Here is a 144,179-nt window from a genome sequence, read left to right on the forward strand (position 1 = left end):
AAACTAACCAGTCGTGTCGCCGCTCTATCAAGGTTCATCTCGCGATCCTCCGATAGGTGCCACAAGTTCTTCGGCGTACTCAAAAAGGAGAACAACCTCCAATGGACCTCTGAGTGCGTCCAAGCACTAAAGAAGTTAAAGGTGTACCTATCCCCGCCACCGTTATTCTCAAAACTGGAACCAGGACCTCCTCTCCTCGTTTATCTCGTCGTGTCCGAAGTAGTTGTGAGCGCAGTCTTAGTCCAATAAAATAAAGGTACGCAATCTTCCATCTATTATATTAGCAAGACACTAGTCGACGCCAAGACTAGGTACCCCCCATCTTGAAAAGCTGGCTCTGGCCTTAGTCGTAGTTTCATAGAAGCTTAGACTGTATTTCCAATGCCACCCCATCTCGGATGTCACGACTTTCCCCTTAAGAAGTATTTTACACAAACCCTAACTTTCGGGCAGATTAGCCAAATGGGCCATCGAACTAAGCGAGCACGATGATCTCGTCCAATTTCACACCTCAAATCAAGGTTATGAAACAGTCGATTGCAATAATAGTACCCAACAAGAATCAGGATCGATTTTCAGAGGGAGCTATATATTGGGGTTAGGAGTATATATTACAGTATGTGAGTTTGACTATCTTACTTTACTCTTCCATAAATTTGAGTTGTTTCTATGTCTAATTAAAAACTAAGATTGCAAAGTTAAGAAATAAAACTACGAGAAATGTTTTTGTTATTTTTCATATTTTGTAAAAATCCTAGGACTATGACCATCACCTAGGTGTTTGCCTTATGGGATATATACCTTAATACTTGTTTTGTTGATCGGGGTGTATTATAGCTATCAACTCTCAATTACCCACTCAATACCTCTCGGTCAAAGAGTGATTTAGCTCAATTTGGCTTTCTCAAGTCCAAATGGGTATTGCACAAAACGGTTTATAAAAATTCAATTCTGGTTATTACTATCTCTAGGTTGAACTCTTTAATTGGGATTATCAATTTCTTGATTGACCTAATTTCTTGTTAGCCAAGTTGTCCTAGACTAAGTCTCTCTTTCTCAAGTAGAGACTAAGAGAGTGTTTGGATTGGCTTTTAAGCTGGTCAAATCAGTTTTTAAGCTATTTTTAGCTTTTTCAGTATTTGGCAAAATCAAAATGTGCTTAAAATAAGTTAAAACTGCTTAAAATAAGACAAAAGCAAGAAGCTGGGCAATCCCAACTTATTGCTTTTTAGCTTAAAAACTATTTATGTTGAAAAGCCACTTTTTTAAGCCAATCCAAACGGGCTCTAAGTCAAATAGGCAAGAACTAATGTTTGCAACCATTAATTCCACAAATTAAAGCATGAACAAGGCTAAATAATAAATACCTAACCATAAACACGCATCAAATTAAACACCCATAATGTTTACACAGTAGGGTTGGGTTACAACCCTAGTAAATATCTAGCTACTCATGCTTGAAATTGAAGAAATAGAAGAAGAATTGATAAATAAACTCATATTGTGAAATCAAAATGATAAAATCAATGTTAAAATATCCCAAAATATGAAAAACTACTAAAAGAAGTAAAGAGAAATGACTATTGTAGTTGCTAATGTCAAAAGTTGACCTAAAATTGTAAAACTCATCTATTTATACAGCGCTGAAAATTTCGGACAAAAATTCCCTTCGGGAGGTTCTACGGCCGCACAATTCCATGTGAGGTCTACAGATTTCTTCAACTTGCCAGGACTGGAGGTTTGTGGCCGTATAATTCTGATCTGCAATAGCAAGGCAATCCATAGATTTGTAACTGCGGTCGCACTTGGTCTTCTGCAGTCCGCACTTTTATGTCTGCGGCGGTACAATTCCTATGCGGTCCGCACTTCTGAGGGCTTGGAAACTTGGGACTTTGCACATTCTCTAGACTTTGTTCCTAGCCATATTTTGCGGCCGCACAATTCATGTGCGCTCCGCACTTTGTGCAAAAGTCGGCTGGTCTTTCCTTTATTCCGCACTTTGTGAGCTTTTGTTCCTTTTATGGCCTTGAGTTTAAATTAGTCCCTTTTTTTTAATTTATTTAAACAGTCACCATTGATCGTTGATGTGCAAAAGGTTACATATTGAGTTTGGCATCCCAAACTTTGTACATGATCCTTGAGATTTGACTATTACTATTTATCCTAACTAAATGATGGCAAAAATAAAGTTAGCTCAAGGAGGATCATAGATGATGTTAGATGGTTTTGTGTGTTTTATTCTGAAGGTAGTTAAGCTCCATTTTTTCATATTTACTAGTCCCCTTATATGGCTAGGCAGATCAGAGAAAAGGTTGAAGATCTTGTTTCCTTCAATTCTGTGACTTAGAGTTGCTAAGTTGTCGGCAGGTCTATTAGCTTCTCTGAAGCAGTGATTGATGTTGAAGCTGTGGATTTCAATCATTTTCTGAATCTCTTTTACTTGGTTGCTGATATTCCATGGAGGTTTCCACTCCCTTTTGGCACATTTGACCATTAGGAGTGAGTCAGACTCTCCTATGGCCCTCTCTAGACCTTTGCCGGCACACCATTTCAAACCAAAGAGTAGTGCTTCAGCTTCTGCGTAATTACTGGTGCCTGCTCCTAAAGAGATGGAGTAGGCAGTGATGAAATTTCCTTCTTGGTCTCTAATAATACCTCCCCCTCCACATTGCCCATTAGAGCAACTTCCATCACTGTTCAGTTTGACTATTTGAGCAAGTGGTCTGATCCATTTTACTAGAAAACTGCTAGTTTGTTGAATGTGTGCGTCACAGGCTATGTATATGCTGCTCCAGCTATCTCTAATACGAACTCTACTAAAATGCTTCTTGATTATCTGCAAAAGAAAAATAGTGATATTAGAACTGGTTATATATATTGAGGGTCTAGTCCCTTCAAACTTGTTGCAGCATCTTGATTTCCAGAGCTCCCAGCAAATGATAAGTGGGAGATTCTTGGTGGTGAATCTCACGATTGGATTGGAGGATTTTTGGTTCCACCAACTCCAAAGAGTCATGTTTAGGCTGTTGAAATTCCATCCAATACCCAAATGGCCAGCAAATTTCCTCCAAATTTTCCTAGCAAGATCACCTTGACAGAATAGTTGATTCATGTCCTCAAGCTCAGTTCGGTTGATGGCAGGGCAACAATAATAACATTGGGGGTTTAGAGTAATTACAAACCTAGGCACTCTCTTGTCAATGCAAAGTTTATTACCAACTGCTCTCCATAAGAGAAAAGACATCTTGAATGGTATGTCCTTTGTCCATAAGTTGCTATATAAAGGGTTATGGTCGTTCCTTTGCCTAATAGAGTTCCAGGTCGAGCTGATGGTAAATTTTCCTGAGTTAGAAAGGCTCCAGTTAGCTTTATCATAGCTATTAATCTCCAGTTCAATGTCCAAGGATAAAAGATGAGATTTGGTATCTTCATTTAGTTGAATGGTGAGCATGTTCCAATTCCAGGTGTTATGCTGTAGAATTTCATTCAGCTTAACGTTTGGCAGGGAGACCTCTGTGGAAGTAATATTGTATAGAGGTCCCAATGGGCACCAGTTGTCGAACAAAAATGAGACATCTCATTTTCCAATGTTTCAAACAATATTGAGCTCCATTTCTTCTTTGATATCTCAAATGGCTTTCCAGTTTTGTGAGTTCCCCTTATTCCAGTTAATAGTAATAGGGTGCTTCAAATCACAGTATTTAGCAATCATGAAGGACCCTCAGAGAGAGTTTGTTGTTCTAAGGTGCCACCACTGTTTAGCTCTAAAAGCTTTACAGGTATCACTGAGCCTCCTAAAATTAGCACCACCTTCACAATAAAGGTAGCACAAGTTTTTCCATGCAGCCCAGTGATACTTTCCTCCACTATCCTGCCCTGACCAGAAGAATCTGGCTACAACTTTCTCTATGAGCTCTAGTGTTCCTTTTGGTGGATTCACTGCAGCTAGTAGATGTATAGGGAGAGCCAGAAGAACATGTCTGATGAGGATGAATCTTCCCCCAATGGAGAGGAGTTTGGTATGCCATCCTCTGATTCTACCTATGAGTTTGTTCACAATATCTGAATAAAATTCAATCTTCTTTCTCCCTGTTGTGAGAGGGCAACACAGATATTTGATTGGGAATTTTTAGTATTTCATGTCAGTGATAGCCTTTATTCTGTTGATAGTGACCAAATTAGTCTTGGTGCTCATTGCAAAACAACTCCTGTTCTTATTGATGAGTTGCCCAAATATCTTCTCATAATCAGTTATGGTACTTAATACCAATCTCATGGACCTCTTGTTTCCATTACAGAATAGAATGGTGTCATCTGCAAAAGAAAGACGGTTAACTTTAGGACAATTAATATTCATGTAAAAACTTTTATAACCCAATATATTATGAATATTGTTCATCATTTGAGAAAGAATTTCAACACTTTAAATAAAGAGAGAAGGGGAGAGAGGGTCTCCCTACCTTAAGCCCCTTCCAGATTGGAAGAAACCATTTCTTCTTCCATTAACCAGCACAGAATACCAATTATTGGAGATGTACTTGTGAATAATATCAATCCATTGCTCATTGAAGCCCATCTTCTTTAAAAAATTTCCAAGGAAGATCCACGAGACTCTGTCATATGCTTTGGTCATATCAAGTTTCAGATAACATTGCTTCCCCTATTTGGTTTGTTGATGTCACTGATGATCTACTATGCAAGGAGTATGTTTTCTGAGATTGATCTCCCATTTATGAAGCCAGACTGGTTCCTAGAGACGACCCTGGGTAAAATGCTGGAGAGCCTGGCGTTGAGAATTTTAGAAATGATTTTGGAAGACACATTACAAAGGCTAATTAGCCTGAGGTCTGAGAAACTTTGTGGGTGATCAACTTTAGGAATCATGACAATACAGGTGTGAGTGTAGAATTTGGCAAGTGTTGAGCCTCTGAATACAGCTTTCATAGCATTATGCATATCCTCAGTTATAATGTCCCAACACTTGTGATAGAACATCCTGCTTAGGCCATCATGCCCTGGGGAGCTATTGGCATCTATGGATAACACAATGTCAGTTACTTCTTGTAGAATAGGGATTGCACTGATTGTAATGTTATCCTCATCAGTAATACATCTTTCAATGCAGTCTAGTGCTCTAAAGTCAGTGTTGCTGGAGTCTTCTGAAAAGAGGTTCTTGTAAAAGTTCACAGCCCCCTCAGCAATACACTCATAATCTTCAAGCCAGTTACCTTCTCCATCTTGAATCCTTCTAATTGTCAACTTTCTTCTTTTCTCTTTGATAGTCACATAGAAGTAGGCAGTATTGGCATCACCCTCATTGAACCATTTAACTCTAGCTTTTTGGCTCAAAATAGATTCATGAATCTTTAGGTATCTTATAAACTCTACTTTACTCTTAGAAAGTTCACTTCTATTCCCTAGAGTATTATTGGTCATGCAGATCTCTTCTAGGTTCCTGATGAGGTTTTCTAATCTTTTAGGTTCCTCAAAGATATCTCCAAAGGTTGCCCTGGACCATGTACTAAGTGCCTTAGTGGTGTTCTTGATCTTCTGTTGCAGGATGTATAAGGAATTGCCTTGGATGTAAATACTCCAACTATTCTGCCATGTCTGTATGAAATCAGGATGTTCAGTCTAGAAGTTGAGACACTTAAAGTATCTGGCTCCTTGTGTATCTTCGTGATGCAACTTCACTAGAAGTGGAGAATGATCTGAGCAGGATCTCGATAGGTGTGTGACAGCTGTGCTATTGAGAATATCAAACCAATCAGAATTGTATACCAATATGTCGAGTCTTTTCCATAGAGGGGCGGATCCCTATTATCACACCAAGTAACTTTAGCACAAGTAAAACCAGTATCTTGTAATCCACACTTGTTGAGACATTCTATGAAGTCCAGGCTTTCCTCTAGTCTATGAGGTCTACCACCCAATTTCTCTTCTCTATTAATAACCACATTAAAGTCACCAATAACCCCCCAAGGTTCTTGGATGGTAGTAGCTAAGCTCCTTAGATCTGGCCATATCTCCCTTCTCAGTTCTTCAGAGCATTTAGCATAAACAATCGTTAAAAGTAAGGAGGAGCAGTTATTGTGGTCAGCCTTAATGTGAACATGTTGTTCTTTATCTTGGAGGATAGTAACGTTGATGTCGTTAGTCCAGAAAAGCCATACAGTGTTAGAGAAATTAAAGAAGGCATGTTGCATTCCCAGCTTTCTTTTAAATTTCTCAATCTTGCCACTATCCACTATAGGTTCTTATAGGCAGATGAGAGGAAGTTGATATTGAAGTTTTAAAGTTTGGAGTCTCTTAAGAGATCCTTTGGACAATAAACCTCTGATATTCCACGATATTGTATTAATCATGGGAAGTATTAGGATTGAGGGGCTTTGATCTGCCACTGAGGAGTCAATAGACTTGTATCTGAAAAATTGACTCCCTCCAATGTTATGTTGATTCCTTGGGGACAGGTTGTTGATATTGGAGACATTAGTCTGCTCCGTGTCTTGAAAGCAGAGTGACTCCTCAAAGTAGGATTTTCTGATATCCCACCTGATCACTTCATCATCTGATAGATATTTTTCAATACCCTCTTCAATACATTCCATAAACATTTCCTGGTTGAGCTTGTCACCATATACCATATCCAACTCTTGCATTTGGCCCACTAGAACATTAAACAGCTCTTCCATTGAGTTTGGGGGTTCAGCCTCAGGATTTTGATGTTCGTTTCCCTCTTGGTCCTTTAGTATATCTAGATCCTGGTTCTGCATTAGAGTAAAGTTTATGGGGTTCCATTATGGTACAGTCTTGGGTACTTGATCCTCTCCCTTAGTAGTAACCTCTTTAGTGATACTAACTTTGTCTTTGAATCTTTGTTTCTTGGAAGGCATCCTTTTGCTATTATTGGCATCATGACCGTTAGAGGAATCCTTGTTGCTTTGTGCTTGTTGATCAGTGTTCTCCATATAGGTCGAGGGTACATTTCTATTCTTCCTAACTCTAAGGTTATGGTGGTGCATTTCGTTCATGTTCTGCTTTCTTTCCTTTGTTTTGTTGTCGTGTTCTCTGTACCATCTGGAGTTCAAGCCAAAGATAAAGTTAGAGTCTTCCTCAGTTTTGCCTTGCACAATGTTCTCCTTATTTGTGTTAATCTTCATCGTTTGCTCCATTATTTCCTGCTCAGCTAGTTAATTGAACATATTGCTATTAAGCTGAAAGTTGTTGCCTTGACTTATGACTTGATTTTCCTCACTGGTTTGTGGGTTCTTTGGAGAAGAACTCACATTGATGTTGTTTTTACCTTTTCCTTTTCTTTTATCCACTTGTTGCCATCCTCCCTCCAAGGTAGATGTGGAAGCCTTGGTGACTTGTTTGTCACTCATATTTGTATCGACTTCCATTTGTTGTGTTCCATGTTTTGTACTAATAGTGCTAGAAGTGGGCTTATTAGGACTATATATATTGCGTTTGTTAATCTGGTTGTTGTTGTTTCTCTCAGCCTGCTGGTTCCTCTTTTCTTCTTCTGCTAGCTACTTATTTTGGGTATCCACATGATCAATTTTAGGGGCACTTTGACAGACCTCCCTTGTGTGACCTTGGATTCTATAATGAGAGCAAAAAAGGGGGATTGTTTCGTATTCAATTTTTTGATTGATTGTCTCCAAAATACCTTTTGGGTTTTGAATGGCCACCTGAACTTCCGTATTTAGAGGTTTCAATAAATCTATATCAATTCTCATTTTTGTTGTCGTTGGTCTGGTTTTTGTCCGAGTGGCTTTATCCATGACAATTGGTGTTCCAATAGGCCCAACAATCCTACAGAGGGCTGCCCACTCATAGTAATGCCATGGAAGATATAGAAGATTGATCCACACCGACGCTAGAGACGTAGCCTTGTTTGGTTTGAAATTAGCGGTCCACCTCTGTATCTTCATGGAATGGTCGTCGCCAAATTGTATAAAGGTATATGAAGCTATTAAATTGTAGTCTTCTTCATTCTCAACATCAATGAATACATGTTTAGCATCATTGGCCCCAATTTTCAGATGCCCTTTAGTAGGCACGATTCTCGCAAAATCTGCCCTAATTTTGTCAATTTGGGGGCGATTTCGATCGAAGTTACCTATTAGCGTCCATTTGCAAGTCTCGGCTAGTAGATCATGTTATTCCTTTGTGAATATTACTACTGGTTTTCCGTTGATGATTTCATGCTTCCTGTGTTGGAGTTTGATTCTGCCCTTATTTGTAGATTGCTCCTTTAGCCCTAGGGCTTCTCTGTGAGTAGCCTAATCTTTTGGGTTGGGATTTTCCCCCAAATTCACAGCTTGAGTGTTAATGTTGTGGTTTCTTTGGGAATTTGTGTTAAGGGGTGGGAAATTCATAACATCTGGTGGATCTGGGGGCTTGTGTGTGCTCGTTCCTAGCGGAGGAACGTAGAAACTCATGACTGAGTTCTGATGGAGATAGCCGTTTCCGGCTAGATATTAACGTTGAGTCGACATGAGAAAAGCTTGTCTACGATGTCGGTGTTTATTACTCATTTTTAGTTGGATTTCATCTCAGGAGTCCATCTTCCAATATTCCTGCAATTTAGCAATACTCAACAATTTTTGGGAACACAATTCAATGCTTTTAGACTAAAACAAAAGCTAAAAGGCACTAAAAGACGCCAAGGGATTGTGGCCGGATATATTACCAGAAGTACTATGTGCCTATCGAACAATGCCAAAAACGAGCACAGGGGAAACGTCATACTCGTTAATCTATGGGACTGATGCAGTAATACCAGTCGAGGTCGGGGAGCCTAGTCTAAGATAGTTTCACGAAAGCGGACCCCAAAATGATGACAGTAGAAGGCAGGAACTCGACGAAGTCGGGGAACGAAGAGATATGGCCTACGTAAGAATGGTTTCCCAAAAGCAACAAACAGAATACTACTATAACAAGAGAGAAAAGATCAGGCCACTTAAAGTCGGGGACTACGTGCTTAAAGCTAAAACACAAGCAAGCAAAGACCCACGGGAAGGCAAACTAGGAACAAACTAGGACCCTACAAAATCACGGCAACAGCAAGCAAAGGGTCATTCACACTAGAAATAGTGGAAGAAAAGAGACTACCAAATAACTGGAATATTAAACACCTCAAGTACTTCAACTTTTAAAGGACGAGGTCCCCAAAGTCACACTCTTTTTCCCTCACTCAAGTTTTGTCCCAATTGGGTTTTCTCGAGTAGGTTTTTAGCGAGGCGATGATGGGGATACTTCAGGATTGAAGTGCGCACAGACGAAGATACTGGGCGACCAGTTAATTGCTCGATCTCTAACTATTTTCCAGCTCGACCAATGAAGGGACTAGATAGACCGGGACTGGGACTGAACTACCAGCCAGCTCCCGGAAAATATGTAAATCTCTCCAAGAATATGAATAAAGCACAAGTACATGAAGTTACTTCTGATTTCCCCAAGCAAAGGTTACATTCTACCTCGTTCGAGTTAACACCTACTCGGCCTACGGCCTCAACTAATTAAAGGTTATACTAATTAACACCTATTCAGCCCGCTGCCTCATATAATTAAAGGTTACATTCAACTTCGTTCGAATTAGCACCTATTCGGCCAACGGCCTCAATTAATTAAAGGTTACATTCGTCCTCGTTCAAATTAGCACATACTCGTCCTACGACCTCAATTAATTAGTTACATTCGACCTCGTTCGAATTAGCACCTATTCAGCCCACGACCTCAATTAATTAAAGGTTACATTCGACCACATTCCAATTAACACCTACTCGCCCTACGACCTTAACTAAATGAAGGCTACTTTCAATCTCGTTCAGCTTACTCAAACAAATTTGTTGCAACAAAGGAAATCAAGCAACAAAATCAGAAAAGCGCACAAACCCGAACAAAGAAAAGGAATCATGTACGAATAACAAAACTAACACTTCAAACTTAAAATATTTTTACAAAGGTTGCACACCTACAAAAAGTACACATAAGTCTGCGGTTAAACCAAAAAGAATAACTAATCACCGCCTGGCCCAGTAGCACCACCAGTTTGATCGCCTAGACCGTCTCCACCTATCTCCTCGCCATCGCCAGCGAGATATTCATCCTCATACTAGGCATCTTGTTCGATCCGATCCGATCCGATCCACATCGTCATCACTAGCTTCCGGTGTAGCGGGATTATAGAACGAAGAATGCAGATCGCGATAGTGAAAACCTCCGCCTTCTCTAAGCCCATCGCCTTATCAGCAACCTCTCCACTCAGAGCGTCCACTTTGAATTGACACTCCTAGAGCTCGACACACAATGAAACCACTTGGGCTTGAAGATCGGCACATTGAGCCTCAACCCCCTTACTCACCTCGAGTTCTTCTTCTTTGTCCCTCAACGCCCCTTCGAGTTCGCCTGCATTTTTTGATGACCCTCACCAACTCGTCATCCTTCTCCTTCATTTCATCTTGGAGATCCCGGAAATTAATGCTCCCACCAAGCCACCTGCAAAGCTAGTGGTGTTTATCACGGTATTCGTGATATTTCCGCTCCATCTTCTGAAAAATAGCCTTATGCCTTTCCTCCCGTCGGGCGCTCTCGATCTCCAAAATCACGGTCTGAAAAAAAGACAGAAAACAAGGAATAAGAACGAAATTGAGCTCAAAGAGAAAAACAAAAGAACAAAGAGCACCAAGAGAAGGGACTACGTCCTCGGTATCCACCAGCAAATCCAGGTCCAAGGGGATCGTAATGGTCTGCGTGGTCCCCTCCAATCTCACCTCTAGTCGGGTAAGCCCTTCCCCATCATCCTCACCTCCTCAGCATCCATATCGGAGCCCGTCTCGTAACCTTCTTCGGCTACACTTTTCCCCTTTGTGTCAACCCGAGAAGAAGGATCCTCGACCGATAGCGAGGCCGATGGCTCATCGTGTCGTAAGGTGTTAGGAACTCTCGCTAACGGCCCCTCAAAATCCATCATGGCCTCAGGGAGAGATGTACCCTCCTCGGCCCCCGATAACGGCAGATTCATAGACGGTAACTCGGCGTCATCTCCAAGATCTATGATCGTCGTTTCTCGGATGACGAAATCCTTCATCACTGAGCTCCCCGCACAGACAGTTTTTTCTCTGACATCTACAGATCGCCTCTTACGGGGAAGCAAATTATCACCGTTCGGTGACGATTCCTCTTCGTCGTCCTCGTCTATTCGATAATGCAGACAAGAAGTCGGGAGTCCCGTAGCAGGCGTAGTTGATGACCGAGCAGACCTCATGGCGGCAGAAGGAACAAAAGCTGCTTCCTTTTGCGAAATGCTGGAGCAGGAGCCTTAATCCTTTTCGAAGATTCTCGGGCTGCAAAAGAAAAGTTAAAAGACTGTCACTTCCTGCACAAAATCGCAACGAGCAGGCGACCATGAGGTCGAAACGGCATGGACAAAAGATAACAAACATATAGGTGAATACAGATAGACGAACTCACCGGTCACTGAAGGTGCGGGACCAAATTTCTTGATAAAAGCCGGCCATTCACGAATCCCTGTTGTGAGAGGCAAGACCTGGCTGACCCAATCATGAATGTCCGCAACCAAAGGAGGGGGCGAAGTCTCGGCTGCGCGAGGGAAAGACGTAATATTAGACTACGACTAAAAACGGGCAAAACAAACGCTTGGCAAAGATACTTACAGGCATAATTCCAAGCCTCAGGAAATCCGCTTGCGTTGGCTACCACGTCCTCGGTCTTGACGAAGAAGTAGCTGAGCCAGAATTGACGATTTGCTTTGTCGTCCATCTTCACTACCAAACTTTTACTTCCTCGGTGACAAAGATGCAGCATCGTCCCCCTATAGAACTAGGGGCGAAGAGGTGCATTAGGTGGCAAAGAGAGACTAGCCAACTCCGCATATTTCGTCAACATGCGGATAAGCTTGTAAATGTAATGGGAGAGCTGGGTCGGGCAGATGCCGTAGTAGCGGCAAAATTCATCCGCCAATGGGAGAAGAGGAAAGGAATAGCCTACATAGAACGGATACGCGTAGAACGTGAAATATCCTGGGCAGTGTATTTGTACCACGTCGCATCTCGCCGGAACCAAATCGACGTGAGTCGGAATTCTGAACTTTGCCCTAAATTCAGCGAGATCGACCTCGTTCATCACCGATTCCGAGACCTCAGGGTCGTCTTCGGGTAACTTTGAAAAGCCATATCTAGTCTTTTCACTACGAGAAATTATTTCCTCTACCGTAAGAAATTTGTCATCCTCAGGGGCAACAGAAACATCGTCATTGTGAGGATGCATACGTACCGCCAAGGGGGTAGGGTTAGCCGCCATACCGAAGCCAGAGGGTGCATTAACCATATTCTTGAAGGGGGATGTTTTAAGCACAGGAGTTGGAAGCAACGAAGATCGTTGGGATCAGGAGAGTGGACATGCAACGACGAAGCAAAAAGGAGACTAGAGTTCAGTATGGAAAATGAAGGAAAGAAACACATGGGATTCGATATTAGGAGAATGCAAACTAACACAAATGGTCTCAGACCCCTATTTATAAGGGTTCAAGCACTAAGACCGAGAAATGAGGCCATCATTACCCAACGCACGTATCGAAACGGCAAAGGCGCAAGAAACGACGCAAAGCGTCGGGAAAACGCGTCATAATGACGCATGATGTCATGACGTAATTCTGAAACAATGCATTCCCGAAGTTTGCAACTCACGAAAAGTCATGTCGCCACCTCGCCTAAAGCACCGCTACCCAACTTGCTCTCCTAATTTCGTCAACTACGATAAACAGAGTCCGCTCATCAAGGTCATCCGAGCTCGGCCTTAATAAGCGGAGGTACTAACTGTATAGGCCAAAATCTGTCTTCTGAATATCTAGCATAATATGGCATTAAAGAAAGTTATCGGTCGAGCTCGCTCAAGACGCAACGAGGTCAATGGCCGAGGTGCCGACATGAGCCGTGGTCGAGATATCGCAAATCACAGTCAAGATGTCAGCGAGGGTCGAGGTCGAAATTGACTATTGATAATAAGACTTGTAACGGCTAATTTGTTAGGATAGGATACTAAAAGGGAATATTCTAGTGGATATTTCCTGCATTTGTACTATTAGGGTTTCCTAAAAAAAATACCTCATATATATAGAAAGAAGAGGCAATGATATGGGCATGTAATATTCATTCTGATAAGAACACTTTTGAGAAGAGGATTCTCTCTCTGACAAAAACACAAAGATTACCTTTTTACAAATATTCTTGTTCATATATTATTCCTCACTTTTCCATCGAATCCGAGGATCGTTCATGCGAATCTTGGATCTATCTGTCATTCATCATTGTCAGACAAAATACTCGTCCCATCCATCTATTATCGGGTGAATCATCCTCTTTATGTCAATAAATGACATTTAAGTAAATAAAGAGGATGATTCACCCGATAATAGATGGATGGGACGAGTATTTTATATTTATAATCACCAATCATATACAGAATCTGTCCCATCTACTATACGTTTTTTGTGCTTAATATCTAGAGTTATTATCCTTAATTAAATTTAATCTCATACTACGTAAATTTAATAGTTTAACCGAAGATTATATTTTTTGGTCAAACAGTTTAAGCACCCAAGAAAAAAAAAGGAACAAAAAGTCGAACTATTAAAGAGAAGAATCAAAGTAAAACGAACAGACGGCACTGAATTCGATTTGATTTTTTAAATACGTACTTACCAAGTCGAAAATCAAAAAATTAAACTGAAATTGCTCTAATCACATATTACAAATTCATTCTCACCAGTTTTTTTCTCTTCTCTCAAACCTCCGCCACCCCTTCCTTTTTTTCCTTCCTTAAAAAAGGCATGCTGATGATACACGTTTTTGGCTTAGGAAATGTGCAAGTTTCAAAACGCCACCGCGTTAGATTAAGAAAAATGGCTTAAAAGTGGTTAGTAAAATATTAGTTTTATGGAAGCTTCCAAAAACTTTGTTTCTTGCTCAGCTTTTTTCTTCTTGTGAGTTCTTAATTTTCTTGATACCTAAGACTTCGTCATATACCTAGAAGAGTCACTGCCGAAGCAAAAACAAATACAGTTGTGAACTTTAAAAATACTAAATTAGGATGTCGCCTGAGACGTTTGAGAATTATCTTGCACTTTAGGTAATCTTGAGTTTCAAAAATTATGCGAAGCTCCCACATTTAGCTTTTAAATTTTAATAATCTCCTCAACAAAAATATATTGTTATGGAGGTCAAATACTATGGCTCTATTTTTTGGCTTGTGAAATTCGCTAAAGTAATTCTCTTTTGCACTAAAAGAAGAAGAAGATAAGCCTGAAAAATAAAGAGAGAAGAATGTACAAATTACATCTACAAATTATATGCTTTATAACTTACTGGTTGTAACTCTATCAGCATCACTAAATGCAGGAAACCGACAAACTGTATCAAACAAATAATTTGAATCAAACCGAGAAAAAAAATCAGACTATGATTCAGTTTGGTTTGGTTTAGTGTTGGAAAAAAACCCGACCATAATTGGTTTGGTTTGGTTTGGTTTTAACTAAAAAAAAAATCAAACTGAAACTAAACCAACCCGAGGTTTATATGCATAGAAGTTTTTAATATATTTAATATATAAAAATATTTATTGTAGCGTAGTTTATAAATATTTTTTAAACTTTTTATTCACAGTGTTATCTTTTTAACTTATTATTTCAAGATTGGACTTATAATTTTTGAATGCTCCAATAAGTTTTATAGTCCAAACTGTTAGTAACTCAAATAAATCGCAAACCAAAATCAAATCAATACTAATGCTGATAAAAGACATTCAATTTAATTTTATTAGGAATTACAATAGTGTTGGAGATCTATTTTTCGTTTTTTCATGGTTTAGATAAAATGTATAACTTTTTTTTAAGTGTTTAGTCATGTAAAATATAGTACTTTTAAGTGTTCATTTTCATGATGCCTTATTAATAATATTTATTTATTGCGATTTTACTATCTTTATTAATGTTGAATATTTTAGTACAATACCATGACTCACCTCGTAATTTATGTTATTTTTTTGAAAAATATCTTATATAGTTCTGTCTTACTAGGATTAAAGAAATATCTGGAACAAAAATTGTATATTTTATACTATAAAGACTTTATGGAAAAAAACCCCGAAAAAACCTGAAAAATCGAAAAACCCCGAAAAAAATCGAGATTAAAAAACCTTACTTTTATTGGTTTGGTATTTAGATTTAATAATCCGACATAATTTTGATAATTGAAAAATTCGAACCAACCCGACCTATGTACACCCCTATCTATCAGCATCACTAAAATGCCAGATTTAAACACCTAAAGCTTTTCTTCTATTCTTTTTATAGATTTAGAGGTATACTAACGATTCTTTTTGTATAAACATCAAGTATTTATACTAAATCAATAACTTAACTATAGCTAATTAATGTATATTTTTACTTTGTTAGATCACTTAACTATATTAAGTTAATATAATTTTGTATAAACAACTGATACGGGTCTCAAGTCTTGTCGCATATTATAGGTCCATTCTTTGTACTCTTTACCAACAGCCCAACATTTTGGGTTTTATTGCGATGAAGTTAATTCAATTATGAAAGCACTCTAGTTTTCAAACTATTTAGACTTTGTAGATTGAATTGTTGAAAAAACTCGCCCCCAATAAATTCAGAAAATTGCCTACTTACCAAAACGAGTTTAATACTTCCACACAAACCAAACAATGACTTTAAGAAACATTAACGCGTCACCTCTTTGACCAATTAAAAAAACACCCTCCTCAGTACTCCCTTCATTTTTCCCATAAGCAGTCAGCAAATATATATTTATTAAGGCATGTGTGTACTTTTAAAATAGTAGTAGTACGTAGCAAATTTCTAAGATAGAGACACATCAACCTCTCTTCATAAAAAGTCAAAATAAGGAAGCTTCAACAGATATACATTATAGATCTTGACATATGACACTAATTGCATTTTATTTATTTATGTCTAAACTCTAAAGACAGTCTTCTATATATATCAAAATCAAACATCTAAGTCCAGTCTAAGGAGAAAACTTTATACTACACTCTTTTGTTACATCCACCTCCCTCTTCTTCCATGGCAGATCATCAAAGAATCCATCCAGTTCCAGAGCCAGAACAGGAGCCACCAGTTCAAAAACCAACTGTTCCTTTAGTGCCACGTGGCTCTTTCAGATCAGAAAAAGGTGACCCTGAGAGACAGCAATTAGAACCACCTTTGAGAAGAAGAACAATCCCATATTATCCACCATTAAAACCACCTAAGAAAAGAATCTGTTCTTGCAAAAGATGTTTGTGTTGCACATGTTGTCTGCTTTTCCTTCTTATCATAATCATTGGTGCTTTAGCTGCTGCTTTTTACTTTGTCTTCCAACCAAAAATACCAAACTACTCAGTTGACAGCATGAGGATTACACAGTTCAATTTCAACAATGACATGAGTTTATTATTTGCTACTTTTAATGTTAACATCACTGCAAGAAACCCCAACAAGAAAATTGGAATTTATTATGAAAGTGGTAGCCATTTGAGTGTTTGGTATACTGGTGTTAAACTATGTGAAGGATCATTGCCAAAATTTTATCAGGGTCATAGGAATACAACTGTTTTAAGCTTGAATTTATCAGGACAAACAGAGAATGCTTCTGAATTGTTGCAGTCACTGCAGGTTGATCAACAGAAAGGAAGTATTCCGTTGAATCTCAGGGCAAAAGTTCCAGTGAAGCTCAAAATTGGGAAATTGAAGCTTATGAAATGGAAGTTCTTGGTTAAGTGTAGGCTAGATGTGGATAGCTTGTCTGCAAATAATGCTATCAGGATTAGGAATAGTGATTGCAAGTTTGGTTTTAGGCTTTAATTGATGATTGATATCGTCCATTATAGTCCACCACTATTTTCTTGGATTTTTTTTATTTCGTTGATTCTTTTCTTCACAATTATATGTTCATCTTTTTTTTTTCTTCTTACATATGTTTTTTTTCCAGTATCTGTGGACACTGTTGTACTCATACTATTTTGTATTGATATAGTAATAAATTATCTGTTCTTTTCTTTTTTTGGTCTTACTGGATTATACTAAATGAAATTTAAAAAAAAAAAAATGGTGCGAGTTACTCTATAATATATGCAAGGTTTTGTGTGTACGTTATCTAAATGATTGTCAGTAAAATATTTAAACTCCGCAATAAAACTGGATTTGGAATATCGAATTGAATTGCTCAAGTAATTGCTATTTTAATAGCTTTCTTGTGAATAAAAATATATATATTGTAATTTTTTAACAAGTGTACCTCTTGGTTTTGCTCTATGCCTTTTATCTTTGGAGATGCCATAAGGTACAGTATGTATTTACAGAACGCAACCTGCAGAGTTAACATCCAGGTTTTCGTTTTATAAATCTTAACCTATGCATCTAGTTTCTACATTGTATGTAATCATGTTGAATGCAAATTACTATAAGTATTTCAATCTTTAAAAATATGAAATACAATCACTTTCAGCTTCTTGCTTTGAGTATTGAACTCCAAAGATGTTCAATACTCCGGGATGGTTGCAATCTACATGGTTAATTATAAACGTGACAACAAATGAATTGTTTACATCCTCCTATCTGAAGAGAGCAGATAGTTTCTGAACCTTTAATTATTGAGTATTCATTTTGCAGAACAGACATACACTGTATATAAGAGTACTCAAGGTTTATATTGAGCACATGCATTTGTTGATATGCAAATTGGAATTAACTTAATGGCAGCTCCAAATCCAACTGTGTGCTTAAAAATTGTCAAGAATGAGCCAAAGATGTCATAATTGTAATCTACATATCAAGTGTAGGGAAGTAAGGACTTAATAGGATAAACGCAGTCCTCAATTTTTGTAAAGAATTCTATCCTCTCAGTCAAGTTTTAAATGGTGTCTCCTATCATTACACGGGTATTATATGCTATTGCTCCCTGCATTGAAGTGAAACTCCAATTTTAGCACCATGGAATCAATCTTAGAACTTAAAAGAATAACTGTGACACAGGGCCTAAGAGTAGGCTGTAGGGATGAAGAACAACATCTGCTTCAAGTAAATCAATGAAACAAAAGGTTGCAAAGCATACAATGTTCAAAGAAAAAAAGGTTGCAAAGTGTGCAACCACAACTAGAAAATCTAATCCTCAAACAAACTGCATACACCTTAACAAATTGTCCGATGTTTTTAAGTTGAAGCAGCCATAGAAATCGTGTGAAGGCTTCTAGGTCCAACTCTGCCACGACCTATTCCAGCTTGCTGGTTGTCAGAAGAATCCCTCTTCTTCTTCACATTCACTCTTCTTTTGCCTTCTTCCATGTCACGCCCAATCTCAGATACCGCATGCCTTTGAAATCCTAGAGGGCTCTTGTTATCATCTCTACTGTAGGATTTTGAAGTAGGCCAACAGTCAGTTGAATCAGCTGAATTAGGTTCCCATGAGGAAGGGGAAAGCCAGTTTTGCTGACCGCCAACAATGCTGTTGCTTCCTGAAGATTCTTGATCTTCGATGTCAGTTCCTCTTCTGAAGGTTACATACTTCTGTATGCTTGGCTCCATTAAGTCATCACTCACTGCAACTTCAGATTCCATGAATGGATCCTTGATCGCTAACCTCTTCTTGTTATCATTCTGGTTAAATTGCTCACATGTGGGAGGGTTTCTTCTCCTGTCATCGGAGAAAGCACTGGACAGATTGGAGCTAGTGGTTGAGTTGAGGTCAGCAACTGCATCAAGAATTGAGCAAGCTTTTGTTACACAAGGTGGTAGGGAAAATGCAGGGGTGGTGGTATTGGTCTTTTGATGGAAGTTTTGGATGTCCTCGAGCAATAGTGAAGTATACGATTGAGGTGGATTTGAGAGAGTTTCAGGATTGATGTCTAGGTCTCTAGATAGCCTTAGTGACCTGCTTCTCTGGGGTTTATTATGGCTTTCAGGTCCTGAAACAATCACATTCATTGCAACATTCCCTGCATTCTGCTGCTGCTCCTTGACTTTCCCATTGCATACAGTTTCTGTATTCAATTTCTGCGATAGCACACCAATATTGATATTAATTCAATTGATCAACTACCCCTTAATCCCAAACTAATTAGGATTGGTTACTTGGTTATCTGAATCCTCTGTATTCATTCGGTTTTATAGAGGTCTATATCAGATATATTATTCATCTTTATTAGGATTCTTTAAATTTCACACTTATTCCTACACAGGTATATTGAGACTAAAATCAGTTTATGTTCTCAAAATTCACACTTAACCTTACACAGACCTACAAACACAGAACTCATGTCAGACACACAATCAGTTTTTTTTCTAATACAAACCATAGCATCAAAGGTGACTGGTACAAGCAACTATTTGTCAGTATATAAATAGGCTAACTAAAACAAGATTTAAGAAAGTAATTATATCTAGAAACTAATAAAAAGAGCCAACCTGGGAAGTGACATTATTGTTGACAGGCTTCAGTCCTGGGACGGGCATTTCCTCCAATACAACATTGGTATCAATCTCAGTAAGAGGATTTCTTCTGTAAGGAGACTGTTCTTGTTTCCTTGAATTACTGCGGCTAAGGGACATGGGCTGCTGTTGATTATTATCTCTCTCACTCAATACCTTTGCATTCACTCTTGCTGGTGACCGAGCACGCGGAGATGCAGCAGCAGTTCTTGGTCCATCAGCAGCACCTACATTTCTCTTCACTTGAATCCTCTTAATAGCAGCAGCAGATATATTGTCAGCACCCACATCTATGCTCTTATCCATCACCATAGATGTAACAGTAGCTGGCACTGATACCATCTTTCCTGGCCTACCACCATTATTTCCATTAGCATTATTCCCATTAGCATTACCAGAAGCCACATTTCCACCATTTGAGGTTTTAGTAATTGGTGATTCTGATCTTCTACCAGGAGATCTACTCACCCTTCTACCTCCTCCACTGCTGCTGCCTCTTTCTCTACTACCCGACCGCTGCTGCTGCTGTTGTGTCTGGTCTCTTTCTCTACTCGGGGTTCTCCTCCTTCCCTTAGACGGAGAACTAGGCGTCCTAGGCTGGCGCGAGCGTTGCCTATGGCGCCGAACTCCACCATCCTCACAATCCACTACATTTTCTTGCAACCCCTCATTTCCATTCTCATTCTCAAAATCAAAACTCCTCTTTGAACCAGAGTACTTTGTACTCCTTTGAGGATTCCCATTATTATCAGATCCACTGGAACCCAAAAGTCCAGTTTTTCCAGTGGATGAACTCCTGCTAAGCCTGCCACATTGTATCAAAATAGCATCCACCTCTTCTTTAGTACAACTTGAAGTCCTCACTGGAGCTGACACTACAATCCCATTCTCTTTGCTTGCTCCAACATTGTTGTTGTTACCATTTTTAGCAGATTCAACTACCTCATTAGCCACCTTTTTAACACTAGCCTTTTCTTCTTCAGACTTTCTATCCACTTCATGGCTTTTTCTGTGTTTGATAACAAAGATTTCTTTTTTCACATTTTCTCCCTCTACCTCTTTCTTGTTCTCCACTTGGGTGTTAGGTTTGGTGATTTCTTGCTTTATGTTTGGAACTACAGTGGTAGAAGTAGATTTAGAAGAAGAACAAGAAGTGTTCTTCTTGCTCAAACAACTCCCCATTTTTTTCTCCCCAAGAATGGAAAAATTCAAAATTACAGTGAGTGGAACAATGAAGATTGAAAGGTTTTGTAACGGCAGGGGAAGAGAAAAAGATAAATGGAAAAAGGGAAAAGGGGTTCAGAGTACAAGAAAACCACTCAATTAATAATTGAGAACTTTATGGGGTAATAGAAATAGATGCAGAAGAGGCATTTCAAATTTTGACTTCGGCGGGCTGCGGGGTAGGGTGGGGGGAGGCAGTCTGTCAATAGAGCCGTTAAAAGGTATCTTTATTATTATTTTTCAAAATATAAAATAATTAATATTGTCACCTAACGTGTGATTGTTTATGTTGTTTCAGGAATAAAAACAAAAGTTACTGCTTTGTAATGCTATTTTATGAAAGTATGTTTGGGGAATGATGGGAATCTTGATCCATTTTTTGGATTAGGGAATCCTTCAACGGTCGTCTGACCAGTGGGTCACATTAGTTTTCTGGAATTGAAATGCCTTGCTTTGGTGATGAATTTTGTTTTCCTGTTGTACTTGTACGATTTTTTGTGTGATGTCTTATATTATACAGATACAATCAACTTAATTAGGGATTAATGGGTTAATAACGAAACAAAAAAATGAACCTACCTAATATAAGTTGGTGTCAAATGATCCGGAGAAAGTAAGATAATCATGTATCTGGGATATTAATTTGTTTAATGTTTAGATGGGTGTAAGGGTTATAGTATTTTAGTCTAAGTTCGGATGGTGCATAATTTCTCCAGGTTTCAGTCGTATTTCATTTTTGCAATTGGTTTCGTTGCTTGCTTTTAAATGATTGAACATTGTAAAATACATCAAAAGTAGGCAACTTTTGGAAGATCGTTCAAATTTCGTCACTTCTTCCATGTCAATACATTAACATTTTCAATTTTGAGAAGTACTACAATGTTTGACATAATTTTAGTATGTTATTTCATAACATTCAACAACTTGATTTTAGTTTGTTATGTGATGTTCTTAATAAGTCAAAATTGTTTCTTTATCAAACTTTTTGTTAATCATTGGTTTGATGTTTTTTAACAACTGCTTTTACCGTATAATAATCAAAATTAACATGTAAACACTGTGTTCTAGTGAAATTAAGTTTTGTACCTAAGATGGTCTTGAATGCCAACGATAAGACCTAGGACGCTGTGAAAGAAAATAAGGCTCCGCTATTAGGCTCTGGGTTTTGACTGGCTTTTAAGATTTTTGACTATGCTACATTTGAAGTAGAGAATGAACCATATCTAACTTACCATGGTTAAATCATTTAATAAGGTGAGAATTCATGTATTAATTAACCGTGATTAAGTAAAAGAAACATATGTGCAAACGCATATCATGCATCCATTAGTTGGATGTAAACATACGATGAGCCTAAGTTTTTACCAAGCGGGCACTCTTTGCTTAGCTCTTTGATATATTTCCTAATGATTTTTAGTTTTCTGGATATGTAGGGGAGCTAAGTGTGCGAAAATCATACTATTTACATAGGTCAAATATTATTTTCTATACAATATATATTCGATTATGAATATCCTTACTAAATTCCTGGCTTCGCCATAGCTAGACATTGAATGTTGGTGCAATACCAGAACTTGGAGGGATGCTGCTAACTGTGTAGGTCTTCTCCAGTTTTGAATTTCTGGAACCAAGCATATGCCGTATTCATTCTTTAACCACTCAAGTTTTGCTATCAGGTAACTCAGAGAATGTACAAATACTGGGCCTAAAGAAGGTTCAAGCCCATGCATCAAGGAGCATTTACATACCTAAATATCTACCAGAATGTGCTCTCTCTCTCTGTTTGTACTTTCAAATAAATTGGTCACATGACTCAACACTTGGCACTTTATCATATTTACTTAGAGAGCAAAATAAACTGGTCACATGACTCAACCCTTTGTACTTCATCATATTTACTTAGACAGCAACCAGACCTAGTTAAGATCAAACAATTTCAACCATGAAGTCATTAAACTTTCAATCAGGTCAAATATACTAGCAAACTTTCCTGCCAAATCATCATAAATTCACTGCAACTAAAATCACAAACACTGAAACAGTACACAGATGATATATCTTGATACAGAAAGTACCAATTAACTCATATTATTAACAGAATTCCACAAGAAGGTCCAACTTAAAAGACCAAGATCACATTACAAGAGCTGGAAACTGGCAGCAACCAGGAAAACAAGATAACTAAACCAAACGGCAACATCAAAATGCAACAGGGAAATACACAAAAGACAGCCTTTACTGGATATAAAGGGAATTACTAGGAACAGCTCCGATGTGAGACTATTATTTAGGACATAAGGAGATTAACTCCACAAGATATTGAGCATATCATCAGCCCCATTATTGCCAAGAAATTATACTTCCTGCACAATGGTAAAACCATAGTAATTAGCATTCAAACCATTACACACCATTTCTTGAAATTTTCCGCCACCACCTCCCCCCCCCCCCCAAAAAAACCCACCCAAAACAAAACCCCAAACCATCACCACCATCATAACAAGCACATGATTAATTCAATTAATTTTCTTATGCTGGGCATTAGCCCCAATTCAGGACTGAAGCATGGTGGTTGTTGTTGGGCATTAGGCAAGAGCAAAGTGAACGATTCGCTTCACTGGTCACAGGTCAAAAGGTTCATAACACAAAGCATTGTTCTTTTCTTACTTTGACATTTCCGGATACTCAAATTTGTAAGTGAAATCAATCTAAATGATAATTTGTAATTGGAAAAAGAATTCATTCAAGGAAGAGAGACTAACCCAATAGTAAGACGATTTTGGGGATCACCAGTAGAATAGCCAGTGAAGTAGAAAAAGCGACATACAATATAAACAGCTCCAAGTGATGCACAAATCAAGGGGTGCCTAATTCCTCCAACAATCATCAGCATGAAAAACATTGGCATCATTTCTAATGAATTCTGATGACCCCTCTGCAATTACCACACCAATAAATCCATATCATTTCCTAAACTATAATTAACAATAATAGCCAAATATATATATATATATATATATATATATATATATATATATATATATATATATATACTACCTCCCTTTCAATTTAGATGAGGTAGTTTGACTCGGCACGGAGTTTAAGAGAAAAGAGGGAGACTTTTAAAACTTGTAGTCTTAAAAGTTTAACGGGTAAAAGCTTTGTGGGGCATATCAGTATGAAACGGGGGGAGTATTTTAACTTATGAGAAAAAAGGGAGACGTATTAATATCTGATGAGACTAATATGAATACATCTCAGGAAATGAAAATTCGTAGAGGACAATTTTAATACTAATGGATTTTAACTTTTGTTATTAATAAATCTTTATTTTGTTGACTTCTTTGTATATTTACTTCCTTACATTTGAACCCGCTTGATGAAAATCCCGGGTCCGCCATTGTTTCTCATAGGGACACTATGAGCGTCAGTTTTTTAAACGCACATTTATCTGAAGCACATGGCTTCGCTCATGAAGCGACGACCCTCGCCTCACCGCTTAAGCGACAAAGCATTTATATGTAATTTACTATGTTAGTAATTTAGAGTGCTAAGTTATTATGTTTTAGCATATGTTGTAACTCAACATGCTCTTTTCTACTCAGGAAGTATAACTTACCTTGTCCTTTAATTCTTATGTTAATTCTCTCCCTGAGATTTCTGACATATTATTAACAAATAATCATGTTCCTCGAAACAAGGTAATTATTTATGTTTTGCATTGTGTTAGTTGCATTAATGAACATCAATAGTTTCAAATTCATAATGTATTGTTGTTGTAGAAGCGAAAAAGAATGAGCAACATCAAACCAAAACAAGAGAAAAAAAAGATTCAGTGGTTGAAGGACAAACTACACCAAGAAGTCGTAGTTTGGGAAAAAACCCTGACATCCCTAAACTGGGACGAAATTACTCATCAACACAATAATGATAATGCACATACATTGGGTGTAAAGAAACTCTTAGGCATCTATGCCAGAATTGAAGATGATGTGCTTCTCTTCTCATGCCTTTCGAAGATCGAAGGTTTTAATTGGGATGGCGATACTAATAAGGTGCATTGCAACAATGAAATATGGCAGTCCAACCATCATGTAAGTTACCTTTACAATATTTTAGGGTTAAGCTTTTACCCTACATTTTCCCAATTTGTTGTCTTTCACAGGTTCATTGTGGTGCAAGAAAATTTCTAGGTAAAGGGCCCGAAAATTATAACTCTTGGAAAGAGATTTTAGCTGATGAAATTGCCAAGGATAACATGGGTCCTCCGTTGGAACAAAATGGCGGCTCAACTTGTATGTGTTTTTTATGCATGGTCTCACGTTCAGTGTCAAATGGTGGGATAATGACGCCTGTTACGACGGAGCGGAGGATGTTGAAGAAAGGATTTATTAAAAATCTTATGTGGCTTATGATCAAGCATAAGGTGTCTGGGCCATATTACCCTAAGCTGTTGGATTATATAAGCGAAGATTTATAGATGTTAAAGTCGGCGAACATTAAACTTGAGATTATACAACCAAAAACCCTCTATCAGCACAACAAATGCCTGAAGATTCCGAGACTCTCTAAGTATTCAGTATTTTAAGATCCATTATGTTGAGGTAAGTATTTTTGGATTAAGTTTGAACTCTTTCCTCACATCAACAAATGTGCAAGCCGCATGTATTGCTCTCTGCTGAGATTTTAATGGTTTCTAGAGCAGTTTTAGTATATTGTTGTTTTGGTGCTGTGTGTTTTTATGCAGATTTTAGTGTAGTTTTAACATGAGGGACGAGAATTTGATGTTTCACCTAGTGTTCATTTATATAAGAAACAAGTATATATAGTAAGCGTTTGTCACTTTATTCATAGCGTATATTGAAATACTTCAAATAATTGAGCTCTGAAAAGTAAACTAACGAATGCAAGGTCGTTATTGCTTATTTGATTTAGAAAAGGAAAAGAATGGCTCCAAATAAGAAGACAACGAAGCCATATCATAAAATTACATATTCCACCATATCATGAAACTCAATGTCGAGTGGAAGTCAATTCTTCATCTGATATTGGTGGAATATGTAATTTTATGATATGGCTTCGCTATCTTCTTCTTTGGAGCCATTCTTTTCCTTTTCTAAATCAAATAAGCAATAATGATCTTGCATTTGTTAGTTTACTTTTCGGAGCTCAATTATGTGAAGTATTTCAATATGCGCTATTAATAAAGTGACTAACGCTTACTATATACTTGTTTCTTATGTGAATGAACACTAGGTGAAACATCAAATTCTCGTCCCTCATGTTAAAACTACACTAAAATCTGCATAAAAACACACAGCACCAAAACAACAATATGCTAAAACTGCTCTAGAAACCATTAAAATCTCAGCAGAGAGCAATACATGTGTCTTGCGCATTTGTTGATGTGAGGAAAGAGTTCAAACTTAATCCAAAAATACTTACCTCAACATAATGGATCTTAAAATACTGAATACTCAGCGAGCCTCGGAATCTTCAAGCATTTGTTGTGCTGAGAGCGGGTTTTTTGTTGTATAATCTCAAGTTTAATGTCTTCGGGGATGCTGGGCCATGACTTTAACATCTATGAATTTTCGCCAATATAATCCAAAAGCTTAGGGTAATATGGCCCAGGCACATTATGCTTGATCATAAGCCACATAAGATTTTTAATAAAGCATTTCTTCAACATTCTCCGCTCTGTCCTAACACTAGTAACAGGCGGCATTATCCCACCATTTGACATTGACACTGAACATGAGACCATGCATAAAAAACACATACAAGTTGAGCCGCCATTTCGTCCCAACGAAGGAGGACCCATGCTATCCTTGGCAATTTCATCAGCTAAAATCTCTTTCCAAGAGTTATAATTTTGGGGGCCTGACCTAGAAATTTTCTTGCACCACAATGGATCTGTGAAAGAAAACAAATTAGGAAAATGTAGAGTAAAAGCTTAACCCTAAATTATTGTAAAGCTAACTTACATGATGGTTAGACTGCCATATTTCATTGTTGCAATGCACCTTATTAGTATCACAGTCCCAATTAAAACCTTCGATCTTCAAAAGGCTTGAGAAGAGAAGCACATCATCTTCAATTTTGGCATAGATGCCTAAGAGTTTCTTTACATCCATTGTATGTGCATTATCATTATTGTGTTGATGAGTAATTTCGTCCTAGTTTAGGGATGTCAGGGGTTTTTCCCAAACTACGACTTCTTGGTATAATTTGTACTTCAACCACTGAATCGTTTTTTTCTCTTGTTTTGGTGTGATGTTGCTCATTATTTTTTGCTTGTACAACAACAATAAATTATGAACTTGAAACTATTGATGTTCATTAATGCTACTAACACAATGCAAAACATAAATAATTACCTTGTTTCGAGGAATAGGATTATTTGTTAATAATATGTCTGAAATTTCAGGGAGAGAATTGACATAAGAATTAAAGGACGATGTAAGTTATACTTCCTGAACAGAAAAGAGCATGTTGAGTTACAACATATGCTAAAACATAATAACTTAGCACTCTAAATTACTAACATAGTAAATTACATATAAACGCTTTGTCGCTTAAGCGGTGAAGCAAGGTGAGGCGAGGGCCGTCGCTTCATGAGTGAAGCCATGTGCTTCAGATAAATGTGCGCTTCAAAAACTGACGCTCAAAGTGTCCCTATGAGAAACAGTGGCGCACCCGAAATTTTTATCAAGCAGGTTCAAAATGTGAGGAAGTAAATATACAAATAAGTCAACAAAATAAAGATTTATTAACAACAACAGTTAAAATACATTAGTATTAAAAATGTCCTCTACGAATTTTCATTTCCTGAGACGTGTTCATATTAGTTACCATAACAAATGTTGCTTTTTTATCTAAATAGAAAGCAACTAATATGATGAATATTCTAAATACAGAAATAGAGAGCAAACCTGAACACAATTAAAGAGCTTAGCATTCTTATTTTCAGCTTCAATTGCATACATTGTTGGATAAGAAACCTTGTACCTGTTTAAGTATTTCCAAAATTAATCACTATATTTAGCTCCCAAACACAAAATCACAAGAGGTTTGGGATAATTTTTAACAAAAAAGTAAAAAACAAATCTTTAGCTTCAAATGACAAAATCACAAAAGGGGTCGGAAAAAATCAAGAAATACGCAGAATAATGACAAAATTGAGTGAAAGTTGTGTACTTTTTGCGAGCTTTGCCGACTTGAAATGACATCCAGAAGTTGAGGAAACAGTAGAAAACAAGAACAAGAATTACGTATCCATATTCTTTGGGGAGCAATTCAACTCCGGCCATTTGGGTTTTGAGAGAGAATTTGAGAAGTTTTGGCGAATGATACTTTGCTTTGTGTTGAGGTGAGGTTCTTGGGCTTTGGTTTATATTGACTTATTCCAGATCTCTCTGGATTAAAATAAAAAAGGTTTATGAATGTATAATATTGTTTGGCTTGTTAGCCAAGATTGCTCAAATTGGATTTTGACTTTGTCTCTTTGTGTTCCCACGTTTGACTAATACTACTAAGGCCTGCACCTTCCTCCACTGTCAATTCTTAAACCTTTTTAGTGAGAATACAAAAGTTGGAAATGTTACTAGAGGTAGCCAGGTAGGTGTAAATTTAGAAAATGTAGATTGTTACACACTATTCATTTTTAATAAGAGTATGAACTTATTTATATCTATATCTATATTATTATAAAAGCACGAATGTTAGGAAGCTAAATATTGAGAGACGAAAATATCCCGATAAATTGATCGATATTTTTGCCCTTTAAAGTTAATATTTTTGTTTTGTAGCAATTTAATGATGGGTATAAATATAATTTTGGGTTAGGATTAAATAACCTTTTTATGTTGCTATTCTAAAATATAAAAAATTTCTTCAAAGAAACAATTCCATAATTGGGTAAAAGACTCCTTTATACCCGTCCTAATCAGAATTTGATTTCTACTACCAAATACCAATTGCCTTTGAACTCTAAGAAATCAACCCGTTCAAACCAAAATAAAATAAGACAAAAAATTTCTCCAAGCTATATTTATTACTCAATTTATAATCTAACCATAATAAGCACAAAACCTAATACGCTTGGCTTAATCGTTATTTGTTTATTTATTTTTAAAATTTAAAATGATAATATTTTACTTCAATAAAATTAAATTATGAAAACTTAGATCAAACACCGCAGGAATATAACTACTTTTAATTCAATTTTTGACATTATTGTTCATTTATTGAGATTAGTGTTTCTTTCGATCTTCTTATTATATATAAGTGAACAAATGAATGATAATATATATAATTAATATTGGAGTGAAAGAAAGTCAAAAGAATCAAACAGTTATAATACATTGCAAATGATTCAAAACCAAATTTTGATGTAAGAAATATATTTTACAAATCAAAATTTTGATTGTACAGCTTTAGGACGTCATTTAAAACTTTGTGAACTATTTATGAGAAAATATGAAAAAAATATTTTAGAAAAATTCAATTGCTCTATTTTCGTATTGCTCTAATTTTGTCTTATAATAGTCTTTTTGCATTAAAAAAAAAAAAGAAAATTGATCTGTTTTTGGTAATTAAATTTATTTTATTAATCACCATGAAGAAATACATAATCATAGCTAAGCGATCACAACTTTTATCAAAGTACATCTCAGCTACTCAAATAGCATCCCTAACAGAAAGCTATTGCTAAAACATAAGTTGTTGTACTATGTTCCTAACTCCATGTGGAGCTCTAAGATTACAAATATAGGCAATTTCTCTAGCAATACTATCAAGCTTCTGCTCTTTTGTTCAAAGGTTCGTTGGTTCTTTCAATGTATATCGCATGCACACGTTCTGAAAATTATCTTTTTATATGTTATGTAGGAATATTACTTATAGACTATTATGAGCAGATTATGTTCATTTTATTCTTTCTATAATACTATTTGTAACAACTCTTTTTTATATCAAAAGGACAAAAAAGATGCCAACAATATAATAGAGTGGTGGTGCTAAATACTAGGAAGCAGAATTAGTTATTTGGGATGAAATACTTATGGGGAACCTTATATAAAATTCAACTTTTACCACAAAAAATGAATGATATCCTCTTAAATTTGTCCGAAAATAGCACATAGTCAAATATTTTCAAGTGTTGGACTATATTTGATGTAACGTATTTTATTACATTGACTATTATATGTCGCATTTTCAAAAGGAATATCAATATCGACAATAAGAGTTCCAATCATAACAAGCAGCCAAAGTATCATAAGGGAACAAACACAAAAATATCGTATATAAAGAAGTATAAGGTAAGATACAATTATATTTTTTTTTATGTCTATACTATTAATACATATATCATTTACAGGTTCAGACGTGATGTCGAATTATTTTAAATTCAAGTATAATGTAAGTGTAATAATATTTGAAGATTGTTACATTTTCTTTCACATCAATTGTTGCATTTACGTGAAAAGTATAGATATTAATTTAGATATTAATTTTTTCCTTAATATCTATAAAAAATTAATTGAGAATTTACGTGAAAAGTATGAATGTCAAAATTTTAGCGATCGAAAATCAACGTGCAATTGTTATCGTGCAACGCACGTTCATAGAAACTAGTTATTATAAAAGCACGAATAATTTATGTTAAATGTTGAACAACTAAAATATTCTCAAAATATTAATCGACTTTTATGACCTTAAATATTTGTACAATTTAAGGATATAATTGTAAATCGCCCAAAACGACTAAAATATCCTCAAAATATTAATCGACTTTTATGACCTTAAATATTTATACAATTTAAAGATATAATTATAAATCACCCAAGACTAGAATTCCTTTTCGATTTAAACTACACATATGCCGACCCTACAAAGTTGATTTTGGGTTCATTTGAGACTTTATCGGTTTGGACTATTCCTTTTAACCTTGAGTTTGGATTATATTAATTGGTATGACAATAGACGAAGTATTGATCTTGTTTTCTTCTTTGTTACTGACTTTTTCTCAAGTAGTTTATGTATGATAAAATTTTATTATCTAAAAATATTTCTGAAATATTAGTCGACTTTTAGTTAAGGATAAATATGTAAATAATCTAAGTCTGAAATTCCTCTTCGTTTTAAACTACACATACGCGACCCTACAAATCTGATATTTGTCAAATTCTCTTGGACATTATCATTTTGAACTTTTTATATTAATTGGTATCACAACCTAAGAGATCAATGGGAATAGAAGACATGATGGAATGCTTTTTGATTTCATGGGAATATAAGACATGATGCTAATGGGTATCTTGTAGCATATATTTTACCTTTTTTTTTTAATCTTATCATTAAAAGAGATTTAAGCCAAATAATAGATAATAAACCAAATCAAGTTTCAGCCTTTTGAATTTACAAAAACACAGGTCGATAAATTAGACTTATATTAACAACTACTGGAGCAAGTTGTAATGGAGCGAAGCCGCTTGATTAGATGCAAGATCGGAAGTTTATAACTTTTGACACAAGATATTTTGTGCATCGCACAAACATAGAGCCTAGTTTAATATAAAAGCACGAATATTAAAACGATAAATGTTGAATGACAGAAATATCTTTGAAATACTAATAGACTTTTATACCCTTCTAATGTTATAATATTCTTCAAAGAAACTAATTTATATATGATAAATCGTCATATAGACTTTGCCTAATATTAGGACTTTGATTTCGTTAGGATATTTCACGCAATGAATACTACTGGCATTAAGGTCCACATATATATCACATTTACTTTTGCCTAATATTAGGACTTCGATTGTAACTAAGATATAGTTCAACAAGGAGTCCTACTGGCACATAAAGATATTATAATTGTCGTCTTGTTCATCTACAAGGATTGTGATCAATGATCCATAACGGGTCTGCTCAGGGGCGGATTTAGGTTATGCCAAACGGTGTCACGTGATACCGATTTGCCGGAAAATTTTACAGAATATACGTATATGAAAAAATAAAATTTCACTTGTATTTTCTTTAAAGTGACACCACATAACGTTAAGTATTTAGTGGCTCGTTGGCCAAGCACTGCATTTTTACTGTAAATGTCAAGGGATCGAACCTAGACACGTATATGTTTATGTGTAAGTTTCTAAATAAAACCTTACTTTTTAATACTCTCAAGAAATCAATTGTTACTAAACATTTTGACGCTTCCAATCATATTAAGTATATAAATGAAGGTAAAATTATATTATTGAAAAACTGTTGGTCATCTCTCTCACCATCTACGCCAACTTCTGTGGGTCATCAACCGTTATAAGTTGCCTTGTTATTTTTTCGTTTATATTTTTCATTGATTTTTTTAATATATTTGTTGTTTTCTTTATGAGTTGAATTCTATAATTTTATGAAAAGACCTTTTAATGTGATGTCATTTTGGTAATTTGTTCATCTATTTAGCTTTTTAATAGTGACACCGCTTACGAAAATTTTTGCGTACGCCACTGGGTCTGCTACTAAAGAGCCAAAAATATATTATTTTGGTTCATAATAGGACTTTTTTTATATAAAAAGAATAGAAGAACGTAAAGAACGGTAGTTTTCTTTGTCTTAGATATGTTCTTATTTGATGTTTAATTTGGATATTTGTTTTTGTAAGGAACTAATAAATATTTTATATGCTCTCTAGGTGCACTGATTGTATATGGATCTTGGAGATCGATGACGATCAATGCTAACAAAGACATGATATTGCTCAACAAATTAATTTTGAAGACAGATTTACAGGTCTTCCCATCATGGGGATCATCACTTATGTCTTAGTTTTTTATGGGTTATTTTAATATTTCTTTACATGTTTGATGTGTGAAAGTTGTACAAATTTACCAAGGGATTCACTGAGCAAATTTAATTCCACATTAAGGTCAGCTAAATCCAGAAAATTAGGATATTTTAATTTTTACTATAATAGAACTAAAAAGTTTCATTAAGTTTGCTCCCGATAAATATGAGAGTTTCCAAACAAGCAAGTAAATTTTAGCTGTACTTAAGTCTGAAATTTGAGACGATGATCGATGTGCAAGCTAACTTTGTAATTTGTATGTCCATATATCATCCTAAACTAAAATAATTTACCAAAAGGGTAAAGAAACTGGTAGAACATTGTTGAAGGAAGGCGTGGATACTTAATTTTCACGTAATCACGTCAATATTATCTCAGACTATACTGGTATCTTGCCGTTCCTTTTAGGTGAGAATGTACGTATCACATTGTCATCTAATTACTATTAAAAAAACAAGGAAAACCGACCGCCAAAACCGACCGATGTTGGTCGGTATTTAGCAAAATTCGACCGAAAATCGACCGATTCGTGGCGGTCGGTAATCGTAACGTCGGTAGAGCTAATCGACCGACTTTGGTCGGTATTTTCCGACCGATTTTGGTCGGTCAATTAAATTCAAAAAAATAATTGCCGAAAAAAACGACCGAAGTTGGTCGGTATTTTAATTATGTAATTAAAAAATGCACCATCTAAGAATCGAACCGGGGCTTGTACTGTGGAAGAATACTATTCTACCACTAGACCATTGGTGCATTTTATTTTAAGACTGTCTTTTATTTCATTTATACTCTTTAATTGTATTTTTGCACGAAAATAATCGATGTCGGTCAGTTTTATTAAAAAATAAAATTACCGACCGAATTCGGTCGATTTTTTAAAATGATCGGCCGAATTAACCGACCGATTTTGGTCAGTTTTTTAATATTAATTTTAATTTATTTTAAATAAAAAAACGACCAAAGTTGGTCGGTTTCTTGAAAAATAAATTTCGCGGGACTCAAAAGTAGTTTCTCGCATTTTTGCGCCAAAGAAAACCAACCAAAATTGGTCGGTTTCGTAAAAAAAAATTAAAAAATTAAATATTTTGAAAAAAAATTTGGCTGATTAAAAAACCAACCAAAATCGGTTGGTCGACCGTGGTCGGTTTTTACCGACCATAAAACGCTACACTAGACGATAATTGATTTTTATTTCATAATTCGTTCAATTTTTTATGGGAAGCTACGAATGAGGAATGGAAGTTCATCTCTTTGATAATATTTCAAGATAAAAATCATTTACCAAACTGGAGTTTTGGGTTGATCACAATCAAAGTGAAAGTATGGTTGCTTTGATTTAAAATGTTCTCACGCATATATTGCCTTCTATAAACTTTTATGCTATCGGTATATGTATTCTATGTCTGCATGTATATATTAAACTATGTAAAACTAATTAAGTTATAATCTTCCTTTCTTTATTTATATTAAGTAGCAATTTCTTTGTAACAAGTGCCGGAGCCAAGATTTTATACAAGGAGATTCCAAAAGGCACTAGAATGTCAAACTTTTGCGATAATGTAAAATATTTGAACCCCTTCGTCACAATACTGAAATCTTTTCTTACATTCACTATTAGGCGCGTTTATTGTTATACAATTCTAATATCTACTCCAATCTAACAGTACTTTTTTTTTTTTATGAATTCTAAAGAGTTACGTGTGAAGCACGTACATAGAGACTAGTTTATATATATATATATATTAAGTCGACCGCAGTACCGTGGGAGCAGATGCATCAACTTAACCTTACTTGCATCCCCCTTAATTTAAATGTATATGAGAATTTGGTTATCTTAATCCCCTACTCTGATATCTTCCCGTTTTTCTTGTAAGAAAAATCATGATCATGTTTCCTGTTACAATTTATAAGCAAATGACTACTACTACTATTACAGTACCACACAGTGGATAACAAAAAGAAGGGGACAATGCCATCGGATTCTACAAAGCAAATGCAGACAGCTCCCAATTGAGCTCTTATTAGTGAAACAAGAAGGATTCCATATTTTCCAGTTTTTTTGTTTCATATATGAAGAGAAGTAAACGAAGGAGTATGCGGCTATACTAATGTAAATTCGGAAGTGTGAGAGATACACATATATGAAGCCAATCCAATAGAAGAAGAAGTAGTCTCCCACACATTGGTACACTAATTTTGATCGAGTTGGATGAAATTTTGAGATAGTTTCTAAAATATAAGAAAATTAAGATTTCTTCAAATTGAACCCGAAACATATTACGATAGAAAAATAAATTAAAGAAAAAGACTCGATAAATAACTTTTTGAATAATTTCTAAGCATGGAACAAAGAGGTAATTTAATTTTTTAAGGATCCTTTGGTTATAGGGATTGAAATATTAATTCCGGCATAAAAGTTTAAATTATACATTGTATTTTCAAATATTAATTCAATGAACCAAAGAGATCACTAGAACTAAATAAACCAAGGATTATCTATTTTAGTATTATAGTTTCAGCATTATAATCATAGTATAACTTTATCCCAAACAAAACGAATCCTAATAATAGAAGGATGATAATATTTCAATTAAGCTAACAAGGGCAGGCATTAGTTTGACGACAAAATCGCAATTGTGGTAAAAGTTAAGGACTAGTTTGCACTTTACCAAAAAAGGCCAAAACGCTTTATATATTTGTCCCGTGGCCTTTGTCTTGCTTCCCAACAAAGCGCGTTCCTTTCTTCCAAGAATCACTGCTATTGCTAAGCCCTATTTGGACGCAGCAGTTATCGTTCCAACTTTACAGTTATGAGTTAACTACTTCATCTCTCACTCTCTCTGTATTTATCTATTTTAGGACATTGCTAGTTTGCTTCATATATTCAGATAAAAATGGTTACAATATGTTTAGAATGTTGCTATTTTTCTTTCAAATGTTGTGATCATGAAATGGGGTTTTGCAGAATATGACAGAAATGGAGGTTGATGATGAGGGTGAAGCCATTCTTCGTGAAAAGAGCCTTATACATGTTATCTTTTCTTGGTCTTTTAAGGATGTCCTTAACAAAGACCTTTATAAAGACAACGTTTGTTTTTACTGCTATTTTCCCCTTTGTCTTTTACAGTGTAATGTCAGCGGTTAGTTCTTGTAATTCTTGCTTTTATCCCTTGGTTGTTTTATTTTGTGGCATTTGTGACCGGGGTTTTTACTCTTAACCTTAATAGTATCCAAATTTTAAGTGAGTAGGTGCAGAGTACCTTAGCATATTTATGTATTTATGTATCATGTATGTATGTAATGAATGTGTTCATGTATGTAGTGGATGTTCAGCTGCTGCTATCATATGGCATCCACCCCTGATTTTAAATTAAAATCATTTCCCTATTTTGTAAACTTGGTTAGTAAAACATGATACTTGTTGTAATTTTGTTGTTTGTTAGACTGAATGGGTGTCTCATTTTCACATGTGACTTGTTCTTTTTTTTATTTTTTTCACAATATGAGTTGTGCATATAGAAGCTATGGGAAAAGGCATATGAAATGTGGATTATATTGCTTATAGTACTTGTTAGTCTTAGTCATGAATTTGGACAATGGGCTGCATTTCTTGTAATAAAAATCTGTCTCTCAATACGTAATTTGGGCAGCATTGCTAGTATAACTGATGTTGTTAATGTTGCACATCAGATGTTGAAGATGATTATTTTATATACCTATGTCAAGACAAAAGAAAAAAGTGCATTAGCTTCCGTGATGTTTGAGCATATGTATTGTGGTTCTCTATCTTAAGTATATTTTAGTCTTATGATCTTGAGTTATCCTTTAGGTGAAAAGCATCCCTTTGACATTTCAGTCCATCACTTTGTATATGAAGTCATTCGTCTTCCCTCTTATAGAGGAAACACATGCTGATTTGTCTTCTAGCTTTGATAAAGTGGCAAGTGCATCGACATGCAAAATATTTTCTATTGAGGAAGCGGAGAGCAATAAGCCATCTGATAAATGCTTATACATTATTGAGGTGGAAAAGAAAGAGATTAGTAGTGATGGCAGAGCATATGAACCTGAGACGGGGGATCTACTTGCCATTACAGATGTAAGACCAACGTGTGTCGATGATCTAAACAGACCGACAATATCCTATTTACTTGCTCTGGTTCAACGAGTGACAGATGGGAAAGATTATATCAAGATCAAGATCTTTTCATCGAGGCCCTTCTTGGTTGAACAGGGCACTCTGAAAAGTCACATAAAGGACTCTTTGTTCTTGGTTTCTCTTATAAATACGACAACAAATACACGCATTTGGAATTCATTGAGCTTCGGGCTGGAAAGGCAAAACTGTGAAGTCATTCGGAAATTACTGGAACCTGGATTTTCTGTGACTGTAAGCTTCATACTTTTCTCACTTGTTATTGTGCTCAAACAGTCTTACCTGAATGATACATCTTCACATTTACTTATGAATTTTCACGTCACTATTAGATGACCTTTTATCAACCAAATTCTTCAAACTGTTACTTTTTCATTCTGTACATAACATGAAATTTTTGTCTTCTTCTATTGCTTTTGCAGGGTAAGGAAAAATGTAATCTCTGTTTGCTAGGGGAAGTGTATAGATTATGCAGATCAAAGATCCTTGCAACAAATCGGTCAATCAAGCTTAATGATTCCCAGCAAGAAGCAGTGTTGAACTGTCTCGCGACACAATATTGCCATCACGAGAACACGACTAAACTAATCTGGGGTCCTCCTGGAACAGGGAAAACGAAGACAGTTAGTGCATTGTTGTTTCTACTTTTGAGCCTCAATTGCAGAACAGTAACTTGTGCTCCAACTAATGTTGCAGTTCTAGAAGTTTCTAGACGAGTTTTGAGGCTTGTGCTGGAGTCATCTGAATTTTTGACTTACGGTCTAGGGGATATAATTTTGTTTGGAAACAGAAAACGAATGAATATCGATAACCAAGATGCGCTGCTTCATATTTTTCTTGATCATCGTGCTAAAGTTCTAGCAAGGTGCTTTACTCCTGCCTCTGGCTGGAATTACTCATTGCAGTATTTGATAACACTACTTGAAGACACTGAAATGTTGTACCAGTTTTATTCCATAAATGGTCAAGAAGAAGATGCTGATGCCGAACTTTTTCAGCAATATTATAATAATGCTAATTATGATAAAGAAAGCCTGAAAAAAGAGGACAAAACACCGAGGTTATGTGCTGAAGACTTCAAGGACGAGTGGAACAAGAGACTTTGGCAAGTCATTTCCAAAACAATAAACCTTGAATGATGAAAGTCAACTTGACCAAGGGTTTTGTCGGAACAAGAAACATTCAAAATCTGTTCGTAGAAAGTGTCGTAATGATTTTCATCAAACTAAAGAAAGGTTAAATTTTGAGGACTTTGTGACTACCAGATTAAATTGCAAACTGGAGGCTTTTACTTTCTATGTTGTTAACTTTGTCATGCACTTGCCAACTTCATTCCTGTCTATGGTGGTGGCAAAAGACATGATCAAAGCTGTAAACTTACTTAATTCACTTAGTAGTTTATTGCAAAGTATTACCTTTAAGGGTAGAAGCTTGAAAGAAGTCTTTGTTAGAAACAAAGAAGTAGAGGGACAAGTGACTGGCGGCTCTTCTGATGTAGAATTGGCCAAACAAGAGTGCCTTAAGATACTCAAATCCCTTCCTAACAGATTTTTTGAAGCTGAAGATGAGTTCTCAATAAAAAATCAAATTTTAAAAAATGCATGCCTGATTTTCTGTACTGCTTCAAGCTCCTTCAAATTGCATGAGGCAGATGCTGAATTGCTGGTTATTGATGAAGCTGCTCAGCTTAAAGAATGTGAGTCAACTATCCCTTTACAGATTCCTGGTCTCCGTCATGCCATACTCATAGGGGACGAGTGGCAACTGCCTGCCATGGTTAAAAGCAAGGTTGTCATGTGCTACTTTAAATGGTACCTAATTATAAAATTACTGCACAGAAAGAAAGTAAGATGTCGTTTTCTAATTAGGTTTGCGAGGAGGCCAAGTTTGGGCGGAGCTTGTTTGAGAGGTTGGCACTTCTGCGATTCAAGAAACACCTTCTTAATCTTCAGTATAGGATGCAGCCGTCAATTAGTTCATTTCCCAATAGAGAATTCTACCAGAATCAGATTGTAGATGCTCCAAATGTCAGAAGTGCAGGATATCAGAAGCAATACCTTGAAGGTGAAAATTATGGTGCTTATTCTTTTATCAATGTAGCATGTGGAAATGAAGAAGTTGTTGATGGGCATAGCATCCGGAACATGGTAGAGGTAGCTGTAGTTTGTGAGGTAGTTGCCAACCTCTTCGAAGGTACAGTAAGTTTGATTTAATGGCATTATCAAGTGAAGATGCACAATAGATCAATTCCAAAATTATTGGTTTCCTGATTTTTTTCCTGTTACAGGATTCATTGCCTCGGGAGAAAAGATTAGTATTGGTATTATATCACCATACAATGCTCAAATTGCTGCAATCAAAGAGAACCTAGGAACTAAATATAGTACTGATGATGAGAGTGACTTCTTGGTGGATGTCCGATCTGTTGATGGTTTTCAAGGAGGTGAGAAGGATTTAATAATAATCTCCGCAGTACGCTCCAATGCGAACAGATCAATTGGCTTCCTTTCTAATAGTCAAAGGGTTAATGTAGCACTAACTAGAGCAAGGTATTGCTGTAACTCAAGATACTTTGAATTTATTATCTCGGGGGGATTGTCCATGGTTCTGTAAGAAAGCTTGCTTTTTGCAGGCATTGCCTCTGGATATTTGGCAATGAGGCGACACTAAAAAGCAGTGGTTCTGTTTGGAAGAAACTTGTACATGATGCTCGGGTTAGGGGCTGCTTCCATGATGCTCATAATGACAAGGACTTGGTGAAAGCTATGGCAGCTGCCTTGATAGATATTGACCTTCTTGACATTAAAATACGCCTTTATTCAGTACTTTTTCAAGGAACAAGGTGGAAGGTATGCTCATTGACTTGAGTTTCTAAAGCAGAAATTCTCCTAAATCAACTGGCACTGCACTTCTACTTATATTATTTTCATTAGAAAAATGTCTTTTTACTCATTATTATCTAAACTGTTGTCCTATCAGTGCCACTTTCCTATTCTCCAACAACAACAAACCCAGTGTAATCTCATAAGTGGACTCTGGGAAGGGTAGTGTGTACCCAGACCTTTCCCCTACCATTGTGAAGGTAGAGAGGTTGATTTCCCTTATACAGATTTTGTCACAGGGCGTGAGTAAGCCTTTAATAGAATTAGAACCTTACACCTAAGTAATGTTGAGCGAAGTACAACTACTAGGCTGGACACCAATCCCATGGGACACAAAATTCAAGATGTTATTGAACAGCATAAATAATAGTTGAAGGAAATATTAATTAATATTTGAAAGTTTGATAGACAAAGGATCTAAACAAAGATTAGTTTAGTAGTGAAAATATCATATCTAATTTTAGACTTGATATTACATTCTTAAAACTGGGTAAAATATATAAAATAAATTATCATTGGAATAGTGTCTGACATTTTAGGGCATACCAATGAAGAGTGCATTTATAAATTGAAATGGAGATAATACGCTTTTTATTTTTTCTAATTTATTTTAAAATATGTGTCAATCGATGGGGGCTAGAGCTTAGGCAATAGATAAAGACCAGGGAAAGCAATGCCTTTCTCTATATGAACAAGATTAATTGAGTAATTACAACAAGTAAGTTATAATTTCTTTTTGCTTGTTATAGACTCATAGGTTTTAGGGAATTGTTAGTGCTCCTTCCATCCTAATTTTGAAGATTCCATTTGATTAACCCGAAGACTGAGCCAAAAAGGGTGGGGGGGATTATGCTAAGGTTTGTTGTCAAATGTGTTTAATTTATGGTTAAAATGTTGTGGAAAAGCGACGTAGATTCTTCAAGAACTGTCACGTAAAAATTTAATTACCTTTTTTTTGGGTAATAAACTGTAAAATTTTACCATTGACGAATGAAAACATTACATCTATAGAGCACTCAGAATTTTTAGCCATCCTTCTTAACTACTAAGCATCCTACAACCCAGAAAAAAAAACCCTGATATCTAAACACTACCGTAAGAAACAACCTAACTACATATCTGTGTAATCAAGGGCCTACCACTATAGCCTTTCTTTGTACATTTATAAAGATCTATCCTTTCCCTCACTTCCTTCTGTATTTGTGTCACCACTCATCAGTATGTACATGTATTTATTTGAATTTCTTCCAGTTCCTTGCTCTCCATATGTTATATACTATTGCAGCCCATATAGCTGTTGCAACCTCCTTCCTTAATTGCTTCCAATGCCTTCTGTTAATCCATTGTATCATCTCTGGTATTGCCATGTTTGGTAAACTGATTGTTGCCCACTGTTCTATTCCCTCTTGTACCTTTGATATCCACTTACATTCAGAAAATAAGCGAGCTTGATTTTCTCTCTGTGAGTCTTCACATAGAATAATTGATCATTCTCAGTTGGTATTTGCAATCTATGCAGCCTTTCTTTTGTAAGCAGTTATTCCTTGTGTGCTAGCCAAACAATGAACCTGTGTCTCGGTAACATTATAGAGCTCCATATTAGGTCTGCCTCTCTTAGTCTCTGTTGTGCTCCTATCTTACTATTATAGCTTCTCGTGGCTGAATATTCTCCATTGGAAGTCAGTGTATATGTTCCATTGTTGTACCATTCGTTCATAGATTCTTTAATTACCATTATTACTACTATTATTACTATTATTATTATTATTTTGGAATGGGAACTAGTTAATTTTTATTTTTATTAGGTAGTGTTTATGTAAATGTTGAATTCTTGGAAACAAGATGTTTCCTTTTTGAGGAAACAGGTGTAAAGACAAATAGGGAGAGTGAGTAAAATATTTGTTGGAGTAGTTTGATCTGTCAGTAGTTCACCCATTGTTGATCTTCCTCCATTGGTGGAGTTGGCTCCCTGTTGTGTTGCAGGACTAATTGAGGCTTCATCTATTTCATTTACAGGTAAGTGTTGATGATAACTTTTGGAAAGCAATGGAGAAAATTAAAAGCATAGAAGTCCGTAAGAAAGCAATTTCCATATTGATGAAGCTTTCTAGTGATTGGCAATGGCCTCGCACTGAACATATCACTGTCTTAAATGGGATGTCTACTCAACTCTTGGAGCTCTGTCCTATTGATGGGCTCCTTCATATTGTTCTGACTCTTGAGACCGTTATGGAGACCTCAAGCTATGTAGATGTCATGCGGGTTTGGGATATTCGGCCACTGACAGAGATACCAAACCTCGATCCTTTGCTTATATTGTGCAAGCAGTTTGATGCTCTTCATTTGAAAGATGAGTTATAGCCATCCGTTGGAAGTTCTTCATCATCAGGTAGGTTTATCTTGAAGAGTGCGCGTGTTTGCATATGTTAGAGCGTGTGTTTAACGTTACCCCAAATCCCTTCTGAGCCCAAATCTATGTCAGTGTACATACAGTTTGTTATAGGATGAAACATAGTAAATCTTTTGATTCTGGAACAAACTAAACTGCTGTGTGATAACGTAAGAAAAGCTTAAGAATGTAGTTGTTAAGGAAGTTCATTTAAACTTCACAAACCTGATCCTGGTGTTTGACTACCAAAGGCATGCGCCAGCTCCAAATTGATCTTTTAATTGCCTAAAAGCTGAAGTAGTCGTTTGGTGACCTTTCTATGCAGGTAATAATCTTGAGGTTAGAGCATCTGATGGCTTGAAGTTACTGAAGTGTGCATACATGATATATATACAAGATTGGTAGGGCATTTTTTTGTAGAGATGTGGAAATGATACAACTTTTTGAGACACTTCTTTTAATGTGCATAGATAGGATTGGTTTGACTCAGTATAGAATGGGAAAAAGTTCTCTTAATGTGCATTGATAGGATTAGTTTCATGCAGTTATTGAATGTGGAAGAAGTTGATACGGGAAATCTTTTCGAGGGGCTAGAGTATTATGTTGTCTACTTTCAGTTTGCAGCTATCCCATCAATGGAGCTAACCACATCCCTTGGTTTGCATTTATGTCATTTCTCAAAGATCTCACCATTTGAACTCGTTTGTTTTTGTTTTTAGCCTACGTAGCTCGAGCTTCTTGTAGTTTGACTTGTCAAATCCTTTTCTTGAAGCAAAGTAATTTAAAAGAAACAAAGCACATGAGATTCAACCCAAAAATCTTGGTGCCTAATTGGTGGAGCAAATTAGAACATTATAGATCTCCTGGAGATATTTATACAGCTGATGTAGGACTTTGTACATTTTTAATAAACTATTGCCAGTGCCTAATTATAGGGTTTGTGCGTGAAGTGAAGATTTTTATATCTATTAGCTTTTGTTTGGTTATGTTTTTTCCCTCGACAGAATTAATATATGAGAAACTCGCAGTGACTCCAAAAAAAGAAAGGGGAAATTTGATCCTTTTTTCCTTTATGTAGGCTCCAAACAAAGGTCAACCTCCACCGAGAATCACATAGACCGTATCCAATGAAATTCCATCTGGGGATCAACTCCGGGAAAAAAGAAAAGTACATCTTGCTAACTGGGAGACTATAATCACACCAAAATCACTTGGGGGACTGGGACTTTATAATACAACTGAGAAAAATCATGCAATGCTAGCAGGGTTACTATGGCAATTTCATAGGAGTGCCAACTCCTTGTGGGTTAAAATTCTTCAAGCAAAATATGTTCAGCAGAAACATATCAGGCTAAGCCATCTGATTCATATGTATGGAAAAGTATGACCAAAGCCAATGGCCTCTTCCAAGCAGGATTGTCCTGGAACATAGGAGATGGTACAAAAATCAACCTCTGGAATGACAACTGGCTTCCAAACCATAACTGTCTGTGCAAAACAATCCAGGTCCTCCTACCCCACAAGGAGGAACAATTAACAGTATCATCAATTCTATCTAACCATTCGTGGCTTCTGGATAGGTTATCCTTATCTTTACATCCTGATACAGTAGCACAAATCAACCACATTTACATCTCATTCTCAACAAACAAACCTGACCAATCATTCTGGAACCAAACATCTCTTGGCAACTTTACTTCAAAGTCAGCCTATTTGCTCCAACTACAGATCACCAACCAACTTTCACCACCCACCCCTGCAAATCACTCTAAGCTTTGGCATCTCAAGTGTCTGAATAAACTGAAGTTTTTCCTGTGACTACTTATACACCACAAACTCCCTACTAGAGACTTCAACCCAATTTTTGTCAATTCTGTCCAACCATAGTGGAGGACATAAACCACATCTTCTTTACATGCAAACGCTCCTGCCATTTATGGCCTTTGTTCAATCTACACATATCTCAAGCACACAACCTTGCCAAGTGGTTGAAGGATAGGTGCAACAAAGACACTACCATCCACACAACAAATGCCTCCTTTAAAACTCCATACTCCACCCTACTGCCTTTCATCCTCTCGAACATTTGGATTAACCGGAACTCAAATCTCTTCAACCATACTTCAACCACTACATGCCACAAAAAATTCATGATACAAGTTGCAGAATTCATATTACTCACCCCGACTACATCAACATCAAACCCCAGGCTACAAATACCAATAAGGTGGCTACCACCTCCTACAGTCATTACAAGCTAAACATTGTTGGGGCTCATGATCTAAATAACCAAGCCAGTGGTACTGAGGGACTCATCAGAGACCACAATGGCTTATGGGTTTTGCACAGAAGGCGACTGAGCTGCTTGCACTACTAGCAGGACTGGAACTCTCCTTCACAAAAAATCTCTTTTCAATTATAGTGGAATCAGATTCACATGTATTATGTAATTTATTTAAGGATGAACAATATCGATACTCACATCTTCTTAATGATTGCAGTTTTCTTCTTGATGTTGTTGGATTGGAGGCAACAACTCATATATCTCGGGAAGTCAACTCTGTGATGACTGCTGCGGAAGGCCGAGCAAGGCTATTGGTCCGTATCCGATATATGAGCGTATTCTTTTTTGATGACGTAAATGAGCATTCTGTAATATCTCTTCACCACTCAGCAAAAGCTCCTTCACCTCGTCCAACAAACAGTTTCTGGAAAACTGACGACATTTTCTTTAGAAAACCTGCTTTTTGATTGTTATGCAAATAAAGTAGCTTATCCATCGGCAATCGGCAGTGACAATTTTGGGACGGTGAAAGCTCACAACAGCATAGGGACAAGCTCCACAAAGCACTGCACTTACACTGGGTAAAACGACTAATTGAAGTCTTGCAAATTACACTTGCATTCAATACAAACAAATTCGGCCAAAAATGTTAACCTTCAATAACTGATGACAGCTCTTACACATTACATGAATGAATACAGTGAAGTGACCAACTGTAGACAACTGAGCATATAAAATCTCAACGCACATTTCAAGTAGCCAGAGTTCACACAGCATTCTAAGGATAAAACTTGTGCTCTGACTGTTGAACCACATCATGGGTCAAAAGGCCGAGATGAACCTTTGAATCTTGGATTGTGCCCTCTCCTTCTCTTCTGGCCCTTCCAGATCTCCTATGTTGTCATGATATTCCTACATCGCAAGTATAAACTTCAATATCAGATCAGACTTTAGAGTATCTTCAGAATAAGGGAAAGACTAGGCCTGACGATAAAAAAGTGAACTACATAATAGGAAGGAAAACAGCTTTCACATAAAAATCTGCATGAATTTCATTAAGGAATTAACAGACTATTCATGAAGATGGACAAGGAAAGTCATTAAGGAGTTCTTCCTTCCATATCTATCTTCATAAGTTACCACACCACAACACCAAAGTTATAGTCCAATAATCCAAGCATGAAAGAAACAATGGTCACTTGTTGAACAAAATCCAGAGTGAGAGATCGAAAGATCAATGCACTCCGAATAACCTGGTGCTAAAATTGGAGTTTGCACTAATGGGCTATAAGTCCTAAGGTATAGCTCTCGCGAGTTAACCTTGTCTCCAGATGTATCCAAGAATTTTCACTTTTTTTTTTGGATAAGCAGAAGAATCCAGGAACATTTGCTAAGGTACAATATAACTACCTTAAAGCAAACATAAGCAAATGAAAAGGAGGGAATGACACAGGAAAAAAGGACACGATGAGCAGACACCTGAAGTATATCTTTTACGTCTTGCTTAGTCAGCTTTTGTTGCTTTAGCAAAAGTTCAATCCTTGCTCTGATACGAGGATGCCTGCATTAAAAAGAACAATCAAGCGGAGGAACTTAGATATATTCCAACATCAGAAGAGAAATAGTATGTCAGGTGCCAAAACTTACTCAGAGGTCCAAAGATGACCCAGGATAACAGCTATCAACTGCAGGATCAGGGAGAAAAAGGAAGGACGATAAGAATGCCAAAGATGTGAGGTGGTAATGTGCCCGTAGAAGAGATGATAAGTACATAAATAAAGATGCCACAATTTTTTTGACCTGAAGAGTGTAAAGTCCAGCTCCTAACTTCCTATTGTACTTCTCATCTTCATCCATCTACAAACATGATAACCATAATGGCAATATAAATAAAATGCTTTAGAGAAAGACATAATGATGAGCAAAGACTAAGAAGTAAATGAACCACCAAATCATCAAGTTCTAGCTGGTCAAACCGTTCAGCCTCAAGTTTCACTCTATTGGAATATCTGCAACAGCTCCAAGGACAAAAAAAATTGAAAACCAGCACAAAGTAATGAAATAGAACTATCAGCCTCAAGAGAACCACTGTTTTCTTGCACAGCAGAAGGAAATAGAGCAGGGTACTAGATATATATATTGCATGAGCAATCACCTCATGTAGAGTTCCATAAGCCTGTCAATTTTTTCGCACTCGTTCTCCACAAACTTACTTAACAATCTATCCCTTCTAGAACCTCTCAAGATTCCTCCTGTAACAGAAAAACTGAAATTAATGCAGTCATATCCAAGGTATACGAGAGATTCCTCCTTATTATTAAACTTATTCTTATAAAGAAAATGCAGTCAGAACCAAATATAAGGTAACGTTTTCTCTTTTTCTCCCCGCCCCCTAAGAAGACCCAGCACAGATGCTAATTCTTATGAAAGAGAAAACAAGAGATGATGGTACCCCATTCCATACAGTTTAGAGATGCATCACATAAACTAATGTTCCATCCTCCTACCCTTTCCTGCCAGTCTTTTCAATTATCTCTTCTTTTTTTTCTCTCCATATAAAGAGAAAAACATAAAAAGTTGACGTCCTCTCACGCCTATTCCGCCTTTTATTCTTGAATCATCTAGAAGAAAGTAAATATCCGTTTAGGTATGTATTTTTTAGACGTAATAAGGTTTTATGAGAGTATCCAGCAAAAAGAATATGCCAAAACTTTTTAACTGTAGCATTAAGCACAAAGGCTGACTTCTGGATTGTTACTTTTTTTTTTTGGTTTTGGGGGGGGGGGGGGGGTGTAGACCAGTTATAAAACATACATCAAACCCTATGATCTTCTTTTACCACAATTGCGGGCATTCAAAAATTCCACTTTCAGTATATCAAAAACAGAAAAATATTTGTATTCTCAGATAGATTGTTCTCCAGTTAACTAGCCTTCTTACCAAATAAGGAAGCAACTAGTGATACAAGACGCTCTTCCAGTTCTTCTTTGTAGCGTTTCTTGTTAAATTCCACTTTCAGTATATCAAAAACAGAAAAATATTTGTATTCTCAGATAGATTGTTCGCCAGTTAACTAGCCTTCTTACCAAATAAGGAAGCAACTAGTGATACAAGACGCTCTTCCAGTTCTTCTTTGTAGCGTTTCTTGTTCTTTTTGCTCAGAGGTATCTGACAGTCAAAACATTTAAGCATAATAAGTTATATGAGTCAGTGATAGAACAAGGTAAAAAAACACCACATCATCCTAATAGCTCATTGAGATCAAGCAATAGAAACTCTTCCATTTGAGGAGAACTTGAGATACTTTTTTCTGTTAGTTTTTCATCTACTATATCTCATTAGTAAAACTGCTGATTTTACAATAAAAATGATATCAAATTAATGTTATGCAACAAATAGCCAAGCTCAGTAACAATCCTTATAAAGAAATAAGCTTACTAACAACTTGATAAGGGGAAGAACACAAACAACGAGATATCCTTAACTAGTCATGGAATTTTTTTAAACCATATCTGTAAAGCAGAACAAATAACATTCTACTCCATTCATCAACATCTTCAATCCTACCACAAGAATTGTTTACGAGACAATCTTTGAGAAAATTAACAAATTAATCAATCAACCAACTTTATCTCAGTCCCAAACTGATCGGGGTCCACTATGAATCCTTTATATCCATTTTTATCATAAAATTAAAAATTAGCCAATCAATCAAAATGCAATCAACTATGTCTCAATCCTAAACCAGCTGCGGTCTACTATATGAATCCTTGATATCCGCTCAGCTAAGCCAATGAACATATTAATCAGTCAATCAACTATGTCTCAGCCCTATATCAATTGTGGTTGACCATATGAATCCTCTTATACCATTCTGCTCAGTAAAATTAGTACGATGTCAAATCTAATGAAATTTGGAGAAAAAGGGAACTTGACTTGCCTTACCCATGAAAGCTGGAAAAGCAGTCTTTAACCCCATTACATCCACAAACCTCTCACATGCTGGAGGATAATTAGTCATAGCAAAATCTAAAGCCCTTATAGCCGACCCATAACACATTTTCTTCTGATTCATTATAATGATCATCAATTCTACTCCTTCAGATTTCACAAACCTCTCCTTATTCTCCAACGGCATTAACAAACAGCACAACGCGTCAAACAAGTTCTCCACCATCTCCTCCTCATCTGGCGACTTAGGGTCCTTTGATTTATACATTGCCACAGCTTGTAACAATGCATCCACACCGTTCAATTGCCCTAATCTCTTCTGATTCCCCGTGCTGCTCTGCAGCAGAATCGCCAAAATTTCCGATGCATACTGCTTGTTTCCATCAAATTCTCTAACTTTTATCCTTGTCAATAACCACTTCATTAACTTCGTCCTTTCGCATACGAGCTCAGCCACCGAGGTTTTCACTTCGATGAAATTCTCAATAGTCGCGAGTATACTGTAAATGGCGGCGGACTCGTCGGGATCGGAATCGGATAATTTTCCTAGAAGCTGAACGAGTAATTCTAATGCATTGTTCTCGACCAATGCATCAACTAAGACTTGCGCCGGCTCGTCGTTGTCCTCGAGAACATCCTCATCAGTTAGGCCTTGTAATAAGCCGACAACGTCAATAGCGATATCCGTGTTTTCGTGATTGAGGAGGCTGGTGATTGAAGCAACGGTGCCGAGATTGACAAGTTCCGGGTAAAACTCTGGGCCTCCGGCGACGATTTTAAGCTTTTCGATTTCTTCATGGAGCTCGACTTCGGAATCCGCGAACTTCTCGGGTTGGTCCGGGTACTTGAGACGGGCAGCAATATTTTCCTTAAGACGTCGTTCGAATGAAAGGACGAATTTTTTCACTGTTTTGAGATCGAGAGCTTCCACGGGGTTTTGTTGAGATTTTTCTAGGGCTTCGAGTAGTGATAGGTCAATGCCGCCGTTTGACGCGGCGGAGGATGGCGGCGGCGGTCTGAAGGTTTCATATTCATCATCTTCATATTCGGCAGAGTTTCGCTTGCGTTTTGCTGCTTCCATGGCTTCTGGCAAAACCCTTGGCTACCCAGTTCCCAGTAGCAGAAGAGCTTCCCCGAACTTCTCAAACACAAATCATATTTGCCTTTTTACCCCTCATCTAGTTCAGTTTTAGCACTTTGTACCCCTTCCTTTTTCTATTTGATACTTCGACACCTCTAAAAGCTCATTTTGCCCAATCCATTCATTTGGATAGTATATGGATTGGTCTTTATTCGAGTCACAATCACCAAATTTTGTGATTAGATATTTAGGATTCGTCTTCACTCTTCTCGTAAATAGAGATGCAATATTAGTTAGAACTTTGAAAGTTGGATAAATGGCTAAAAAGATGAGCTGAAATAAGTGTATAGGTATTTTATTATTATTTTTACACGTGTATACGGTCAAAATCGGTTTCAACCTTCATATGATTAGTCAAAATTGAAACATAATGGACCGAAGGTCATCTTCATAATATCAGGTATGAGATCCGAATCCAGGTTACCGAACTCAAATTTATGGGACCAATCAAATATCGTACTCGAAGTCATTACCGAGCTCGAATCCAAATCGAACTATGATGCGAAGCGGCTTTATCGAGCTTGAGTCAATATCGAGCTCGAGTCAATATCAAGCTCTAAATCTGGAAACCAACCAATACCAAGTTCGATCAAGATCGAGCCAAGAGACAAGAGTCGTTACAGTCGCACTAAGGGGAGAGAATCTCAGCGGGAATTAGGGAAAAACTATTCTACCATAAGTTCCCCACTATGTATTTTTAATTATATCCAAAGTAGGATCCCTCCACTATAAGAGAGGTGGCTATTATTTCTGTAAAGCATCCAAGATTAAGGCATTGATACACTCTTATATTTTTTATATTCATAGAGAAAAATATACTGATATTCATATAGAGATTATCCTTTTTTGGGGTTTTGTATATTGATTCGTCTTACTTGTTCATAAACCATTTTCCATTCAGTTTGGTTCGTATTTCATTCTTTATACAGCCAATACTCAATATATTTCTACTTACTTTCCGATTTGTGCCAAGTTATACCACGTAACCTTAGAACTACGTATAAATTCAACTCTATCCATTTTTTGGGTAAACAATTTGGCACCCACCGTGGGGCTAAGGATAACAATGGTTGTTTGGTACAAATCTCTACAAAACACACCATTTTACACTTGCTCTTGGAAGTATCTTTAATTTCAGGTTGAAAACGATGAACTCTCAATTAATGGCCCTACCTATCGACAACGAAGTTGGCCTTCAAGATGAGAATAACAACTTAACCCCCCGGGGGGAAGGCCACTCGTTGATCCCGTTGGAGCTCGGGTCGAAGAGCCAATAGATGTCAATTCACATGCAGCCATCGAGGTGAACCAACGTTCCGACCCTGAAAATAGCATTCATGGTGGAACTCGGTCTGTAGCTCAAAATATCCAAAACGCTGAGGAAAACGGAATCAGCTTGCGTATGATCTTCGAGATGTTACAAGCTCAACAAGTAGCAATAGCCCAGTTGCAGAGCCAAACTCAGGCACCGACCAGACTCGAGCCCAGTCCCCCCCTCCCCCAAGAAGTCGCCCACAAAACGGGCTAGCTATAGTAAGGTCAAATGAGCAAGAATCGAGGACTAATCCCGAAATTGTTAAGATGCTCGGAGAACTGACAAAACGAATAGAGTTAGGAGAAAGGAGGATCGAGGCAAACGACAAGAAAGTGGAAACATATAACTCTAGGGTTGATCAGATCTTGGGGGCACCACCGATATTGAAGGGCTTAGATTCCAAAAAATTCATACAAAAGCCTTTCCCCCCGAGCGCGGCTCCTAAACCGATCCCAAAGAAGTTTCGCATGCCCGAGATTCCTAAATATAATGGAACGACCGACCCCAATGAACATGTCACCTACTACACAGGTGCCATCAAAGGGAACGATCCAGAGGACGATGAGATCGAATCTGTATTATTGAAAAAATTCGGCAAAACCCTGTCAAGGGGAGCAATGATATGGTATCATAATTTACCATCTAACTCTATCGATTTTTTTGCTATGCTTACAGATTCTTTCATAAAAGTACATGTTGGGGCCATAAAGGTCGAGACCGGGAATTCAGACCTATTCAAGATAAGACAAAAGGATAACGAGATGCTAAGAGAATTCGTATCTCGTTTCCAAATAGAACGAATGGATCTACCACAAGTCACAGACGATTGGGCTGTTCAAGCTTTCACTCAAGGTCTAAACGAACGAAGCTCGATGGCTTCACGGTGGCTGAAGCATAACCTGATCGAGTACCCAGCTATTACTTGGGCCGATGTGCACAATCGGTATCAATCCAAAATAAGAGTCGAAGACGACCAATTGGGTTTTGGGTCCGATATTAAAAGGGATATCGACCGAGAACCAAGGTCAAACAAAGATCGATATCAGTCGTATAACAGAGATCGTAGGGGTAGCGAACCTTCACGCAACCCCATACGAGGTAAAAAGAGAAACGATCGAAGCCAAGGGTCTCGGGGGCTGATGAACAGGAATGGGTTCGACAGGCATACCGGACCCAATGAAGCACATCGGTTATTGGAGTATAACCTCATCATTGATGCATCCGCTATCGTGTCGGCTATCGGACGCATCAAAGATACTAAATGGCCTTGACATATATAGATTGATCTTGCCCAGAGGAATCCCAATCAAATATGTAAATATCATGGCACTCATGGCCACAGAACAGAAGATTGCAGGCAACCAAGAGAGGAGGTAGCCTGGTTATTCAATAAAGGACATCTTCGAGAATTTTTAAGTGACATGGCCAAAAACCATTTCAAAACAGGGATTTCAGGAGACAAAACGAACAAGAAGAGCCACAACACATCATCCACATAATCATGGGTGGGATCGATACCCTCCAGGGGTCAGTGCTTAAACGCACTAAGATGTCGATTGTAAGAGAAAAGTGATCCCGGACTCAGGATTACACCCCTGAAGGAACCTTGTCCTTTAATAATGAAGACATGGAAGGAATCATGCAACCACATAACGATGCACTAGTAATATATATGTACTTATGAATAAAACTCAAGTTAAATGTGTGTTAATTGATCCAGGTAGTTCGACCAACTTCATTCGATCGAGGGTCGTAGAGTAACTCAGTCTTCAGGACCAGGTCGTGCCTGCAACCTTAGTACTAAATGGATTCAATATGGCATGTGAAACTACTAAGGGCGAAATAATCATGCCAATTAACGTGACATAAACCATCCAAGAAACGAAGTTCCACGTGATCGAAGGCTATATGAGATACAACGCCCTGTTTGGAAGGCCGTGGATCCACAATATGAGGGTTGTACCCTCGACCCTCCACCAGGTTTTGAAGTTCCCAACATCGGAGGGAATCAAAACGGTCTACTGGGAGCAACCGGTCGCAAAAGAAATATTTGTCGTCGATGAAGTAATTTTGATATCATCATTATTATCAGTAAAAGGATCAGATTTGAAGGAGGAACGGAATACCAAATAGCAATCACAAACGACAGCTTCGACCCAATTAGCGAATCAGAAGACTGATGAAGATGATGAACATAGGATCCATCGATCTTTCATGGTTCCCAATGATTCCGACGCCACCCAATCAACAATCGAAGAACTGGATCAAGTCATACTAATCGAATATCTGCCTGAACGAAAGGTATACCTGGGGACCGGGTTAGATCCCGAGCTCAGGAGAAAGCTTATTTAATTTCTTATAGCTAACATAGACTGTTTCGCTTGGTCCCATCTTGACATGACAGGGATCCCACCGGAAATCACCACTCATAAGTTAAGCTTGGACCCAAAATTTCACTCGGTAAAACAAAAAAGAAGGCCCCAGTCCGAGGTCAAACATGCCTTCATCAAATACGAGGTAACCAAACTTCTTAAAATAGGGTCCATTCGGGAAGTAAAGTACCCTGAATGGCTAGCAAATGTGGTGGTAGTCCCTAAAAGGGGGAACAAGCTCAGAATGTGTATAGATTATAAAAACATGAATAAAGCATGCCCTATGGATTCTTTTCCTTTGCCTAATATCGATCGTATGATCAATGCCACGGCCGGCCACGAGACTCTCAGTTTTCTCGATGCCTATTCCGAATATAACCAAATACAGATGAACCCGGGGATCAGGAAAATACCTTATTTATCACTAAGTACGGGGACTCACTGTTATAATGTAATGCCATTTGGCCTAAAAATTGCTGGTGCAACTTATCAACGCCTAATAAACAGAATGTTCGAAAAGCAAATAGGAAAATCAATAGAAGTTTATATTGATGACATGTTAGTTAAATCCCTGCGAGTAGATGACCATTTAAAGCATTTACAGGAAACTTTCGACATACTAAGGGAGTACAATATGAAGCTCAATCCCGAAAAATAAGCTTTCGGGGTTGGCTCGGGCAAATTTCTCGGTTTCATGATGTCCAATCGAGGAATCGAGATTAACCCCGATAAAATCAAAGCAATCGATGACATCACAGTGGTAGATAATGTAAAGGTCATGCAAAGGTTAACGGGACGGGTAACCGCCCTGGGACGATTCATTTCGAGATCCTCGGATATGAGCCACTGATATTTCTCTTTGCTTAAAAAGAAAAGTAATTTTTCATGGACTTCGGAATGTCAGCAGGCTTTGGAAGAGCTAACACGGTATTTATTGAGCCCTCCGTTGCTTCATACCCCGAAGGCAGACGAATAGCTTTATCTGCATCTAGCTGTATCGTAGATAGCGGTAAGTGGAGTCCTAATTCGAGAAGAACGAGGTACGCAATTTTCTATTTATTATGTCAGTCAAACTTTAGGCGAGGCCGAAACTAGATATCCACACTTAGAAAAATTAGCGCTTGATTTAATAAGTGCCTCTAAGAAACTAAAACCATATTTCTAGTGCCATCCAATACATGTTGTAACAACTTATCCTTTACGAAATATTTTACACAAACCTGAGCTTTCAGGTCGATTGGCCAAATGGGCCATAGAGAATGGCGGGTACGACATCGAGTATCGACCTCGAACCGCTATCAAATCTCAAATATTAACGGACTTCGTGGCTGACTTTATGCCGGCCTTCGTACCCGAGATCGAAAATAAATTACTGATAAAATCGGGTACCTCTTCGGGAGTCTAGACCCTTTTTACGGACGGTGCCTCGAACGCAAAGGGGTCCGGACTGGGCATCGTACTAAAATCACCCACATATAATGTAGTTAGGCAGTCTATTAAAACTACAAAATTGATTAACAATGAGGCCGAGTATGAGGCCGTGATTGCAGTTCTCGAACTAGCCAGAAGTTTGGGAGCCAAGGTCGTGGAGGCTAAATATGATTCCCTCCTCGTATAAATTACAAGTGACTCTACATCGATTTAAGGAATGGACTTTGCAACATGTGCTTCGAGAACAGAACAGTGAGGCCGTCGCTCTTGCAAACTTAAGTTCTTCGGTCGAGGATGACGAACTCAACTCGGGAACTGTCGTACAACTCATGAAATCAGTAAGCGAAGAAGGCCACGCCAAAATAAACTCCACAAGTTTAACCTGGGATTGGAGAAACAAATACATAGAGTACTTCAAGAACGGGAAGCTTCCGTCAGATCCAAAAGAATCAAGGGCTCTGCGCGCAAAGGTAGCACGGTTCACCTTGTCCGAAGATGGAACACTATTTAGGAGGACTTCGGTGGTCCACTGGAAATATGTTTGGGATCGGGAGACACCGACTACATCCTACATGAGATTCACTAGGGCACTTGTGGGAATCATTCCGGTGCCGATTCATTAGTCCACAAAATAATCAGAGCAGGATATTAATGGATAGATATGGACAAAGATGCAAGGGAGTTCATTCGAAAATGTGGCAAATGTCAAAGACATGCACCCATGATTTATCGACCCAGGGAACTTCTCTACTCCATCCTAGCTCCTTGGCCTTTCATGAAATGAGGAATGGACATCGTCGGCCCCCTCCTATCGACCCCAGGTAAGGCTTAGTTTTATTTTGTTTATGACTGATTATTTCTCTAAATGGGTTGAAGCACATATTTTCGAGAAAATCAGAGAAAATGAGGTGATAGACTTCATTTGGGACCACATCATATGTCGGTTCGGGATGCCATCCGAGATTGTATGTGACAATGGAAAATAATTCATCGGAAGCAAAGTAACCAAATTTCTCGAAGACCACAAAATCAAAAGGATCCTATCAACACCTTATCATCCCAACATGAATGGACGTGCCGAATCGACCAACAAAACCATCATCCAAAATCTTAAGAAAAGACTAACCAACGCTAAAGGAAAATAAAGAGAAATACTGCCCGAAGTCCTATGGGCATACCGCACAACATCGAAATCAAGTACCGGAGCAACACCATTCTCGTTAGTTTATGGCGTCGAAGCTCTTATCCCGGTTGAGGTCGGAGAACCTAGCATCAGATTTCGATATGCAACAAATGAGTCGAACAACAAGACGATGAACAAAAGCCTAGAATTATTTGACGAAAAATGAGAAACAGCTCTCGTCCGATTAGCCGCTCAAAAACAGCGGATCGAAAGGTATTATAATCGAAGAACCAATATTTGATATTTTAAAATCGGGGACTTAGTGCTAAGGAAAGTCACCATCAACACCCGAAATCCAAATAAAAGGAAACTGGGTCCTAACTGGGAAGGACCGTATCAGGTTCTCGAAATCGTCGGTAAAGGATCCTACAAGCTCGATGTGATAAACGGCACACAACTACCAAGCAATTGGAATATGTCGCATCTAAAACGATACTACTGCTAAGGTACGACCCTTCCATGTTCATTTATATTTCGAAACTAACCCTTGCAGGAGTTCGACCAGGAACAAGGATGGATTATCCAACCCGAAGCCTTTAGGCCTGAAAGCACACGTTGCACTCTTTTTCCCTTAGACCGGTTTTATCCCAAATGGGTTTTTCGGCAAAATTTTTAATGAGGCAACCATTGATCGTGCTAACTTAGAACAATTCAACAGTATCCAAGCCCTCTTTACAATTAATCTCGAATACTGGGGGAAATTACCGTCGAATACATCAAGTTCAATCGTCAAGTTCGATGCAAGGAGGTTACTTCATGACAACAGGGTTTCGATAGGAAAAATTGTAAGAGCCAAATGGTCAAAACGAACCATGCTCGTGTAGTTTGCTCTATCCCTGGCACAAAACATGAACACATGTATAATGACATAAAGAGAAATTTCTCCTTTACCGATATCTCAAATCTCAAAATCGATCCTCTATTTCGTGATCTATTATGCAAACAGGCTCAAGGGCCGACCATTACCCCATAAATTGGGGACTACCAACCGAAAAATCAACGAGATCAAGCCCCACATAAGCCTACGAGCTACATTACTTCGAGTTCGAGCAATCACTCACTCGACTACTAAGCCTAAGGACTAATCTTATTGTGAGTTCGAGCAATAACTCACTCGACCATAAAGCCTACGAGCTACATTACTTTGAGTTCGAGCAAACACTCACTCGACCATTAAGCCTACGGGCTACATTACTTCGAGTCCGAGCAAACGCTTACTCGACTACTAAGCCTAAGGGCTAATCTTATTGTGAGTTCGAGCAATCACTTACTCGACCATAAAGCCTACGTGCTACATTACTTCGATTTCGAGCAAACACTCACTCGACCACTAAGCATACGGGCTATATTACTTCGATTTCGAGCAAACGCTCACTCGACTACTAAGCCTAAGGGATAATCTTATTGCGAGTTCGAGTAGTCACTCACTCGAGGATAAAGCCTACGGGCTACATTACTTCGAGTTCGATCAAACACTCACTCGACCACTAAGCCTATGGGATATATTACTTCGAGTCCGAGCAAACACTCACTCGACTACTAAGCCTACGGGCTACATTTCTTCGAGTTCGAGCAAGCACTCACTCGACTACTAAGCCTACAGGCTACATTACTTCGAGTTCGAGCAATCACTCACTCGATTATTAAAGCTTACGGGCTACTCTTACTTCAAGTTTGAGCAAACACTAACTCGACTACTAAGCCTATGGGCTATATTACATCGAGTCCGAGCAAACACTCACTCGATTACTAAGCCTAAGGGCTACATTTATTCGAGTTCGAGCAAGCACTCACTCGACTACTAAGCCTACAAGCTACATTACTTTGAGTTCGAGCAATCACTCACTCGATTATTAAAGCATAAGGGCTACTCTTATTTCGAGTTCGAGCAAACACTCACTCGACTACTGAGCCTAAGGGCTACTCTTTCTTCGAGTTCGAGCAAACACTCACTCGACTACTGAGTCTAAGGGCTACTCTTTCTTTGAGTTCGAGCAAACACTCACTCGACTACTGAGCCTAAGGGCTACTCTTACTTCGAGTTCGGGCAAGCACTCACTCGACTATTAAAGCCTACGGGCTACTTTTACTTCTAGCTAGAGAAACCAAATGCACTCGGCTATTAAGCCTAAGGGCTACTTTTTATTTCAAGTTCAAACTATCGCTCACTCTATTATAAAGGTTACAAGGTCCGACTTCGATCAAATTGCCTAAGGCCTCGAACTTATGAAAACTTTCATAAGGCATGAATAAAACAAAATATTCACAAGTCAGAGAATAAAATAGAGACAAATGAGGAAAGGAAAAGATCTTTATATATATAAGAGTATTTACAACGTTTGATCAGGACCCTACATAAAAAATTAAAATGGAAAACACCCTAAGTTTCCTGGTTATCTCCGGGGGCAGTCTCTTCTCCATCGGGCTCCTCCCCACTCTCAGACCCACTTTTGCTCTCATCATCATCATCGGAAGCCAAGGCTCCGGCATCGGCTTCAAGCTCTTTAGCCTTTTTTATCTCTTCGGTAAGATCGAAACCTCGAGCATGGATCTCCTCCAGGGTTTCCCTCCGAGATTGGCATTTGGCGAGTTCAACAACCCAATATGATCGAGTTTGAGCGGTCTCGGCTGGCTTTTTCTCTTGTACTTGAGTGGTTTCAACATCGGCCCGATAGACGGCCACGAATGCATCTGCCTCGGCCTTTGCCTTTTTAGCTTTAGATTTGGCCTTGGCAAGTTCGAAAGCCAACCGAGCCTCGAGCTCCTCTATTTTTCTTGCTTGAACCGAGCTCTTATCCTTCATGCCTTGAAGTTGACTTTCGGTCGATGATAATTGGGCTCGAGCAGTCTCTTTTTCTACAGCTAGGTGGTTTATGCCTTCTTTCCACCCCAAGGTCTCCACCCTTATCGTATCGACCTCCTTACGAAGCAACCCGATCACCTCAAGCTTCTGCTGCAGCTGTGAGATCGAAATATTAGCCACCATTCCTGAATCGAGCCCATGAGTTTTTAAAATTATCATTACCTGCTCGGTCGGGTCGGTCTGATCTTGGTATGCCTTGGCCAACTCGGATCGGAGATCTTTGATCTCTTCCTCTTTCTGCCCATTAAGAAGTTTCAGGGCATTTCTCTCTTCCGAAAGCCCTCGAAAGTCGGCCTCACGTCGGCTCAGTTCCGTTCTAGACATGGAAAACTCCTCTTGATAAAGAGCTAAAGCCTATACGAAAAAGAGAAAAAGTTAGGCAGAAAATGGAAAAATATGACATCAACAAAGGGAATCAAGACTTACCCGATTCAGGGAGAGTAGGCGAGTCTCCGATTACTATTGCCCCAAACGAGTCGATTACTATACTCATCGTTTGTTGACTTCGGTGGGAGGTATCCTCGATCTCCAATGACTCCGGGACTTTGCCCCAAGTCCTTCTCCGACATCCCCTCAGTTCGAGATGGAGCCTCATCAAACGCCATCGACCCCGCTGCCTTTGGGGCATTGATAATTTTCTTCACTCGGGCCACCAGTATGGACCCGTCATTTTCTTCTTCGTCTTCGTCTTCATCCCTTAGACACCGAACTGATTTTTTGGTCAAAGGGATGGTGTTCTTTCTCGTCTTACGAGCTGCCTTTTTCTTAAGTGTTGGATCCTCGGAGGTAGAGACCCATTTTCTTTTGTTGTCCTTCGCCGGTTTTGGAATCGGGGCCAAAGTCTTTTCCTCGCCAGACGGGGGCCTCATAACCGCATCTTTGCCCAGGCCTACACACAAAAACATTGGTTAAGTATAAGAAAAATATTATGTTCGAATCATCAAAGATATGGGAAAGAGGCTTACCATGATTTTTGGCCTTCCATCGGCCTTTTGATAAATCGCGCCACGAGCGTTCGGCATATGTAGAGGTCGAAGCCAGGTCCCGTACCCAGCTCTTAAGGTTAGGAACTGCACCGGGCATCCAAGCAACCGCTGCATCGCAAAAAGGATATTGGTGAGAAAGAAACGAAGGAGCAAAACAATAAAAGCTAACAATAGAATTATACTTACGCTTCATGTTCCATTCCTCGGGAAATGACATCTTCTCGGTCGGGATTAGGTCTGAAGTCTTCACTCGAACGAACCTACCTATCCAGCTCCGGTCTTTGTCCTCGTCTATGCTCGAGATCATCACTTTGGTAGCCCGGCATTGGAGTTTTATTAACCCACCTCGATAGAAGCGGGGGTTGTACAATCTAATGAGGTGGTCGATGGTGAAAGGCATCCCCTCGACTTTGTTCACGAAGAAGCGGATCAGAATAACGATCCGTAAAAAAGAAGGGTGGATTTGACCTAGAGTTACTTGGTATTGGCGGCAAAAATCGATGACAACAGGGTTGAGGGGGCCCAACGTGAAAGGGTAAGTGTACGCACTTAAAAACCCTTTCATATGAGTAGTAATATCTTCTTCGGGAGCCGGGATTATCACTTCTTTGTCCTCCCAGTTGCAATCTTTCCTTAATTGTTCAAGATGACCCTTGGTTATCGAGCACATATACCTCGATATTGGTTCGCATCGACTAGGAACCGGCGAAGCTTTTTCGATCTTAAAATCGGAGGTAAGAACACACCCCCCGGGAACACATTCCTCAGGTCGTGGCTCTACCGGTGTTTTGTCGTCGACGGGCCGCGAATAAGAAGCTTTTTCTTTCTGAGGAACGGTTTTTGACATTTTCGCCATTGGAATTTGAAGATAGAGGAAGATGACAAGATTTGGTGTTCTAAAGAGGAATTTTGCAGTGAAAATCACAAAATTCACAGATGAGGAACTCAGAAGATGCGAAAGGGAACTTAGAAGATTTGGAGATGTAAAAGTAAGAAGTGGTAAGAAGAGGGGTTATTTATAGGGTTGGCAATGACGGTTCAGTGTCAACAATGGCCGACCATCGTCTGACACGCATTTAATGCATTGGTAAACTGAACCGACGGGACATATATCACGTACGTCATGGTCGGGCTCGATGCAAATGTCAGTTTGTATCGAGGCATACAGCTTGAAAATCATGTCGTTTCTCGCAACATTCTTCCCGAGAAACGAGGGGACTATCTGTATACAGTCAAAACCGATTTCAACCTTCGTATGATTAGTCAAAAATTAGAATATAATGGATCGAAGGTCATCTTCATAATATCAGGTATGAGATCCGAAGCCAGGTTACCGAGCTCAAATTTCTGGGACCGATCAAATACCATACTCGAAGTCATTATCGAGCTCGAATCCAAATCGAACTATGATGCGAAGCGGCGTTATCGAGCTTGAGAGCCAGAGACCGACTAATACCGAGCCCAAGTCAATACCAGGTCCCGAGTCAACATCGAGTCCGAGTCAATATCGAGCTATAAATCTGGAAACCAACCAATACCAAGTCCGATCGAGATCGAGCCAAGAGACAAGAGCCGTTACAGTCGCACTAAGGAGAGAGAATCTCGACTGGAATTAGGGAAAAACTATTCTATCATAGGTTCCCCACTATATATTTTTAATTATATCCAAAGTAGGATCCCTCCACTATAAAAGGGATGACTATTATTTCTGTAAAGCACCCAAGATTAAGGCATTGATACACTCTGATATTATTGATATTCACAGAGAAAAACATAGTGATATTCACATAAAGATTATCCTTTTTTTGGGTTTTGTATATTGATTCGTCTTGATTGTTCATAAACCATTTTTCATTCAGTTTGGTTCGTATTTCATTCTTTATACAATCAATACTCAATATATTTCTACTTACTTTCCGATTTGTATCAAGTTATATCACGTATCCCTAGAACTACGTATAAATTCAACTCTATCCGTTTTTCGGGTAAACAACATAATTAACAGAAAATTCGAACTCCACTTATGTTTACTAAGTATAATTGATCTAAAAGTTCATACAAAAGATTAAGATTGTGAGAGGTTAAATTTCTCTAAAAATCAAAGGCAGATTAAAAAATCTATTAGATGCTAATGGTAGACTAACCACTAAGAAGGCACAAGTTGGAGAAGAGACTAAACCACATTAACTATCATAGAAACTAATTGTGACGAATCCCTTTGAAAATATAGCTAACTCCATTAGTTTAGCATCAAGATGTATTGGATTTGGCCACTTTAAGAAGCAGCAAAATGCAGTTGCCGTCAAAAACAAAAAATAATGAAGGAAAAAACGTGGACGGCAGGATTCGAACCTGCGCGGGCAAAGCCCACATGATTTCTAGTCATGCCCGATAACCACTCCGGCACGTCCACCTTATGTTGTGGGAATCCCTTTTTTAATTATTCGTTATATTTTTCTAAACTATTACTACTACTGCAGTATTCAGCAGAACCTTCTACACTTGTCCATATATCTGAGAGAAACATTTCATGAACTTCTTCTGATCCACACACACAGAGACCTGTGAAGAATGGCGAATCAGAAAAGGGTTCTCTTACTATGTGGAGATTACGTTGAAGACTACGAGGTGTTTTCTGCTTCATGTTTTTTCCACAGTTCTTGATTTCTAGTCTGTCGTTGGACAATACTATTAGAATGATTAACGGGTCACTGATTTTCTTTTCGGTCAGGTGATGGTACCATTTCAAGCTCTGCTAGCCTATGGAGTAGCCGTTGATGCAGTTTGTCCAGGCAAGAAAGCCGGTGACATTTGCCGTACTGCTGTCCATCAGCTTTCTGGTCACCAGGTCCTTCTATCTTCCCTATTAATTTGAATCTGCTTAGTTCTTATTCCTAGTATATTTATTTGCTAGATTTTGGGTGGAATTTTAGTTATTTAATGATTAGAACTTATCCTTCTGCGTCTGCCCCATTGGCTAGTACCTGATTGTGATTAAAGATTAAACTTGATGTGTTCTCTCATTGTTCTGAGCTTTACTCAGTGTTTTCCGTTTAATTAGTTTATACCCATCATTCCAAATCTCACAAGGTTCAGGCTTTATGAATTATGACATTTGAATTTAAGGAAATAAAGGAGCTTTCATTGCCCATGGGCATATAACTTATGATACTGGGGTATTTAAGTGCATTTTTTTAGCCTTAAGCAAGTGATGATGTGTCTCTAAGTATGCCTAGACCACTTAACTCGGGATAATTTACAGCTGAGGGCAAGAGAAGGAGAGTGATTTTTCTGTGGACCTACTTTATGTTGCTACACAAGTTGGCTAGATATGAGCCGGGTCAATTGGAATACTAGTTTTTATACAATTTCCAGCAATTCCTTAACCAAATTTTATGTCTATAGTCTATACCCGCTTGCGCACATGTGTTTATGCATTAGCACTCATCAGTTATTTTATTATAGAATTTGAAATTGTGATTGTATTAACATTTTTGTGGCCGTATAGTTTTGTTTAATTTTAGAATTGTTTCAGACATATTCAGAGTCCCGGGGACACAATTTTGCTCTTAATGCAACCTTTGATGAAATAGAGGCTACAAGGTATGATGGCTTGGTTATTCCAGGAGGACGTGCTCCAGAATATCTAGCCATGAATGAATCTGTGTTGGACTTGGTGAAAAGTTTTGCCAACTCTAAAAAGCCAATTGCCTCTATCTGTCATGGACAATTGATCCTGGCTGCTGCAGATGTGGTCAGAGGTCGAAAGTGCACAGCTTTTCCTGCTGTGAAACCGGTACTTCTTGCTGCTGGTGCCCATTGGGAAGAACCAGAGACGATGGCTTCATGTACCATCGACGGTAATCTTATCACCGGACCTACTTATGAAGGTCATCCTGAATTCATCCGACTCTTTGTCAAGGCACTTGGTGGCAGAATAGTTGGTTCTGGTAAAAGAATCCTATTTCTGTGTGGGGTAAGTTATGATCATGTAACATTATTTTGTTTTAGCCGAGAGAATTTGACATGCTTAGTTTCGAATTGCATTTTACTGGTAAATGGTAGTATATGAATTAGTTGTAAAGATTGTGGTCTAACTTAAGAGCTTTAACACCACGTCTCGTCCCAATTGTTTTAGAAGAACAGACATATGTAATCGTCATTCTCAAAAAGAAGAACAGATACATATGTAATCCTCCTAAATATAGCTGGTTCTGTTGGTATATAGGTGACAGAAAACTTTCTCTATGAAACTTCCAATGTGTGCCATAACATTCTCTCTTTATTTTAATTCGATTTGGTTGTGTCATATTTATGCTTGCCGCATGCTGGTGAGGAATCAGATAATCACCTGATGTTTGAAATGTCATGTCTGCATAGATAAGAAAGAGCCTCCAGTTTAACCTGTCATCTTAAGTTCGATTATATGGATTGATTATTTGTCAAGCTGTTACTTAGCTGTGGTAGTGTGTGCTCCTATGTCCCATGGAGGATTTGTTGAAGAAGATGAGAGTTAGACTGCCATAAACTCTGAGAGATCGAATAAGATTTTTTTTCATGATTTATGCCTGTAAGAGGTGCATGTAGTTGTCAGAGTAATTCAAAAGTAATACGTTCTACGTTTATGGTGTAATCAAAATTTAGGAATTGTGAGAATGAAGATAAGTAGGTGCACCTATGGGTGTCATCACTTAAGTTTGAATGTACCATGTGAGACTAGGTGCAAATACCAGTAGGGGCAAAAAAATGTTACCTAAATTCTTCCCATATGCTGAAGCTACTCATCAAATTTCATAGGAAAACTGTTCTATTTTATGTCCCCTGTGGGTCCACGTTAACCTATGATTAAGATGAAGGCTGGCAAAGGTAGAGGCAAATGGCTCTCATTCCTAACTCTTTGTTCTCTCGGAGTGCTACAAACCATCCATAATAGGAATTCATGGATCTCTTTGTTGTAAAAACACACAGTATTGCATCTAAAATATTCACCCAGAGAGCTTGTAGCAACTTTCTACGCACATATTTAGGTTAAGCTATTCCTTCTGCCATACCCTAATGTATTGTGTTCTTCTTAAGAGATTGCAGGGCACCTTTTACCTTTGTAAACAAATGTTTAACCATTTGTAGTGCTTATCGTATAGGATTACCACGTCATTCTTTTAAGGGACATGGCAGCAGAGGCGTCTTAACTGTTTTAAAGAGTACAGTGTTGTCTCTTGAATGTGATATCTGGCTACTTTATCCTCCATGTTCTGTATGGTTATAGGCAGAAGTTCTTGTAATTCTGTTGGAGGGTTGTATTTTTGGCTCATGAACTGTGTCGTTTTGGTAAATTTGTTCTCCAAGTAGAAAAGAAAAAGAAAGGAAAGCGTTGACTCTCCCACCCCTGTGAATCATGCAATCAGGGCAAACTACTGATAGCTGGGCCCTTGGCTCCTTGATGTTTTTTTAATGCAAATTCCTTCCATAAGTTGGGAGATTCATCATGAACAGGATATACAATTGTTAACCAACAAAATGATTATTCAGTTCATGAACCCCCTTCTCTTTACCTGTACTCCTCTTCCAAGCTAGATACACAATCGGATTAGATGTACTGCTAGATATTTATCTTCTTATCTCCCTGGAGTCACTCTTTCGGACCTTGCTTACCATGTTTTCATGCTCCCTGTTACTTTATCTAATTGAACCCATTGTTCTGTGGTCTGGGAATTGGACGTCCTGAAAGATGTTCCACGAAATGCTTGAAACTACCACATGATAGGGGCTTTGTTTTTCCATTTGATTCAGCTGGCCAATATCACAGATATGTGCCAATTTCATATCTGAGTTTGCTTTTATTCTGGTCTAAGGTGGTTAAACTTGTATTTGATGACGTTTTATTTAGCAACTAATCTGTACTCCCTTGTGTCTATGTTCTTGGGGTTGTAGGATTTCATGGAAGACTATGAAGTGATGGTACCTTTTCAGTCCCTCCAAGCTCTTGAATGCCATGTTGATGCTGTTTGCCCCAAAAAGAAAGCTGGTGATAAATGCCCCACTGCTGTGCATGATTTTGAAGGTGACCAGACTTACAGTGAGAAGCCAGGTCATGATTTTACCCTAAATGCCAATTTTGAAAGTGCGGACGCTTCAAGCTATGATGGACTTGTAATTCCTGGAGGCCGAGCTCCGGAATATCTTGCCCTGGATGATGCTGTTATTAAGTTGGTAAAGGAATTTATGGAGTCCAAAAAACCAGTTGCATCAATCTGCCACGGGCAACAGATTCTATCTGCTGCTGGCGTTCTCAAGGTAACTCTCTTAACATCATTTAGAATTGAAGTTACGCAGCTTGATGCATGCATGATATTTCAGCTATTCCCCTTTTTTACCAAAGACAGCAAAGTCAACAATGGGAAAAAGAAGAAAAGCAATCAACCGATTTTCGGAAACTTTACATGTTATCCGCAAATAGCTTCAAGAATAATATGTTATGCAGAATATTGATCTCAATAATCATTAGCAGTAATTAGAACATGTCAATGGGAATGTTAACTGCCGTATACTTCAGAAATGAAATAACATGGAATCATGCGTTGTTCACGTGTGCGTGCATACTCTAATCTGTGCTCATTAAACAACTACAGGGGAAGAAGTGTACTGCATACCCTGCTGTAAAACTTAATGTTATTCTGGGAGGGGGAACATGGTTAGAACCAGAACCAATAGATCGTTGCTTCACCGACGGACATTTAGTGACAGGGGCAGCATGGCCAGGTCATCCAGAGTTTATTTCTCAGTTCATAGCATTGCTTGGAGTGCATGTAAAATTTTGAGCTGCTTGTTTCAGATGTTCATGTATGTTAGCTTTTGTGAGTTCAGATGTATCCTAATAACAGATTAAGAAGTGTTTTTTTGATGTACCTTAATGTTTACCTGTAAAATAACCAATAAAACTACTTGTGGTTCTCTGCTTTGAAGCGCACACACGATAAGGAACTTCTGGTATTGAGAAAAGTGAGACGTTAAATCCACTTCTGATTTCAGAATAAAGATTCTGATTTTATTTTTTTTATTTTTTATTTTTCCAAAAACATGTTAGCGCTTTAATATTATTTAAGCGCTGGTAATAACTATTTAAACATCATACATGACTGCTTGTCCTTGGTCAACAAGAAAGGAATTGGAAATTTCCTACAGCTTTGCACTTAAAACCATTTGAGTGTAGTCTGGATATTCGTCCTTAATTTATATAATGCAAAACTGAGCAAATTATATTCTATGGTCTGCTGTCCTACCTTAATAAAGTACGTCCTAAATAAAATGGCAGTGGTTGTTTCTTGAATCTTGACTACCTTTTAGCACTTTCCACTCAAGTTCATTTCAGACTGTATTTTTATGTTTAATATCATATTTGAAGTTCAAAGTGGTACTTTTCTTTTAGAATTTTCATCAATAAATCATATTGACCAGGGGCAGATGTAGCTAAGGAATACTGGGTTCATTTGAACTCAATACTTTCGATGCAGAGTACAAATTTAAAATTTATGTGTAAAAATCTTAAATATTAACCGATAGAGCTTAAATTTTGGAAATATTTACCCTTGCGCAGTCTTAGGAGGAGCGATCTATGAGTAGCTTTTGTACGTGCGTTGTATGTTTAAAGCTCAATATTTATTCTTGCAAAATGATCTGTTTCTGAGATTAGGAAGCTAATAAGGGGAACAAGGGTCTATATTTTCGCAAATGCTAGATGCGCTGTTTTTATGCAACCATTACAATAACTGTGTTCACTTTTAAATTAAACTAGTAATTAGATAAGAGTAGAGGCGGGTCCGGGAATTAAGTTTTATGGTTTAACTACTATTTGTTGTGGTTTTATTATATTTTTATCTTTGCATCGAAAGTCAGATGGCATAACACTTCATTCGCTACTGGATCAGAGTATGTTTCAAATTTACTGTGTATGAATTTGCTCACATTTCCCGTCTCCAAAGACTTCTGAAAAACAACTATCAAGCACATTAATTCTTGTTTCCGCAGAAAAACTTTTGTAAAAAAACTTCTTTAGAAAACTTTTTTCAGTAATCCAGAGTCATGGATATTCGACGTAGAGTGTCAAATCTCCTACAAGAGATATACACAGATAATAGAGGAATAGATCACTTTTAAAAGAATACAAAAAGGAGTACTGTAGTGAGAAGCGGAACCAGGATTTTAAACTTATGGGTTCAGAATTCTAATATTTTTAAGCTACTGAGTTCTAAATTAATAATTTATACATTAAATTAGATTTTTTAAAAATAAATATAAGGTTCAAACGAAAACTATTAGGTTCAGCCGAACCCGCCGGCTACACTGCTCGTAGTACTTAATGGAAAACGTGAGCCTGTTAGGTCAAGGAGTCAGCAAAACATTGTCCACACGCATCTACAAGTCGCCACCAATGACTCAAAATCTTAAGTGGACAAGTCAGCATCAACTGTACATGTCCTGTATTGAAGTCTCCAAAAGTGAGCCAATCTGGCAAATGATTAGGAGCTGTCAGTTATAAGTCAGCCATCGATGCTAGCTTCTTGGATTTTTTTAAAGAACTTTGACATCTTGTCTTCTCAATTAGGTCTTTTTCGGCACCTCAATATATATGCTAATATAATCCACGAAAAACAATATGATCTGTTGATACGATTAAATGAGGGCAACCCATGTAAATATATTAATTTCTTGTGCAAAGGAACTGTCTCTTGGCAGTTTGGACAGCTTATAATATTTGAAGGCAAGCTAAAATAAAATGATAAACGAGCTTTCTCTCTCATTTGTTTAGATGGTAAAGAAGGAGATGAAAGGTGGAGGAATATCAATATACTACTTTTCTCAAATTGATCTTTTGATTCTTTAAATATAGATGGAAAAGAAAAGGCGTATATCTTTTACTTTCTTTCGCATTGTACTGTAACAAGATGATTGGATATTTTTATTGATAAACTTTTAATTTTGAAAACTGAAATCATCAAGTTAGGCAGATCAAATTGGACTCGAATGCCAGAAATGAGTTGGAACGTACTGTGGTGTGTTTTGCGTTGAATAGAATAAATTGGCGGCTCATATCCATATATTGGCCCAAGTACAACGCAATTGCAAGCCGAAAGTTTTCTTTGTTATCTTGCTATTTCTTTTTCTCATTACTCAATGCCTTTTCTATGTATGTATTAAGAGTGTGAAACTAATCCCACTACTAAATGTCAGCTAATATAAGATTAAGTAATGCTTAGTTGGATCAGATTATCATACTGCCCAAAGGGACCATGACCATCCAACCTATTTTGATAGACAACTTTTCCATTTACCGGAAAAATATAATACTTTATTGTGACTAATTCATTTGAAAGTATGAAGTAAAGTATGAGTTGCATCCAATTCCAATCAAGAGGCGGGGAGTTTTTGGAGGGAGGGAGCCGATGGTCTATCGAAAACAGTCTCTCTACTCCAGGGTATGAGTAAGGTTTGCGTACAAACTATTCTCCCCAGATCTCACTAGTGGGATTATACTGGATTGTTGTTGTTGTTGTTGTTGTAGTATTTGTCTCTTCATCCAAAATATGAAGAGACAAATATGAAGTATAAAAATTTCAGATTCGGATATCTAAAATCCAAAATTCTACAACCAAAATCTAATTTTAAAAAAATTTAAATTTGAAATTTAATCCGTAATCCGGAAATCCAAATAAAAAATTTAAAAAGTTCGAATTTCGATTTAGATTTCGATTTGCCCAAATTATGCTCCTCCCTAACTTTAACCGGTCTGTGTTAGTTACCTGTGTAGTATGTCCGATGTCGTACATGAGTTTTAAATTTTTGGCACTTCATATCATTACCCACGTAATTAACCCAGCGAAGAGCAACAAACTATCATCCTGTGATTAAAACCACTTCTTAATTTTATGCGGCAACATCCACTTAAGAGGTCACATTTAAACGATGTCACGAGATCAAATATAATGACCTCATAACTATTGCTAATCGAGTTGGATCTTTCCTCTTTCCTTACAAATTGGGTAAATGTAAAAGAACTTCAAAATTAGCACGAGCTTGTCAATTATAGTTCTGTTTTTACAGTAAAACATTTTGAAACTTATCAGCAGAAACTAGTTATTTTAGATAGTCCTTTGAATAAACTAGCACAACTTTTCATGTTCAATTTTTTTTTCATCTTTTGTACTACTCCATTTATTTGAAAAAATATTGGATTTATATTATGTAACATAATTGCTTTGAAGTTTGAACATAAATTATTCATTACAAAGAAGTCAATAGTGTATGGTTTCAACTTCAACAAAAGTAAACATATTTCTGAAATTCTCCAGCGGTCCCATTCTCATAATTCCTGTCCCCGTTTGCCCAACCATCATTATCATAAGTGGACCATTGTTGGTCAAGTTGGTCTAACACTTGCACGGTTGAACCCATCGTAATTAATTTGTTATTCTAGTTTATTCCTTACATATCAGCAATGATACATTTTCTCATTTTCTATTCTCCTTTTATTTTCTTTGGCGTGGGGTAACTCGACCTTTAAATAATGATAAAATGTCCTTAAAATGGATTAGGATTCAGGAGCATAATTTATCAGTAACACTTGAATTTGTAAAACCAACAAAGTAAAGGAAAAAGATAATTTTAAGACGGAAACTCACTCAATAATTTTGATTCTCATCCAAGCACTATATATTCACTTCATTCCAATTCCAGCCCAACTAACAGAACTATGAGCATTTTAATACTAGTTCTTCACTAGTTTGTAAGCTACATATTATTACATCCCAATCCCATCTTGCATGTGTTGTCCCACTCATCCTTTCTGGGCTGAAATTCTTTTTTTCTTCTTCTTGTTTTAAGCTAAAGAAAGAAAAAACCATTCACTTCTCGTTAGATCATAGGAAATTAAATTACTCGCTAACTTAGAGTTTGCTGGCTACTTTTTTTGCATAAATGCGGGGGTGACGTAAATAATAAGCAATAAATATATAATCTAAGGGGCAAAAAGACAACTCAATGGACAAAATATCTCATATTTACTAAGGGTCCGGAAAAGGGTCGTACCCCAAGGGTGTTATGTGGATAACATGCTCTAATGCAAGCATTAACGACTTCTTCCGTAACTCGGAACCGTAAATATTGTTCACGTGGAGATAACTTTACCTTTGTTCCAATATTCCTTTCAATAGATATATTACCTGTTGGGCGAAATTGTTGAAAGATTAAAACTGTGTATTTTTCAAAAAGTGCACGTACTACTCTCGCATATACTCGGACAACTACGAAAAAAATATGCATGTAAAATTTGTATCCACTATAAAAAATGAGCTCTAAAAACATTGGTATTCTGGGCAATTAAGTTTGATTCTGAATACATGTTTTATCATGAAGACTGTTTAATACTAATTTTGTCAAAATTAAGGCCTAGGTCCGCCATGATTGAGCTCTTCGTGAAGGCCGAGATCAGAGATGAATAGAGAAGAATAAGAGAAGAGATAGAGAGAGAAAGCTCAGCTCATTTCTTAACTGATTAAAATAAAATGTACTGTACCCACCTATATAACTATTATTCCCGCCAATATTGCTGTATTTGTAAATAATAATTCTGCAAAATATAAGTTAACGTAATGAAACAATAATAAATTCGAGCCCACTGAATTCACAGTGTTTTCTTAAGGAATTTAATCCCCTCTTAGTACCCAAGGTAATGGATTATTTCCTCCCAGGATAGAACGAATAACACACTGGTGTAACGGTACTTCAAACCCCAGTGTTTCAGCGAATACAAAGTTCGGTAGCAAATCACACTTAGAGTTGCTTTGTTTGAAGTTAAAAAACAATGCAGAACGAAGGAGTATAAACTCAGAAAATCGTATGGAAATGCTGAGAGGAAGGAGTGCAATGTATAGCCAATTTGTTGAGCGAATTGTATGTTGTGTGTTGAGTGTCTTTCTTCAACATCTGCTGCACATATATATAGCAGCAAAATGTTGAAGAAGACCAAACGTCCACCCTCCATGGTGGAGCAAGCATTACATGTTTGTGGAGCAAGCACTTCATGTTTGTGGAGCAAGCACTTCATGGTGGGAAGAGCATTAGGCGGCTGCCAAATGGTCAATACACGGATTGGAAAATATCCGTTACAAATGCGGATAATCTTACATTAATATTTACTATTAACAAATAAATTTGGTCCAAAAAATTAATCAATCAATCGATCATTTGACCAAATCCAAATCCAAATCCAAATCCAAATCCGAAGCCGAAGCCGTAGCCGTAGCCGTAGCCGAGCCGAGCGAGCGAGCGACGACGACGGCGCGAGGCTTGCTTTCTTCTTAACTCTTTAAGAGCTACAAGAAGAGCAATTATATATATACCCACCAAAAATGTCTTCCTCTTCCAATATGGGACAATGTCTCATTGTCAAGAGGGAAAACTTAAAATTTTACTCAAAATTTTATTTTTTCTCCATTTCCCATTCACCCTCATTTTAAGAATATTTCATCTTAAAAACAAAACCTCAACAATCCCCCACATGAATGGGGAATGGCTATATCACGGAAGTATGCATGGAAAAACTGTGTGATTTACAAGTAAGGATTAATCGCATCTGGATAAGTAGGTTTTCCTTTGAACTTTCCGTAGTAAACTTATGTCGGATATACTCGGTCAATCGGTAGATTTGATATCTTTGAACCGTCGATCTTTGGTGTATACCTAGACAACCATAAGTCACACAATCAACCCTTAACCGTCTTTGGTTCTCATTGTTGTGTTCGTTTCAGCCATGAACACCGCCTAGTTTCATAAGTGCGTAGAGAACTGGCCTTACAAAGTTCTCCTTGAAGCGGCTAACACTTCACACTTACATAGGTGATTCCTAAACGTGTCATCCTGTAGATACACTATTTGATATACCCCGTATCAAATTTAGAAATCATTAAAAAGCCTTAATGCTTTATCCTTGGTACTGAACATTGTCTCATCACGAGAACGGACTAAAATTTTATTTGACAATGTTGAACCGTCATTAATGACTTTGTTTGATCTCCTTGAACCTAGATCTTGGGATCTCCAGTCTTCTAGGTAGAGTTACCGCCACAATGACTTGTTCTCGGCCATAGCCCCATTCCCCTTGATGATTTCTCAACTACCTCTCTAGTTAGGCCTTTTGTAAGTGGATCCGACACATTATCACTTGACTTTACATAGTCAATCGTGATAATTCCTCTAGAGAGTAATTGCCTAACGGTTTTATGTCTTCGTCGTATATGACGAGATTTACCGTTATACATAACGCTCCCAGCCCTTCCAATTGCCGCTTGACTATCACAATGTATGCATATTGGTGCCAACGGTTTGGGCCAAAATGGAATGTCTTCCAAGAAATTCCGGAGCCATTCAGCTTCTTCACCGGTTTTATCTAAGGCTATGAATTCAGCCTCAATTGTAGAGCGGGCAATACATGTTTGTTTGGACGACTTCCAAGATACCGCTCCTCCACCAATAGTGAATACATATCCACTCGTGGACTTAGAATCAGTTGAACCGGTGATCCAATTTGCATCACAGTATCCCTCAATCACCGCAGGAAAATTACTGTAGTGCAATTCAAAGTTCTGGGTATGTTCTAAATATCCCAAAACTCGTTTCATTGCCATCCAATGAGATTGGCCTGGATTGCTCGTATATCGACTCAGTTTACTTATAGCACAAGCTATATCTGGTCGTGTACAATTCATGATATACATTAAGCATCCCAACACACGAGCATAATCCAATTGTGATATGCTTTGGCCTTTGTTCTTTGCTAATGCAAGATTCACGTCAATTGGAGTCTTTGCAACTTTAAAGCCCAAGTGCTTGAATTTTTCAAGTACTGTCTTAATATAATGAGATTGTGACAATGCCAGACCTTGAGGAGTCTTATGGATCTTAATTCCCAGAATTAAATCAGCAACTCTCAAGTCTTTCATATCAAACTTGCTATTGAGCATACGCTTAGTAGCATTTATGTTGGCAATGTCATTACTCATTATCAGCATATCATCCACATATAGGCAAACAATGACTATGTGATTTGGAACATTTTTAATGTACACACATTTATCACATTCATTTATTTTAAAACCATTTGACAACATTGTTTGGTCAAATTTCGCATGCCATTGTTTGGGTGCTTGTTTTAGTCCGTAAAGAGACTTAACAAGTCTACATACCTTCTTTTCTTTACCTGGAACTACAAACCCTTCAGGTTGTTCTCTGTAAATTTCTTCCTCCAACTCTCCATTCAAGAAGGCAGTCTTAACATCCATTTGATGAATTTCAAGACCATATACTGCAGCTAATGCTACCAACATTCGTATAGACGTAATTCTTGTAACTGGAGAGTATGTATCAAAGTAGTCTAGACCTTCTCGTTGTCTATACCCTTTGACTACGAGCCTTGCCTTGAATTTATCAATAGTGCCATCATCTTTGATTTTTCTCTTAAAAATCCATTTAGAACCCAAAGGTTTATTTCCAGGAGGAAGATCAACCAATTCCCATGTATGGTTGTTCAATATGGATTCTATTTCACTATTGAATGCCTCTTTCCAAAACAATAATTCCGAAGAAGTCATAGCTTCTTTAAATGTTTGAGGCTCATTCTCCAATAAGAAAGTCACAAAATCTGGTCCAAATGAAGTAGGCGTTCTTTGACGTTTACTACGTCTTGGATTCTCCTGATTACATGTACTTTCTTTTGTTTCTTCCCGAGGTCGTTTAGATCCTTCATCAAACGACTTACATTCCTTTTTATACGGATATATATTTTCAAAGAACTCAGCATTATCTGATTCTATAACCGTATTATTATGAATGTCGGGATTTTCTGATTTATGAACCAGAAATCGATATGCTTTACTATTTGTCGCATATCCTATGAAAACACAATTAACGGTTTTCGGTCCTATCTTTACCCTTTTGGGTTTAGGAACTTGCACTTTTGCCAAACACCCCCACACTTTAAAATAATTCAAGTTGGGCTTCCTTCCTTTCCATTTTTCATATGGAATGGATTGTGTTTTGCTATGGGGCACTCGATTTAATATTCGATTAGCCGTAAGAATGGCTTCCCCCCACAAGTTCTGTGGCAAACCAGAACTTATCAACAACGTATTCATCATCTCCTTTAATGTGCGATTCTTTCTTTCCGCAATCCCATTAGATTGGGGCGTGTAAGGGGCTGTTGTTTGATGAATAATTCCATATTCTAAACATATTTCTTCAAAAGGAGATTCATATTCACCACCCCTATCACTTCTTATCATTTTTACTTTCTTGTTAAGTTGCGTTTCAACTTCATTTTTGTATTGCCTGAATGCGTCTATTGCTTCATCTTTACTATTCAGTAAGTAAACATAGCAATATCGAGTACCATCGTCAATAAAAGTTATGAAATACTTCTTTCCACCGCGAGATGGTATTGACTTCATGTCACAAATATCTGTGTGAATTAAGTCTAAAGGATTTGAATTCCTTTCAACTGACTTATAAGGATGTTTAACATACTTAGATTCCACACATGTTTGACATTTTAATTTTTCGCATTCAAACTTGGGCAGTACTTCCAAGTTAATCATTTTCCGCAAGGTTTTATAATTGACATGACCCAAACGTACATGCCATAAATCATTTGACTCAAGTAAGTAAGAAGAAGCTGAAATATTATTATTATTTTCCACAACCATTACATTTAGGTTGAAAAGGCCCTCGGTGAGGTAACCTTTTCCTACTAATATTTCATTCTTACTAATTACAATCTTGTTTGACACAAAAACGCACTTAAAACCGTGCTTAACAAGAAGTCCAGTAGAGACTAAATTCTTTCTCATTTCGGGAACATGAAGGACATTGTTCAAAGTCATGACCTTTCCAGAAGTCATTTTCAGAAATATCTTTCCATATCCTTCAACTTTTGCTGTTGAAGCATTTCCCATATAAACTGTCTCTCTGGGTTCAGCAAGAGCATATGTAGCAAAAGCCTCTCTAACTGCACAAACATGGCGAGTGGCTCCTGAATCAAACCACCACAGTTTAGGATTTCCCACCAAGTTACATTCAGAAAGCATGGCACACAAGTTATCAACATCATCATGGTTTACTACCATGTTTGCTTGACCTCTTTTCTTGTCTTTCTTCGGAGCACGACACTCCGTAGACTTGTGTCCAGTTTTTCCACAGTTGTAGCAGTTTCCACTGAACCGCTTCTTGCTTGGGTTGTATTTCGGACCAGAAGCCTTCTTCCTCTTTTTGTTAGCTTCAACAATATTTGCTCCCATTATTGTTGAATTTCCACGGCCTCTCCTTTCAGCAGCTTTATTGTCCTCTTCGATTCTCAACCGAACAATGAGATCTTCAAGGGACATTTCCTTTCGTTTGTGTTTCAAATAATTTTTGAAGTCCTTCCACAACGGAGGCAACTTCTCAATCATTGCTGCTACTTGGAATGCTTCGTTGATGACAAGACCTTCAGCAAGTAGATCATGAATAATCACTTGCAATTCCTGGACTTGGGTAATAACAGATTTGCTATCTACCATTTTGTAGTCCAAAAATTTTGCGGCAACGAATTTCTTCATCCCGACATCTTCAGTTTTATATTTCTTTTCAAGCGCATTTCACAATTCTTTTGACGTCTCCACGCTACTGTATACATTATACAGATTATCATCCAGCCCGCTAAGAATATAATTCTTGCATAAAAAATCAGAATGCTTCCACGCTTCAATCACGAGAAAATGTTCATTATCTGGAGTTTTATCTGGCAGATCAGGAACATCTTCCTTGATGAACTTCTGTAGACATAACGTAGTTAAGTAGAAGAACATCTTCTGCTGCCAGCGCTTGAAATCAATCCCGAAAAATTTTTCGGGTTTTTCTGCCGGTACCAACGCCGGTGTTCGACTTGTCGATGTGTTGGCAGTTACCATCGGAACAGTTTGGTTTTCGCTTTCAGTCATCATTTTTTCTGTAAAAGAATGACACAAACAAACGTTTAATACATATTTTCAAACTGGAGTAAAAATCACGTAGATTTTAATATCCAACAAAACGCCACGAAGGCTTAACTCTCCAAAACGGGAGTACACAAACCACAAATGTTTTAGTTTGCAGAATAATAAGAATAACACAAATACAAAAATTAATATTAAATTCCTTAAGATTGTTATTCCCGCCAATATTGCTGTATTTGTAAATAATAATTCTGCAAAATATAAGTTAACGTAATGAAACAATAATAAATTCGAGCCCACTGAATTCACAGTATTTCCTTAAGGAATTTAATCCCCTTTTAGTACCCAAGGTAATGGATTATTTCCTCCCAGGATAGAACGAATAACATACTGGTATAGCGGTACTTCAAACCCCAGTGTTTCAGCGAACACAAAGTTCGGTAGCAAATCACACTTACAGTTGCTTTGTTTGAAGTTAAAAAACAATGCAGAACGAAGGAGTATAAACTCAGAAAATCGTATGGAAATGCTGAGAGGAAGGAGTGCAAATGTATAGCCAATTTATTGAGCGAATTGTGTGTTGTGTGTTGAGTGTCTTTCTTCAACATCTGCTGCACATATATATAGCAGCAAAATATTGAAGAAGACCAAACGTCCACCCTCCATGGTGGAGCAAGCATTACATGTTTGTGGAGCAAGCACTTTATGTTTGTGGAGCAAGCACTTCATGGTGGGAAGAGCATTAGGCGGCTGCCAAATGGTCAATACACGGATTGGAAAATATTCGTTACAAATGCGGATAATCTTACGTTAATATTTACTATTAACAAATAAATTTGGTCCAAAAAATTAATCAATCAATCGATCATTTGACAAAATCCAAATCCAAATCCAAATCCAAATCCAAAGCCGAAGCCGAAGCTGTAGCCGTAGCCGTAGCCGAGCCGAGCGAGCGACGATGACGACGGCGTGAGGCTTGCTTTCTTCTTAACTCTTTAAGAGCTACAAGAAGAGCAATTATATATATACCCACCAAAAATGTCTTCCTCTTCCAATATGGGACAATGTCTCATTGTCAAGAGGGGAAAACTTAAAATTTTACTCAAAATTTCATTTTCCCTCCATTTTCCATTCACCCTCATTTTAAGAATATTTCATCTTAAAAACAAAACCTCAACAATAACTAACCAAACGACCTCTTACTCTTGACTATCAACTAACAACTTATGTACACCTTCTAGAACAATACCAATTAAATAGCCTTAGGTACAACTACATTAAGCTAATAATTTCTACACTCCCCCTCAAGTTGAGAAAAATATTTTTCATTCCCAACTTGGATACCAGAAATGCATGTTGTTGGTGTCCCAAAGCCTTTGTCAAGATGTCAGTTGGTTGCTCATTACTTCCTATGTGCGCAGTCTTGATTAGCCCCTCTTGAATCTTCTCCCTTATGAAATGGTAATCAATTTCTATGTGTTTTGTTCTTTCATGGTAGATGGGATTTGCAGCAATTTGTAAGGCAGCTTTGTTATCACAATACAACTCCATATGCTCTTTAATGTCTACTGTTAGTTCCTTCAGCAAACCATTCAACTATGTCAACTCTGCCACTGTATGTGCCATACTTTTATACTCTGCTTCAGCTAAGCTCCTTGAGATAGTAGTCTGCTTCTTTGCCTTCCATGAAATGAGAGAACTCCCCAATTTGATACAGAACCCTTTAATTGATTCCTGAACATGGGACATGATCCCCAATTTGAATCACATAATCCATGAACTCTCTCTGCACTATTGTTTGACATGAGAAGTCCAAGTTCAGGCTGATCCTTAATGTATCTCACAACATGTAATGCAGCCTCATAATGAGACTTCTTTGGAGCATGCATAAATTGGCTTAGACTTTGTACAACATATGCAATGTCAGGTCTTGTGATTGTCAAATACAGAAGCTTGCCAACCAGTCTTTGAAAAAGACTTCTGTCCTCCAAGATATTGTCATCAGTATTCTCATTCACAATCTTATCAAATTCTGTGCTTGTAAGTTTCAAGTTTTGTTCCATTGGAGTCTTTTTGGGTTTTGATCCTAAGAATCCTGCCTCTGAGATCATCTCCAAAGCATACTACCTTTGAGACATAAAAATGCCTTTTGTTGATCTAGCAATTTCGATTCCCATAAAGTATCTCAACTCTCCAAGATCTTCCAGTTTGAAGTTCTGATGCAAAAATGCTTTTTATGTATTAATCTCCTCTTGATCATTACTGTAATAAATAAGTCATCTACATAGACAAGTATGAGAACAAATTTTCCATTAGTTGTTTTAGTAAACAAAGAGTAATCATGTCTGCTTTGATGAAAATCAGATTTGAGAAGTGCTTGTGTTAGCTTCAAATTCCACTGCCTAGAGGCTTGCTTCAAGCCATAGAGGGATTTGAGTAGTCTACATACCCTATGCTCCCCCTGGCTACCAAATCCCTAAGGCATAGTCATGTAGACTTCTTCATGTAAATCACCTTTTAAAATGCATTATGTACATCCATTTGATAGATTGGCCACTGTCTAAGTGCAACAACTGTTATAACAGTTCTCACTGTGGTCACTTTGGGCACAAGTGAGAAGGTGTCATGAAAGTCAATCCCTTCCTGTTGAGTATAGCCCTTTGCTACCAGTCTGGCCTTAAACCTTTCCACTGTGCCATCGACATTGTACTTAATTTTGTACACCTATGTACATCCTATAAGGACTTTGCCAGGAGGCAAATTCACTACTTCCCAAGTGTTATTTTGTTCCAATGCCTCAATCTCAAGTTTCATAGCCTTGATCCACCTGTCATCGTTTACAGTTTGAGAAAAATGAGGTTGGTTTAGTGTCAGAAGAAAATGAGGCTAGGTAGGATTGAAAAGTAGGAGAAATATGAGAATAGGGAATGAACTGATGTATAGGATAAAAAGATGAAGTGGAGGCAGAAGTAGAAGGCAGGGGAGGATGCGCATAGTCAGTCAGCCATATAGGAGGTTTAGAGACCCTATCTGACTTCCTGACTTGTGTGGGAATGGTAACTGGGACATCACGTGAGTCTGGGGATACAACATGAGTGTCAGATGATGAATCAACAGGCAAAGAAGGAGCAGAAGAGGAGGAATGAGTAGGAAAAGAAGGAGATCTAACATGGGAATTAGAGAAAGAAGCAGGTGAGTCTGTTGAATCATTTGAAGGGTCAAGTGGAGTGGTTTCTGGTTCAATATTGGTAGAAGATTCTGGTGCTATGTTAGAAGGAGAAAATATATCCGAGACAGGGTGACTAGGATTTAGATCACGAATAACTAAGAATCTGTGTTTAAGATGTTTGAAAGGAAAGATCACTTCTTTGAAATACAACATCCCTACTAATCATGAATTTGTTAGCAGCAATATCATATACTTTATATCCCTATTGTGTTGGTGCATACCCCATGAAGACTCCATGAATAGATTTAGGATTGAATTTATCATGGAAAGTCTTTGTGGCATAGCAAAGGCACCCCATTGTTCTCATGTGGTCAAAAGAAAGGGGTTTTCCATGGAACATCTCATAATGAGATTTTCCTTATAGAACATAACTGAGAAGTCTATTAATGATGTAGGTTGCTGTTAGAATGCAATCACCCCAGAATTTTAAAGGTATGTTGGCTTGAAATCTTAAGGCTTTTCCTATTTCAAGAAGATGTTTGTGTTTTTTCCCTACAACTCCATTCTGTTGTGGAGTATGCACACAACTGCTTTGATGAATTATTCCTTTGGACTTGAAAAGATTGAAACAAAGAGTGTTAAAAATTCATGTCCATTGTCTGACTTGACACATTTCTTTGATGCCACAAGAAGCTTGAACTTGGTTGATGTGAGACTGTAATACAATTGGAGGAAGAAGAGGTAGTAGCAGGTGAATGATTGAAGATGTAGAGCCCTCCTCTGAGTCTACCAATCCCCTTCACCATGCCACTGAAGAGGTCCTGAAAGATAAAAAAAATTAGGATAAAAGTGGACAGAACTATTTAACTCTTTAGTGTATTTGGAGATAGACAACATATTATATCTGAATTCAGGTACATAGAGTACACCATGAATGGTTTCTGAGTTAAATAGATTGCAAGAACCAGTGTGAGTAATTTTGGTGCTATTACCATTAGGCAGATACACTGAGAAAGATTTAGGTTCAGGTATTTGTGTGATACTTGACAAGAGATTCAAGGATGATACCATATGATTTGAAGCACCAGAATCAATAATCCAACATCTATGTTCAGGTAGTGATTTACCTGCCATGTTAGCAACTTCTGCTGGCTGAGGTTCTTTATTTAAGAGCTTGAGAATCTGCTGATATTGTTCTGGAGTGAAAGCCTGCATAGTTGGAACATTCTGCATAGCATGTGCATTTTTTTGCATTTTGAAACTCATCCCCTGCATTCACATTATGAGCCATAGGTCCACTATTGTCTTGTGTTCCTCTTCTCTTATTGTTATTGAACTTAAAACCTGGTGGATATCCATTAAGTTTATAATAAGTGTCCCTTTTATGTCCCTTCATATTGCAATAATCACATAGCAATATATTGTTCCTCCTAGGTCTCATGTTGGAAGCATTGGCAGTTACAAGTGCACTGCTGTCCATACCTACAGGTGCACTACCTAGAATCCCATTCTATGTAGCAGATCCACTACTCATTCTCTGACTTTCCTCTTGAATAATCATGGAATATGCTTGATCAAGTGTTGGTGTTGGGTGCATCATCAGTATCTGACTTCTTTGTGGTGCATAAATCTCATTTAATCCCATTAAAAACTTCATAAGTTTCTGCTGGTGTAAGAACACAACAAGTTGTCTGGACTTCTCACAGTCACAACCAGGAAATAGGATAAGCGACTCAAATTCATCCCATAGATCATTCAGCCTAGAAAAGTACACGGATATACTAGAGATTCCTTGTGTCAAGGAACTCATTTCCTTGTTCATATGGTAAATTTTTGTGCCATTCACCTTATCAAATCTATCCTTCATGGATTTCCACACCTTTTGCGCATCTGAAGAGTACACAATTCCTCTTCTAAGTTCTGGTGCTACTGAACTTCTTATCCATGACTGGACTATAGCATTGCACCGTTCCCATTGCAATAACCTAAAAATATCTTTCTCATACTGTTCTCTAGTATAAGTTCCATCTGTAAAACCTAGTTTATTCTTCACCAGTAGTGACATTATCATAGACCTACTCCATTCCGAATAATTTTCTATTCCAATTAGTAATTCTGGCACAAGTGAGATACGTAGCGTGTCCGAAGGATGTACATATAGCGGATCATTGCAATCGAGTGTTTGAGTGTTTGCATGTGATGATCCAACATCCGTATCGGGAGTATCGATGGCCATTTCAGCAAAAAGTTGATGAATTTTGAAGATTTCACAAGCAGTGAACAATTTCAGAAGAATAACGAAAAATTAGGGAAAATTAGAGATTTGGAAAAATTGATGAGATACTGGAGCTCGACTATCAGAATCGCATGGAGCCGGGCTCTGATACCCAGAGTCGAATGCAGGATTTATATTTTATGGGTTCAATTTTTAAAGTTTTAATATTGAATCCATTATATTTTTAAAGTTATGAGTTCATATCTACTATTTTTATAATTTAAAAAAAATTTACATATAAATTTTTGCTCCGCATAAAAAGTTATGGGTTCAATTGAACCCGTCGTCGACGTTCTACATCCGCCTCTGCTGATACCATGTCAAAATTAAACCCTAGGTCCGCCATGATTGAGCTCTTCATGAAGGTCGAGATCATAGATGAAAAGAAGAATAAGAGAAGAGATAGAGAAAGAAAGCTTAGCCCATTTCTTAACTGATTAAAATGAAATATACTCTACCCATCTATATAACAAACTAAACGAGCTCTTACTCTTAACTATCAACTAACAACTTATGTACACCTTCAAGAACAGTACCAATTAAATAGCCTTAGGTACAATTACATTAGGCTAATAATTTCTACAAATTTTATTATATATTTTTGTTTTGAATCATCACTATGCAAAAAAAAAAAAAACACACGAAGAAACTGAAAAAGGATATAGAGCTCACGTGAAGCGTGGTAGTTGCCAACTACTAGTTGGGGAAGTCGAGAGCGACACGACTTCGAACTGAATGACAAAAATACCCTTCCTTCTCGGAAATATCATGCATTACGCGGGTTGCCTTCCAGTTGTATGCTCCTATAATTTCGTTCATCACTATAAATACAATACCACATTTCACCCACTAATCTGTTTCTCCATCATAATTTACAAACTCTTCTGACTCTGAGAGAGAGAGAGAGAATTAAAGAGAGAGAGAGAGAGAGGATTTAAGAGTTAAGACGGAGGATTTTAATTTAATTGGTAGTCGATCTATGCAAACGAAGCAAGAATCGTCGATCAAATTGGGAGTTGTTGAGTTGAAATTGGATGCTGCAGGTTCTGATTATGAGCTGGTTTGATAAGCTACGGTGTTCGTCCAATCTCAGCCGCTTCATTGCCGGCCTTCTCATCTTCATGCTTTATCATTCCAACCAATTAATTTCTAATTTCTTACTTCCTATACACCCTTAATTTCATTCATCTCATACGCCAAGTTTTCAATCTCTATTCTCTGTTTTTGCGCTCTTAGCTGTTCAAAAACAATCATTCCGATTCTTCCAATTCAAACAACCTCGCCGTTTTTGGTCACGGATAATTTCATGGAAATCAAAGATGATGATTCTGGCTCCTGTAATTTCCTTGACGGTTAGTTTCCTAATTTCCTCGAATTATATGTCCTTACTTTTCTTTCATTGTTATTTCGTTGCTTTTTCAGGAAATAATCATCCATTTTACCTGAACTGTTATGATCCTATTTTTTTTTTTTTTTTTTATATTAATGATTACTGTGTTTGATGTGATCTGTGCGAAACTTGTCCTATTTTATACTATGATACTTTTACCATTGCCGTGTTTAATGATTTAGTACTAAGTAAAGACACGCACAAACACACAAAAAAAAAAAAGAACATTGCTGATGATTAAATGATTGAGGTCATAGTAGTACAGGTTCTAATTCGGATAGAAATTTTAGGTTGGACATAGTAGAATTATCTTTCATTCGTTGAGTAATTTAACAAAAACTAAGATTGGCATTATGCTAGCAACATGTATTTCATGTGTGGACGTTATTATTAAATGGGAGTAATTCATGAATTGCCTCTGGCAAAATGTTGAACGAACAAGCACCATGTCTTCTTTCATATTTCATACGTTGTTGATGTTGGTTTGGCCTTGAAAGAAGAATAATCTCGACAAATATTGAGGTCTCGTTCAGTTTTATTTGACTTTAGGTTCTCTTTCAGAAAAAATTTCTGGGAGAAATATTTAATTCAATATATTCTATCACTAACAATATTATAATATAAATTAAAAAATAAAACGATACTATAATAACAAGTCAAAACAAAACGTCTTAAAGGGTGTAAATTCATCACAAAGTATTTTGCTTTATAAAAATAAAACAATACTATTATATGCTTTATCTTAACTCTTCACATTAAGTATTTTGCTTTTACTTTGTTGGAGCATTGAAGAACTTTATATTCATGTCCATCATAAAGAGTGTTGATATGTTTTGTTGCCTAATCTTATGATATCACCGATGGAGCTTTATCTGTTCCTTTCTTTTCATTGATTGATTAGGCATTTTACCACCCCGCTTAGGTTGGCCGCATAGTTCATCTCCATCTGTAATTGTGATTGGTGGAGGTATCTCAGGCATAGCTGCTGCACGTTTCCTTCACAATGCATCTTTTAAGGTGGGCATACTCAGGATTTAAAACTCTTTAACATGTAACAACAACCTTTTACTCTTTCATTCTTAAAAGAAATGCTTCCTATATTTGTCCAGGTGCTCTTGTTGGAGTCACGGGATAGACTTGGTGGCCGCATACATACCGACTACTCATTTGGTTGCCCAGTTGATATGGGAGCATCATGGTGCGAAAATTTGATTTTCTTCTCCCAAATTGTCTTTCCAAATCTGGAAGTTTATGCCTTTTAATCTGCAATTAATTGACTTTGATAATTAAATGTTTTTTCAGGCTCCATGGGGTGTGTGATGAGAATCCTTTGGCTCCACTGATACGTCGATTAGGGCTCACCCTATATCGCACTAGCGGTGATAACTCAGTGCTGTATGACCATGATTTAGAAAGGTAACCTGGATGACATTACATTGTTTAAATGATTTTTTTTCATGAATTAATTTGCATTTTCCCTCTTTTGTGCGCTATCCCCCCCCATAATGGGTGTTAAACTTTTACTTGCTATAAGTCTTCATCCTGATTCAACCAGTCAGAATATTGGCACTAACGAACTTGTAGTTTGTTTTCGAACTTCTTCACTTGTTTTCGAAAGTGTCTTTGGTTCTTTATACTTTAGTTCTTTTTGAAAATCAAAAGGACTTACAATTAGCCTGGGTGGAACAGATTTTAGTTGCCTTCAGAGTTCCCATATGGTCTGGTTTCAAAGCTTCCTGCATTTGCTGAATTTTTGCCTGTGCCTTTTATATTTATTTGTGCAAATTAACCAGAGAATGCTATCACGTCAGTCAGGAGCTTAATTGTGTTTCCCTTTCCTTTTATAGTTTCATGCTTTTTGACATGGATGGTCATCAAGTTCCTCAAAATACAGTTGTTCAAGTTGGAGATGTATTCAAGAAAATCCTCAGCGAGGTTGGTCTTTAATTTTAAATCGCTCGCCAATGCTATGCTAAGAATTTTTTAAAGAGAGAAATGATGATTATTTGTGTTGTTAATGCAGACCGAGAAAGTGAGGAATGAGCATAGTCATGACTTGTCGGTTCTTCAAGCAATATCTATTGTACTGGACAGGCATCCAGAGTTGAGGTATGAAGACAAAGTGCTTCTCATAGGACCTGCTATTGTCTGTTGAATGTGTAATCTAGTTATATATGCACATAGATATTGAGTTATTTGTGCTGTAGGCAAGAAGGACTTTCCCATGAGGTGTTGCAATGGTACATATGCAGAATGGAGGCATGGTTTGCTGCAGATGCAGACACGATCTCTCTGAAAACCTGGGATCAGGCAAGTGTTCTTTCATTTATTGTTACTAAAACAGTTTATTGGTGTTTGATGCAGTTTCTAGTTTCATTATCTTGCTCAGTTGAGGTCTTATTTCGACATATACAAACTTCCAAAGGAATGAAACAGGGCTTTACAAGATATAGCTAGCAGTAGCTTACTTTGACTTATTCCCGCATTGCCAATTGGCACAACCATTTGATAGATATATCCTTGAAAATATATGATAAATTGAGTTTTTAGCAATATTGATGGTTATATTTCGCATGCAGGAACAAGTTCTCACTGGTGGTCATGGACTTATGGTGCAAGGTTACCACCCAGTCATAAAGGCATTATCAAAAGACATCAATATTCGTTTAAGTCACAGGTGCGCATTGGGTTCTCTAAAACGCGGAAGTGCTACTTTTTTTCTTTGTTTCTCTAGATTATCATACTCTTGTCAAACTCACATTGATGCAGCTACAATGACTGTTAAACCACAGATGAATTTTTATATTCCTATTTCTATTATAAGAAATGAGGTCACCTTTTTTATACCTTGTGGTTACTTGATTTCCGAAGAATATTAAAACAAAATGTTATTCCTTTCCTCAATGGGGAAATAATTTTCATGTTACACCTCAACAGCCGAAGATGAATATCTCCTCTGTCTTTCCCCCATAGTATTTCCAAAGCATTTAGTACTTTCCAGTTATTCTCTAGAAACTAATTAGTTTGTATGGATTTACTAGGGTCAAGAGGATTACGAATGGGTATAACAAGGTGATGGTTACAGTTGACGATGGGAGGAATTTTGTCGCGGATGCTGCTATTATAACTGTGCCTCTAGGTGTTCTTAAAGCCAACTTGATTGAGTTTGAACCAAAATTACCAGAATGGAAGCAATCTGCAATAGCAGATCTTGGTGTAGGCAATGAAAACAAGATTGCATTACGATTTGATAACGTATTTTGGCCGAACGTGGAATTGTTAGGTGTTGTTGCACCTAGTTCATATGCTTGTGGTTATTTTCTTAACCTCCACAAGGCAACAGGACATCCGGTCCTTGTCTATATGGCTGCTGGAAGACTTGCTTGTGATCTTGAGAAATTATCAGACGAATCTGCTGCTGAGTTTGCAATGCTGCAGCTGAAGAAGATGTTCCCCGATGCTACTAAGCCTGTAAGTAATTTCTGCTCCTACACAAAGTGAGTTATAACTCTAAGCTACGGACATGCATGAGAAAGGACTGGATTTTTAAAGTGTTGCACCCATGCTAATTTATTTTGGTCTATATTTGCTTTAATTGGTGAGTGCACATCTCATTTTTGATCATTACAGTTTTGTAATAGCTCATTTACACTTCTTTAACCCAAGAAGGTAAAAAATCATATGCAGAAGAGAGAAATATAAAAATAGAAGGATAAATGAGGAAGCAGCTCCGTCAGCTGTCACTTTCATTAATTTCTTATTCTGGTGATGAAGTTTTTCTTTCTACACAGACTACAGAAGGGAAAGTGATGCATTTTCCCTTTTATTGATTACAACCAAACACCTGCATCTGCTTATCTAACACTCCTATAATATAAACCTTGTTTAACTGAAAGAAACAGATAGTAGTTGTGCTGGTAGTTAATCATCTGGTACATTGTACAGGTTCAGTATCTTGTATCTCGCTGGGGTACGGATCCGGACACCCTTGGATGTTATTCTTATGACTTGGTTGGAAAGCCAACTGATGTGTACGATAGGCTTCGAGCACCATTGGGTAATCTATTCTTTGGAGGGGAAGCTGTGAGCTCGGATGATCATCAGGGGTCGGTCCATGGTGCGTATGAATCTGGAATTATGGCTGCTGGAAATTGCCGCCACCATCTCATCAAAAGACATGGAAGTCTGGAAATGGTTCAGGCTAATTCCTATAGGGAGGAAATCCTTGAAACCGCAGTTCCTCTCCAGATTTCAAGAATGTGATATGCATGCAACTGTGAAATAAAAGATTGTCTAAGTTTGAATTTGCAAGTTTCGTTTCACTGAACTTTTGCTCAAGCAGTTTGTCCAGTGTCGTACTGTTATATAAACGAATTATTATCTGAACAGGATTTGCAAGTTTCATTTCAAGTCACTTAGGTATTGTGTTCCAGCTTGTACTTTTACTTTATCCGTAGATTAATTTACGTATAAATAATGTTGTCTCCCGTTCAACTGAAATGCCAATTGTATCAAAGCTTTCAAATTGACCATATTGAGAGTTTTATTCGTACTTCTATTGGAACAATAAGTTGTTTATGATGTTTTCATTATCCTTGAACAGTAAAGTTTGGACTGCAATGGATTCGACGGGGGTATGTATTACGTCATGAAATGAAATACTGTAAATAATCTACTCCAAATTAGACCAGAAAATTATAACAAACTCATATAGTTGAACATGCTAAATTGCTAATAACCATAAGTCCTCTATGTTTTTCAATTTTCCATATAGACACTCAAAAAAAAAAAAATTAAGTTACTATGATCTCCATACATTTGTGTCCTGGTTCCGTAGTTTGAAACAGGAAGTATAGTCAGAAGTTCTTTTTCATGAGTTCGAGTGATCACGATTAAACGTGCCCAAATATTAATAAAAATATAGAACCATGGAAATCTTCTTTCCGTAAACGTATTTAGTAGATTATCAACTTTTAGAGGATTCAGATAGACCGAATTCCATATGCACACACATGAATTTACACATTAATATACTATGATGACTATGCTCAGTATTAAAAATGTTATACTACATCCTATGCTGCTATGCACACACACTTTCTTTTGAAATAATCAGACCGTTAATTGCTATAAACTAAATTATCATTAGAGTTACTTAACTCTTAATTAGGAGTGTTCATGGTTCGGTTTGAGTCAGTTTTTCCCTAAAAAGAAATCAAATCAAGTAAGTCGATTTTTCAAATATTGGAACCAAACCAAACCAATTGAGTCGGTTTTTTATCAATTCGGTTTTTGTCGGTTTTTCAGTTTTTTCGGTTATTTATCGGGTTTTTTCTTAAATATGAGACATACACTACAAAACGCATATTCCGGCGACTACATTTTCAACGTAACACTATCAAATCAATTGCTATTTGAGAAATCTATCATTTTCAAGATATATTGATGATAATTGAATCAAACGGTGATGAATAATTTAAGTACTCAATTAAAAATCGATTATTTTTAACATGAAATAAATTCTTGTACTTAGTAAAAGAAAACTACCAATCAAACTAGAATGTAAAGACAAAAAATTAGATAATTATAATAGCAAAGAACTAGACTAAAAATACAAATGACTAATATGTACAATAAAATTTTAGAAACTTTATATAAAAATATACATATATATAGGGGTAATAATAAATTTAAATAGCTACTTTTATAGTCGGTTTGGTTCGGTTTTTCGGTTATTTTTTGATTAAAACTAAAACCAAACCTAAAAAGTATCCGTTTTTTTGGTCGGTTTGGTTCGGTTTTTCGGGTTTTTATGAACACCCGTGCTCTTAATTAAGGATGGGTCTTGTATCCCTTCAGAACCCACCCTCTCCCCCCCCCCCCAACACCCCCCCAAAAAAAAAAGAAAAAAGAAAAAAAAAGAACATGAGTCGATGGGGACATTTTCGCGAGACTGCAATTGTTTATGTTGGGCTTGTATTTATAAGAAGAAAAACTGAAAAAGGCCCACATTTAATTATTGGGCTCAGCTAGGCTTGGCTAGTTTTATCACCCAAAAGAAAGAAAGAACAAAAAGAGTGTTGATCGGTGGGTGAGAAGAAAAGTCCAAAAAGAACAGTGGAATCATTTCGTGTCCAACTCTTTTGCTTTCGACAGTAACGAATTTTGTTAGTTCTTCTTCAATTCCGCATAAAGAAAACAGATCCTTCTCTCTCTGTAAATTCTCCATTTCTCTTCCTAATTCTTACCAATCTATATTTCATTTATTCTTCATGGCATCCAGTGGTCACAACAATCTCAATGCAAAACTCGTAAGTTCTGTCATCCGCGTATCACAAATGAATTTTAAATTATAGCTTTTAAATCTTTTTAATAGTAAATTTCTGATTGATTTTTAGGTATTGTTAGGAGACATGGGAGCTGGTAAATCAAGCTTGGTTATACGATTCGTCAAAGGCCAATTCCTTGAATTCCAAGTATTCTTCGTTCTTTTACCCGTTCAATTTTGACCCTTTTCAAGCCTTTGATGTTGCTTTTTTTAGGGGTTTGTTATTTAGCAAGTTTATGAAATTATTGGTTGACTGATTGACTGTGACGACGATGATGTTAATTATTGGTACGATTTCTTTGTTATAAGCATCTCATATTCGAAGCGCACTGGCCCTATTAATCTGGATTATTTCGTGTTTATTATTGATAATACAGGAATCGACGATCGGTGCGGCTTTCTTTTCGTCTACGTTGGCAGTTAATAATGCTACGGTGAAGTTTGAGATATGGGATACTGCTGGACAGGAGAGGTACCATAGCTTAGCACCTATGTACTATAGAGGAGCCGCTGCTGCTATTATCGTCTATGATATCACTAGCTCGGTAAGAAACTAACCTAAAGAGAAAATTAACTATCAAATGGGTCAATAAAAGTGATGTCGCTGTTGGCTTATTAACTTATTTTACTTTTGATATACTGGTATTGCATGTGGAAAGAAATTTGGAATAATGGTAGCTTTATTTCATGTTCTTGTAAGGTTGAAAATGGTAGATTTTGGAGAAAGAAGCTAATGTTATTTTGCAAATGACTTTCTCTGTCCATAAATTAACGCAGTTAAGAGGCGGTCCCCATTTTTGCACAAATTTAGAAGGTAGCTTCAGTTTGCTGTTTTAAAAAATCCCAGTTTGTGGAAAATTTTGTTCCTTAGGGGTGGGAGGACTTTGCATAAAATGAGAGCAGTGGATAATTTTTGTTCTCTATTGAATTAAGACTACTGAGGGAGAATTCTTATTCGGATTTACTTTGGCTTTTGCTTACTGATTCTGCTTCGGTTTTGCATGATCATAACTCTGTAATATTCCTTCTCAAAAAATAACTCCGTAATATGGATGTCTGCATGTTTATGCATATGTCTATTCATCTAAATTGAGATGTTGTCTTTTGTTTTCTGCTAATTTAGGATTCATTTGCAAGGGCAAAGAAATGGGTGCAAGAATTGCAGAAGCAAGGTGCTCATTCCTTCAACCTACCTACTTTATATAAATAAAAAAGCGGAGTTATAATCTTCTTTCTTTTTTTGGGATATATCCTAATAGCTCTTTTGTAAGATGTCTATAAAACTTTGGAGAAATTATCTTGTTACTTTTCATTTTTCGTGAATGGTTGTCTTCTTAGCGTCACTTTTCTTTTAATGATATGAGTTCCGTTTTAAAATACGGAAAAGGGCCAAAACTACCCTCAGACTATTCGATTTGGTACAAATATACCCTCCGTCCACCTATTGAGCCAAAAATGCTCCCACCGTTATTTTTCTTGCTCACTTATGCCCCTACGACTAACGGTCAATGCCAAATAAAAAAACAGTTTATTTAAATTACACGTGGCAAATTTTTATTGGTCCAATTAAACCATGACCCCAATTAAATAAACACACCCTTAACCTTTTTTTACCCAACCCTAAAATCCGACCCATCTAAAGAAATGGCCAGACTCTTGGTTGTTAAAAAAATTAACTTCTCCATCTTTTCAACTCTACCATCACTATAGCTGCCACCACCCCCTTTCCTCCATAACAACCGCAGTGTCACCACAATGTTTGCTCCATTCCTCCATTTCCGAACAATAACAACAAGAATAATTTGCTAATCGAAAGGGTCCGATTAAAAAATCTTTAATTTTTTTCGATTTGATGTCCTTTTTTGGTTGTAAAATTAGGATTTCGTTCGAGGAGGAGTACCTAGGCCATACAATGTTTATTTTCTAGAATAATTACCATTTGGGTCTAACAACTTATTAAGAGCTTGCAAAATTTACAACAATTGCGAAGGAAAAGCTTGACTATTCCGGAATTTAAAGCCCATGAATTCATAATGGGTTCTTTGATTATCTTATGTGAAAAGAAAGAAAAAAGATTTACCATTATAAGTGACATTTGAATGTGAAAATTAAGATATTTTGACAAATATTTTCGAAAAATGACAGCTCCAATGGTAAATGTAAAATAAAGAAATGATAAAAATATGAAAAAGGATCAAAACTTCCCCTAGACTAAAAATGCGGTGGCAACGTGTTTGCTATGGAGGAAAGGGGATGATGGCAGCTATGATGGTGGTAGAATTGGAATGATGGAGAAGTTAATTTTTTGTGACAATCAAGAGTTTGGCCATTTTTTAAGGCGGGTCGGATTTTTGGGTTGGGTAAAAAAATGGGTTAAGGGTGGGTTTATTTAGTTGGGGTCATAGTTTAAAATTGGACCAATAAAAAGTTGCCACGTGTAATTTAAGTAAACTTTTTTTTATTTGGCATTGACCATTAATCGTAGGGGCATAAGTGAGCCAGAAAGATAACGGCGAGGACATTTTTGGCTCAATAGGTGGATGGAGGGTATATTTGTACCAAATCAAATAGTTTGAGGGCAGTCTTGGCCCTTTTCCGTTTAAAATAACCAGGACTTTCATTACACGTGGTTTTCAATTAAATGAAGCAGTTTTCTGACAATGCGACAGGTAATCCTAACATGGTCATGGCTCTTGCTGGCAACAAGGCAGATCTAGAAGATAGAAGGAAGGTTACTGCAGAAGTAAGTTGTAACTTTTGGTAATCCAATGTTTATTACCCATCATCTTCTTATTTGAGGTTCCTTTAATTGGTCCTTGCCAGCAGTCTTTGTGATATCACACTTCTTGGATGGTGATTTTATGCATTGCTGGTTGTCTCAGCTAAACACATCTCCGATCTGTAAGGTTGCAGTTAAAAAAAGTAGTTACTAGTGCTTTTAATTGCCCTTGCTTAAGGTTTCTTAAAAAGGGTACCATTCATGTATTGGATTATAGATTTGAGGTACAGAAGCATTTCGTCTTCAGCTTTAGAGCATGATATAAAACTGAGATACTCATTTTGGTGAGAATCAATATGAATCAAGTACGTCTCAATTCCAAACAAGTTGGGGTCGGTTACCTGTGTCCTCTGCATCTATTACTGTATTCAGAGGCTTCATCATAATCAGCCTATTTTTATGTTGGACGTTAAGCTGCACATTTTTTCCTTTATCTGGATTTTGGGCACTATGCTTTGTTAAGCTCTCGTACATAGAGTTTCTTGTGGGAATTACTTTAGGGCTTAGGTAAATTTAACCCACGGCAATTAGTGGGCAAGGAGAAGTCTGCTGCCTTCATTTTTTTTGAAAATGCTATTTCATAATTAAGGTTTCGATTTTCTTAATATCTTGTATTCTTACTACTTGCTGTTAATGCTTCTTTCATTTTTTTAAGCTGAGGGTTTATCGGAAATAACCTCTCTGCCCTCTTGGTTTAGGGATTAAGCTGCGTACATCTTATCCTCCCCAGATCCCATTTGTGAGAATCCACTGGATTGTTGTTGTTGCTATTTCATAACTAAGTTTCCTGCAATTAAAAGATAGGTCATACTTGTGTAATCTTAGGTGATACATAGATCTCTTCAATTGCGGAACAGGAATGAGTTCTCAATCTACCGCCTAACCTATCATGTAATTTGTTGTTGTTAAACTTTTTTAGATCATATGTAATCTTTAAGAACCTTGAATGTTAAAAATACTAATCTCTTGAGGGGAATCTAAAAGACATAAATATTTAAAATTCTTAAAGGAGATCACTAGAAATCGTTATTCTTAAGTTGAGTTGGATAAGAGACCAAAGTCTACACTGAATTGTAGAAGAGCAGGATGAATAATGGGATCACTGAATTTTAGCTTCTGATGGCTACTGTAGCATTTTTGGAGCGGGGAAAGTCAACTTCCAGTGACTAGGGAATTAGCTACTCTTTATCACTCCGCGTAGTCATTTGTTGTTAGTTAACTTATTGTCTCTTTTTTATCTAATATCTACAATATCTGAGGTAGTTCAATATCTTCATTGTTTTGGCGATGTTCTAATATAGTGTTGTTGGTGACTTTACAGGAGGCACGCTTGTATGCGGAGGAAAATGGCCTCTTTTTCATGGAGACCTCTGCCAAAACTGCTGTGAATGTCAATGATATTTTCTATGAAATAGGTATCTTGCATTGCTTTTCTCGTTTTCCTTTTGTTGCTCTTTTTGTTTTTAATTTATTTCTGATGGTATACCGAGAGCAGGCAATATAATTATGCATCCAAGTTTTTGAATCTTAATGGTACAAGTCAAATGTAGTTTTACCTTCACTAGTTGTCATCTTGTGCTTATCCTTATATCTGTTTTTTTCCTACGAATTTCGCATTTTGTTAAATTATTTTGGCATTACCGCATTAACAACATTTAATCATTATTAAATCTAAAAGTCATAAGATAGACTTATTATTGAACCTGCACTCAAGGGGTTGAAGTGCTGCCTAAGTGACTCGAGCCAGAGCACTCAGATCTCGCTACATCTAGCTTTAATGCTTAAGCACACTTATTCGCTTGAGCCTCAGTTTACCCGTACCATAGTGTTTAAGGCATCCTCTAGTGCCTCGGTGCTTAGTTTTTCACTTTCTAAGATTCAACTCGTGTGAAAGTATTGTGCTTCCCTTCATGTTGTTTGGTGAGAGGAGAGGAAAATAATTCACATTTACCTTCTCTTTTCCATTACTTTTCAATCGTAAAAGCTTGAAAAGGCTCATGGGGTGCTCTCTCTCATTTGTTAAGCCATAACTTTTCTCGTTTAACCATTTTCGCAACAAACATTTTTATGAGATCTTACAGAATTCTGTTGTGGGAATTTACCTGTGTTGATGTTAAAAAAGAACTATAGTTTATGATATTTGTACCAATCTTACATCAAGGGGTGATTGTTATCCTAGATAATTTGGTGTTTGATTATGGTGAATTCCTGAAATTAGCAAACTATGTTATATTGAATAGGGGAAAACAACTAAAGTCTTTTAGAAGTGTAATTCATTTTTCTACATACCTAAACTCTTACCCATACTACAATTATTTCTACATACCTAAACTCTTCCCAAGTCCTCATCGCAATGATGTATGCTCACTTCAATTCATGCCGCCAAGCACAAGAGATGATGCAGGAAATAGTTCTTTTGGTAAAACATGTTTTTTTTGATAAGGTAAATTGTATTAATCAAAAGGGAGAGAACTCCCGTATACACGAAGTATACCAAAAAGTAGAGAATTTACATCAGAACATGATTCTCTACAAAAGACGCCCAATCTTCTATACAAGTAGGGGCTAAATAAGTGCACCAAAAAGCGATCAAAGATAAAAGACTATTCTTAAGATGTGAAAAAGGAGACTCAATCTCCTCAAAAGCTCTCCTATTTATCTCCCCCCATACTATCCACGTGAGAGCTAGCGGGGCGAACTTTCATGCCTTTTGCTTTCTTCTTCTACGGAAACCGGCCCAGCTATATAACATTTCCTTTACAGTGCTTGACATCACCCATTGAACACCAAAAAGATTCAGGATTGCCCTCCACAAAGCCGAGGAAACAGGGCAATGCAACAAAAGGTGATCAACTTCTTCCCCTGAGCTTTTACACATGTAGCACCAACTAACAAGTGTAATTCCTCTCTTTCGGAGATTTTCAGCAGTTAAGATCACTTCCCTCGCCGCTAGCCATGCAAAAAAGCACACCTTCGTGGGCGCCCTAGGAATCTAGATCGAGGAGTATGGAAAAGTGGTCTCCTCTCTCACTAACATACTCTGGTAAAAGGACTTTGCGGTGAACAAACCATCGCCACGCAAGCCCCATCTCCAAGAGTCACAAGATGGCTGGGGCCTGTCTTGCCCATATAGCAGTGCCAACAAATCTTGGAGTTCTGCAATCTCCCAATCTTGCATGTTCCTTCTGAATGAGAGGTCCCATACTATCCCCCTTCATGCTCCTTACGAATCTGTTGGACCATCAATTCCTTCTGGTTTGAAACTCTGAAGACATGGGGAAGGAGACCCTCAGAGTATCCTCTCCACACCACCTATGATTCTAAAAACTGATTCTCCTTCCATCTCCCACCCTGTAAGTGATGTTGCCACTGAATGCTTCCCAATTCTTCATGATGCTCCTCCACATGCCACACCCGAAAGGTGTTGTGATTGCCTTGGTCCTCCAACCCCCTCCCGTGGAATCGTACTTTTCTACTATGACCTCCCTCCATAGAGCATGCTCTTCTACCCCATATCTCCACAGCCACTTCCCCATTAAAGCTCTGTTAAATACCCTAAGATCTTTCACTCCAAGTCCACCCCACTTCTTTGGGGAAGTGACTGTCTGCCAATTCACTAGATGAAACTTTCTAGTTCCATCCGCCGCATCTCAAAGAAAATTCCTTTGAAGTCGCTCCAGTTTTACTGTGATGCTCACCGGTGCTTGCAACAGGGATAAGTAATAGGTGGACATACTCGATAAAGTGCTTTTAATAAGCACTTCCTTACCGCCTTTTGACAAATACCGTTTTCGCCAGCCTGCTAATTTTTTTTCAACCCGCTCGATCACTGGATTCCAAACCGTGGTATCCTATATGAAGCGCCCAATGGGAGGCCCAGGTAAGTAGTGGGAAGGGAGCCCACCTTGCATCTGAGAACATAAGACAAGTCATTAATATTAGCAACCTCACCTACCGGGAAAATCTCACACTTACCGATGTTGATTTTGAGTCCTGATACTAACTGAAACCACTGCAGGACCTGCTTCAGGCAGGTCAACTGATCCATATCGGCATCACAGAAAATCAGTGTGTCATCCGCAAAAAGCAAATGAGAGACTCTTCGGGCACTGAGCACCCCAATCGGAGCTGAGAATCCTCTCAAGAAGCCTCCGCCGGCCGCACTATCCATCATTTTGCTCAGAGCATCCATCACTAGAATGAATAGCATGGGGGATAGGGGGTCACCTTGCCTGAGACCCCTGGAGCTGCCAAAGAAACCACACGGGCTACCATTAACCAGGATAGAGAATCTGACTGAGGAAATGCAGAACTTGATCCATCCCCTCCATCTTGCCCCAAACCCCATCCGCATCATAATGAAGTCCAGGAACTCCCAATTGACATGGTCGAAAGCCTTCTCAAGGTCCAACTTGCATAGTAAGCCGGGTTCTCTGTTTTTCCTTCTGGAGTCTACAAGTTCATTTGCCACCAAAGTAGCATCCAGGATCTGCCTACCTTCCACAAACGCATTCTGGGAGGACGAAACAGTCATGTCAAGAACCTTCTTAAGTCTGTTGGAAAGCACTTTAGAAATAATCTTGTAAATGCTCCCTACGAGACTAATAGTCCTGTAGTCTCTGATACAAGATGCACCTTCTTTCTTAGGCACAATAGTAATAAAAGAAGCATTGATACTTCTCTCGAAAACACCATTCACATGGAAGTATTCAATGGCTTCCATCAACTCCCCTTTGATGGTGTCCCAAAAGAGCTGAAAGAAAGCCAAGGAGAAACCATCAGGCCTGAGGGCCTTATCACCAGCACAACTCGACACAGTCTTGTGCACCTCTTCCTCCTCGAAAACACTTTCTAGCCACTCGTTGTCTCCCTCCCCTATATGGTTGAACTCTATTCCCCCCAAAGTCGGCCTCCAACTAACTTCCTCTTTATATAAGTTCTCATAAAACCCCACTATCGCCCCCTTTACCTCCTCCTCTCCCTCAATCCTCACCACATCCACAACTAAGGACTCTATGAAGTTTCTGCAACCGCCACCCTATGGAAAAACTTGGTATTCGAATCCCCCTCCTTTAACCAGAGCGCCCTCGATTTTTGCCGCCAACTAGTCTCCTGAGCTATTGCTAACTCGCCTATTTCCCTCTTAACCTCCCCCAATCTCGCTTTCTCAGATTCATCTAACTCCCTCACCCCGTCCCCTCTTTTTATTTCGCCCAATTCATGCATAAGCTCTCTCATTTTAACCTCTACCCTCCCAAAAACCTCCTTATTCCACCTAATAATATCTCCCTTGAGCAATTTAAGTTTCTTCGAAAGACGGAATGAAGGTGTCCCTGATACCCCGTAGCTTGTCCACCATTCTTTCACCTTTTCACCGAATTCTGGCACTTTCAACCACATGTTTTCGAATCGGAAGAGAGCACGCACCCCCCTCCCTCTGCATCCATCTAGCAAAATAGGCAAATGATCCGAAGTTAGCCTAGGTAAAGGAATCTGCAGCACATTCGGCACCAGTTTATCCCATGAGGGCGATGTCAGGGATCTATCAAGTCTAGACCTTGAGTTGGAATCCTCCGCCCTGGCCCAAGTAAACCTTTCCCCTGACAGAGGAAGGTCAATGAGAAAGTGATCATTGATGAAGTCAGAAAACTCTTCCATGGCCCTCGAAATCAAACTACACCCTAATCTCTCCTCCGGGAATCTAATAGTGTTAAAGTCTCCCCCCAGAACCCATGGAATGTCCCATTCCCCCATTACAATGGCCAGTTCCTCCCAGAAAGCCTCCTTGGACCCTTCTCCTACCGGTCCGTACACTCCCCCAAATCCCCACTCCATCCCACTCACTCTATCTTTGGCAAGAGCTGCTAAGGAAAAAACTCCCTTCTTAATCTCCTTTACCTCCAAGCTTCTATCATCCCACATTAGAAGAATGCCCCCGACACTTCCCACTGCTGGGACCCAGTTATATTTTACCCAACTACCTCCCTATACACTCCTCACAATCACATCGGACAAAACTTTCATTTTTGTCTCCTGAAAACAAACTAGGTTAGCACCCCTCTTTCTAACTCCCACTTTGATGATGGCCCTTTTGTTTGGGTCAGTCATCCCCTCACATTCCATGAAAGAATCTTAACTTCCATAAGTAACAATATCCCCCTTTTCCCCACCCCCTCTAGCCGAGCTCCCATCCTTCTTGTCACACACCCGGCCCCTTCTCTGGTACACCACTACATCCCCTAAATTATTTTGCTTAATACCTTGTCTCAACTCCCTCCCTGCACCATCATAAAGAGATTGTTGCTCAATCTCCCTCAACAGTTCTAACACCCTATCTTCCTTCCCTTCAACAGAAACACCTAGAAACTTTCCAAAGTTTAATAGTTTATCCTCCATCCAGAAAGAGATATCCCCTCCTCCAATCCGTGACGAAACTGGGCAGACGTCTTCTATATGTACCCTTTCCTTGGTCCTACCAGAGGAATACAAGACCATAACATTGCTAGCACTAGGAGTTTTAACCTCCGAAAGGATCTCACCATTTCCTTGAGGGGCAGCAACCTCTGAAATTAACACCCCGCTGCTATAGGAATGTCCAGAACCACCAGTAGGGTAGCATGGAGGAAGAGAGCATGGAACCCTTGGCGGCATATTAGCTGAAAGTACTGGTCTGGCACTGACATCAATTGGGGCATGCTTAACAATTTCCCCAGAAGAAGAAGAAACTTTAAGTGTGACCTCAGCACAACTAAACCCAGGAGCAGGTGAAGGGTTGATGGAACTGGGTCTATCAGAGGCGGGGGGCCGTGGATTAACGGCACCATCTTTAGCCGGTTCTGCCCCTGCAGCAGCGGCCATCGTAGGGGGGCATAGATCACTAGAGCTCGGTGAAGGAGTGCCACTGTGTGAAGCACCATGGCCAGAGGAAGGAGGAACGACTGTTCCCATATGCTTAGGAGCCTTATCATGCGCAGCTTGAAATAAACTGGGCCCTTTAGGATCAATTCTAATGGAATTGGGGAAAGTTGTTGAGCCCATATGAGGAGGCCCAGGCCTATACTTGCTGAAAGCTTTGCCCGGCTCTATGATAATTAGAAGAGGATCGGCCCACTCTTCCTTTCCAGCCCGCATCACTAACCCGTTCCCGTCTTCTCCTCCTGTTATAATTTTGTCTTCCTCCCCCAATTTCAACCCTCCCGTCTCTTCTCGATCTAACGTCTGATTCCGGCTTAATCCAGTGATCGGGTGAGCCCTCCCCTCCCCTCAGAGACTGATTTCCCCTCCCCTCCCCTCTATTTGACCTTCCCTTTTCTTCCGCCACTATCACAGGCATAAAAATAGGGCGAAATTCAGGGCTCACCCAAACCCTATAACTCAAGTAGCCATCTTCCACCACAGTGGAGACAGGGATTCTGCCCCTTTTCCTCACCACAATCCTCACTCGCGAGAGATCGTGTAAACTGCAAGTGACATCAATAAAACCCCCACAGATTTCCCCTATCTTCTTGAATAGGCCAAGACACCAAAGATGCACCGGGAGACCCACCATGTTGACCACCAATGTTTCGCCAGTGAAACGAGGGTCAAGACACCGATCGTGCTCCACCCATCTGTCTAGATTTAAGAAGTTCCCATTGAACCACCTGTTTCCTCTGACAAGAATTTCTGAAGCTGGAGACTTGTCAATAAAACGAAAGAGATATTGAGTGGCCCCTAGTTGCGATATTTTCAGCCCGTTCTTGACGTTCCATGCTTCTGCTGCCCAATTCCTAACAGCCTCTGGAGAACCAACCCATTTGGAGAAAGACCCAATGAGACTAGATTTCAAGAAACCCTTGCGCCTAAGAGTGTGCTCCTCGGACAGCGAGAAGTGCGGCTCCTGCCCTACGTCGAGCTTTCGATGGCATCTTCCCCCAAGTTCTAAGGATGGCCAAGAGACAGCTTTGATAAAAGACATGTTTTCCAGTTTTCTAGATTCTAGAGAGAAAAAAGAGCTTCTCTCTGTAGAATCCATCATATTCTAAATGCGGCTGTCCCAAGAAAGAGGAAGTGAGATCTGGCTGGAAAAAGCCTCAATAGTTAGAATATCCGTAATCACAGTGGGTGAAAACAGTATATAGGAAGGGAGAAAGGTTTTCTCGTATTGAACAAAGGAATCAATCGCCAGAATTCGGGGTTTAATGGCCGGAAAAAGAAAAAAGTCATCGGAATTTGGTGAAACTGACACGGGAAGGCTCGGAAAAGCCTCGAGAAGAGGCTGTCTCAAGAAAAAAATTTGAAAAGTCGCCGGAAAAAGCCACACGCGCCGGCGCGTGGCTGAGATCTCGCTGGAAAAACAGGCGAGTTGGCGGCGCGTGAGGGCTCGGTTGCCGGAGAACTTTACTGGGGTTTGGACGCGGGAAGCTTGGCTCTTGATGGGTGTGGTGGAGTCTTAGGAAGAAGAAGATATGGTAGATTCTCGGCCATAAGAATGCTTTGTTGCGCTGTTGCTAGGGTTTTTTGTGGGAACTTGTTATCATCCAAAAACTGCAAGATTGAGAAAGAAGATAGCATAGAGAAACTCTCTGAAACTGACAGGAGCAATGTTAATCTGTGCGCGAGTCTAATAGGTGCCTGCTGCGAGACAAGATGCAGAACATCTCTCAGAACTGGAGAATAATATTTCGCGCAACGATACTACTGTCCTACAACCTTTGTGCTGATGATATTTATAACATTTGTTACCTTTCTCATAAAAAAGAAGATAGGTTCTGTTAGTTTATAGATATGTATAGTGTAGTCTTGTCCACATTGGATGAGGAGTAATATTTCCTTGTAGTGTATAGCTATAAATAGGGACCTCTTGTATTGTATTTATCATCCAATATCAATAACATATTTTCTCCCATGCCTTCTCACATGGTATCAGAGCATTAGTGAGAAAAGATCGATGTGCGTCATTCCAGCGTTAACCGGGAAGAAAGAACTTAGTCATCGTGCAATTTTTCCGGTGACCTAAGGCTTGTCTAAGTGAAAGTCACTTTCTGTCGGTGTTGTGCTAAAACCAACACAACCACGAGGTAGATCACCCTCCGACGACCAACCCCTGAAATTTTATCCGGCAGAAAAGCCGCCACGCTCCTCCACGTGCCGGCAACAACAACTTTTCCGGCGAGGGTTCCGGCCACTTTCCAGCCATTTTTCGCGAAGCTTCTTCAGGACAGCTTGCTCGCAAAGGAATTCCGAGTCTATCCATCCTGGTTACGACAAATTCCGACAACTTTGGAATTTTCCGGCGAGCTACAGTGTTTCCGGCGTGAACAGTGTTCCGGCGCAGAACAATATTCTGTTTCCCTGCTGTAAACAGTGTTTTTCAACTATCTCTTCAGTTTTCTCACAGGAGTTACTTATTTCCACTATTTCAAGTTAACCCTACTACTACAAATTGTAGCGACATGGGAACCGATGCTTTGAATAGTCGGATGGTTTCTTTAGCAGATTATATTGAGTTCCTTCAGTATAAAGCATGTAAGCAGACATCTTCTGAGATAGCTTCTGTTGTTCAAACAGGTAATAGCGTGACTTGTTTCTCCCAATCTTCATCCTCTGAGTCTTGGGTCATTGATTCAGGTGCATCGGATCATATTTCTGGTAACAAATCTCTTTTCACTACTATTTCATATTCTCAATCTCTTCCAAAAGTCACAATGGCCAATGGGTCTCAAACCATGGCAACTGCAATAGGTCAAGCAAGCCCACTTCCTTCCTTACCTTTAGATTCAGTCCTTTATGTTCCCAATAGTCCTTTTAATCTCATAGCTGTTAGTCGCTTAGCCAAATCACTTAAATGCGCTGTTTTATTTCTTGATGACCATGTTTTTATACAGGAACGCAGTACGGGGCGGATCATTGGTACCGGGCGTGAATCAAACGGACTTTATTACCTTATCCTTGCTAAATCACATGGACTCACATCTTGTCTTCCTTCTACAACTTGTCCTGTTACTGATTCACCAGATTTATTACATAAACGGTTGGGACATCCCAGTTTGTCAAAACTTCAAAAAATGGTATCTGGTTTATCTCACTTGTCAGCTCTAGAGTGTGAGTCATGTCAGCTTGGTAAGCATACCCGCACCCATTTCCCTCGACGTCTTGATAATCGAGCAGAGTCACCTTTTACTTTAGTCCATTCAGATATTTGGGATCCTAGTCGGGTCAGTTCCACCTTAGGATTCCGCTACTTTGTTAGTTTCATTGATGATTATTCCAGATGCACTTGGATATTTTTGATAAAAAATCGATCTGAGTTGTTTTCTATTTTCCAGACCTTCCACGCTGAAATTCAAAATCAATTTGGGGTTTCTATTCGCACATTTCGTAGTGATAATGCCCGAGAGTATTTGTCTTCCCCATTTCAGCAGTTTATGAAATCTCATGGGATTATTCATCAAACATCTTGTCCGTACACATCTTAAAAAAATAGGGTAGCTGAAAGAAAGAATAAACATCTTATTGAAACTGCTCGTGCCCTACTCATACAATCTCATGCTCCGTTGCGTTTTTTGGGGGATGCAGTTCTTACATCTTGCTTTCTTATTAATCGTATGCCATCTTCAGCTATCCAGAATCAAGTTCCATTCTTTGTCATGTTTCCCCACTTACCTTTGTTCTCTCTTCCACCCCGTATCTTTGGAAGCACTTGTTTTGTCCATAGCCTTACTCCAGGAACAGATAAGTTATCTCCTCGTGCTCTTAAGTGCGTATTTCTGGGTTTCTCTAGAACACAAAAGGGGTATCGATGCTACTCTCCTGACCTCCAGCGGTACCTTATGTCCGCTGATGTTACCTTCTTTGAAACCTAATCATACTTCACAGGTTCAGGTCATCACTTAGATATTTCTGAGGTATTACCAGTTTCATTTTTTGGAGATTCAGTCACTCCAGCTCCACCACCTACAGCTCCAGTTGTAGCTCCACAACCTATAACTCCAGTTCCACCACCTACAGCTCCGGTTGTAGCTCCACCACCTATAGCTCCAGTTCCTCCGCATAATCCAGTTCAACCTTCTGCAGCTCCACCACTCTTGACTTATCATCATCGTCCACATCCAGCATCAGGCCCAGGTGATTCACGCCCCGCATCAGATTCTCCACCTACTGCAGACTTGTCTCCTCTTAATCAACCAATTGCACTCCGCAAAAGTGTACGATCCACACTTAATCCTAATCCCCACTATGTCGGTTTAAGTTATCATCGTCTGTCGTCACCTCATTATGCTTTTATATCTTCTTTGTCCACTGTTTCTATCCCTAAGTCTACAGGTGAGGCACTATCTCATCCAGGATGGCGACATGCTATGATTGACGAGATGTCTGCTTTACATGCGAGTGGCAGTTGGGAGCTTGTTCCTCTTCCTGCAGGTAAGTCTACTGTTGGTTGTCGTTGGGTTTATGCAGTCAAAGTCGGCCCGGATGGCCAGGTTGATCGGCTTAAGGCTCGTCTTGTTGCAAAAGGATATACTCAGATATTTGGGCTTGATTATAGTGATACTTTCTCTCCCGTGGCGAAAGTAGCATCTGTTCGTCTCTTTTTGTCCATGGCTGCTGTACGTCATTGGCCTCTTTATCAGTTAGACATTAAGAATGCTTTTCTCCACGGTGATCTTGAGGAAGAAGTTTATATGGAGCAACCACTTGGTTTTGTTGCTCAGGGGGAGTTTAATGGTTGTGTGTGCAGATTGCGCAGGTCACTATATGGTTTGAAACAGTCCCCTCAAGTTTGGTTTGGTAAGTTCAGCACAATTATTCAGGAGTTCGGCATGACTCGTAGTGAGGCTGATCACTCTGTGTTTTATCGGCATTCTGCTCCTAATCTGTGTATTTATCTAGTGGTTTATGTTGATGATATCTTTATTACTGGTAATGATCAGGTTGATATTCCTAATCTGAAGCAACATCTCTTTCAGCACTTCCAGACTAAGGATCTGGGCAGATTGAAGTATTTTCTAGGTATTGAGGTCGCTCAGTCTAGCTCAGGTATTGTTATTTCACAGTTCTTGAGGAGACATGAATGATGGGTTGCAGACCTATTGACTCTCCTATGGATCCGAATGCTAAGCTTCTGCCTGGACAGGTGGAGCCTCTTAAAGACCCTACGAGGATATAGGAGGTTGGTTGGCAAATTGAATTACCTCACAGTGACTAGACCTGACATTTCTTTTCCGGTGAGTGTTGTAAGTTAGTTTATGGATTCTCCCTGTGATAGTCACTGGGATACAGTTGTTCGCATTCTTCGATATATAAAGTCAGCTCCAGGCAAAGGATTACTATTCGAGGATCGAGGCCACGAGCAGATTGTTGGGTACACAGATGCTGATTGAGCAGGATCACCTTTTGATAGACGTTCTACGTCTGGATATTGTGTTCTAGTAGGAGGTAATTTGGTCTCGTGAAAGAGTAAGAAACAGAATGTAATTGTTCGATCTAGCGCCGAAGGCGAATATCGGGCCATGGCTATGGCGACGTGTGAGTTAGTTTGGGTCAAGCAGTTGCTCAAGGAGTTAAAGTTCGGAGAAATCAGCAAGATGGAACTAGTGTGTGATAACCAAACTGCTCTTCATATTGCGTCAAATCCGGTGTTCCATGAGAGGACTAAACACATTGAGATCGACTGTCACTTTGTCAGAGAAAAAATACTTTCAGGAGATATTGTTACAAAGTTTGTAAAGTCGAATGATCAACTAGCAGATATTTTCACTAAGTCTCTTACTGGTTCTTGTATTAGTTACATGTGTAACAAGCTCGGTACATATTATGTGTATGCACCGGCTTGAGGGGGAGTGTTAGTTTACAGATATGTATAGTGTAGTCTTGTCCCACATTGGAAGAGGAGTAATATCTCCTTGTAGTGTATAGCTATAAATATGGACCTCTTGTATTGTATTTATCATCCAATATCAATAACATATTTTCTCCCGTGCCTTCTCACGGGTTCCACACTATCTATTTCAACAACTTATGAACATAGTCTGCTGATGTCACATGTAAACCAAAATGGTAATAGTGGTAAAACATGTTAATTCCCAGGTTCCAGACAACTTTTTTGCCGGAGCATCTGATAGACCATAAAAGAGTGAAAGTGTCACTACTAAGATGGATCCCCCCCAAAGAATCCCCGCCCCGCCCCCCCCAAAAAAATAAAATAAAATGAGTTGTTATGAAAGTATATACACCACTACCAAGTTTGATTTTCTTGGAGCTCGGACCTAAGCATGCATGGCTCACTCCAAACTTATTGTCATTGAGCTTAAACTCGGTTGCTCATGACTCGAGATTGGAGTAATCGTGATCTCAAGAGATTGGATATTTTTAGTCACATTAAATTTTTTTTTTAAAAATAAATAAATAGTTGGATCCATGTTTGTTTCCCGGTAATATGTTAAACACTAGGTTAACTTCCAGGGCAGTTTCTGGTAACAGACATTTTTGCTGTATGACCAGTGGATAGTTGATAATTGTTGCTGTTTGTTTCCACTAGCACATCAAATAGGAACGGGGCTTCTATTGGAATTGCCATCACATCTACTGTACAGGAGGAGCTCTAGCAAGGGCGTAAGTGCTGCCTATTCCTCCCCTCAAGGATCAGGGCTCTGCAAATTACCCCTTTAATGATTACCAATTATAGTTTACCACCTCGGACTGTGGATGGTCAACTCTACAGAGCATTTAGTTTGAGGGCAACTGATTAGTGTAACCTAATTAAAAAGAAAGAGAAAACTAAATAGATATTTGTTCTCACTTGCAAAATAGATACCGTAGTTAGAAGTTGCAACACTATTATTTATAGCGTCGCCTCAAATAAAAAAATATGAATGGAACTGTCAATTATTGAATTAACGTGGAGCACTTGTTAGCAGACTTTTCCAAACAATACTCCCTCCGTCCAACTATTGAAGGTTACTCTTTTTACGTGACCGTGACCTTTTTTCTAGCACACCAACTTCACTTAATTTTTTTGTGCAACATGTATTTTTCCATTTGTAGTCCGATTATGTATTTATGGATTATTATTTACATACAAGGTGGGGTGGGGTTGGCTGGGGACGGGGGATAGAGAGACTATCTATTTTATAGTCCTATAGTTACAATTTCAGGAGATCTCTTAGGGGTGGGAGTGACATGATGAGACCAGCCCAGACTAGTTACAATCCCAACAGTAGACCCTAAACCACGGTCCTCCTCACAACCCTTTCGCACCTTACCCTCGGCTTAACGGGTTTCCTGAGGACCACCGGTTATATTCCTATAACCAGGGTTTACCGTCAAAATTAATAACTGCCTGGACTATATTGTTCTTAACCTAGAGTACCATCGGGGTGATATAATAAAATCCTAAGAACAAAACATGCCAACAAAGTAGACTAGTATGACTAAGTTTAACACTTAAAGTATTTAACCTATCATTTAGGCTAAATGAATATTTATAGTATATTAACTACAAGAGCAGAAGAAATACCTGAGATCGCCGGATTGTGGCCAAGTGACCTTTTTAATTTTTATTTTCAAAATAAATGTATTACAGAGGGAGGTTTACAAGAGAAGTTTAGAGAGAGGGAGAGTTATGCTATTCTTGATAGAGGGTAGAACGCTTGGCTAAAGCCTGCCTTAATGAAGTTTAACTCCTTATATAATGGAGTTCCTAACTAAAAACAAAATTAAAAAGTTAGATGGCCGACAAGATTGGCCGACAAAGAAAAAAGAAAAAGTAATAAAACAATCAACTTTTTAAAAGTTGATTCCTATGGTCCCATTACTTTATTAATGTTTTGGGTCCCATGACTTACCCCAATAATTTACTGGTGGGGCCTTCAGTCTCTTTTAGACTTTACCTTTTCCTTTATTGTCTTTTGTTGCAGAAGATTCTTCTGCTCCTTCTTTCATCTTTTTCAAAAATTCTTCAATTTCGTCTAAATTGACTGGTTCTTGCTGGCTTGATTGAGCTTCTCCTGCCAGACATGTTTCTTCTTTCGAGGTATTACCCAGAGAAGTTATGGACATATTATCACATACTTCGATTTCAAAGTTTCTTGCCAAATCTTTCTTTATTTCTTCAAAGTATGACGCTAGGATCACTTTTTTTGAAATGGCTCATTTCTTCATTTGAAGTTGTCTGGTAACCTTCTCGAATGGACTTAATTCCTCCATTTCTATATATGTTATCTCTGCATTAGCATATTCTTCGATTTTGACTTCAATCTGTTCTATCAATGCTTGGCCATAAAGTTTTTCATCTTTTTCAGACGAGTAATTTGCTCCAGAATTTTGTATAAAAAATTCTATTCAGACTGGGCATTCCTTCTGTGGTATAACCAGCTTCTACATTCCATTTCATTATCCAGGGGATTGAGAATTCTATAAAAAAAATACATAGCTGCTATGCCATCGTAAAGAATATTATCTTTTTGTAAGGAAATGATTTTGGGAGATATATCTACCCATTGTTTATAAAAAATTTTAAATAACGGAGGGAGTATTTCTAATGATGGTCCATATAATTTCCACCATTTACAAAACCAATTTGGTATTTGTTGTCCGAACATATTAGAACACAATTTGATAAACCATGAGTGTTTCCTATGAGGATTCTCATATAAGAAAGTTTTATTAAAACTCTCAATATAATCCCAGTAATTGAATTTGACTGCAACTTTCTGTTCAGGATGGGTATATTCCCTTTCCTTTAAAGTACTAAGTCTCCACTCATCTGAGGCTAATACTTTTTTAATAATTATTTTAGAGAAATTATAAATTCTCTTAGTAGTAGCAGGATAAAAATGCTGAATTTCAGCTGGTCCTGTGGATGAGAGTATTATCTCATAATGCATTCTGTATTTGTATGCAAGAGTAACATATGATACTGTATCAAAATACCCTGTCATTAACTGCCAAGGATTATCCTTCCATTTAAGGTCGGATTTCTCAAAAAGAATTATTAATTCTTTTTTCTTCTTCCGGTTATAAACCTCCAAATTTTCATGGCTTCTTATGTTATAACAGAAGAATAAGTTGAGGTATTACCTTCCTTTTGCTTGGATTTTATGAAATCCATGAATTCCTTGTACATAGGGTTTTCTGTATTAACACCCGAGGTTTCTGCTATATTAGCAGCTACCAGTTGTCGATTTCCCATTTGGGCGAGTATATTACCTTTACCATTTCCTCTTTCTCTTCCTCAAGGAGGTCTGTATGTAGGCCTCATATCCTGAATCATAAAAAGAAATGATTAACTCAAATATTCTCGAGTGAGAAAATCAAGAAGGCTATTATCTATTCCTTTTTTATAAATTATTTGAAAATAAAATGGAGCCAACAATGCTTGCCATCTTGCAAATATTTGTTTTGACACATCATGTTTGAAATCTTTATTAAAGATAAACTTTGCAGCTTGTCAATCTGTTCTTATTGAGAACTTCTGATTATATAAATCAGTTTGAAATTTCATAACACATTTTACTATAGCAAGGATTTCCTTAGCTACAATAGTATAATTCTTTTGGGAGTTATTCCATTTTCCCGAATAAAATTGAACGAGATACTCTTTTTTAATCTATAGAAGAGCACTGTTTCAATATTCCTCCATACCCAATATCCGAGGCATCAGTTTCAACTACTTTTGCCCAACTTGGGTTAGCAAGAGTTAAACATGAAAAATTATTAGCCTTCTGTTTAATTCTTTTGACTGATTCTGTATGACTATCGGTCCATGGTTTAGGATTTTTTTAAGTCTATCATAAAGAATAGCAGTATCTTTAGCAATATCATATATAAACGGGGAGATATAATTTAAACTTCCTAAAAATCTCTGAAGTTGAGTCTTATCAGTAATTATATTAGGAAATTTAGAAGCAAATTCAATACTTTTATTAATGGGAATAATTCTTCCATTTTTAATATTATGACCAAGAAATCTAATATTAATTTGAAAAAGAGACATTTTGGGTTTAGATATAACTAAACCATTCTTAATTATAATCTTTCTAAATAAATCAAGGTGTTGATGGAACTATTAAGATCAGGTTCAATGAACCCGTTCAAATTGATAATATGAGTTCATCGTCTAGACTAACTAGGTCCAACTCATCTTATATTTCTCCAATTGATTATGTGGTAGATTTTCCATCTAGAGCATTTACTTCACAAATTAGAATGATAATAATAGAATTGATCATATTAAAATTAGTCAGGATAATATTGTTAAGGTTAACTCTGACCCTGACCCAACTCAATCCGATATGGATTTTCCAAATGTTTTTGATGGATAGAAACCAAATAGATTTTAGTCCGGGATCACCGGCAAGAAAAAGAATTTGTGAAGAATTTTAAAAACCCAGATGAGAACTTTTCAGAAATTGTTTTTTTGATAATTTTGATAAAGAAACAAGAACTTTCTTTCAAGATGATTTTTATAATGACGTCAACAAGCATAATAAAATCATTGCTTTTGTTCCTTGGTTTATGTCGAAATATGTTCATAACTATATTTCAGTTTTAGAAAGAGATTATAAGCTCACTAGTGGAGAAATCACAAAATCAGTTTTTCCACCACAACAATCTTTTCAAATAGGTGAAAAGGATAAAGTAGTTTATTTTATTGCTTTTTCAAAATTGTTTGAAAATGATACTGCTGTTATAACTGCTAAGAATTTGAATACTATGCTCACGCAGAATAAATATACTAATATTTATGTTAGTAATCTGGGTTAACAAATTGCTTCTATACATGAAAGATTGGATAAGTTAATTACTGAAGTCCAAAAAATTACCGAGAAGAATACCAAGGGTAAAGAGCAAATCGCTACCACTAGTATTCAACCCCCTCCTGAGGTCAAGGATTTTAAAATCAATAATATTGAAATCCTTGAACAATTATTAGAAAAGAAATTTGGAAAATTTAGAGTAAACCCTCTAAATTTAGAGCATCTATCTGGTGAAGATAAGAGACTGAGAGTCTCAGATGAGATTAATAAGATCTCTGAAAAATATGCTCGAAAACCAGTCCAAAGGATGTTCTATTATCCTAGACCAACCCCATTCCTAGAAGAACTTAATAGTGACCACTACCATCAAGGTTACAATGGCACAGACATCTATGAATGGAACCTAGATGACCTTACAGATAGGCAAATTTATACGACAATACATAGAATGCTTATGTATAACACTATATGTAAAGTTAATAAGAATACTGAAAAGGCTATAGCAGAAATGATAGTAGCCGGTTTTACTGGTCAACTTAAAGGTTGGTGAGATAATTACCTTAAAGGTGACCAGAGACATTATTATGAATTCTGTTAAACAGGAAGATGGACAAGATGTCCAGAATACTCTTTATTGTTTAATTATGAATATTATAGAACATTTCTCAGGAAGATGATCTGATAATAGTGAAACCATTAGGACCATGCTCCAAAAGCGTAAGTGTAAAACCTTAACATCTTTTAGATGGTATAAAAATGTTTTCTTATCTAGGGTAATGGAATTACCAGAGTGTAATAGCACTCACTGGAAGTCCAAATTTATCGATGAACTCCCTCCACTTTTTGCTGAAAGGGTTAGAAAGACCCTTAGAGGAACATCAATGAGTATTGATTATAATCAGTATTCATACGGTAAATTATTTAGTGTATGCACTACGAAGGTTTAGCTTTATGTAATGAGATTAAGCTAAATCAAGAGATGATATCGTCTCAATGAGAGACGACAATTAGAAGTAAAAAGAATTAATAATTTTTTGGAGCAATCCGACTTTAAATGGAAGGATAATCCTTAGCAGTTAATGACAAGATATTTTGATACAGTATCATATGTTACTCTTGTATACAAATACAGAATGCATTATGAGATAATACTCTCATCCATAGGATCAGCTGAAATTCAGCATTTTTATCCTGCTACTACTAAGAGAATTGATAATTTCTCTAAAATAATTATTAAAAAAGTATTAGCCTCAGTTGAGTGGGGAGTTAGTACTTTAAAGGAAATGGAATATACCCATCCTGAACAGAAAGTTGCAGTCAAATTCAATTACTGGGATTATATTGAGAGTTTTAATAAAACTTTCTTAGATGAGAATTCTCATAGGAAACACTCATAGTTTATCAAATTGTGTTCTAATATGTTCGGACAACAAATACCAAACTGGTTTTGTAAATGGTGGAAATTATATGGACCATCATTAGAAACTCTCTGTTATTTAAAAGTTTTTATAAACAATAGGTAGATATATCTCCCAAAATCATTTCCTTACAAAAAGATAATATCTTTTACGATGGCATAGCAGCTATGTATTTTTTTTTATCAAATTCTCAATCCCCTGGATAATGAAATAGGATGTAGAAATTGGTTATATCACAGAAGGAATGCCCAGTCTGAATAGAATTTTTTATACAAAATTCTGGAGCAAATTACTCTTGTCCGAAAAAGATGGAAAACTTTATGGCCAAGCATTGATAGAACAGATTGAAAAGTCAAAATCGAAGAATATGCTAATACAGATGTAACATGTATAGAAATGGAGGAATTAAGTCCATTCGAGAAGGTTACCAGACAACTTCAAACGACGAAAGTAGCCCTTTCCAAAAAAAGAGATCCTAGCATCATACTTTGAAAAAATAAAGAAAGATTTGGCAAGAAACTTCAAAATCGAAGTATGTGATAATATGTCCATAACTTCTCTGGGTAATACCTCGGAAGAAGAAACATGTCTGGCAGGAGAAGCTTAATCAAGCCAGCAAGAACCAGTCAATTTAGACGAAATTGAAGAATTTTTGAAGAAGATGAAGGAAGGAGCAGAAGAATCTTCTGCAACAAAAGACAATAAAGGAAAAGTTAAAGTCTGAAAGAGACTGAATGCCCCACCAGTAAATTATTGGGGTAACTCACTGGGCTCAAAACTTTAATAAAGTAATGGGACCAGAGGAATCAACTTTTGAAAAGTTGATTGTTTTATTACTTTTTCTTTTTTCTTTGTCGGCCAATCTTGTCGGCCATCTAACTTTTTAATTTTGTTTTTAGTTAGGAACTTTATTATATAAAGAGTTAAAATTCATTAAGGAAGGCAGGCTTTAGCCAAGCGTTCTGCCCTCTCTCAATAATAGCATAACTCTCCCTCTCTCTAAACTTCTCTTGTAAACCTACCTCTATAATACATTTATTTTGAAAATAAAAATTAAAAAGGTCACTTGGCCACAATCCCGCGGTCTCAGGTATTTCTTCTGTTCTTGTCGTTAATATACTATAGATATTCATTTAGCCTAAATGATAGGTTAAATACTTAAGTGTTAAACTTAGTCATACTAGTCTACTTTCTTGGCTTGTTTTGTTTTTAGGATTTTATTGTATCACCCCGATGGTATTCTTAGATTAAGAACAATATAGTCTAGACAGTTATTAATTTTGATAGTAAACCCTGGTTATAAGAATATAACCGGTGGTCCTCAGGAAACCCGTTAAGCCGAGGGTAAGGCGCGAAAGGGTTGTGAGGAGGACCCTAACTGAAGAGTCTACTGTTGGGATTATAACTAGCCAGGGCTGGTGTTCTTGTAATTTATTCCTGAAGCCCCATTAGAAGCGATCCTGTAACCCCTTGGTATCAGAGCCAGTTAACCTGTAGAATTAGGTGCTTAGTTTAACACTATTTTTCTAATGAATATCATTAGGAAGAAGGCTACTGTTAAAAACAGTAGGAAAGAAGAATACGAATTACCTCAACAATTAGACTTGCTTAATAAATGGACAATTTCTAGGATCCAACCTAAGGTTATATACCAGTTAGGAACCTTTGAAGAACTAGGTTTCAAACTAATAGTTAAAACTACTGAAGAGACGATCACTGTAGACAGTGATCATGCCACCTTTAGACTATTAGCTGAAAGTGATTTAACCCCTTATAGGGACACACATAGATTCATGCATATATGTTTAATACAAGTTGCCTTCAAGCCACTTACTTTAAGAGGCTTACCTGAAAGTTTTATAGCAGCTCTAAGAGATGGCAGAAATCAAAACTGGAAAAAATCCCTTATAGGGACTGTACAAACCAGTTTGGCCTATGGCCCTGTGTATTTTAATGTATATCCTAATTTGCAGATTTCTTTAAATGATGAAAATTCTTTGGATGCTTTAATTTTAAGTATCAAATTACATGGTTATGATTATTTGACTGGTACAGAAGTAATATGTATATGTTATAGAATTTATTATAAGCCTTTACATACTCTAAATCCTATGTGTAAAATTATGGATTTTAAAAATGAAACTATTTTAATAGAAACTAATTTTGGTAGATCTAAAGTTACTACCAGAAGACCTATTAAATGAGACGAAATTAATTTTTCAAAGAATGGGTCACAGGGGAGGCAATAGCTCCTTAGGAGGTGAAAACCTGCATTTACCTGCCATAAGAAGATGATACAGCAATACTTTAAAAAGGGGGTGGGGGTGGGGGTGGTTTGTAACATCCAGCAACCTTGGAATTGAGAGGAATGGGTGGGCAGTTGGGGAGCGACTGCTCTAAAAGTTACTAGTTTTTTAAAGTTGTATATACTTTACTACTGACTTTTTATATATATAGTTTACTAAGTTATTAAACTTGTATGTGATTGCTCTTTGGGAGCTCAAGATGGGACTAACAGGTGTCTAGCTTTCCACAATTAAAGGATTAATGGAAGTATGAGATTTTTATTCTTTTAGAATTTGCACTTTATGTAGGTCTTTTTATTTTTGTTGTGTCAGAACAGTTGAATATCTTTTATATTCGCTTGTATGCCCTGATCCCTTGAGTTTGGTGTTTTGCAGCTAAACGGTTGCCTAGAGCTCAACCTGCCCAAAATCCAGCAGGAATGGTTCTTGTAGACAGACCAGCAGAAGGGACCCGAGCTACATCATGCTGTACTTAAAATTTATCATTGTTCATAAATTTACTAAACCTTTCCTATTCTTTGACTGGACTATCACTTGTTCGTCATGTTAAACATGAAAGTCTGGAAATGTGAGTAGCATGGTTCAGTAGGAGATATAGAGTAAGAATATGTAAGCTATGTATTTAGAAGCTCCCTATGTTAAGAGGCAAGCCGTTGTAAGGAAGCCCCTGAGCCTGAAGTCATGCTCCTTGTTTCTTTAGTTTTTTCTATTTTGCAAATGATTTGAATTTCCAGCGATCTCTTCATTTCCATCTTATGATTAGTATGGATGAGTGGCCCCTATTGTTCCTTGAATTAGGAATAACCTGCTTTGATTTGTTTTTTGCCTAAAGATGTGGAGTTTTAAATTTGATTTACAACAACCCAATATAATCCCACTAGTGGTGTCTGGGGAGGGTAGTTTGTACGTAGACATTACCCCTACCCTGGGGTAGAGAGGTTGTTTCCGATAGAAACTCGGCTCCCTCTCTTCAAGCTAGCGTTTGGCCATAGATTCCCAAATTTGTTTTGAAAAATCTGATTTGCGTGAAATTTGGTTTGAAGATGAAAATGTGTTTGGACATGATTTTTCAAAACATATTTTACTTTTTATTTGAAAAAACATGAAACATGACTTATACCCACAAGTTCTAAAAACTATCACAAATACCCAATAGTACCAAACAAACAAACTTGCTATCTTGTATATACAGAACCTTCATCAATACCATTCATTATCATTATCACAAACTATAGTCTTGGACATAAATAAGTTTAATGAGAGGCAAGTGAGCAGATATGGTTTAGTTGGTCGTAATAAATATGGGCTCTTTTACAAATTATAAAAGTTTGGGGTAATATTTAAAAATTTTAAAAAATGACCGTGTCCAAAATCAGCAATTTAGGTGATTTGGGATTTGGGATTTTGTCAAAATGTGGGTAAAATTTATGGCCAAATATGTATTTGTCAAATAAATTTCAAATTTATTTTGGCAAAACTCATGGCCAAACGGGTCCCAAGAACTCTCCACCTTGCTCTTGGGGTGACTCAAACTTACAACCTCTTGGTTGGAAGTTGAGGGTGCTCATCACTAGAGCAACCCACTCTTGTCTTAAATTTGATTTAGTATAGGGAAAAAGAGAGAAGAAAATGGACTATCTCAGACTATTCCGGTTTTTGAATATGAAGAAAAAAATGGCAGCCCGGTGCACTAAGCTCCCGCTATGCGCGGGGTAAAAGTTTAGCAAGAAAAGTAATAGTAGCAGCAAAAGTTCTCTTAGGTAGGACTTCTCTTATAACTTCTCAAGTGATATATAAGGTAAAAAATAAAATAAAAAATACAACCCTATTTGACTCTTCACCTTTCTCATATATCTCTCTCTATATAAAGGAGGGGATACGAAAAATGACTTGGCATCTCTCTTTGGCCAAGGATTCTATTTATCTTTTTTCTCCTTTTTTTTAACATTTATTTTCATTTTCGTTTTTCCCGTTGACTATCGGTGACTTTTCCGGTTTAAGAATTTCAAAAGTCACCTTTTTAAATCTCTATAACAGAGTAACCGTCTAAAAATTAACATCACCAATTGGGCAATTATACAAGTAGCAAAAAAAACGTCTCTTCCAACTGTCGTGCCTTTTTAATGTCTTAATTTCAATTGTAACTCATCTCTAATGCATTCACTGGGTGATTTTACATTAGAAAGTAAAAAATTATTTCTCTAATTTATTGCTGCTTTCATTGAAGATTAAGCAATTGCTCAATCAAATGTCGATGCATTGTGATATAGGTCCCGTCTGATCTCCTTTTCTTTTTCTTCTTAACTACGTTTTCCATAAGCACTTATAACACTATTGCCGTTGCTATACGCATATCCAGTTCGACATCAAGATATTGCAAAATTCTTTGAACCCTTAAAGGCAAGTTTTCTGTTCATATAGTTTACTATTAAGTTCTCCTAAATTCTTTTTTCTTAAGATGACAATATTATTTTTTCTGCTCAATGTACATGATGGGATATCCTATATACATTATTCTCCATTCAGTATTCTAGACTCTTGTTTGATTTAAGGTGATTGCACCAAGAAAGTTTTCATCTTTTAGTTATTTTATTTGCCAGTTTGATTCTAGCTATTAAACTCGAAAGAAATATACGTAAATACCATTTTACATGGTTCTGTGATAATAAATGTTTTAGCCAGTTTACGTAACAATGCAGTACTTTTGGAACTACTTTGAGAAATAACCACACTTATGAAATAAAGAAAATTTCGTTATTTTATAGAAGTTTTAAAAGCTATTAGTTTGTTAATTTTTTTTAAAAAAAGTAGACCCAAATTAAGGATGGTGATTTCAATAACGGAATTAAAAAGTAATTAATCAAAGAAGTAATTTTATTTGAGAGGATAAATTGTTTCATTAATAATACAATTCCTTCATTTTGCGATTTTCTCTGTTTTTATTCATTTTTTACAGATTTTCTTAATCTGATAATCATATACAATATATGAAGAAAAAAAAGCAGGAGCAAAAATATTTATGTTATCATTTTTATAGATCAGTTTAGGTTTTTTGTGTTTTGTGTTTTGTTTTGCATAATACGTCATGTTATTAATATGGAAGAAATGAAAATGTAGGTCCTCCAAATATTTACCCGTATTATTTTTTGTTCCATCTGGAATTCTGGATATAGAAGAGTCATTTTACTTTAAATTGGGGCTAAGTGGTCATTGACTATTTCTTTAACTTATAATATTGGTATTCTTGGATGTACTAGCATCAAACTTGAAATTTTGCATGCATAGTGATAATAGTAGTAATATATAAGTTCGTTAAACTTTGGCATAATAAGTATTAGGAAAGTGAGAAAACATTCTGGATTTGGGATGTTGAGTTCTTTGAAATATGAAGTGGTATCGAATTGTAGTATGCCTTTACTCCAAAGAAGTATTGTATATATTTTTCATTGTTCATATATAGAAATTTGTCACATTGAGAACTATGCATTTTTTCAAAGTATTCAATTTATGTCACATGGTTTTTTCTAATCAATTGAATTAAATATTTGCAATTCTTCCAACATGTGAATTCTATAAGTGATTAGGGTAGGAATGTATCACTCTGAGCAAAGACTTTTCCTGCTGAAAATTAAGGCTAAGCTTCATGATGCCGATCTATGTCGATATGTCTTTAACCATTTTCGAGAAGTAGTTGGGAATTAGACGATAATCGTCTTCTATTTTAAAGATTCAATAAAGTGATATTTGTTCTTTATTTTCCCCCCTTATAGTCTATAGATGAAGTACATGCATGAAAATTTCATCCGTTATATATCACGATTAAATTTACAATAAAATAGTATCGTAAATTCACTTTTCTTATTAACCGCGCGAAGCGCGGACAAACTTAACTAGTTATATATATATAACCCTATTTGACTCTTCACCTTTCTCATTATATATTGTATACGGTCGAAATAGATTTCGGCCCTCGTACGTTTGATTGAGTTCGAATGGTAAGCGACCGAAGTGAGACTTCGAGATGAGTTCCGAAGATAGTACAAACAAGCTTCGAGCTCCAAGACCGATCGAGGAGTCGGCTCGGTATCATTATCGAGTCCATGACCAAATCGAACCGCAAGGCAATGTGAAGGTAGTCAGAGACGCACATACCGATTGACACTCACCCCGAATGTCGAACTCGAACCAAGGCCGAGGGCTCGACCCAATACCGAGCTCGAGCCAGTATCGAGTTCGCAGACAAGAGCCGTTGCAACCACACTAGGGGAGAGAATCTTGGCGGGAATCGAGGAAGAGACAATTCGTCATGGGTTCTCCACTATTTTTTATTGTAAATAAAGTAAGATCCCTCTACTATAAAAGGAGGAATGCCTGTAAGCACATGGCAGGTGGACATTGTAAGAAAAGACTACTTCTCATATTGAAGAATAAATCTCTTGAGCTTGTTTTACTCAACATACTCACTCTCCTTATTCAGTAATTCATATCCCGTTTTTATAGCCAAGAATCTAAATATTTTCACTTCTAGTACGATTTATGTCAAGCTATATCACATATTCTTAGAACTACTAATAAATTTAACTATATTCGATTTTTCGGGTAAACAGTTTGGCGCCCACCGTGGGGCTAAGGGTAACAGTAGTTGTTTGATATAAATCTGCAATACACACCAGTTTACAACTTCGAATCAACAATGGCAAACCCTCTATTGATGGCTTTACCTATCGACCACGAAGCCGGCCTTCAAGATGAAACCAACAACTTGATACCCAGGGCCGGAAGGCCACTTAACGATGTCACCGAAGCTCAAGTCGAAGTACCACTAGATATCAATTCATAAGTGGCTCTTGAGGCGAACCAACGTTCCGAACCGAAAAAAAGCGTTTAGGGCGGTACTCGATCCGTAGCTCGAGACACCCATAATGTGGGGGAGATCGGAGTCAGCTTACGGATGATCTTCGAGATGTTACAAGCCCAGCAAATAGCGATAGCTCAGTTGCAGAGCCAAACTCAGGTAAAAAGCTGGCTGGAGCCCAATCCGCTTCGAGAAATCACCCACAGAACGGAGCCAACCATAGTGAGAAGATGGATAAGATGTCCAGAATACTCTTTATTATTTAATTATGAATATTATAGAATATTTCTCTTGAAGATGATCTGATAATAGTGAAACCATTAGGACCATGCTCCTAAATCGTAAGTGTAAAACCTTAACATCTTTTAGATGGTATAAAGATGTTTTCTTATCTAGGGTAATGGAATTACCAGAGTGTAATAGCACTCACTGGAAGTCCAAATTTATCGATGAACTCCCTCCACTTTTTGCTGAAAGGGTTAGAAAGACCCTTAGAGGAACATCAATGAGTATTGATTATAATCAATATTCATACGGTAAATTATTCAGTGTATCACTAAGAAGGTTTAGCTTTATGTAATGAGATTAAGCTAAATCAAGAGATGATATCGTCTCAATGAGAGACGACAATTAGAAGAAAAAAGAATTAATAATTCTTTTGGAGCAATCCGACCTTAAATGGAAGGATAATCCTTAGTGGTTAATGACAAGATATTTTGATACAGTATCATATGTTACTCTTGCATACAAATACATAATGCATTATGAGATAATACTCTCATCCACAGGATCAGATGAAATTCAACATTTTTATCCTGCTACTACTAAGAGAATTTATAATTTCTTTAAAATAATTATTAAAAAAGTATTAGCCTCAGATGAGTGGGGACTTAGTACTTTAAAGGAAAGGGAATATACCCATCCCGAATAGAAAGTTGCAGTCAAATTCAATTACGGGGATTATATTGAGAGTTTTAATAAAACTTTCTTACATGAGAATTTTCATAGGAAACACTCATGGTTTATCAAATTATGTTCTAATATGTTCGGACAACAAATACCAAATTAGTTTTGTAAATGGTGAAAATTATATGGACCTTTATTAGAAATACTCCCTCCGTTATTTAAAAGTTTTTATAAACAATAGGTAGATATATCTCCCAAAATTATTTCCTTACAAAAAGATAATATCTTTTACGATGGTATAGCAGCTACGTATTTTTTTTAATCAAATTCTCAATCCCCTGGATAATGAAATGGGATGTAGAAATTGGTTATACCACAGAAAGAATGCCCAGTCTGAATAGAATTTTTTATACAAAATTCTGGAGCAAATTACTCTTGTCTGAAAAAGATGGAAAACTTTATGGCCAAGCATTGATAGAACAGATTGAAGTCAAAATCGAAGAATATGTTAATACAGAAGTAACATGTATAGAAATGGAGGAATTAAGTCCATTCGAGAAGGTTACCAGACAACTTCAAACGAAGAAAGGAGCCCTTTCAAAAAAAGAGATCCCAGCGTCATACTTTGAAGAGATAAAGAAAGATTTGGTAAGAAACTTTGAAATCGAAGTAGGTGATAATATGTCCGTAACTTCTCTGGGTAATATCTCGGTAGAAGAAACATGTCTGGCAGGAGAAGCTCAATCAAGCCAGCAAGAACCAGTCAATTTAGACGAAATTGAAGAATTTTTGAAGAAGATGAAGGAAGGAACAGAAGAATCTTCTACAACAAAAGACAATAAAAGAAAAGGTAAAGTCTGAAAGAGACTGAATGCCCCACCAGTAAATTATTGGGGTAACTCATGGGACCCAAAACTTTAATAAAGTAATAGGACCAGAGGAATTAACTTTTGAAAAGTTGATTGTTTTATTACTTTTTTTTTTCTTTGTCGGCCAATCTTGTCAGCCATCTAACTTTTTAATTTTGTTTTTAGTTAGGAACTCCATTATATAAGGAGTTAAAATTCATTAAGGAAGGCAGGCTTTAGCCAAGCGTTCTGCCATCTCTCAAGAATAGCATAACTCTCCCTCTCTCTAAACTTCTCTTGTAAACCTCCCTCTGTAATACATTTATTTTGAAAATAAAAATTAAAAAGGTCACTTGGCCACAATCCGGCTGTCTGAGGTATTTTTTCTGTTCTTGTCGTTAATATACTATAGATATTCATTTAGCCTGAATGATAGGTTAAATACGTAAGTGTTAAACTTAGTCATACTAGTCTACTTTGTTGGCATGTTTTGTTCTTAGGATTTTATTGTATCACCCCGATGGTACTCTAGGTTAAGAACAATATAGTCACAGTTATTAATTTTGACAGTAAACCCTGGTTATAGGAATAAAACCGGTGGTCCTCAGAAAACCCGTTAAGCCGAGGGTGAGGCGCGAAATGGTTGTGAAGAGGACCGTAGTTTAGGGTCTACTGTTGGGATTATAACTAGCCAGGGCTGGTGTTCTTGTAATTTATTCCTGAAGCCTCATTAGAAGCGATCCTGTAACCCCTTGGTATCAGAGCCAGTTAATACTGTAGAATTAGGTGCTAAGTTTTACACTATTTTTCTAATGAATATCATTAGGAAGAAGGCTACTGTTAAAAACAGTAGGAAAGAAGAATACGAATTACCTCAACAATTAGACTTGCTTAATAAATGGATAATTTCTAGGATCCAACCTAAGGTTATATACCAGTTTGGTACCTTTGAAGAACTAGGTTTCAAACAAATAGTTAAAACTACTGAAGAGACGATCACTGTAGACAGTGATCACGCCACCTTTAGACTATTAACTGTTGGATGCTTTAATTTTATGTATCAAATTACATGGTTATGATTATTTGCCTGGTACAGATCCCGGGAGCTCCACGAACGATAAAAAAATAGAAACATATACTAATATTTATGTTAGTAATCTGGTGAACAAATTGCTATATAACTAGTTATGGCTTTACCTATCGACCACGAAGCCGGCCTTCAAGATGGAACCAACAACTTGATACCCAGGGCCGGAAGGCCACTTAACGATGTCACCGAAGCTCAAGTCGAAGTACCACTAGATATCAATTCACAAGTGGCTCTTGAGGCGAACCAACATTCCGAACCGAAAAAAAGCGTTCAGGGCGGTACTCGATCCGTAGCTCGAGACACCCATAATGTGGGGGAGATCGGAGTCAGCTTACGGATGATCTTCGAGATGTTACAAGCCCAGCAAATAGCGATAGCTCAGTTGCAGAGCCAAACTCAGGTAAAAAGCAGGCCAGAGCCCAATCCGCTTCGAGAAATCACCCACTGAACGGAGCCAACCATAGTGAAGTCAAACGAGCAAGAATCGGGGACTACTCCCGAAATTACTAAACTGCTCAAGGAACTCACAAAACGAGTCGAAGCCAATGATAAAAAAATAGAAACATATAATTTCAGGGTCGATCAGATCCCGGGAGCTCCACCAATGATAAAAGGGCTGGATTCGAAAAAATTCTTACAAAAGCCTTTTCCCTCGAGCGCAGCCCCAAAACCAATCCCCAAAAAATTTCGTATGCCCGAAATTTCGAAATATAACGGTACGATCGATCCCAACGAACATGTCATATCTTACACGTGTGCCATCAAGTATAACGATTTGGAAAATGATGAGTTCGAATCCGTGTTATTGAAAAAGTTCGGAGAGACCCTCTCAAAGGGAGCGATGATTTAGTATCATAATCTGCCACCAAATTCCATCGATTCTTTTGCCATGTTAGCGGATTCGTTTGTAAAGGCACATGCTGGTGCCATAAAGGTTACAACAAGGAAATCAGACCTCTTCAAAGTAAAACAAAGGGGTAATGAAATGCTGAGGGAGTTCGTGTCCCTATTTCAAATGGAACGCATGGAATTGCCACCGGTCATAGATGACTGAGCCGTCCAAGCTTTCACCCAAGGGTTAAACGAACAAAGTTCAGTAGCATCATGTCGGCTGAAGCAAAATTTGATCGAGTATCCAGCAATAACTTGGGCGGATGTACACAGCCGATATCAGTCAAAAATTAGGATCGAAGACGACCAGTTGGGAGCTCCTTCCGAATCCATGCATCAGAACAAGACAACTATTAAAAACTAGAGGGACATCGACAGAGAGCAAAGGTCGTACAAAGACCGATATTAACCGTACGTGGCAGATTGAATGAACAACGGTTCAACGCGCAATGCTGCTCGAAACAATCGAAGGAATGATCAAGGACAAAATTCTCGGGGGCTTATGAGCAAGAGTGGATTTGATAAATATGCCGATCCTATAGAAGCACCTCGGCTATCGGATTACAATTTCTGCGTCGATGCATCAGGCATTGTATCGGCGATCGGAAGAATCAAAGATACTAGGTGGCCCAGACCCATGCAAACCGACCCTTCACAAAGGAACTTGAATTCGATGTGCAAGTATCATGGTACACATGGCCACAGGACCAACGATTGCAGACAATTGAGAGAGGAGGTAGCCCGTCTATTCAATGAGGGCCACCTTCGAGAGTTCCTCAGTGACCGAGCCAAGAATCACTTCAGCGAAAGGGACGCCAACAAAAAAGATAAACAAGAGGAACCTCTGCATATCATTCATATGATCATCAGTGGGGTCGATACTCCACAGGGACCCGTGCTCAAATACGGCAAGATACCGGCAGAAGGGGAAAAATGAACTCGAGGTAATGTTCCCGAGGGAACTTTATCATTCAGAATTGAAAAAGCCGAGGGCATCTCTCAACCTCACAACGACGCTCTGGTAATTTCTATCCTATTAAATAAAGTTCAAGTTAAGCGTGTCTTAGTGGATCCAGGTAGCTCTGCGAATATCATCCGATCTTGGGTAGTGGAGAAGCTCGATTTACAGAATCAAGTCGTACCCGCAGCTCGGGTCTTAAACGGCTTCAATATGACTAGTGAAACAACTAAAGGGGAAATTATTCTGCCCGTAAATGTAGCTGGAACCATCCAAGACACCAAGTTCCACGTAATCGAAGGTGATATGAGGTACAATGCCCTACTCGGAAGACCATGGATCCACAATATGAGGGCAGTGCCTTCGACTCTACACCAAGTGATGAAATTCCCTACGTCGGACGACATGAAGACAGTGTACGGGGAGCAACATGCCGCGAAGGAAATGTTTGCGGTCGATGAGATAACACCGATACCAACGTTATCGGCCTTAGAAAAGTCGAGCACAAAAGATAGGCGAGAAACCAAGTAGCAATCACAGCAACCAGTCTCGATCGAATCGGTGAAGCAGAAAAATAGAAGATGACGAGGAAGGGTTTCCGACACCTCGAGCTCTCATCGTCCCTGATGACTCCGACGCCACCAAGTCAACGATCAAAAAACTGGAGCAGGTTATATTAATCGAACGTCTACCCAAGAGAAAGGTATACTTGGGAACATGGTTGACCCCCGAACTCAGGCAAAAACTTGTTCAATTTCTTATTAATAACATAGATTGTTTTGCTTGGTCCCATTTAGACATGACAGGGATCCCACCATCGATAGCAACGCACCAGCTAAGCTTGGACCCTAGGTTCAAACCGGTGAAGCAAAAAAGAAGACCTTAATCCGAGGTAAAACAGATATTTGTAAGAGATGAGGTAACTAAACTTCTAAAAATAGGGTCAATTCGGGAAGTAAAATATCCCGAATGGTTAGCCAATGTGGTTGTAGTCCCCAAAAAAGGAAACAAACTTAGAATGTGTGTAGATTATAAAGATCTAAACAAAGCATGCCCTAAAGATTCTTTTCCATTGCCTAGCATCAATCTCTTGATCGATGCCACAGCCGGCCATGAGATCCTCACTTTTCTCGACGCCTATTCCGGGTACAATCAAATTAGCATGAACCCGGAAGACCAAGAAAACACTTCATTTATCACTAAGTACGGAACCTATTGCTATAATGTAATGCCATTCGGGCTAAAACAAGCAGGGGCTACGTACCAACGCCTAGTGAATAAAATGTTCGAATAACAAATAGGTAAATCGATGGAAGTTTACATTGATGACATGCTAGTTAAGTCCCTGTGCGCAGAGGACCATTTGACTCATTTGCAGGAAACGTTCAAAATTTTAAGGAAATAAAACATGAAGCTCAACCCCGAGAAATGTGCCTTCGGAGTTGGATCAGGCAAGTTCCTCGGGTTCATGGTGTCGGATCGTGGGATCGATATCAACTCCGATAAAATCAAAGCCATCGAAGGCATCACCATCGTGGATAGTGTGAAAGCAGTGCAAAGGCTAACCGGACGGATAGCTGCCTTAGGCCGATTTATTTCAAGATTGTCAAATCGAAGCCACGAATTCTTCTCTCTGCTCAAAAAGAAGAACGATTACACATGGACCCCAAAATGCCAACAGGCACTAGAACAACTGAAGCGGCACCTATCGAGCCCACAATTGCTTCACACTCCGAAGACAGATGAGAAGCTTTACTTATATTTAGCGGTATCGAAAATCGCGGTAAGTGGCATCCTAGTTCGAAAAGAGCAAGGTACGCGGTTTCCTGTTTATTATGTAAGTCAGACCTTAGGAGAGGCAGAGACTAGATACCCACACTTAGAGAGAAATGGGCGCTTGCATTGATAAGTGTCTCTAGGAAGTTAAGACCATACTTTCAGTGTCACCCCGTATGCGTTTTAACAACTTACCCACTTTGAAACATTTTGTACAAGCCCGAACTATCGGGCCGACTGGCCAAATGGGCCGTCGAACTCAGTGGGTACGATATTGAATATCAACCTCGAACGACCATCAAGTCCCAAATTTTAGCAGACTTCGTGGCCGATTTCACACCAACCCTCGTACCCGAAGTTGAAAAAGGAACTCTTATTAAAATTAGGTACATCGTCGGGGGTTTGAACCCTCTACACAGATGGTGCTTCAAATGTGAAGGGATCCGGGCTAGGCATCGTATTAAAACCTCTCACATGTGGCATTATTAGGCAATCCATCAAAACTACTAGATTAACTAACAATGAGGCCGAATACGAGGCCATGATTGCAGGTCTCGAGCTAGCTAAAAGCTTGGGAGCAGAAGTCATTGAAGCCAAATATGACTCTTTGCTAGTGGTGAACCAAGTGAACAAAACTTTCAAAGTTCTAGAAGATAGGATGCAGAGGTATTTGGACAAACTACAGGTAACTCTACACCGTTTCAAAGAATGGACCCTACAACTTGTGCCTCGAGAACAAAACAGTGAGGCCGACGCAATCGCAAATCTAGAGTCGCCGGTCGAAGAATATAAGATCGACTCGGGGACTGTCATTCAACTTTCGAGATCTATAATCGAGGGAAGGAATGCCGAGATAAACTCCACAAGCTTAACCTGGGATTGGAGGAATAGGTATATTGAATACTTAAAGAGCGGAAAACTCCCATCGAACCCTAAAGACTCGAGGGTTCTACGAACCAAGGCTGCTCGATTCACGTTGATTGAAGATGGAACATTGTACAGAAGGATGTTTGACCGACAACTGGCAGTATGCTTGGGACTAGAAGACACCGATTATGTTTTACGTGAGGTCCATGAAGGCACTTGTGGAAACCACTCCGGCCCCGAACCACTAATTCACAAAATCATCAAAGCAGGATACTACTGGGATAGCATGGAGAAGGACACTAAAGAGTTCGTTTGAAAATGTGATAAACGTCAAAGGTTTGCACCAATGATCCATCAACCCGAAGAGTAGCTTCATTCAGTCATATCTCCATGGCCATTCATGAAATGGGGAATGGATATCGTCGGCCCTCTACCATCGGCCCCAGGTAAAGCTAAATTCAATTTGTTTATGACTGACTATTTCTCTAAATAGGTTGAAGCACAGGTATTCGAAAAAGTAAGAGAGAAAGAGGTTATATATTTCATCTGGGATCACATCGTGTGTAGATTTGGTATACCAGCAGAAATAACATGTGACAATGGTAAGCAATTTATCGGCGGAAAAGTGACAAAATTTCTCGAAGATCATAAAATAAAAAGGATACTGTCAACACTATATCATCCTAGTGGGAACGGACAGGCCGAATCAACAAACAAGATTTTCATCCAAAACATAAAGAAAATATTGAACGAAGCCAAAGGAAAGTGGAGAGAAATTTTGCCCGAGGTCCTTTGGGCATATCGGAAAACATCTAAATCCAGTACATGAGATACTCCATTTTCCTTAGTGTATGGCTCCGCAGCTTTAATTCCGGTTGAAGTCGGGGAACCAAGCGCAAGGTTCTGACATACATCGGAAGAATAGAACTACGAGGCAATAAATACTAGCCTCGAATTATTAGATGAAAAACGAGAAGCGGCACTGGTTCGACTGGCTACACAAAAACAACGAATCGAAAGGTACTACAACAGAAGAAACAACCTCCGCCATTTCAAGACCGGGGACTTGGTCCTAAGGAAGGTCACCATCAATACTCTAAATTCTAATGAAGGGAAGCTCGGCCCAAATTGGGAAGGACCCTATCAAGTCCTCGATATAGTCGGGAAAAGGGTCATATAAACTTGGAGCAATGGATGGAAAACCATTACCAAACAATTGGAACATATCGCTTCTCAAACGATATTATTGTTAAGGTATGATTTTCTCTTCTCTATCGTCTATATACGTATACTCGACACTAACTCATTGTAGGAATTGGACAAAAAATATCAAGACCTCTGGTTTCAAAGCACGCGTTGTACTCTTTTTCCTTAGTTCGGCTTTTATCCCAAATGGATTTTTCCGGCAAAGTTTTTAACGAGACAACAACTTTGTGCTACCCGAGGACAAATCAATAGTATCCGAGGCTCCTTCATAATCATCCTCGAATACTGGGGGGCTACCAATCAGAATAAATCAAGTTCGGCGCAAGAAAGTTGTTTCATATCAAAATTCATGTCGAACAGGGTCTCGATAGAGAAAAGTGTAAGGGCCAAATGGTCAAGATGAACCATGCCCACGTAGTTTAGCTCGAACTCTAGCACAAGATACAAACACATGTATAATGAATTATAAAGGATAGTTTTTTTCCCCAGATATCTCACACTTTGAAAAGATCTTCCTGCTTCATGATTCAAACAGGAGCCTACGAGCTAAGATACTTTGAGTTCGAGTTCGAAAACAATCACTCACTCAATTATTAAAGCCTAAGGTCTATCTTACTTCGAGTTCGAGCAATCACTCACTCGATCATAAAAAGCCCACGGGCTAAGATATTTTGAGTTCGAGTTCGAAAACAATCACTCACTCAGTTATTAAAGCCTAAGGGCTATCTTACTTCGAGTTCGAGCAATCACTCACTCGATCATAAAAAGCCTACGGGCTAAGATACTTTGAGTTCGAGTTCGAAAACAATCACTCACTCAATTATTAAAGCCTAAGGGCTATCTTACTTCGAGTTCGAGCAATCACTCACTCGATCATAAAAAGCCTACGGGCTAAGATACTTTGAGTTCGAGTTCGAAAACAATCACTCACTCAATTATTAAAGCCTAAAGGCTATCTTACTTCGAGTTCGGGCAATCACTCACTCGATCATAAAAAGCCTACGAGCTAAGATACTTTGAGTTCGAGTTCGAGTTCGAAAACAATCACTCACTCAATTATTAAAGCCTAAAGGCTATTTTACTTCGAGTTCGAGCAATCACTCACTCGATCATAAAAAGCCTACGGGCTAAGATACTTTGAGTTCGAGTTTGAAAACAATCACTCACTCAATTATTAAAGCCTAAGGGCTATCTTACTTCGAGTTCGAGCAATCACTCACTCGATCATAAAAGTCTACGGACTAAGATACTTTGAGTTCAAGTTCGAAATAATCACTCACTCAATTTTCAAAGCCTAAGGGCTATCTTACTTCGAGTTCAAAACGTTCACTCGATCACCAAGCCTATGGGCTACTTTTATTTTGAGCTAAGCAAATACTCACTCGGCCATAAAGGCTGCGAAGGTCGAATTTGATGAAATCACCTAAATCCGCATGAAAACATACGCAAGGCATGAATGAAATCTTCACGAAGCAAGTCAGTCAAAGAAAAAGATATTTGTATAAATATACAAAGATGGTTTATATAAATAAATGCAACATAGAAGAAGCTAAGGGCTAAGCTTCTGGGTTATCATCGAGAGCGGTCTCTTCTCCACCGGGCTCCCCCTATTTTCAGACTCGCTCTTGCTACCGTCGTCATCATCATCATCATCATCATCATCATCATCGCCATCAGAGGCCAAGGCTTCAACATCAGCTTCGAGTTCTTTGGACCTTTTTATCTCTTCAGCAAGGTCGAAACCTCGAGCGTGTATCTCCTTGAGGGTCTCCCTCCGAGATCGACACTTAGCAAGTTCGGCAACCCAATGTGCTCGAGTGTCGGTAGTATCCGCTGCCTCTCTTGCCTCCATTTGAGCAGCCTCGACATCGGCCCGATACACGGTAATGGACTTGTCCGCCATGACTTTCGACGACTCAATATCCGCCTTGGCCTCAGCAAGCCTTATTTCAAGCTCCTCGATCCTCTTGGCATGAGCCGAACCTTTTTGCTTGACGCTTCGAAGCTGAACATCGGCCGATAATAATTTGGCCAAGATGGTTTCTTTTTTTGCAGCCAGGCGGTCGATAATCGCCTTCCACCGGTCACATTCGGCCTTGATTTGATCAACTTCTTCCCGAAGCAACCCAATCTTTTCAACCTTTTGCTGCAGCTGCGATAACGAAGGGTTAGCTTCCACGGTTGGGTCAAACCCATACTCTAACAGAACGAGGCTCACCTGCTTATCTAGTTCGGCCTCTTCTTCATGAGCCTTAGCCAAATCTGCTTGGAGGTCCTTTATAACCTCGTCCTTTTGGCTGCAAAGAAGCCGCAGAGCATCTCTCTCTCCCGATACCTTCTGAAGCTCGACCTCACACTGGCTGAGGTCGACTCGAAACTTGCTAATGGCCTACACAGTAGGGAAAAAACACAAGTGAGGTTTAGAAAAGAACGAAGAAACCAAGCGCAGTAAAATCATTACCCGAGAAATGAAATATTGGGCCTCTTGTAGGAGAAGAGAAGCGTAACTAATATCGGAGGCATCATTGACTCCAGTAAAGCAACCCCGAAAAAGGTCCCCTACACTAGAGCCTCCGCCCATATCGGGGGGTGTCGAGGGTCTTCAATTCTCGAGCTTCCTTTAACGCCTCCTCAGAAAAGGTGAGAAGAGAAGGCAAATGACCCACTATCATGGTCCCGAGTGAATCGCTCGGGATGCTCTGATCGAGACTCGGGGTATTGGAACTGACCCCGACCGGTATAGCCGTCATCAGCTCAGAAGGTCTGGCGACCTCGATAGCTTTCGCAGATCGGATCACCAAAGCCGAAGCATCATCATCATCATCATCATCTTCTTCTTCTTCTTCTTCTTCTTCTTCTTCTTCTTCTTCTTCTTCTTCTTCTTCTTCTTCTTCTTCTTCTTCTTCTTCTTCTTCTTCTTCTTCTTCTTCTTCTTCTTCTTCTTCTTCTTCTTCTTCTTCTCCTCCTCCTCCTCCTCGTCCGTCGAAAGAGCGATTGCCTTCCTCCTCACCCTTCGAGTTTTGGGCTTGGGGTCCTCTGACCGAGAGACAACTTTTCGCTTTTTATCTTTCCCCGGTTCTGGAACCGGGGACTTAGTTCCTTCCTCACCACTCGAAGGCCTCAAAATGGCATCCTTGGTTACACCTGCATGAAAGGAAGTCGTTAACAAATGGAGCATAAAAAATATTTTGAAAAGCATGAGAAGTGACCCTTACCATGATTCTTGGCCTCCCATCTACCTTTTGCCAAATCACGCCAAGCGCGTTCAGCATAAGAGGAAGTCGAAGCTAACTTCCGAACCCAATCCTCGAGGTCGGGTACCGCTTGTGGCATCCAAGGGGCAGCTGTATATCGGAGAAAGATATCAGAGATAGATACGAACAACAACGCCTTATTAAAATCACTTACGGTCGAAATTCCATTCCTCAGGGAACGATATCTTTTCTTCCGGGATGAGGTTACGGGTCCTCACCCGGATATAACGGCCCATCCAACCCCGATCCTTATCTTTGTCGATGCTCGACATTAAAGATTTTGATGACTGACGATGGAGCCTGATAGTCCTCGAAATATTTGAGGCTGATACAAAGCGTATGAGGTAATTTAGGGTGAAATCCAGCCCCCCCGGCCTTGTTGGAGAAGAAGCGAGGTAAGATTACTATGCGCCAAAGAGAAGGATGAATTTGACCGAGGGAGACCTGATATCTTTTGCAAAAATCAATGATTACTGGATCGACGGAACCCAACGTGAAGGGGTAAGTATAAACACTTAAAACCCCCTCCACATGAGTGGTGATGCTCTCTTCGGAAGAGAGAATTTGCAATATAATATCGGGACCCCAGTTGCAGTCTTTCCTCACAGCCTCGAGATTGCCCTCTGTTATCGAGCACTTGTACATCGACACGTGCTCACATAGACCCAGAACCGACGAAGGATTTTCAACCTTATAATTGATCTTTAGAGTACACGGGCCAGGAACATACTCGTGGGGAGGCAGCTCTACCGGCGCCTTGTCGTCGAACGGCCGTGAAGAGGAAGCTTTCTCCTTCTGAGGTACGGTTTTTGAAGTTTTTGCCATTGGCATAAGAAAAAGAAAAGTAGAGAAAGATGAAAGGCTGATGGTGCCAAACGCTGGTGAAGGTGGATCTACTAGCGGCGAAATAGAGGCAGAAAGAGTAAAGAAAATTTGGAAGATTGAAGATGTAAAAGTGGTAAATGATAAATGGAGGGGTTATTTATAGGTTTATACCATGGTGGTTCAGTATCAGCGGTGGCCGACCACCGTCTGACATGCATTAAATACCTTGAAAGACTAAATCGACAGGACAACTATCACGTACGTCATGATCAAACCCAGTGAAAACGTCAGCTTATAACCCGATCGAGCCGTTGAAAATCATATCGCTTCTCACTACATTCTTCCTGAGAAACAAGGGGACTATCTGTATACGGTCGAAATAGATTTCGGCCCTCATACGTTTGATCGAGTTCGAATGGTAAGCGACCGAAGTGAGACTTCGAGATGAGTTCTGAAGATAGTACAAATAAGTTTCGAGCTCCAAGACCGATCGAGGAGTCGGCTCGGTATCATTATCGAGCCCATGACCAAATCGAACCGCAAGGCAACGTGAAGGTAGTCGGAGACGCACAGACCGATTGACACTCACCCCGAATGTCGAACTCGAACCAAGGTCGAGGGCTCGACCCGATACCGAACTTGAGCCAATAACAAGTTCGCAGACAAGAGCCGTTGCAACCGCACTAGGGAAGAGAATCTTAGCGGGAATCGAGGAAGAGACAATTCGTCATGGGTTCTCCACTATATATTTTTTATTGTAAATAAAGTAAGATCCCTCTACTATAAAAGGGGGAATCTCTGTAAGCACAAGGCAGGTGGACATTGTAAGAAAAGACTACTTCTCCTATTGAAGAATAAATCTCTTGAGCTTGTTTTACTCAGCATACCCACTCTCCTTATTCAGTAATTCATATCCCGTTTTTATAGCCAAGAATCTAAACATTTTCACTTCTAGTACGATTTATGTCAAGCTATATCACATATCCTTAGAACTACTAATAAATTCAACTATATATATATATATATATATATATATATATATATATATATATATATATATATATGCATCGGAATGACTCACAAAGGACCTCTCCTTGAGAAGTGCTTAGAAAATATCAGCAATCCCTTTGGTGAAATATGAGGCAGAGGAAGCTCAACCATATCCACATTTCAATGACCTAATTTTTGCGTCCGGAGGACATAAGAAATACTCGGACAAGAGAAAAGACATTCTCCCATAAATTGTTTATAAGAGTTTAATTTATATGTATTGATAGTGCTCAATTATTTCCTTTTTGGCAACGGCATTTGAGATAGTTGTGTTGTGTCAGTTGAAGGAGACTACACATTCGTAACACAGCAATCACTCTTGGTTGGACAATATGTACACTATTTCAAGAAGAAAGTAAAAAAGGAGTTGTCAGGATATATTCATAAAGATCACTTTTGGCAATTTTTATTTTATTTAAAAAAGCAGAATATGTACAACAATTCTTCTAAGGCTGGAGAGGAGCAGCTCAATCACAATGCGATTTCAGCTTTCAATGTCAATTCACTATCTAAATGCGATCCAACTATATATGTAATGATGAAACAGTACAATCCCTGGCCTGAACATATTTTTCTGATTCCTAGTAGTTAATTTTGCTACTTTCAAAATTCATTTATATCCTTAATTTTGACAATTTAACACTCTGAATTAATTCTTGTATACAGTGGCATATCACGATTTTGCACCAGCAATCATTTTATTGCCATAACTTGACTTTGTAAATGGATTTGAGTATGAGACTCTAGTAGTTTTAAGAATTTACTACTACTTATTTCAAGTTGATTGAAATTTATATGTTAGCCAATTACCAAGAAAGTCGTTATTTTCAGACATAACTCAGGAGTTATGTGATAGATCATTCAATCACCCAAAGGTGCATCGTCCTACATATCCTGCAAGACTGTGGCTTGACAACTTTTTTCTAAAGAAATATAGAATGCACTTAATGTGTAAGGAGAACAACTTACACGGTTAACTCAAATTAGAGATGTGATTTTACATTGATTCTCTGAAATAAAGAACTTAAATGGCAGCTAAAAGAAAAGTACTCCTAGTAATAGTATTCAAACACTTGCAAACTTTGTACAAGTTTTTCTTTAAGCGTTTCTTCAATCTCTAAAGACGAGACAAAGCAAGAATCTGCTCATGACTCTGATCGTAAGCTCGAGGCTTTTCCCTGATGACTTGGCTTGACTTTTTGCTTGTTTGATTTACATTTTCCGTTATCACAAATGTCTTTGCCACTGCTCTCAAAATGTTTTTCTGCACTTTCCCTGTTCCAGTTTTGGGCAACTCTTCCACAAATTTAACCTTCTTTGGTACCATGAATCCAGGCAAGTTCTTCCGACAATGTGCTATGATCTCTGCTTCTTTAAAGTTGGAGTTTTCCCTCAATATAACAAAGGCACATGGAGTTTCACCCCATCTAGGATGTGTCATGGCCACAACAGATGCCTCAATTACGCTTGGATGTTTCAGTATTGCACTTTCTACTTCGACGCTGCTGATGTTCTCTCCACCTGAAATAATTACATCTTTGCATCTATCTTTGATTTCCAAGTACCCATCAGAGTGAATCACTCCCATATCTCCTGTGAAAAACCAACCATTCTTGAATACTTCTGAATTTGCTTTATCATTTTTTAAGTACCCTTTCATTATGCTGCTTCCCCTCAGGCATATTTCCCCTGTTGTTTTTCCATCACGAGGCACACTTTGCATAGTCTTGAAATTTTTCACATCAACATCGGCAAGTGTTAGTATGCCGAGGCCTTGTCTGGCCTTCAACTTGGCTTTTTCTTCCCATGGTAATTTATTCCACTTAGCTTGCCACTCGCACACAAGTGCTGGTCCTGTGGCCTCAGTGAGGCCATAGGCATGAACCACGTGGAACCCCAGCCTCTCTATTTTCTCGAGAAGTGGAGCTGGTGGGGGTGCACCCCCCACCAGTATTTGGATTGGGGTTGTTATTTGGCGCTGCTCATGTGGCTTGGCCTCGAGGATTATGTTGAGAACAATAGGTGCAGCACACATATGTGTAACTTTGTGCAACGTTATGTTGGAGTAGATTTCTTGGGCCGTAGTATTGCGGATGCAGACATTGGTCCCACCCCTTGCAGCAATTCCCCATGTGAAAGTCCACCCATTGCAGTGAAACATTGGGAGGGACCATAAGTATACGGACTCCGTTCCCATTTCCCATCCCAAAATTAAACTTAAAGTGCTCAAGAATGCACCTCTGTGGCTGTAAACAACTCCCTTTGGCTCTGAAGTTGTACCTGATGTATAACTCAAAGTGATCGGATCCCATTCATCATCAATATTTTCCAGCACAAATTCAGGGTTGCCTTGGTACACCAACTGCTCATATTCAAGTTCCCCTAGCCGGATTCCAGTAGGGGATTCGAGGTCATCAATTACAGCGATGAGAGGCATTGGCATTTCCAAGTCGGACATTAATATTTCAAGGGCCTTTTTAGCTTTGTCAACGTATTCATAGTCAACAAAAAAGACCTTAGCTTCTGAGTGCTTGAGAATGAGGGCAACGTTTCTAGGGTCTAGCCTTGTATTAATGGTGTTCAGAACAGCCCCTGCCATTGGCACAGCAAAATGCATCTCTAACATGGCCGGTACATTTGGTGCCAGGACGGAAACCTACATGATCATAAAAAAAAATAAAATAAAATTTAACATATGACCATATTCTCAATTGTTTTAATTTAGACGTGTCAATTGGAATAACGGAACCAAAATTCATGTATAACATGTCAACCACACAAAGAATTAAGCTAGCGTTTGACCATAGATTCCCAAATTTATTTTGAAAAATCTGATTTAGGTGAAGTATGGTTTGAAGATGAATATGTGTTTGGACATCTGTTTTGGGTAAAGTTTGGTTTGGAAAAATATGAAACATGACTTATACCCACAAGTTCAAAAAACTATCACAAATACCCAACAATACCATTATCAATAACATTCATTATATTATCGCAAACCATAGTCCTGAATATAGATAAATTTGATACAAAATTATCATTTTTGTAATGAACTACATGATACACTATTAGATGACCGAGAAGACGAAGCAACATCGTTACAAAATATAATGGTGGGCTCTTTTATAAAATATAAAAGTTTAGTGCTATTTTAAAAAAAATAATAGTGATATTTTGGCCCGCTGATTTTGGGATTTGACCAAAATGTATGCAAAATCTATGGCCAAACATGTGTTTGCCAAATAAAAACCAAGTTTATTTTGGCAAAATCTATGGGCAAACGGTCCTAAGAATGTCAACCAGACATACTAATGACGTTAAAAGGCTGAATTGATGATACACTTACCACGTCATTCTTGACAATGTTTAAGGACCTGAGCGAAGAAGCGAGACGACAACAACGCTCGTACGTTTGCCGCCAAGTGAAGCGGACATTGGCATAAATAACAGAGGTGCGTGTGGCGTAAGAGTTAGAGGCTCTGGTTAAGAAGGTGAGAGGTGTAAGAGGCACATAATTAGCTCCATTTTTAGGTAACCTGTCCATGGGATCGAAAAGGCAAAGTTGAATTACTCTGTTTTCGGAAAAGGTTTGCTACTTTGTATATGGAGAGCTAAAGATAGGCTTTGTAGTTTGGGTAAGAGGTGCAGCAGTTAGTTTCTGTTTATATAGAGAGAAAATATGGGACAAGTGTAAGTTAGTCCCCTATCCATGTGGTCCCTTAAATGGTTGTTTAGATGGAAATAATTGGGAAGTTGCAGTGCATGTGTAATACTAATACCATATGTTTTATAACATACACACACACAAAAAAAAATCCTACTTTGAAGTTTGAACCTTGACTAATGACAAGTGATCACACGACTGTAACGACTCAATTACGGGGCCTAACCTCAAGCTACTGAACTTGTTCCCTTCATCCTTTATTTTTTAACAAACATAGAAAGAAAGAAAAAGAAAGTTGTTACTAGAGGTACAAACCATTAATGCACCAGGCCAAAAAAACAAAAAACAAAAAAATGCTTTTTATTATGCGCCAAACAAAAAATCTAATGTCCCCATATAAACATTTAAATTTCATATAGCATGGACCATGTGTGTGGCTTAACTACCAAAAGACAAAAAAGACTTTACTTTTTTAATAGATCTTTTTTAGTGCTACACTATTCGTAATTCAATTACACATTCCGCTAGAGAGATGATATTTTTTTTTAGAATAGTGTTTATCACTCTCCCATCCGAAGAGAGAGAAAAAGGAAATTTCCAACAAGAAAAGATGGAATGTCTTCCACAAAAGTAATTGATTGCGACTTTATTTTATTGGAGGAAATAATCTCTTGTCACTATTTATGATTTTTACGATACAAAACCGAAAACAATGTAGGGTCCGTTTGGCCATATTTGTTTTTTTTTTCAAGAAATTTTCACATTTTTTTGAATCAATGTTTGGTCATGAAAATTTCAAATTTCACTCGAAGTTGAATTTCGAAATTTGAAAAATTCTAAAAAGCTATTTTTCTAAATTTTCACTTCAAATCAATCACAAAAATTCAAACAGCTCCAAATTGTATTCATGTCTAAACACAACTCTAATTTTCAATTTTTTTTTTTACATTTTTCGAAATTTCACAATTCTTATGTCCAAACGCCCACTCAGTTTCACTGGATTAGGAGCATATTTCTTATTACTATTGCAATGTTCGAACAGACAAATTCTCCATTAAATTTGTTAAAGAAGTTATAGATTACAAATGACTATTCTTTACACTATAATATTAATGTGTTTTAATTAGTTGTAGTATGTAATTTATCTATTTTTAGATCATTAATCTCACTTTTTGATAATTTTACAATAACAACAAACCCAGTTTATTCCTACAAGTGAAGTCTGGAAAAGGTAGTGTGTATGTAGACCTTAGGCCTACCTAGTGAAAATAGAGAGACTTTCTAATAGACCCTCGACTTAGAAAGAGTAAGAAAAAGCAGGCAGAGGGGGAAGAAGAAGATTTGGGGGGGGGGGGAGTAAGTAGTACTAAACACTAACAACCGGAACTTTTTGATAACTTGAAAGGGTAAAAATTATTTTACACCAAAATAGTGTATAGAAGTTAAACTTTTATCTAATTAAGATATCACTTTTGAAAGCCCATGAGTTTCAAATCGTGCATCATTAATTGTTGGAAATTTCTCTATTGTGAAAGAAGAATAAATGGCAGTTATTAGAGATATCATTTAAAATCATCATAAAAATGTCATAATAGATAGATGAAAATAAGAGTCATGACCCCTTGAGAATTGAACAAGAATAACTAACTTCAATCCAAAGTCATGGTTAAGCTTGACAAAATTTTGGTATGATTTGTTTCCTAATGAAGAGAAACAACACTGAAACTTTAGGTCATTCTGATTCCAACATTTTTGTAAACTGCACAAAAAAGAAAGTGGTGAAAAGACAAAATGATTGCTGCTATGAATGTCTTCTACCAATTCTTTTCAATTATTCATTTTTATCTCTTGAAAATAACAAGTAATGGATAGTGAATTCGTCAGAAACTTTCCAAGCACTTTGGTCGAAGAGGGGCCAATGGCCAATCCGTTCTGTGTTTTCGTTTCGTAGTTTTTTTTCCCAATAATTTTCTTTATCTTTTCCGTGTATTTAGACAGAGATAATGACCACAGCCTCCCTCTTTTTCGCCCCTATCCACAATAGGATTCAAACATCAAACTTTTAAATTATTTTCTAATTCAATTTGAGTATGTAGAGTTATTTAAAAATTATTTGGGATTACAGCTTTTGTAGTTGAGAATAATTGATAGAATTTGTCAGAAACTTTCCAAGCACTTTGGTGGAAGAAGTGCCAATGGCCAATCCGTTCTATGTATTCGTTTTAGAGATTTCTTTCCAATAGTTTTCCGTTGAAACAATAGGAAAAAGTAAAGCAAGTCTATTCGTCTTTTTCCTTGATTGTTCATTTTTTGCAATGTCAATTTAAATATTCAGAAATTATATAGAAAATATTACCAATTATAAATTTTTATAGTTGAAGAATTTCTTGACGAAATTGTAGCAAAAAAAAAAAAGAAAAAGAGAGAGAAGTTACTTAACCTTTAGATAGTAACAGTATTTTTGTTTTGAAATTATTCTTTATTTGTCTATAAGTAGGTCCATAACATCGATTAAAACAAAGAAAAAATATCATTACATTAAAGAAATAAGAAAAATGTTGTAGAGGTAAAATAGACATTTTAGAAAGTCAACTTTGATACGAGGACAATAGTTTATGAGTTTAATTTTTAAATCAAACTTAAGAAATATAAATAATTTTCACCCATTTAACTACAACTCTAACTAGAAAAACCAATAAGAATTCGGATATAATTTCAATATAATCCAGAAATTTAGTACTCCACATAAACAAGGACAGTTAGCTTTTAAAAAGTTTTTAATTAGTTTTAAAAAAGCTCTGTACTTCCTTACGTATATGCAAGAACTAATTGATTTTGACTTCCATGCTTCCACATCTAACAAACTAATTTTTCCTTTTTCTATTCTTACTTAACAAACTGCGGAAGGACAAATGTTGGTTAAGGGACTGGGTTTTAATGTTTGAATTTTTCTGAGCTTTCACGGTTTTGTCCTCTTAGAATTTAACCCTAAAGACTCACTTTTACAATGAATACCATTTGAGTTCACCCGCTAACAATCTATGGGTTATTACATTATGTCACCTATTATTACTGCTCAATGCTTTCACAGCCTTTTTTTCTGAAATCTTTATGATCCAGATGGATAAGCAGCTAATTTTTTACACAAAAATTATTGTCAAGTATTAGTAATTTTTATAGTTAAGAATACATACAATTTTTTGGGGAAAAAAGTCAAGCAAAGAAAAACAACAGTATTATCTTTTTAGAGACATGAACACAAAATTCAAGAATATATATATATATATATATATATATATATATATATATATATATATATAATACCTCTATTTTACTACAATTCTGACGGAAAAGACCACTAAGAATATGAATATAAGTTGACCAAAGTATAATCTAGAAATTTAGTAGGAGTACTGTATATAAACAAGGAGAGTTAGGTATGCCTTTCATTATTGACTACCAAGTTTAGCTTTTAAAAAATACGTTAATAAGTTTTTTACTAGTGCTCAAAGAGGGTCTGTATGTACTTCCTCAGATATATGCAAGGTATTGCATGGCAACGCTTTGACTTCCATGCTTCCACATGCAACCAAACCCATTTTCTGCATTTTGCCTCTTTCTATTCTTACTTAACAAACTACTGAAGGAGAAATGTTGGTTGACTAGGTTTTAATCTTGGAAATTCTTTCTTAATTGCAGATTATATCACCAAATTTCTGAGATCTTTTCTGTTCCTGGGGTAGTATTCAGATCAAATAGTGGTGGATGCAGGAATTTTATTAAGACAATTAGAAAAATGCACTATTGCATTTACAGAACACACACATAAAAGGATTTTCACCTATACATTAAAATATAATCTTCATGCAAGTTTGATCAACACCCTTCCGTAAAGTAGACCACATTTAATGACGACATCAACAAACTCGTTATATGTAACATTGGTACATATACTAATAAGTACTGCCACTCTTTTTATCCGAATTCCAGGTTCTATATTATTTGCCTCCTCTACTCATTCACCATAATAAAAACCGCATACCAATATAATATCTTCCATTAGTACTCTATTATGAACTAGTGGTCTATTTAACTATGGTGTATTATGCACTAGAGTTTCTAGTGAATTTGTTATACTAATACCATATGCGTCAACACACACTCTCACACACACATAACTCCTAGTTTGAACAAAAAAGGACTGTAACATTGACTATTCAAGTGATCCATATATAGTGGTTTTCACCCATGACCTCAACAAGTGAACTATGGGGTATGGGCCATGACCTAAAAGCTAAAGCCAGATCACTAGTTTCTTTCGACCTTAAATTTAAAAAAGAAAGAAAGCTGTTACTAGGGGTACAAACAATTAATGAACACACCCTGCCAAGAAAAGGGTGGTTAGTCTACGCAGAACAAAATAATCTAATTTAAGGTGTGGTTAATAACTATAGACAATAAATCGAATTCCTAAAGCATATGGTCCAAATGTGACGAAACTACCAAAGACAATAAAAGAAAAAAAAAATAGAGTAGGAATAAGGAACGATTGAGATGGCTCTATACGAAGGCATTTGACTTTTTAATAGATTTTTTTCAGTGCGATACTGATTCAATGACAAATTTCCACTACATATGCTGGATGTTTTCTCCCGGAACAACATATTGCAGACTTTTCAGTTTTCTCATCCATTTTCTAGATTGAGAGTGTTTTTATTATATAGGGTAAAATATGTTATTAATTGTTCGCATAAGGATGTGACACATGGAGCCGGAGACAAAAGATAGTTAAAACTGAAGACAATGATCCCGTATGTTACCGAAAAGAATGATACTCATAAAGATGAAATAAATGCCTGCCATCCGGTAGCATTTAATGAAGAATATTCTACAATATTAAGTACATTGCCTGTTACAAGAAATATGGCATTCACTGCCTGCCGTTACACATTCTTCAACGGCCCTCATAATTGACATCAAAGAGGGGCTTGATCCTAGGACCTTGTTCCCTAGATGCAGCTATAAATAGTGAGCTCTATTATCATTGTAAAGGACACGAATTTTCTGGCAAACATACGCTACACTCTATTCAAAGCTTAATATAATTTTACCTTCTTTTTTGATATAATTGTTGTTTTGTGCGGAAGCCCTGCCCCGTAACTACTATTTCTGCTATTTCGTCTCCATCTCAAGGCTAAGTATTATATTTTTATCTAATTCATCTATTATTTCAGGATCAAATTAATTTACTTGTCTAAAAATCACATATAAATTCAATTGTACAGTTTTACGGGGGAAACAGTTTGGCGCCCACCGTGGGGCCTAGATAGTTGTGTGATTAAGTTGGTCCTTGCCTCTTTCACTAACGTGTTTGATTATTTGTTCTTAGCAAAAAAATTATAGAAAATGGTAGACAATGATGTTAACAACACACGCAACCTTGAGGCCCAAGGAGATCATCCTCACCACGAGGATTCAATCAGCGATACCCGCAGTGAGGGGAACGAGGCCACGCCGGTCCACGGAAGGCGGTTCCCACGACATGCTCGAGAAACAACTCCTGATGATGCTGAAGAGGAGCACGTTGTCGAAACGGTAAGGGTCCTGCAGGAGCAACAAGAGGCCATTCTAGGCCATCTCACACGACAGGATAAGGTTATGACCGAGCTGAAGCAGGCGTTATCGGGTGCTTCCAATAATGCGAATGGACGAAGTCCAGCTCCCCTAATGCTACCACAAATCAAACAACGCAAAGGGTCGACAACAACACCCCGAGGGGAGAGGTCGGCTTTGATGGGGCTGGGGGGAGCGGATCCGGTCACAACCACGAAAGCGATCCCTTAAAAAGTGAACTCATACGGTTTATGAGGGAAGTAAATGCCCGCATGGATCAAATTTCGGGCACACCACCAGTGCTGAAGGGTCCAGACTTAAAGAAGTACACTCAATTGCCGTACAAACCAAGCGCGACACCCGAATTAATCCCGAAGCGGTTCAAAATGCCTGACGTGCCGAAATATGATGGGACTTCAGATCCTCAGGAGCATATCACCACCTATACAATGGTGATCGAGTCAGTTTTGTTGAAGAAATTCGGAGAGACCTTCACGAAGGGAGCCTTGACTTGGTATTCGCTTTTGCCCGAGCATTCCATAGACTCCTTCGAGAAGCTCGTGGATTCTTTCATTAAGGCTCATGCGGGGGCCAAAAAGGTGCAAGCCCGAAAGGACTATATATTCAGGATTGCACAAGGAGAGTCCGAGTTGCTGCGGGAATTTGTAACCCAGTTCCAGAAGGAAAAGATGTTGCTCCCGGCCGTTCCGGATGAATGGGCAGCTGAAGCATTCACCAAGGGTTTGAATCCGAGAAGTTCCGATGCTTCCCGGAAGTTGAAAGAAAGCTTGCTCGAGTTCTAAGCGAGAACTTGGGCGGATGTTCATAACCGGTACGAGTCAAAGATAAGGATTGAGGATGATCAGCTCCATTTTCCAACGTTGGTTAAAGGTCGGGAGAAGAATAAAGAGAAATCAAAAGACAATTTCGACACAGATAGACAGTCGTCGAGGAGCCAATATTTGCCCTATGAACGGGCCGAAGGATGCGGCAAAGTCTTTCGGTCGGCAGACAGGTTCGTTACCGATAAAATAACTAATCGCGGCAGGAACAATAGGTCATTACATGATAAGGAAACGTCAGGTTCTCGAGATCCTTCCTAACCCAGACTTTCAGAATACAACTTCAATGTCAGTGTAGTAGAGTTGGCATCGGCTATGAGGAACATTAAAGAAGCATGGTTTTTGAAGCTTACGAGATCCAATCCCAGCCGGAGGAATCCTAATTTGTGGTGCGAATACCACAGGATGAATAGTCACCGGACTGGGGACTGCCGACATCTACGCGAAGAGGTTGCGACACCGCTGTAAAATGGCCATCTTAGGGAATTCTTAAGTGACCATGCTAAAAAGAAAATTCGGTCAAAATCGTGACAACACGGATCCCTCAAAAGCGGGAGAAGATCCCCCGTGCCTGGCGATCAACGTGATTTTCGGGAGGGGGGATGAGATTAACGGGGTAACCTTCTCGACAACAAAAAAGACAAAACTATCAGTAACCCACAACAAGAGACTCCGGGAAGTCGCTGAAGAAGATATCACTTTCACGGAGAAAAATGTAGATGGGTTATTGCTACCGAATAACGACGCATTGTTAATTTCTTTAAATGTATTAGATTTTAAGATCAAACGTGTTCTGGTGGATCCAGGGAGTTCGGCCAATATTATGCAATGGAGGATATTGGAGCAAGCCAAACTTACCGGAAGCATCATTCCGGCAACAAAACTTCTCGCCGGTTTTAACCCAGCAAGCGTGACAACCCGAGGAGAGATCCTATTGCCCATGAACGCCGAAGGGGTAATAAAGACGACCTTTTTCGAGGTGGTGGATGGTGATATGGGCTACAACATTATCCTGGGAAGACCATGGTTGCACGAGATGAAAGCTATGCCATCGACATATCACCAGTTGCTGAAATTCCCAACTCCCGAGGGAATTAATAAATAAGAGGTGACCAACCGGCGGCAAGGTTGATGAATGCAATTTCAATCTCCAGTAGCAAAGGAAAAGAACATGCAGCATAGAAATTACAGGAACCAGTGCCTATTCCCGAGCTAAGCGATGTCAACTAGAGGGAAAATGTGCCGAAATCTTATCAAGTGCCAATGTATTTCCAGGTGCCAGAAGAAACAGAAGTAACAAAATTCACAGCGGAAGAGCTTGAGCAAGTCGTATTATTCGAGAAGTTCCTGGAGAGGAAATTCAATTTGGGGACAGGACTGTACCCCAAACTAAGGTATGGATTTATTGAATTTCTTAAATATAACATTGATTGTTTTGCGTGGTCGCATGCGGATATGACAGGTATCCCACCGGAAGTGGCCGTACACAAGCTAAGCTTGGATCCCAGCATCCCTCCGATAAGACGGAAGAAACCTCCTATTGCC

General features: G+C 38.0%; 9 protein-coding genes and 2 non-coding genes across 17 annotated transcripts; 5 read left to right on the forward strand and 6 right to left on the reverse strand.

Annotated features, from left to right (window-relative positions):
* Positions 1 to 16,049: 16,049 nt before the first annotated feature.
* LOC107790972 (NDR1/HIN1-like protein 6) lies at positions 16,050 to 17,109 on the forward strand. Its single transcript, XM_016612945.2, has one exon. It carries the CDS (start codon positions 16,136 to 16,138, stop codon positions 16,913 to 16,915), a length of 780 nt encoding a protein of 259 aa, XP_016468431.1. The 5' UTR covers positions 16,050 to 16,135; the 3' UTR covers positions 16,916 to 17,109.
* A 999-nt stretch (positions 17,110 to 18,108) lies between these two features.
* Positions 18,109 to 20,862, reverse strand: LOC107790973 (uncharacterized protein At1g65710). The gene is made up of 2 exons (XM_016612946.2): positions 19,514 to 20,862; positions 18,109 to 19,102 (listed from the first exon to the last, which is right to left on the reverse strand). Exons 1-2 carry the CDS (start codon positions 20,717 to 20,719, stop codon positions 18,263 to 18,265), a joined length of 2,046 nt encoding a protein of 681 aa, XP_016468432.1. The 5' UTR covers positions 20,720 to 20,862; the 3' UTR covers positions 18,109 to 18,262.
* A 1,954-nt stretch (positions 20,863 to 22,816) lies between these two features.
* On the reverse strand, positions 22,817 to 28,189 carry LOC107790974 (uncharacterized). The gene is made up of 4 exons (XM_016612947.2): positions 27,962 to 28,189; positions 27,697 to 27,772; positions 23,524 to 23,696; positions 22,817 to 23,124 (listed from the first exon to the last, which is right to left on the reverse strand). Exons 1-4 carry the CDS (start codon positions 28,072 to 28,074, stop codon positions 23,049 to 23,051), a joined length of 438 nt encoding a protein of 145 aa, XP_016468433.1. The 5' UTR covers positions 28,075 to 28,189; the 3' UTR covers positions 22,817 to 23,048.
* A 7,141-nt stretch (positions 28,190 to 35,330) lies between these two features.
* Positions 35,331 to 42,714, forward strand: LOC107790975 (uncharacterized). Its single transcript, XR_012701380.1, has 8 exons — positions 35,331 to 35,703; positions 36,445 to 37,005; positions 37,194 to 38,559; positions 38,640 to 38,964; positions 39,059 to 39,320; positions 39,404 to 39,620; positions 41,670 to 42,042; positions 42,368 to 42,714. It is a non-coding gene; the product is annotated as an uncharacterized LOC107790975 (transcript).
* A 2,184-nt stretch (positions 42,715 to 44,898) lies between these two features.
* On the reverse strand, positions 44,899 to 49,457 carry LOC107790976 (uncharacterized). 2 transcript variants are annotated; one of them, XM_016612955.2, is made up of 8 exons: positions 48,267 to 49,457; positions 47,413 to 47,494; positions 46,482 to 46,578; positions 46,275 to 46,335; positions 46,127 to 46,183; positions 45,974 to 46,011; positions 45,806 to 45,887; positions 44,899 to 45,238 (listed from the first exon to the last, which is right to left on the reverse strand). In XM_016612955.2, the coding sequence occupies exons 1-8, from the start codon at positions 49,356 to 49,358 to the stop codon at positions 45,149 to 45,151; spliced, it is 1,599 nt and encodes a 532-aa protein (XP_016468441.2). In that variant the 5' UTR covers positions 49,359 to 49,457; the 3' UTR covers positions 44,899 to 45,148. The 2 variants fall into 2 exon arrangements, 1 of the variants encoding a protein (XP_016468441.2); XR_012701379.1 differs by lacking the exon at positions 46,275 to 46,335 and having other exon boundaries at positions 48,267 to 49,439.
* A 12,442-nt stretch (positions 49,458 to 61,899) lies between these two features.
* On the reverse strand, positions 61,900 to 61,981 carry TRNAS-AGA (transfer RNA serine (anticodon AGA)). Its single transcript has one exon. It is a non-coding gene; the product is annotated as a tRNA-Ser (tRNA).
* A 72-nt stretch (positions 61,982 to 62,053) lies between these two features.
* Positions 62,054 to 66,603, forward strand: LOC107790977 (protein DJ-1 homolog D-like). The gene is made up of 5 exons (XM_016612956.2): positions 62,054 to 62,196; positions 62,300 to 62,416; positions 63,104 to 63,544; positions 65,500 to 65,862; positions 66,198 to 66,603. The coding sequence occupies exons 1-5, from the start codon at positions 62,140 to 62,142 to the stop codon at positions 66,384 to 66,386; spliced, it is 1,167 nt and encodes a 388-aa protein (XP_016468442.1). The 5' UTR covers positions 62,054 to 62,139; the 3' UTR covers positions 66,387 to 66,603.
* A 14,662-nt stretch (positions 66,604 to 81,265) lies between these two features.
* LOC142172012 (uncharacterized) lies at positions 81,266 to 81,820 on the reverse strand. Its single transcript, XM_075235763.1, has one exon. The coding sequence runs from the start codon at positions 81,818 to 81,820 to the stop codon at positions 81,266 to 81,268; it is 555 nt and encodes a 184-aa protein (XP_075091864.1).
* A 1,008-nt stretch (positions 81,821 to 82,828) lies between these two features.
* LOC107812697 (putative polyamine oxidase 4) lies at positions 82,829 to 87,952 on the forward strand. The gene is made up of 10 exons (XM_075234762.1): positions 82,829 to 83,382; positions 84,322 to 84,437; positions 84,530 to 84,618; positions 84,723 to 84,836; positions 85,268 to 85,355; positions 85,444 to 85,529; positions 85,628 to 85,730; positions 86,000 to 86,097; positions 86,462 to 86,891; positions 87,366 to 87,952. The coding sequence occupies exons 1-10, from the start codon at positions 83,337 to 83,339 to the stop codon at positions 87,681 to 87,683; spliced, it is 1,488 nt and encodes a 495-aa protein (XP_075090863.1). The 5' UTR covers positions 82,829 to 83,336; the 3' UTR covers positions 87,684 to 87,952.
* A 1,534-nt stretch (positions 87,953 to 89,486) lies between these two features.
* Positions 89,487 to 114,820, forward strand: LOC107815724 (ras-related protein RHN1). 6 transcript variants are annotated; one of them, XR_012701382.1, is made up of 9 exons: positions 89,490 to 89,731; positions 89,819 to 89,896; positions 90,126 to 90,293; positions 90,872 to 90,920; positions 92,418 to 92,491; positions 93,849 to 93,942; positions 102,077 to 104,296; positions 104,440 to 104,545; positions 104,643 to 105,507. XR_012701382.1 is itself a non-coding variant. In XM_075234763.1 (7 exons), exons 1-7 carry the CDS (start codon positions 89,693 to 89,695, stop codon positions 114,463 to 114,465), a joined length of 603 nt encoding a protein of 200 aa, XP_075090864.1. In that variant the 5' UTR covers positions 89,487 to 89,692; the 3' UTR covers positions 114,466 to 114,820. The 6 variants fall into 6 exon arrangements, 2 of the variants coding, with proteins under 2 accessions (XP_075090864.1, XP_075090865.1); XR_012701383.1 differs by having other exon boundaries at positions 102,077 to 103,930; positions 104,247 to 104,296; positions 104,440 to 105,507; XR_012701381.1 differs by having other exon boundaries at positions 104,440 to 105,507.
* An 18,612-nt stretch (positions 114,821 to 133,432) lies between these two features.
* LOC107815113 (trans-cinnamate:CoA ligase, peroxisomal) lies at positions 133,433 to 136,208 on the reverse strand. The gene is made up of 2 exons (XM_016640631.2): positions 135,862 to 136,208; positions 133,433 to 135,171 (listed from the first exon to the last, which is right to left on the reverse strand). Exons 1-2 carry the CDS (start codon positions 136,057 to 136,059, stop codon positions 133,633 to 133,635), a joined length of 1,737 nt encoding a protein of 578 aa, XP_016496117.2. The 5' UTR covers positions 136,060 to 136,208; the 3' UTR covers positions 133,433 to 133,632.
* Positions 136,209 to 144,179: the final 7,971 nt, after the last annotated feature.

The sequence above is a fragment of the Nicotiana tabacum genome, chromosome 17, assembly GCF_000715075.1.
Source record: "Nicotiana tabacum cultivar K326 chromosome 17, ASM71507v2, whole genome shotgun sequence".
Taxonomy (NCBI): domain Eukaryota; kingdom Viridiplantae; phylum Streptophyta; class Magnoliopsida; order Solanales; family Solanaceae; genus Nicotiana; species Nicotiana tabacum.

What these genes read in the sequence shown, in the direction of transcription:
- LOC107790977 (XM_016612956.2), top strand. Translation starts at nt 62,140, where the DNA reads ATGGCGAATCAGAAAAGGGTTCTCTTACTATGTGGAGATTACGTTGAA. An exon ending in GAATCCTATTTCTGTGTGGG is followed by an intron (nt 63,545 to 65,499) that starts GTAAGTTATGAT and finishes TTGGGGTTGTAG; the next exon opens with GATTTCATGGAAGACTATGA. An exon ending in CTGCTGCTGGCGTTCTCAAG is followed by an intron (nt 65,863 to 66,197) that starts GTAACTCTCTTA and finishes AAACAACTACAG; the next exon opens with GGGAAGAAGTGTACTGCATA.
- LOC142172012 (XM_075235763.1), bottom strand. Translation starts at nt 81,820, where the DNA reads ATGTCACTACTGGTGAAGAATAAACTAGGTTTTACAGATGGAACTTAT.
- LOC107815113 (XM_016640631.2), bottom strand. Translation starts at nt 136,059, where the DNA reads ATGGACAGGTTACCTAAAAATGGAGCTAATTATGTGCCTCTTACACCT. An exon ending in ACATTGTCAAGAATGACGTG is followed by an intron (nt 135,172 to 135,861) that starts GTAAGTGTATCA and finishes ATGATCATGTAG; the next exon opens with GTTTCCGTCCTGGCACCAAA.
- LOC107790974 (XM_016612947.2), bottom strand. Translation starts at nt 28,074, where the DNA reads ATGGCCGGAGTTGAATTGCTCCCCAAAGAATATGGATACGTAATTCTT. An exon ending in AGCTCTTTAATTGTGTTCAG is followed by an intron (nt 23,697 to 27,696) that starts GTTTGCTCTCTA and finishes TGGTAATTGCAG; the next exon opens with AGGGGTCATCAGAATTCATT. An exon ending in CAAAATCGTCTTACTATTGG is followed by an intron (nt 23,125 to 23,523) that starts GTTAGTCTCTCT and finishes ACCATTGTGCAG; the next exon opens with GAAGTATAATTTCTTGGCAA.
- LOC107815724 (XM_075234763.1), top strand. Translation starts at nt 89,693, where the DNA reads ATGGCATCCAGTGGTCACAACAATCTCAATGCAAAACTC. An exon ending in GCAAGAATTGCAGAAGCAAG is followed by an intron (nt 90,921 to 92,417) that starts GTGCTCATTCCT and finishes ACAATGCGACAG; the next exon opens with GTAATCCTAACATGGTCATG. An exon ending in TGATATTTTCTATGAAATAG is followed by an intron (nt 93,943 to 114,364) that starts GTATCTTGCATT and finishes GGTGTTTTGCAG; the next exon opens with CTAAACGGTTGCCTAGAGCT.
- LOC107790973 (XM_016612946.2), bottom strand. Translation starts at nt 20,719, where the DNA reads ATGGGGAGTTGTTTGAGCAAGAAGAACACTTCTTGTTCTTCTTCTAAA. An exon ending in ACAATAATGTCACTTCCCAG is followed by an intron (nt 19,103 to 19,513) that starts GTTGGCTCTTTT and finishes GTGCTATCGCAG; the next exon opens with AAATTGAATACAGAAACTGT.
- LOC107812697 (XM_075234762.1), top strand. Translation starts at nt 83,337, where the DNA reads ATGGAAATCAAAGATGATGATTCTGGCTCCTGTAATTTCCTTGACG. An exon ending in TCAAGAAAATCCTCAGCGAG is followed by an intron (nt 85,356 to 85,443) that starts GTTGGTCTTTAA and finishes TTGTTAATGCAG; the next exon opens with ACCGAGAAAGTGAGGAATGA. An exon ending in CTCTGAAAACCTGGGATCAG is followed by an intron (nt 85,731 to 85,999) that starts GCAAGTGTTCTT and finishes TTTCGCATGCAG; the next exon opens with GAACAAGTTCTCACTGGTGG.
- LOC107790976 (XM_016612955.2), bottom strand. Translation starts at nt 49,358, where the DNA reads ATGGAAGCAGCAAAACGCAAGCGAAACTCTGCCGAATATGAAGATGAT. An exon ending in CTTATGGAACTCTACATGAG is followed by an intron (nt 46,336 to 46,481) that starts GTGATTGCTCAT and finishes GAGCTGTTGCAG; the next exon opens with ATATTCCAATAGAGTGAAAC. An exon ending in AGCTAGAACTTGATGATTTG is followed by an intron (nt 46,184 to 46,274) that starts GTGGTTCATTTA and finishes TCATGTTTGTAG; the next exon opens with ATGGATGAAGATGAGAAGTA.
- LOC107790972 (XM_016612945.2), top strand. Translation starts at nt 16,136, where the DNA reads ATGGCAGATCATCAAAGAATCCATCCAGTTCCAGAGCCAGAACAGGAG.